Source organism: Thunnus albacares, chromosome 15, assembly GCF_914725855.1.
Source record: "Thunnus albacares chromosome 15, fThuAlb1.1, whole genome shotgun sequence".
NCBI lineage: Eukaryota > Metazoa > Chordata > Actinopteri > Scombriformes > Scombridae > Thunnus > Thunnus albacares.
In genome coordinates this window covers 18,718,125-18,859,054 of record NC_058120.1, presented here as the reverse complement: position 1 = coordinate 18,859,054, position 140,930 = coordinate 18,718,125, and the positions used below count along the sequence as shown (strand labels likewise).

General features: G+C 39.6%; 12 protein-coding genes and 1 long non-coding RNA gene across 18 annotated transcripts in view; 3 read left to right on the top strand and 10 right to left on the bottom strand.

Annotated features, from left to right (window-relative positions):
* Positions 1–8,572, bottom strand: part of LOC122998555 (golgin subfamily A member 6-like protein 22) — an 11,306-nt gene extending 2,734 nt beyond the window's left edge. Inside the window, exons 1-13 of the mRNA XM_044375485.1 lie at positions 8,152–8,572; positions 5,873–6,079; positions 5,685–5,768; positions 5,492–5,596; positions 5,228–5,383; positions 4,637–4,780; positions 3,994–4,113; positions 3,718–3,837; positions 3,549–3,593; positions 3,420–3,461; positions 3,285–3,311; positions 2,160–2,300; positions 601–2,064 (exon numbers count right to left, since the gene is read on the bottom strand). Coding sequence (XP_044231420.1) covers positions 601–2,064; positions 2,160–2,300; positions 3,285–3,311; positions 3,420–3,461; positions 3,549–3,593; positions 3,718–3,837; positions 3,994–4,113; positions 4,637–4,780; positions 5,228–5,383; positions 5,492–5,596; positions 5,685–5,768; positions 5,873–6,079; positions 8,152–8,161 — 2,665 coding nt within the window. The 5' untranslated portion in view covers positions 8,162–8,572. The remainder of the gene's footprint in view (positions 1–600; positions 2,065–2,159; positions 2,301–3,284; positions 3,312–3,419; positions 3,462–3,548; positions 3,594–3,717; positions 3,838–3,993; positions 4,114–4,636; positions 4,781–5,227; positions 5,384–5,491; positions 5,597–5,684; positions 5,769–5,872; positions 6,080–8,151) is intronic.
* Positions 8,573–9,305: 733 nt separating this feature from the next.
* LOC122998198 lies at positions 9,306–13,591 on the bottom strand. 2 transcript variants are annotated; one of them, XM_044374937.1, is made up of 10 exons: positions 13,439–13,591; positions 12,768–13,227; positions 12,514–12,650; positions 11,530–11,653; positions 11,154–11,350; positions 10,456–10,544; positions 10,295–10,363; positions 9,917–10,021; positions 9,753–9,827; positions 9,306–9,638 (listed from the first exon to the last, which is right to left on the bottom strand). In XM_044374937.1, exons 2-10 carry the CDS (start codon positions 13,193–13,195, stop codon positions 9,468–9,470), a joined length of 1,395 nt encoding a protein of 464 aa, XP_044230872.1. In that variant the 5' UTR covers positions 13,196–13,227; positions 13,439–13,591; the 3' UTR covers positions 9,306–9,467. The 2 variants fall into 2 exon arrangements, with proteins under 2 accessions (XP_044230872.1, XP_044230873.1); XM_044374938.1 differs by having other exon boundaries at positions 13,392–13,461.
* A 546-nt stretch (positions 13,592–14,137) lies between these two features.
* On the bottom strand, positions 14,138–34,527 carry fyna (FYN proto-oncogene, Src family tyrosine kinase a). The gene is made up of 12 exons (XM_044374935.1): positions 34,326–34,527; positions 26,404–26,660; positions 23,298–23,394; positions 22,774–22,872; positions 22,419–22,522; positions 21,916–22,065; positions 21,595–21,759; positions 20,394–20,573; positions 19,876–19,952; positions 19,341–19,494; positions 18,036–18,167; positions 14,138–15,764 (listed from the first exon to the last, which is right to left on the bottom strand). Exons 2-12 carry the CDS (start codon positions 26,648–26,650, stop codon positions 15,556–15,558), a joined length of 1,614 nt encoding a protein of 537 aa, XP_044230870.1. The 5' UTR covers positions 26,651–26,660; positions 34,326–34,527; the 3' UTR covers positions 14,138–15,555.
* Positions 34,528–39,349: 4,822 nt separating this feature from the next.
* marcksb (myristoylated alanine-rich protein kinase C substrate b) lies at positions 39,350–42,084 on the top strand. The gene is made up of 2 exons (XM_044375891.1): positions 39,350–39,740; positions 40,760–42,084. The coding sequence occupies exons 1-2, from the start codon at positions 39,645–39,647 to the stop codon at positions 41,345–41,347; spliced, it is 684 nt and encodes a 227-aa protein (XP_044231826.1). The 5' UTR covers positions 39,350–39,644; the 3' UTR covers positions 41,348–42,084.
* Positions 42,085–45,308: 3,224 nt separating this feature from the next.
* Positions 45,309–50,590, bottom strand: col10a1a (collagen, type X, alpha 1a). Its single transcript, XM_044373965.1, has 3 exons — positions 50,484–50,590; positions 49,974–50,118; positions 45,309–47,804 (listed from the first exon to the last, which is right to left on the bottom strand). The coding sequence occupies exons 2-3, from the start codon at positions 50,101–50,103 to the stop codon at positions 45,970–45,972; spliced, it is 1,965 nt and encodes a 654-aa protein (XP_044229900.1). The 5' UTR covers positions 50,104–50,118; positions 50,484–50,590; the 3' UTR covers positions 45,309–45,969.
* Positions 50,591–66,926: 16,336 nt separating this feature from the next.
* On the bottom strand, positions 66,927–74,713 carry si:ch211-266g18.9 (transforming growth factor-beta receptor-associated protein 1). Its single transcript, XM_044375360.1, has 11 exons — positions 73,820–74,713; positions 73,438–73,632; positions 73,094–73,248; positions 72,281–72,363; positions 71,765–72,112; positions 71,508–71,565; positions 71,285–71,428; positions 70,956–71,090; positions 70,723–70,873; positions 70,217–70,638; positions 66,927–70,111 (listed from the first exon to the last, which is right to left on the bottom strand). Exons 1-11 carry the CDS (start codon positions 74,505–74,507, stop codon positions 69,983–69,985), a joined length of 2,508 nt encoding a protein of 835 aa, XP_044231295.1. The 5' UTR covers positions 74,508–74,713; the 3' UTR covers positions 66,927–69,982.
* A 632-nt stretch (positions 74,714–75,345) lies between these two features.
* fhl5 (four and a half LIM domains 5) lies at positions 75,346–85,931 on the bottom strand. Of its 2 annotated transcripts, none has more exons than XM_044375309.1 (6): positions 85,575–85,931; positions 82,909–83,089; positions 82,536–82,710; positions 76,862–77,031; positions 76,504–76,690; positions 75,346–76,354 (listed from the first exon to the last, which is right to left on the bottom strand). In XM_044375309.1, the coding sequence occupies exons 2-6, from the start codon at positions 83,068–83,070 to the stop codon at positions 76,203–76,205; spliced, it is 846 nt and encodes a 281-aa protein (XP_044231244.1). In that variant the 5' UTR covers positions 83,071–83,089; positions 85,575–85,931; the 3' UTR covers positions 75,346–76,202. The 2 variants fall into 2 exon arrangements, with proteins under 2 accessions (XP_044231244.1, XP_044231243.1); XM_044375308.1 differs by lacking the exon at positions 85,575–85,931 and adding an exon at positions 83,291–83,369.
* A 3,046-nt stretch (positions 85,932–88,977) lies between these two features.
* fut9a (fucosyltransferase 9a) lies at positions 88,978–95,662 on the bottom strand. Its single transcript, XM_044375609.1, has 3 exons — positions 95,215–95,662; positions 93,126–93,366; positions 88,978–92,841 (listed from the first exon to the last, which is right to left on the bottom strand). Exon 3 carries the CDS (start codon positions 92,831–92,833, stop codon positions 91,751–91,753), a length of 1,083 nt encoding a protein of 360 aa, XP_044231544.1. The 5' UTR covers positions 92,834–92,841; positions 93,126–93,366; positions 95,215–95,662; the 3' UTR covers positions 88,978–91,750.
* Positions 95,663–97,107: 1,445 nt separating this feature from the next.
* On the bottom strand, positions 97,108–101,888 carry manea (mannosidase, endo-alpha). 3 transcript variants are annotated; one of them, XM_044375607.1, is made up of 5 exons: positions 101,798–101,888; positions 100,706–101,340; positions 98,579–98,688; positions 98,295–98,371; positions 97,108–98,165 (listed from the first exon to the last, which is right to left on the bottom strand). In XM_044375607.1, exons 2-5 carry the CDS (start codon positions 101,223–101,225, stop codon positions 97,532–97,534), a joined length of 1,341 nt encoding a protein of 446 aa, XP_044231542.1. In that variant the 5' UTR covers positions 101,226–101,340; positions 101,798–101,888; the 3' UTR covers positions 97,108–97,531. The 3 variants fall into 3 exon arrangements, with proteins under 3 accessions (XP_044231542.1, XP_044231541.1, XP_044231543.1); XM_044375606.1 differs by having other exon boundaries at positions 101,533–101,842; XM_044375608.1 differs by lacking the exon at positions 101,798–101,888 and adding an exon at positions 101,668–101,791.
* Positions 101,889–103,533: 1,645 nt separating this feature from the next.
* On the top strand, positions 103,534–104,309 carry LOC122998428. Its single transcript, XR_006407425.1, has 3 exons — positions 103,534–103,613; positions 103,729–103,898; positions 104,034–104,309. It is a non-coding gene; the product is annotated as an uncharacterized LOC122998428 (long non-coding RNA).
* A 2,549-nt stretch (positions 104,310–106,858) lies between these two features.
* LOC122998427 (serine/threonine-protein phosphatase PP1-beta catalytic subunit-like) lies at positions 106,859–120,055 on the bottom strand. The gene is made up of 8 exons (XM_044375325.1): positions 119,948–120,055; positions 114,507–114,638; positions 108,910–109,140; positions 108,712–108,816; positions 108,503–108,574; positions 107,991–108,142; positions 107,321–107,455; positions 106,859–107,180 (listed from the first exon to the last, which is right to left on the bottom strand). Exons 1-8 carry the CDS (start codon positions 119,997–119,999, stop codon positions 107,076–107,078), a joined length of 984 nt encoding a protein of 327 aa, XP_044231260.1. The 5' UTR covers positions 120,000–120,055; the 3' UTR covers positions 106,859–107,075.
* An 857-nt stretch (positions 120,056–120,912) lies between these two features.
* plb1 (phospholipase B1) lies at positions 120,913–134,700 on the bottom strand. Its single transcript, XM_044373958.1, has 43 exons — positions 134,458–134,700; positions 133,706–133,758; positions 133,535–133,598; positions 133,268–133,331; positions 133,097–133,131; positions 132,236–132,302; positions 132,085–132,133; positions 131,223–131,291; positions 131,042–131,107; positions 130,900–130,955; positions 130,651–130,723; positions 130,439–130,546; positions 130,234–130,284; positions 129,775–129,843; positions 129,502–129,588; positions 129,355–129,415; positions 129,193–129,251; positions 128,833–128,906; positions 128,663–128,706; positions 128,104–128,212; positions 127,910–127,961; positions 127,719–127,799; positions 127,443–127,508; positions 127,232–127,332; positions 127,063–127,144; positions 126,752–126,856; positions 126,566–126,661; positions 126,375–126,446; positions 126,187–126,264; positions 126,000–126,060; positions 125,852–125,910; positions 125,385–125,452; positions 125,250–125,293; positions 125,021–125,120; positions 124,870–124,921; positions 124,626–124,706; positions 123,646–123,711; positions 123,431–123,525; positions 123,081–123,162; positions 122,892–122,996; positions 122,392–122,487; positions 122,172–122,246; positions 120,913–122,028 (listed from the first exon to the last, which is right to left on the bottom strand). The coding sequence occupies exons 1-43, from the start codon at positions 134,516–134,518 to the stop codon at positions 121,705–121,707; spliced, it is 3,360 nt and encodes a 1,119-aa protein (XP_044229893.1). The 5' UTR covers positions 134,519–134,700; the 3' UTR covers positions 120,913–121,704.
* Positions 134,701–137,302: 2,602 nt separating this feature from the next.
* On the top strand, positions 137,303–140,339 carry LOC122998620 (protein yippee-like 5). Of its 2 annotated transcripts, none has more exons than XM_044375553.1 (3): positions 137,303–137,470; positions 138,284–138,435; positions 138,577–140,339. In XM_044375553.1, the coding sequence occupies exons 2-3, from the start codon at positions 138,295–138,297 to the stop codon at positions 138,799–138,801; spliced, it is 366 nt and encodes a 121-aa protein (XP_044231488.1). In that variant the 5' UTR covers positions 137,303–137,470; positions 138,284–138,294; the 3' UTR covers positions 138,802–140,339. The 2 variants fall into 2 exon arrangements, with proteins under 2 accessions (XP_044231488.1, XP_044231489.1); XM_044375554.1 differs by having other exon boundaries at positions 137,337–137,470; positions 138,264–138,435.
* Positions 140,340–140,930: the final 591 nt, after the last annotated feature.

The following is a 140,930-nucleotide window of genomic DNA, read 5'->3' as shown; positions in this document are numbered from 1 at the left end:
AACCATATGAGGACTTTTGAGCTGAACTGTTGCAGCTTTGCAGTTTCACTCTATTTCCATTTTGTGCTAAGCTAGGCTAAACACATCCCGCACCTGTCTGTACTGGACACACAGATATTAAACTGGTAAATTCTCCTTCTCAGAACAAGTGAATTTCCTGAAAAGGTGGAATGTTATGTTTTTTTTAAAAAAATTTTTATCTGTAATAAGCCTGGCCATTTCTATCATGAAAACTTTGGTTTGGTTTAAAACTTTGATGTTCTGCTTAGTGATTATTAATAGTAGCTACCATCACAAAAACAATTCACAAACATAATTTTAACAAAAAAACACTGAAATCGAAATATGAAACATGTCACATCAACCACCGAACAAATAACTGTTAGGCCCTAACAACTTTAGTCATGTCACAACCAACACATTTAGTAGAAAAAACCCACATTCATCATGTTACAAAATGTTAAGAAATTGTAAATATGATAAAAACGTACAATGTCATTCAACATTACATTTTTCACTCATCACTCAGAAACATTTTCATTATCAGATAATGAAAGAATTATGAAAACTATGTGATGATAATGGTAAAGATTGTTGTACCTTTGTCATGTTGTTTGTGTTCTTCTTTGTGAACAGCTCTGGATCCGACTCTTCTGACTCTCTCAATGGGAATATGAACCTTCCTCTTTCGTTTAGGTTCAGTTTTCCCGTTCTCGCTGTTGTTGTTGTTCTCATCATGATCATCGACGATGTCAGCGTGTTCGTCTTTGTCGTGAACATGTGGTGAAGTCATCATTTCTTCTTCATCCTCATCATCAGATTCAGATACTAAACTGTCATCATCGAGCTGTTCAGCTGACAGAATTTCAAGATGAAGATGTTGGACTGATGGCTCTTTTTCTTCTTCCTCCTCTTCTTCCACTGCCTTATCATCTTCCTCCTCTAGAGCCTGATCATCCCAATCAGTTTTTACAGATTGATCTTTGACATCAGTATCTTCATCACCATGAAGATCTTTTTCTTTGTCATCTTCATGGTCATAATCTCTGGTCTCCATATCTTTATCAATGGTGGCAGCAGCAGCTTCAGTCTCCTCCTCCTCCTCCTCTTCCTCCTCGTCAGCCTCTACAACATCTTCTTCTGTTATTGCCTCCTCCTCCTCACTCTCCTTCTCCTCCTCCTCATCTTGTGCCAAAGCTTCTGCCAATTTGGTCTCCTCCTCCTCCTCCTCCTCCTCTTCCTCTTCCTCCTCATCTTCAACCATGTCTTCTGTTTTTGTCTCCTCCTCCTTCTCTTCCTCCTCATCTTGTCCCAAAACTTCTACCAATTTGGTCTCCTCCTCCTCCTCCTCTTCCTCTTCCTCTTCCTCCTCTTCTCCCAAACCTTCTTCAGTTTTGGTCTCCTCCTCCCCATCTTCCTCCTCCTCCTCCTCCTCCTCATCTTCAGTTTTTGTCTCCTCTATTTTCTCCTCATCCTCATCTTCTACAAAATCTTCTTCAGCTTTGGCCTCCTCCTCTTCCTCCTCCTCCTCCTCCTCCTCCTCCTCATCTTCTACAAAATCTTCTTCAGTTTTGGCTGCCTCCTCCTCCTCCTCATCCTCTTCCTCCTCCTCCTCGTCCTCCTCATCTTCTACCACCTCTTCTTCGGTTTTTGTTTCTTCCTCCTCCTCTGAATATTCAACCAAATTTTCTGCAGTTTTGGCCTCCTCCTCCTCCTCCAGCTCCTCCTCTTCCTTTACTGCAGCCTCCTCTGTTTTAATATCTTCTTCTTGTTCTTGTTCTTTGTCATCATCCTCTATTTTGAAGTCCTCCTCCTCCTTTTCTGTGTCAACACTTCCTTCCTCTTTTTCCTCCTCCTGCTCTTCCTCATTTTCCATGTGTGCTCCATCCTCCTCTGTTTTAATCTCCTCCTCCTCCTCCTCCTCCTCCTCCTCCTCCTCCTCTTCTACAGCATCAACCTCTTTTGCTTCTTCCTGTTTCTCCTCCTCACTGTCAGCAGCATCAAGGATTTCCTCATCTTTCAGTGACGGTTCGAGTTCTGTTTCTTCAAGGCCGGCATGTTTCACTAGTGGTGTGATAGCAACAAATTTAATCTCTCTTTCATTGCATTCTTTAATCTGACTAACGAATATGACTATTGAGGAAAAATCATGTGAATACCATCATCTTCCTCTGTCTCTTTGCCATCTGCTTCAGTTGGAACCTCAGCCTCCTCCTCCTCCTCCATCTTTGAGTCTGGGGCTTCACTTATCTCCGGAGCAGGAACAGCTTCATGTTTGGCAGCGTGCATGATCTCTGTAACTGTATCATTAACCGATGTGACCTCTCTTAACAGTTCTTCACATCTTTGGCTTTTAAAAAGTAGGTCCAAACTTGTTTTTTTCGTATACGGGGACTTTGATGGAGTAAAATGAGTGATACATTCATACCACAATAAAGTATACACCACATGCTGTAGTTAGCGTCCTTCCCTATTTGATTATGAACATTTTGACTGTTTTTTGACAGTTTTTTTCTCTCAACACTTTCCAAAATAACTTTAATCAATAATTACAATAGGGCTTTGCACCGGTAGGTGCTCGGGCCCTAATAATCTCAGCGCTAACTTTTAAAGCATGTGGTGTAAACTTGTACGATGTACACACAGATGAAATGTCATTCAGAACAAACAATATAAATACATGATGTATCACAGATAAATTGTTTTACATACAGATGAAGGTCAGTCACTTAGTCGGTCGTACAGAAGATGCTTGGACAATGCGGGAAAGGGACACAAAGGAATGCAACTCCAAAGGACACATTTTCATGCTTAGTATTACACAGAAAACCCTCATTTCAAATGAGTTTTGAATGAGTTTGAATGAGAATGAGTTTTATTTTGTAAATTCAAAGACCTGTCAGTGTGACAAAGGGTGCGAGTGATGCAGTAACAAACCCATAACAACTTGGTTGTATAGAGACATTTATTCCAATGAAATTATACTGCAGGTATGACGCATATTTGTTCATGCAGTAAGATTATTTAAATGATTTAATAAGTGAAACATGGAGTTTATTCAAACAAGACTGACATACAGTTTCATAGTACACCAGGCACACAAGGCAGACTTCAGACAAGAAGTGGTAAGAAAAACAAAAAATTCAATTTCATGCATGAAAGGTCAGAAACAGATATAGAACAAACACCCAAATAGGTCTATGCACACTATTTGCCGCCAACACACATTGCACTTGTCCGAAGTAAACATAAATAGTGTACATATCCAATGTGTATTCTCTTACCTTTCTCGAAAGGTGGCAGAAATTCACCTACATTTCAAAGAAGATTTGGTAATTAAAGACAATAAGCTTGATTTGTAAAGAAGTTATTTTTAGTGTGGCAGCAAAGAGAAATAGAAGAATATTATCAGTACTTACCTTTCCTTCTGACCAAATTAATATCAGCCGGAGAAATTTCATCTAAATAAAGAGAAAAAAAAAAGACATACTGTGTGATTGTTGTTTAACTGACACAAATACATAAAAACTGTAATAAAAAAGTGAAACCTTTTTCAGTTACTACATCTACAACTGGTGTGGCAAGAGGTTCACCTAAAACAAGAAAAAAAGAAAGAAAATGGTTTTTTTTAGTATAAAGTGTATTTTTAAAATCTTTTCTGCAAGTCTAATAGCATCTTAGCATAATTTTGTGTATAACCAATGCAAACAAGCATACCTTGATCACCAACGAACATGCTTGATATATAAGCCATGAACAAATCTTTCTTGTCTGAGACCTCCAACACAGCGTCTTCAACAACTTTCATGGGGTCAATGGACACCTCAGGCAAGATTCCTGAAATATCAACACACCACACAGTGAGTAAAAGCTCTTCACAGTATTTCTGACACCATACTTTATATTCTTATATCTCTTAATTCGTGGAAATGTCTAAGTAGTCACAATATAAAATGGGATGGAAATTTTCTGCCATTATATGTTAAAACAGACCTTGTTCACCCATCAGCAATGTGGAGAAGTAGCTCACAAGCATGTTAATCTGTTCTGTGGTGATTTCTGCTGTTCTCTTCAGGACTGCCATAGGACTGAATCCCACAGAATGCTGGACATCTGATCAACAAAGAAGTCAAAGCAATTATTTTCATGAATAAATATTTAAGATATAATTGAGTTTGTAGTTGAAGACTGCAGCTGTCAGGCTACAGAGGAAACATTGTAGAGGTTAAAATCCATATTTGATATTGTACTTGTTAATGCAGCCAGTATTACATCCAAGACTGCAAAAAGCACATTCTGGATGTATCCTGCTATTCCACTTACAATGTCATTTTTTGCTATGTAGACATTTTTAAAAGACAATTAAGGAGTTATCACTACTACTACTACTACAACAAGCTTTTAGTGCCATAGTTAGTGGACCTTCATCCTTTTAAATTTGTATTTTAGCAACCAGTTTAGTCTAATGTACAGTGCAATGCCATTTAGAAACACAAACCAACAGTTTTCGAGTAATTTAGTAAGTAATTTCTAGTATATGTAGCAACAAATAAGGATTCAATAAGACAGGCATGATGATATTTCATGTACATATTGCACCACAAGTAATCCAAAGGTTAAAACATGAAGCAGGTACCTTTCATTATATCCAGTACACTGTCTAAAATGAAGCAGAGCGCATCCTGGATGTAGCCCATTATTACACCCACAGTGTCATTTGTAACACTGAAGACATTTCTGCCAATTACCACGGGGTCGATGAAGCCAAGGTCAATGATTCCTGAGGGAAAAAAACAAAACGAAGGAGTATAGAGAACAGATATGTACAACCAATACTATAGTGTTAAATTGTAATTTTAAAATGTTAAGAGGTTACAGATTAAGCAGAATGTTAAGTACCTTTCGCTACATCTAGAATACTGTCCAAAATGGCACAAAGCACTTCCTGGACGTAGCCGCCCACTTCACACATAAGCTCATTAGTAACACTGAAGACACCTCTGCCTATTACTACAGGGTCAATGAAGCTGAGGTCAATTTTTCCTGAGAAAAGCACAGACATTTGTTAGGGGAAAATCACTGATTAATACTTAAAGCAGACACTTGAGCTCAACATAAAGCAAATTATTGAAGTAGTTTAAGTAATTGGCATGATTATCATGTTATTTGACTGGGTGTGAAACATGGAAGGCAAATAAAATCTTATATTCAAATGTAGATTACAAACCTCTATTTATAGCCAATATAATATCAATTATAGTATCCATGATAGCACAGAGTGTGTCCCTGATGGATCCCACCACTCCACACACGAGGTCATTAGTTGAATGGAAAGCTCGTCTGCCGATGATTACAGGGTCAACGTAGCTGAGGTAGAAGTTTCCTGGGTTTTGGAAGGAGATTTTTAGAGACATGGGTTCATCACATTTATATAAAAATGCTCTGTTCCTGAAAGTTTGCATATTGTTCGAGTATTAGTGTCGTTTCATACCCTCCTCATCTGAGAAATATCGAACAAATCCATCCTTTGCTTCTGCTATTTCATCTGCCGCATAAGTGGCAGCAGACATGGGATCACTTAAATCAGGCGCACATTCTAGGGGTGCAGAAATGAGAGTCAGATATTACAGTACTTGCTTTTAAACATAACAAAGTGTCTCATGCATGCCAGTTCACTACTGTACCTTGAAACTTATTGAGCAGACTGGATACTTCATCAACAGCATCGTTTACAGCTTGCACAGGGTCCGTAATGATTTGCTGAATGTCTGAGAGTACCAACAAACAGACATACTGATTAGTCTGCATGTCTGATGACTGAAATGACATTACATTAAAAAGAAACCTTTTTGTTTAGGTATTTGTGACTTACCAGGGACTGCTTTGTACTCCACAAAGTCAAACATCACCACTCCCACCACCACCCAGGACAGCAGAGCAGCCAGAGCAATCATCAGCTCCACAGACACTCTCAGCTTATTGAGGAGCCCCAGACCTTTAGGTTTCTCAGAGCTCGCCGGTGGTGCTGCGGCTGCTGCATTGGGCTCACTGGCGGCGGACGAGGGGCCGGATTTGTCCCCTTTATTTGGAAAAACAAAAAGATGCTAAAGTCACTTTGAGAACTCTCAACATCATCAAGACAGACCTGTTATTGGTCAAAGTACTGATGGTTATGGTGTTTCTTTTATATTGTTTCTGACTTTTTAAAGCTTCTATGCAAGAACAAGTTGTTATTATTTATTTTTTGATTTGTTGTATGTTAGGTTCATTCTTTTACAGTCAGTCTGACTGAATGGCAGGGCAGATATATCAGCCAATATTAGCTTATCACAAATGTATTAGTATCTGTATATATATATATAATTCTGGTATGTGATGGCAGGTAAGTAACAAGAAATTGCTCTAGAGAAATGACAAAGATATTTGTTGAAATGACATATAGTGGTTTGTCCATAGTTTCATAGTTTATTTTTCAACTGTAAATGTCCCACTCAGTACATATCTATGTCACACTTCTTTAATGAACTAATTTAAGGGATCCTTTTGAAATGTGTTTTTTTCAATGTCATGTGTATATGTAAAAAAAAACAAAAAAACACTGCAGATACATCGTTGTTGGATTTTTTAAAAATCCCTAAAATATTGATATCAGTACCTGCTTTAAAAATTCATTATTAGTCTGGCTCTTGAAAATATCCTCTCACAAAAGCTTCTTTTTGCTAATTACAAAGTTCCTAATGAATGTTAATTGTCCATTTCCATTTTGATAAAAAGTTAACAGAAGATCCTTGTGTAATGTTTCCAGGGCTGCAACTAACGATTATTTCATTACTGAGTAATCTGATTATTCTCTTTATGAATTGTTTTGTCTACAAAATGTCAGAAAATATAACTTCAAGGTGATGTCTTCAAATGTCATGTTTTGTCCGAAATTCAAAAATATTCAGTTTATTGTCACATTTGAGAAGCTGCAACCACCAAATTTTTAGCATTCTTCCTTCAAAAAATTACTAAAACGATTATCCAATTAGCAAAGTAGTTTCTGATTCATTTTCTGTCCATCAACTAATCGACTAATCATTGCAGCTCTAAATATTTCTACCTTGAATATCGATCTGGTCCATTAATATGTTCTTATAAAAAAAAATCATTCCTTTTATGCTACGACTTTAACACATGCCTTAGTCAAGTCTCTGACCAGGAAGTCACTGTATTGTGGCATGTATGGAAAAAATGATGTTCTTCCAAAGCCACATTTCATGTCTCATCATCTTCTCACTGCGGCTAAACCCTGATAGGTTAGGAATATTTCTTATTTGATAAAAGGATTTAAATCACTATATGGTTGAGACAGTGTGTCTGACATGTGTGACAGATTATATGGCGTAGACAACCGCACTTTATCTGATATCTCATGCATTTTGCCAAATGAAAGATAAAAACAGGTTTAGCAGGACTTATCTATCAGTTCTATAAGTTTTCCAAACATGATTCACAGCTGTTAGGCACACTGGAAAATGTTTGTGCAGTCTTTAATAATGTTCTCACCATCACTTGTGCTTTCCAGCTCGGAACTGGTGCCAAGGTGCTAGAGACACATTCCAACTGTGAATGAACTCTAAGCATACCTGACTCATGATTCACTTCCACATATACAAGTGCTGCGATATGAAAAAACACAAAACAGCTCCTTCACTCCTCTGAACTATACAGGACGGACAGGTGGTGTCACTATTTCAACACACATTTGCTCTGTGGGGGGAGCTGCCTGTTTAGTCAAGCCCTGAAGCTTCATCAAACAAATGATTTGGTTGTAAGATATCATGTGTTTGAGCATATTACATTAAAATACTTTTTTTTAAATGGCAAAAAGAAGTTGTTCGAAGTTGTTGGAAACCTTAATGTCAGCAACAGCAGCAGCAGTTATGTGTCTCATGTCACAGGAGAGCAACGCTAATACTCTGGCTACATGATATCCTGTATTTATAGCAACCAACTTTCAACACATTTTCCTAAGAGGACGCAACCTATCAAAACATTGCCATTTTTTATTTATTACATAGCATTTATTGTTGGGGATTTGGTGCCCAGTAACAAACAATAAGTGTTGTTAATTTCACAAAAGTGAGGTTGCAGGTATAACAATCCTACCTTCAGTCATGGTGATGTGGAGACTATTTCAGTTATAATCCTTTGAGTTGGGGGCAAAGCCTCATGCAGAACTGACTGGAAACGCTTCAGTAAATCCAGTCAGCATCCACTTGTCAGTTAAATAGAGTCCCAGTTAGTAAATTATTCCATTTCCACTTGGTGATTACAATCTTGTTTCCCGACCCATGTAATCCACAGGTTGAACTTCTCCAAGAAAAAAAAAAAGAGAGAAGAAAACGGAAACTAAAATTTTAAGATTACAGGTGTTGGGGAATTTGGAGCTGCCGGTGCGACCGCATTGCAGAGGGGAGTCTGGGGATGGTGGGGCAAAGAAAAGCAAAGCAAGGGAGGAAAGAGCCAAGCTAAGCACAGGGCTGGGTTGGGTGACGGGGATCAGACAGAATATCCCACTCAGTGTTATTGGTGCCACACATGGGTATAGGTCAGAACAGAGCACAGGCAGGCTACAAGGTAACTTTATCCCCCAGAAGGTCCAGGTTATTCTTAGCTGATCTCTGCACACCAGCCACTCTGGCAGGCCTTTTTTGGCGGTTGAGGGGGTGTGTGTAAGATCAGTTGGCTGAACTGAGCACCCCTACTGGTGGGGCACTAATCTGCAATCTGCCCCTAAACTGGGACAAATCAGCTGACCAAGACAAGGAATGGACAACACTACAGGTGGAAATCGTCCTTTACTTTAAACACCACCCTCCAAACTTCATGCTCACAACATTCAGTGCTTTGTCCTCCCACTGGCACTGGTGATTATATAGATGACTGCAAATTATTTGATTTTATTCAGGGGTTTTTTCATTTACTCATTTACTTAGAATTTCAGATAACTTGTTATGTTTGGTTTCATTTGGCAGCTTTAAAACAAACATGTTTCCAGACTTATAAATGACTTCACCAATAATTCAATCCAATGTTTGCAATCCGTCAACAGCACCCTCCTGAGCAACTTTTTGCACCCTGCAACAGCTTGAACTACTATATCAGTGCTGTGTTCTGTATACACTATACTCTAGAAACTGTTTACAACAAAGTAAACCCGTAACAAGTTAATTAATAGTAATATTAATAGTAATATTTTCATTTGAGAGCAATTTTAAAAACTTCAGTCATTTTATACACAGTAGGTATAGGTACACAGACATAAAATAAGCTTTATTTTAAGAACCTTAAAACTTACTGTACTTTAGGTACAACATACACCCCAATACACAAGCTGTATGAAGCTCCAAAAGAGAGAGAGAGAAAAAAGACAAAACATCAAACGTATTATATACACAAACACACATGCATAAACATGGTCTTTACAGTGTAGCTGCAGCACTGGGGGTCACAGGCCTGATGATGAGGGTGAGCTCCATTGGCACAGGAGGAGGAACGAATCTCTCCTCCCTCAGCAGCCGCAGTAACAAGTCCTCAGTGTCCTGTGGCCAGCGGTATACACGCGTGTTCTGAAGCCAACGTGGGACGTGTTTCTGTGAGGAGTGTGCATGTGTTCGTTAAGGTAGATCGTGAGAAAATGAGAAATAAAGTGGGCAATAGTGTAAAAATGCTTTCTGTTATGAAGCAGAAGTGTTACGTTTTCTGACCTGGGATGCATTGAGGAAGAGAACCGGGATGAATCTGAAATTCAAGCTGCCTTGTTGGATGAATTCATTCTGCATCTGGCAAAATTTGGATTAAAAAAAGTACCTATTAGCAATTTGTCTCAGTATTTTTGTCTTATTTAAACAAATAGCATATTTTTTCTCACCATGGAGTGAACATATTTAGTGTGTAGACCATGGCTGTCCACTACAGATCCTTCAATATCTGCCTTATACTTTGGACTGATGGCGATGATAATCAGGGTTGTTTGCTGTTTGAAAAAACACACATTTTGTGCACATTCACAGCTTGAAAAAACAACTGCAATTACAGCAAAAAAAACAACATTAATACCTTAAAGTTCACAGACACTGCAGACCAAAAGATAAATATTAGATTTCTGTTGGAATATTCATTAACTCTTAAACTACAATGTCATATTTAGTCAGATTGTGTCCTTTAAGTCATAAATGTTTATAAAAATAAAATTTATAAAGTGACAATGAAGCAATAATAAATAAATGTTATTGAACTTTTCACTTACATCTTTCAGGTAACTGTCCTTCCACTTATTGATGTCCATGCATCTAATGGGGTTATCAAATATGTCAATCTGTGAAATCAGAGTCTGTTAGTGTACTTGCACAATGTTTTACAGGTTTCTGAAAGAAAAGACATTTGCGTTAAAGATCTATAGAAGCTTACAGCTGGTCGGAAACCTTGCTTCGTGAGGAAGTCTATGAAGGGGACCATCTCTGAAGACGTGTCCGAGGAATAGGTTATGAAGACGTTTCCTGAGAAGAGGACAGATCATATAATCACTACTATGGTAGTTGTTTGTTAATTCTGTGATAGGTTTAAAAGTGTACTTTGTGTATTGGGCTACACTGTGTTGAGAGGTGTTTCCAACATTTTGTCCACCTGAATTACATGACAACCACCTCACAAATGATGCAGTCCAATACACTAACACACTAACACCACATTGCAGCCTCCAAAATGATCACAAAGATGAATCAATACCTCAGACACTTTCAACAGTGGTTCAAAATTATCACAAAGGTTTTACCCAAAAATATGAATGAGATAAACATTTCAATAAACCCAAAGCAGGGATATTCTTTATTGTATTCTTTTATAATCTAGTTGAAATCATTTACAAAATAGAATTTTCATTTTCCTCCTCATGTATATTCACATAAAATGAAATTATACCTAAACAGGCCGGGCAGGTTAATACAGACACACATTAACAACACACCCTGCTTCCAGTGCTCACTTTATGAAAATAATAATAATTACTTTTAAAAGCCCCACACAAAAGCAATCATTTTCTTCACAGGATTTATTTTTGTTTTATTGATCCAACGATCCAAAAGACCTAAGGGCAGAAAATGACTCACGGCACTCATTAGGCAGACTGATGGTTTGTCTTTTCTCATGTGGATGTGAGGCAGACGCCTCTGCTCCTGCTGAGCTCAGGCTCATCACGCTGATCTGAGACACACTCTCTACAGGGGGGACGGAGAACTGTGGCACGTTTACTGAGACACCTCCTCGGGCCGTGCTGTCATTCATGAAATTATCATGAGGTATGAGCCTGAAGCGGCCAGAAAGAAAAACAAACAATAGCTCTTCAGTTGAATTGCTCAGAAATGTGAAGCACCTGAGTAGCATGCAAATTAGATCTGACTCACTGCATTTTCGAGAATATCAACAGTGAGTTTGGAAGAAATTTACTTCCCTCAGTCTAAACCAAAGAGGTTCAGGAACTTTTACCAGTTTTGGGAGTCAGCCCAGGGACCTCTGTGCTGGTGACATGGATGAGGTTGGTGTGGATTGAGATTGTACTGACTCTCTCCTGCAGAGTGGTAATACCTGACATCCGTAGTATGATGAAAGACTGTGGACACAGTTTAAACAGTTTAGACATTTCTACGTGAAAGTTGAACATGATAAAAAAGTTGATGGTCTTGTTGAAGTGCCAGCTCAGAATTACAAGACAGAAACTGTCTTTAAAAAAAAAAAGACAGAAGGTAAAAAGGAGGTTTCAAGATCAAATACACATAAACCTACTGATCAGCTAAATTAATAATAAAAATACAACTGTTGCTAATGGCAGTGGTGGAAGTAATGTACTTAAGTGCAAGTTTAAAGTGAAAGCAGTAGTGACTATACAGATTAAGATTACAGACATGTAATCCATTTATACGACAGGATGCATTGTTACAGATTAAACTACCAACAGTAAGTAGTTAAAATTTATATTTAAATGCTGCTTAAACATTTATCAATCGATCAAACAAACTTTATTTATAATGTACCTTTCATACATGACACATATGACAAACACAGGGTGGTAAATAAGGATTGGGAGACTAAAGCACAACAAGATACAAGAAAAATGTAAGTAAAATAAATAAATAAAAAAAGATAATATCTAATAGTAGATTAGAAAGAGAAAGATTAAATAATAAATAAATAAATAATAATAATTAACTTGTAAGGGGCTATTCTGGTGCATCATGAGTACTATTAATTTACTTGAAGTACATTTTGCTGATATTTCTATACCTTCACTAAAGTAGGATTTTGAATGCAGGACTTTTACTTATAGTTTAGTATTTTTACACTGACTGTTGTGTTGCAACTCTTTCTTAAGTAAAGGATGTGAACACTGACTGGCCTGTGGATCATCTTCTTCTTTAAATCAAACAGACTGTACATGTTAATCATTTTTGCCCTTTTCAGAAATGTCCTTACCGTCGTTGTGCATGTAGTGGTGAGGAAGTAAAAAGGGGCTGCAATGTTGCAACTCATCGTCAGATCTCAGCGGCAGAGGAGGCTCAAGTTCTACCTCTTCATCACTCTGAAGCTGAGAATTGTATTCATCATCCCCCCTAAAATAGAAAACAAAATATTTTTGCTCAACTCATCTTTGAATTAATCCGAACTGTACACCATTCTGTGATTGATTTCCCAGCTCCTGTGTACAAAGACAGTTTTGTCTTAGTTACCTATATGTTTGTCCTGTTGTTCCGCACTGATTTGGTCTACAGTCCCAACAACAGCACTGTCCTCTTGTGTCACCCTGACGTCTGTCTGCAGCAGGACGTGGGCAACAGCCATCAGGGGGTCGATGATGGAGATTCATCCTGGCAGGAGTCGCTCCAGGATCTGCAGGCTCTCTTTGCTGCCTCAGCTCTACATGCTGTAAAAGACAAGCTGGCTGACTCCTTACTTCCACCTTTTGTCCACCTTTATGTGCACTTTGGTGGAAATAATCTGCATCACTGCAACAGGTTGGTGTGAATTTATCGCAGAAAGGACTTGCATGAAATATCTGGTTTACTGTGACTTCAGGGTTTAAAGGCTGAATGCAATTTCCTGACTTATTTGTGTTGCAAATCATTTTCAGTTCTGGTACTTCTTCAGATTTCTCCATCTTAACCAAATTACTTCAGTGTTGCCAGAGTCCTGCAAGTAACAGAGAAAAGCAGAAAAAAAACACAAAGTTAAATGGAGTAAAATTTCCTGCACAATCTATAGGGAATATTCTCAATAAAATATTTCACATGCAGTTATTAATATATATATTTATATAACCACATGAAGCATGAAACATTTTGTGCTGTACATACCAGGCCAAGAGGACAGACTGTGAAGAGAAAGCGTAACAATGACCAACCTGTTCTTGGCTGGATTCTTTAGACTCCTGTGGGTGCAGAGGCTTGTGTGTGTTACAGCCTGCTATATGCAAATTCTTCACTGCTTCAGCTGTGTCCAATCAGAGCCAAGAAAGTACCGTTTGTGTTGCTCAGCCAGATCGGCCAGAAAAAGTCTACCTGAGGTGGATAGCATTCAAAAGTGGACTCTATGCTTGGATTCTATTCTTTTTTAAAAGTTTTGTCTGAGATTTTTCAGCTGCAGGAGATACAATGAAACAGAGACTACAATACATTAAAGCTACACTCTCAAAAGACTAAATTCAAACAAAAATGTAAACAGTTAAATGTTAAACACAAATCAAACAGTTTATATGTCAGTCTTTGCTGTCTGCAGGCAAACATCTAACTTTCTACGTGCCCGGTGGACACCTGTGAAATGATTTGCATATATTCTGAGTTTAGCCATGTTGTTTTTGTGTCAAGTTCAGCCTGAGGGAAAACCACAAAGACACAAACACTCTTAGACACAGTAATTTCAGCTGCATGTACTTAAGACAGCAGTGATGGATTTCCGCTGTCATTTGCCCTGGGGGAAAAAGAAGAAGCCTGTGGTGCTATGTTCTCTAGAGAAAGCTTAGCAGTCAAGGGATCTTTAAAACCACTTACTGACTACAAAGTGTTCAATGATAATTGGTGAAAGTGATGAGTTTACAGAACAATGATGGCAAGATTGTTTATTTCAAAACCAGTTGTGTACAAGTAACAGACAGAGACAATAAATAATACAGAGACCAAAAACATTTCCCGTATATCTACTGAATTAGGGTAAACAAAGTGACACAAAAAAAGAGTTTTTTGCTCACTTTTCCACCCCCGGAAAGCAACAAAAATACACACAGAAATGTTGTACTGTCCTGGAATGCACCCTCTCACCCAGAGAGAGAAGTCTGATACTTGAGCATGATAAGGTGTCGTCCAGAGTTGCAGGTGTTCTTGCAGAATCATGTACGTAATATTAAACGACACACAAGACTGGCTGAAATGTTGAGCAAAGGAAGAAAAAAAAACCAAAAAAAAAAACACAGACAATGAAATAAACACGTTTGGTCTCGTAAAAAACGTGTTATTTCCAGTTACACATTAAGGAGGGACAAACACAGGTTTGAATTCTTCGTTCCCGTCATGTAAGTGGCAGTTAGTTTGTTTGGCCGCTCAAGCGAAAAAGACAATCTGAATGTTCAAAGCAGAATTCTAACACAGCCTGCTGCCATTTAACAATGCTTTTAAAATATCCTCAATATAATAAGCAGTCACCCGAACAATGGTTGCTGTTGGTGGGAGGGGGCGAGGGGGCTGAACTAAAAGATACTTTAGGCCGATCTATAAATCATTGGCTGAAGCTGAAATGCAATGGATGCACTTAATATCAGTGCAGATGCCATACACGTTTGGGTAATGGAGTCTATGATGCATTAGGCATTTAGTTAGTGTGTAGAAAGCATGAAGGCATTCCCTTACGTTATAAGAATATCACTAAACATGAAAAGGCAAGAACAGGTGTTATAGTACATCTAAGTTCCTTGAGAAGAGGAGCAGTATCGTTATACAGTATTAACTTAGTAAAAAAAGGTCAGTGGACTCCCAGAAAAACTTCTGAGATATTTCAGTCCACAATGTCTAACTATTACCATTCCTACAATTATTATGTCAATATCTGTTACCAAGCCTCACACGTTTTCTACGAGCCGTAAAATTCTGAAATAACTTTGACCTTGGATTAAAAAAAAAAATCCACACATTTCCAAAATATCAAAAGTAATATAAAAGGAAACAAAAAAGAGATAACAAGCAATTTATATTTACACTACATACAAGTTACACAACACAACTCATCTCTTTCACCCATGGCAGTCATTTTTCAACTCTGCAGTCACGTCTCAGCGCCCCCTCCCACCTCCAAAACATCCTCTGATTTGATAGTCAGTTTGCCGTTGTGGCATCACCATCTGTCTTTATGTGTGTGAGGCTTGGAAGTCAAGAAGTCAGTCGATGATGCCACATGATGAGAGAGAATAGGTGGTGTCTGGCTCCCTCTGGTGGGAAGCGATGAAATGACATGAGATGAGGGCAGCGGCGCTCAGAGGTTATCCCCCGGCTGGTACTGAGGCTCAGTGGCAGTGAAGTAGTCCTCCAAAAAGGCCTGCAGGTACTCGAAGGTGGGCCTCTCCTCCGGGTCTTTCTTCCAGCACTGCACCATCAGCTCGTGCAGGGACGTGGGGCAGTCCTGCGGGCACGGCATCCGGTAGCCTCGCTCCACCTGCTCCAGCACCTCGCGGTTGTTCATGCCTGGAGAGAGGAGCGTGGAGAAATGAAGGCAATGTGGTTAAATACTCACCTTTCAAATAACTTGTCTCATTCTCTTATTCATGAGCCACATTTTTACACATGAACTTGTTTCTCATAGGAACAGTGTTGGGATATTTTATACTATGCAGCCGCTGCGGAAAGAGTAACAGAAAAGCATGCAACCAAAATAATCTAAGATCAAATTTAGACTGAGATGTGCGCAAGTTGCCCCTGTGCTTAAGTTTGATGAGGAAAACTACATAAAAGGAAAAAGCTAACTGATTTGGGTGTGCAAACCCTTTTTTGTGCTTTGAACTTTGACTTTGGTTGCAAACTTCATGCTCAATAATAGAATTGACTTAAAACTAATCAAATTAGAGAGCAGAATGATTGTGGTACGGTGGTGCAGTGATTAGCACTGTCGCCTCACAGCAACACGGTTCCGGGTTTGAACCCGCCGGCCTTTCTGTATGGAGCTTGCATGTCCTCCCCATGCCTGCGTTGGTGCTCTCCAGGTGCTTTGGCTTGCCCCCACAGACCAAAAACATGCAGGTTAGGTTCACTGGTGACTCTAATTGCCCGTAAGTGTGAATGTGAGTGTGATTGGTTGTCTGTCTCTATATATGTTAGCCTTGTGATTGCTTGGCGACCTGTCCAGGGTGTACCCTGCCTCTCGCCCAGTGTCAGCTGAGATTGACTCCAGTTCCCCTGTGACCCTCTAAGGGATAAGAGGTAAAGTAAATGGACTGTAAAGAGCTTCTGTAGCATCATGAAGCTAACATTTTAAAGCAAACAGACTTTTTCAACTAATCTCTCTTTAATTCAACGATGCTCTCCACAATGGTGACCAATTGTCCTCATAGGACAGCTTTCACGTGCCCAATGAGGGAGATGATGTTTAAAGTAAACATATATTTGGGTCTGAGCTCATTACTGATCTCACAGATCTCACTGTACACAACACTCTGCACAGCAGAGAATGGGGAGTAACGATACAAACTTTCCCCCAGGGGATAATAGAGTCAGTGCCAACAGCTGGATGAGGGTGGGTCTTGTGAATGCTACATGAACAGCAGCTGTGGCAACAGTAACGGCTTTAGTGCGCCTCCATACCGCAAAAGAAGCATTGGATGTACAGTATTCTGCAGTGACAAGAGTAGCCCACGGGCTTTGTTTCATTACTGTGTGTGACCTTTTCTTAAAGTGTCGTCTTTCCAAAGTTACTTGAGTATAATGATTCAAAATCCTATTTAAAGCCTCACACACCTATAGTCCAACCTTACAGGTGTTTTCACTTCTGTTGACTAGTTAGACCTTAGGCGGAACAACTTACACCGATATATTGTTTAGTACAAACAGCTTGGTGACATGTTATTCCAAAATAGCTTCACCCAACCTCTACCTGAGGAGAGGTCTAGTCAGCCTGGGTAATTGAATACACCTGTGTGGGGAAGGGTGTGTATACGTTTACAGTTTTAGGCAGATTTTCTCACTAAAATCTCTTCTTAAGTGTCCTCTTATTGTCCAGCCAGCATAATCCAGATGAAAGAGGATCTGACTATGCTGTTCTAAGTCACCTTCAGTTATTACCATGTGCGCACAGCGGCAAACTTAACCAGCTGTAGGTGTGGTGCAGCAAATACTTCACAGACTGTTTTGTCCTGGGTTTCACCTCTCAGGCTACATACAGGCTGCCCTACCTTATTTCCGGAGGTTGTATGCATGGTTGATAAAGATTTAATCTAAGAAATTTATGTTTTTTTAAATTGCTCTTTTAAGATTTTTACATTTATTAGACAGTTGATGTGCAGAGAGACATGAAACAAGGGAGTGAGAGGGGTATGACATGCAACAAAGGTCCACAGCCCGATGTGGTATGCATCTTAACCAGATGGCTGCTGGAACAACCCGGAAATTAAGCTCATTTCACTCTAATATTATTCTGTAACTCACTCTGGTTGCTCTGGCTGGATCACTCAGTTAAATGTATAAATATAATGTCAAAATTTCTTTGGCAGACATGCAGCAACACAGGGATATTTAACACGTTCACACAGTCAGCTGGGAACATTTCTCTGCATAATGCACAATGTAACGTACATTATGCAACATGCTGCTCTTTTTTTAGCTTACAGAGCTGTGGCTAAGGTCTCAGTCGACTCCAACACTCACACACACACACACACACACACGCACGCACCACATTAATCAAACGAAAGCAATCAACTGGATTTCATGAGTGATTATGTAATACACAGAGCTCATTCTCACCTGGATAGGGCACTCTGCCCTTGGTCACCAGCTCTGTCAGCAGGATGCCAAATGACCACACGTCTGACTTTATGGTGAATTTCCCGTAGAGCGCAGCCTCAGGAGCAGTCCACTTAATGGGAAACTTTGCACCTGGAAAGAAAAACATGATTTTTAATTTTAACATCTTTCTCAAGTGGCTGCAAGGTATGGACTGATGAGACACTTTAGAGTTTTGTTATTTTACTGTTTGAACTGAAATTCCAGCAGAAATGTTTATGAAATCAAGAAACAACCTTTACCAAAACCTAAGGAGTAAGTAGGTCATTCTGCTCTGCATGGATTTTTTTTCTCTGATTTCATTAGTGCAGGGACATGACGACATGATAACATCCCACTAGGGGGAAAAAAAAACAAAAAAACGGAACAATTCCATTATCTCCCTCCCTTTCAGTTTGCACTTGGCTCAGGTCAAACAAGTAAACATTTAAATTGCTAACAAATGAGTGACTGAACATGATGACAGAGTGACTGAGAGTCTGGAAGTCGTCCTGGTGCAGTTCACGTCTGCCAACACGGGCTCAGGGGAAAACAGCGTTTGAGTGATTCGGGGTATTGCTGCTTATTCCTCATCCTTCCAACAAGGATACACAGTGACAGATGGATCTTCATGTGTGGAATATGCACACAGATAAGTGCAATCTGCAGTGCTAAATCCTGCGTTGTGCCCTTGTTCTCTGTGTGATCCGCTTTTGTCTTTTTGCCATGCTGTAGCTGTAACCGCATGTGTTTCTGTTTTCCACTGGTGTCACCAAGAGAAATTCCTGCTTATTTACTGTACTTATTGTGCAAGCGTGTGTGTGTCTGACTTATCCTACTTTAAGAGACACATTTCAGACAAAAGACCAGTTATTTGGGGATGGCTTGTCCAAATGGGGACAAAAGCGGTGCCCCCCAATTGGGACAAAGCTGATTTTTGGGTCAAAGGTTAAGGTTAGGCAAGTAGTGGTTATGGTTAGAATTATGGTAAGTCTCCAAGAAATGAATATAAGTCTATGTAATGTCCCCAGTGACCTAAGTAAACGTGTGTGTGTGTGTGTGTGTGTAGAATATGTCTTGGACTTGACAAAATGGAATAAGTCATCTGCCAGCCCGCACACTTTTTCCTCTGACGATGAGGTTTTTTAGAAGATGCTGTGGTTGGGGATGGAGTGAATACTATAGCACCATTAGAGTCAGACAGCTGCCAAGGTCATCACCCTGTAAAAAAAAAAACAACAACTACATTTTCAGACTTTGTGAACCCACTAAAACTGCGACCAGTACCTTGTCTTGCCGTGTATTCATTGTCCTCAATGAGCCTGGCCAGACCAAAGTCAGCAATCTTGCACACCAGACTGTCTCCAACCAGGATGTTGGCAGAACGCAGGTCTCTGTGGATGTAGTTCATCCGCTCAATATACGCCATGCCTGCTGCCACCTGGGAAATGGAGTTATTTTTTTCAAGTGATATCACTGAACTCTTTCAAGAGGAATAAAGGCAAGATGTTGAATAGATTTACAGCCATTTCATCAGGATGAAACACAAAAGGGTGATGCATACTTGTCTCTGATGTCTGTGTGATTACTTTTCAAATGCTCACTAACTTTTGCTCTGGGAAAAGTGAGGAGTTGCCTAATAAACCTGTAAGTTTAAATGGCAAAACATTAAGATAGAGATGGCTGTAATTGTGCAAAATAGGAAACAGCTGCAGATTATTAAAAGTGAATTAAACTGTTAGAAAAATGTCTTTTAGAGCGCACTAGTAACACATCCACAGTGTACAGCATCATAACTTGTGATTATTTTTTAACAGCGTACCTGAGCTGCCATGTCTACTAGATTTGGCAGTTTGAGGCTTCGTCCTTCTCCATCCTTGAGGAAGTCAAGCAAACTCCCTACAAAAACAGAAAAAGGTTAAAAAAATGAGTTAGGATCTGCAGATTGTTTTCTGCTGCCAGGTTTCAACTCAGATTTGGATCAAAACTGCAGCAACATGTTTTAACTAATGTGACATCAATTCTGGGATTCCAGCCACACATGTTACACTTGTCTCAGATATTTATTTGTTAGTTATTGCTGTGGTAACTGAAGATCTCAGGGTTTCTGAGAAAATTTGCTTTCCGTAAAACCAAACTACAATAAGTGTCTGTATCAATGCAACAAATTGCACTTTCTTCAATATAGTGATGTGGACTTAGCAGGACTGAGAGCCATGTTCTGAAGTAGGACACTGTACTGTCCATGCAGGTGCATGAATTATGTACACACTGTGTAGGTGTGCGCACAAATGCATGTATGTAATATTCATAGTGTCTATTTAAGTGAAACGGTGCTACCTTTGCTCATGTACTCTGTGACGATGTAGATGGGTTCTTCGGACACCACAGCGTAGAGCTGCACCAGCTTGTCATGTCGGAGCTTCTTCATGATCTGAGCCTCCTCCAGGAAGGATTCAGGCGACATGGTGCCAGGCTTCAGAGTCTTCACCGCCACCTTTGTGGTACCATTCCATGTGCCTGAAGAGACAAAGAGGTTGTTCAAGGGTAGTTCTCCAGAGCATGCTGATTGTGTGGCATTTCAGCAGGATTTTATTTTCAAAGAGAGATATGCACCATTTGAAAAATATGACTCAGAGTCTGAAAAATAATGAAGTGTGAAAGTTATAAAATGACATAAAAGTATGTGAGGGTGATATAAAACATGCTGAATACTTTTGAATTTATCAGCTATCTTGAGAATGTTATTTACTTCTGTTGGTTTAAATACAGTTTAGAGCAAATACTTGGCAACAAATAGAGGCTGGAGGCAGCTGAAGTATGGAAAAAAAAAACATTAAAGGGCATAATGTGATTACAATTTAAATTAAAAATGAAGTATATTGATAATGTAGAAATACTGAGTATTTTTCTGGTTTATCAAATTTCAAATTTTATGAATACAATTTACTCTATTGTAACCAAAAGCTTCATTCACAGTCCAAACTGCTCTGAAGAAATAAGGGAAACAACTTGCCACTGATGTCCGTCTGTAAACAGCACGTATCTAAAGCTTAAGTTGAGTTAAGTTTTCAGACATGAATTAAGATTTGAGCAAGACTTAAAATTTGTTTTCATTTTAAAAAAAAATCCATTTTAGGATTTGACTTAATCCATGTTTGTTGAACCAACAACATGTTCAGATGGAACATATTTTCACCGCCCAATGTGGGACACATTAAGCACATCACTGAACTGAAGTGAACTAAGACAGGCTGTGTCTGAACATGGTTAAGATATACCTTGTCACAGAAATAACAAATTCCATATCTTCCACAACTGTTAAATACATACAACAAGTTTTGAACTTCTTAAATGATGCTGACATCTAAAGAAGCATTATTCATCGCTCTCTATGGGTAATATACAGTAGAGTTGAGGTTAAGTTGGGATTAGTCTTGGACAGTTAAATGATCACACATGTATTTATGTTTTGCAACTTTGCTCACAGCTGTTTATTTTTCATTGGTGCCAAAAGAGGACGCCAAAAAAAGATACACACCCATCCAGACCTCTCCGAACTGGCCGTTGCCGAGACGCTTGATGAGCTGCAGCGACTCCCGCGGGATCTCCCACACGTCTTTGGTTTTGACGGACAGGTCGGTCAGGCGAGGCATGCCTTTGTGGCACGGCATGATCAGTCTACAGCACAGCCCTGCGGCCCTCGCTGAATCAACCATACAGTTTGAATTTAAAACCATATTAGAATAATGTGGAAACACGCTTTAATTCTTTCGTCATTTTAAGAAAAGTGAAAACAAGACGCAGATTTCTCATGTCAGGATGTTTTTGTACCTCCCCCATAAATGTAGCAGAGTCTCACCAGAGTAGTGCTGCACTAACTGCTGGAGCGTCTCAAACTGGGCCCTGGTGGTGATGTAGTAACCTCCGCTGTCCAGCTTGCGAATTTTATAGTGTTTGACGTGGTCTCCCTTGATGTCATCCCAGTCCTGGATGGAGAGGGAGTAGGCCCCTGGAACACAGTGATAAAGAATGAAACTGGCAGACTGAAGTAATTTAGAGCAAAGTCTGTGGTAAGACTTGAATTAGTTTGTTTCATGAGGGATTACAGAACATGTATTGTGACAATGAGTGTATATGTAGTGCATTGTGCAACAGATTCAGGGCAATGAATATGAAGCACCTGCACAGTTAATGAATATCAAACTGAATTTTAAGTTCTGAGGTTGGTCTGATGATTTTATTGCACTACTTATAATGCCACATTGCACATTAAAGTGTTCCTAAATATTTTTTTTATTCACAAACACGTCTGTCTGTTTCCTAAAGTTTAAAAGCATTCAACATCTCAGCATGTTAGAGTACCTTTGGTTGTTTCACTCTCACGGATGAGGAAAGTGCCTCTGGCGTTGCCGTTGGAGAGCAGTTGCCTCTCTGCATCCTTTCGGCCTAATTTACCAAAATACCAGCTGCGTGGAAGGAAAGGAAAAGTCAAACTATAAAGTATAATATATAGTCAAAACATTTTTCAAACATTCTGTCTTTATTCTTACTGTAAGTGCCACTATGCCACATTTAACAAAAGGCAGCGAGATGGGCTCTCAAATATTTATGATGTGCTCTCTGCCGATGACGTTGCCGTGCCTCCGAGACTCAGAGACTGTGTGTGTGTGTGTGTGTGTGAGAATGTGTGTGCTCATATAAAAAAAATCTTACTCACTCCTCAGCCTGGATTGAGTCCACTGGAGCCACATAATTGCTGGGAATGTAACCAGTTCCACCTGTAGTGAGAGAGCGAGCCTCCCACCAGTCTCCCTCACTTGAAGAGAGGAGGATAAAGAGAGATGAAGGATGGAGGCAGTGTGGAATAAACGGAGACAGACAGAAGTAGCGGATGCTCAGATTTATTGGCTGTCGTGTTTCTGTCAGCACACGCATAAAAACAAACTGTAACATGTAAAGCAGTTGATTTCTAATGGCTGGAGCTGTCTCTTTAAAATATAAGAAGAAAATACAAATTGTACATGATATAGTAAGAAAGGATGGCTTTAAAACAAGCGCTTCACCCGTGTTGTGTAATAGCAGAGACTTTTAGAGCTATCCCTAAAACAAGACAGGTCTGTCATACTTCACATATAAAACAAATACAAATTCATCGCTCAGAAATTCACAACAGACGAAAAGCAGACAGAGAAAACACGACCGCCACCTTTAATGCTGTCATGCAGATGTTTTCACACTTACGTGCTGTTGAGGATCTGGAACCTCTCCCCCTTTCTGAAGCTGAGGTCATCCTCTGTCCTGGCCTCGTAGTCGTAAAGAGCCACAAACAGAGTCACCCCTGAAAGGAGAAGACAGTTACACGTGCTGGTTTGCGGCGGTAGCTAAATGTTAATTGTATGGATGAAGTGTAACGTCGGGTTTTTCATGGTGGTTTTATCGTTGGGTTTGTTCATCTGTCGAACACATGGGCTGCTTGTTATGTAATGGAAATAAGAATCACTGCCTTCTTCATCTATTCTTTGCATCACATCAGCTCCGCTATTTCAAAAACTTTCAACTTCTTTCAGTTTATGATGTTACGGTTTTCTTAATATGTACTGTGTATTCAGTATATCCAGATATTCATCCAATCTTAAGCTTCCCAATCAATCTTCAATTGCACACAGAGGTTCTTAAACAAAAGACTACTTTAGCCTCTGGTTTATAATTTTGTTTTTTAATGTCATATCTTAGATTTTTGACATTGTGAATAATAGTTTTAAATTATTAAGGGAAAGGTAATGATTTTTTTGCTTTGTTCCCATCCTTGTGGATTCCATTGTTATTTATTTGTTATTTAATGAATTTTAAAGCCGTGACAATGAATATTCTTAGACTAAGAATGGATCAAATAACTATGTGTAATATTAAAAAATGTTTAGTGATGAACCCACTGAGAATTATCGCCCGACTCTGCTGTTCCCCTCAGCTCCATGGTGCTTTTTAGCATCTTTAAACTCACTGTTTTGATTTTAAGAAGCCGCAACTTTACTGTTTTGATTCAATCTCATGACTCTCATCGAGTCATTTTCACACGCAGCAGGCAGCAAACAGTTAGTGACTAGCTGGTGAACATAGCAGAGCATTTAGCAGCTAAAGAAACAGATATTTCCCTCAGGAGTTGATGGAGACAAAACAGAGCTAAAAGTGGAGTAAATATTGCACTTTCATGTGTCAGTTGGCCAAAAACACAACTACCAAATGAATAATAATGTTGCTCCTTGTCTGCTGGATGTCAGCACACAGTTACTGGCAAATTCCCTATAACAACTTTATAAGTTGATAAGATAGTGAGAAGATAACTTTATTGTCACTGTACAAATACAGTGAAATGTCGTTTGGATAAGATAAGAACGAAATACTGTATATATACAGAATATGTAATGTAATGTAAAGGAATTTATGAGAAATATTGCATAGAACAAATCATATAATATGTCAATGCTGCGTTTACAGATTGTTGCGCTGCCCCCAAGAGGCCAAATAAATAAATAAATATATCAAATAATGCACATTTCACATGACAATAAGTAAAACTGCTTCTTTTGCATGCAAAAAAACAAAGTATAACTTCCCTCTCTATCACACAGAGCATCATCTAGGAGTGGTGAGCGAACACTTAATATTGCTAAGGTCTAGATTAGGGAGGCTAATCAAGTTTATCTGATGCGACAGCTCCAGAGTTCCTGTATCTGCTAATAAGCTTGAAACTGTACAATGATTTCATTTTCTGATTTGATCTAAATCATCTCTGGACAGTCAGAGCTACAGTGATTTAATAAAGCTCTACACACTTCCCTGCAAATGCAATGACCTCCAAAATACACTTAAGAATGACCGAAACTCAGAGGCAAACATGTGATGCCCTTGCAGGTTGTGTGTGTGTGTGTGTAGGGGGGTCTTGTTGCAATCTTAGATATGAACATTGCTTAGCGCTGCCCTCCTGGAGTTATTTCTTATTCATACTAGCTGCTGATGCTGACTCCACAGATGCAGAGTGTTTATCTGTGCTGGGATCTACCGTCAGAAAAAAAAAAGGGTTGACATCAAAGCAAGAGATGCTGTTAATTTATGCATCACACATCATATGTATCTTTAAAATCTTAAGTGAGAGACCATAAACCGCACTTCCCCGCCCCTCAAAAACACGTTTGCACTATTCAGCACAACGTCTATTCTTTCTGGTCGTCAGATGTGCCTTGCAGAGTAACCACAGTGATAATTTAGGTCACTCTGTTTTCCATTAACTTGCAGCCAGTGGTCATTCATCTTCTGCAGTGAGATGAATGTATCACAGCGCCACAATATGGAGCACACACACGAGAGAGGAATCATAAATTCACTTTGGAATACAGTAAGAAAAAAATAAGAGAAAAATAAGGTGACATTTTCAGCCTCGATGGAGTTCATGTGAGATCGTTCAGTGTCCCCAAACATCTAACCGCAGATAACATGTTGGGATACCAGTTCTGTTAGACAGTGGGAAGAGAGTCGGGTCCCCAGGCATACGGTGCACCACTTCCATGGTACAGATTTGAAATTGGTCAAAGTTTATCCCCTCAGGAAATAGCAAAAATGAGCAAAATGTTCAATCTTGTAATGTTTGGGTGAAAGAAATGTGCTAAAATACCAGAATAAATACAACTTGGTTTGACGTGAGGTGAAGTGCAGGTGATGTTAGAGAGAGGCTAACATGTTAGTCCTGGAATATAAACTCATATGAAACTGATTTTAATATAATATATCCTCTGGAATAAAACTTAAAACATAAACTTCTGTATTGTATTATGTATTCTGTATTTTTTAACTGCAGTACATACTACAATCTTTAATCTTTAATTAGCTGACTAACATTTAATGTTAGCATTAAGTTGATACTGTTAGGTCTTTTTCACACCATGTTAATATTAAAATCCTAATTGTAGTCACAAAAGCATTCATAAAAGACTCACGATACAATTATATTTACTCAGTGGGTCTATTTTTTTACACAGACGTTACAGCACTGTACCATTTGGTTCACAGACATTATGGCTACGGTTGGATCTTTCTTAATATCCCAGAAAATGGGATATTAATGAAAACTACAGCAACGTCTAGACAAATATACTGATATATGTATAAGTGTGGCATAAAAAAGTAGGCTTAAAAGATGTTGAATACTGGCTCAAAATATCATAATCGAAACAGCTACAGTTTTTCAAAAACCTTGATCAGCTGAAGCATATTGGCTATCAAACAGGTGTCTCGCATTCTCAACTCTTACACGCACCCACAGATTTATCAAAAAAGAGGTTTTCAGCCTCACCTGTTCCTCCCCGGGACCGCAGTGTCCCAGACTGCGAGGACGTGTGGACCCCTCCGAACACCGTCACCCCCTGTGTGGCGCCGCTGTGGAAGTTGTTGTAGTTCGGGATGGTGGTGACCCCGAAACTGGGGTAGTGCTGCGGCGTGGGGTCAGACCCATAGCGGTACCCCGAGTTGTGTGAGAGGCTGGTCTCCCGGTCATCAGTGAGTTTTGCTGCTTCTTTATCCTTACATTGGACACAGCCCATTCTCTACTTTCTGTGGGTAAGAGAGAAAAAACACAGAGATGGAATTAGTGCGTAGGTAAAATAATAGCTCAAAAGCCGACTCCAGTGGGGAAATTATGATTCAATATTCCATTATTTCAGAGCTTCCTCTGAGAGTTACAGCGAGCCTTCTGAAAAATCTTTCAATTATGCTGAAATTAAACACGATACTTCAAACTCCATCACTAATTATACAGAGGAGCATAATGCGACAGAGCTGCAGTGTTTGGCTCCTTTTGATCGCTGTTGTAAACATTTGTACACATTGATGTTGACGTGAGACACTTAACACTGAGAATATCCAGCTAAACTTGCCATAAAAGAATTTAACAGCACTACTTAGCATGGTTTACTTTTCCATCTTATTGCACGACCACACATGTGAAAAAGATTTACACCCAACCGTTGCATTTACAAGTTGGCGTGTGCTTTATTTTTGTTTGCTTTACAAGGAGCCACACACCCGTCTATAGATTCAGAGTTAAAATGCACAGAGAGACCCTTAACAGCAAACCGCTCCCTGGCTCTACGCTGGGTCTCATGAGGGGCGACTGATGGAGCATTTGGTCTAAGCTAAACCAGTTTCTGTAATGACTGAGGCAATCTGCTTTGCCAATTAAAAAGTGCCTTACCGTCTTTAAAGACCCAGTTAAACTAATGCACATTTCTGCTCCCTGTGCCCCCCCCCCCCCCTCCTCTCCTCTAAGCCCTGGAAGCTCATGCAGCCGGTACAACACGGCTATGAAGAGACTGCTGACAGCACTGTTGTCTTTCATCAGCATTAGCAGCCAGCTGACTTCGGAGATGGCTAATTGGAAACACACTTGTTTACAGTCGCTGTGGACGGGGATGGGATGCCGCAGCAGACGGAGGAAGAGGGAAACCGGCGCAAAGCTCTTGACCCCGACTAGAGACTCCGTTATATCCACAATAACAGTACAGCTGGTTGGCTCTTTTGTGTCAAGAGTAATTTTTTTGTAACCAGAGAAATAATCAACTTATGAATAATGTTTTTGCTGGTGAGTCAGGCAAAAAAAATATAATATATTAGCAGCATCAGTATACAGTTTCATTTGGGAAGATTCTTTCTTAGACTCATTACGTGTTATCCTCCTCAAATGACATCTTTTATAGCTGCAATCATTAGTCGATTATTCATCAACAATAAATGAATCGGCATCATTTTTTAAACAAATATGCCAAATTTGCCAAGCAAATATTGCTGCTTTTGGCATCTCAAATGTGATTTGAGATTTTATGCTTTTCTGAGTCATACATGATAATAAATTGAAAATCTTTGGGTTTGTTTGGACAAAATTAGACATTTAAAGATGTAATCTTTGACTTATAACGGGTATTTTCACAATTTTCTGTTATTTTATAGACAAAAACAATCAAGAAAATAATCCACAAATGAATTGATTATGAAAATAATGGTTAGTTGCAGCCCTAATCCCCTCTTATTCATCAAATAGAGTAGCAAACCAGAGAAATATCTGAAAATGATTGTGTTTTTAAATCTTTTCCTGGGAAACTAGTTTTCCTCTCTAAATAATGTGGAATCAGAGGTTTGACCTGTATGACACTGGAGCTTAATGGTTACAAGGAAAGCTACACAGGGTATGACTAAATTCCTTCAGGCCTGTTTTACATTTACTAGCAGAAAAAACACAAATGCCTGCATCGGAAAAAAAAATCACTTGTGCAACAGGGTACAAGGAAAGTTGAGTACAGAATGTAGTGGAAGACCAAATTCTTGCATCAGTATTTGAAAACACCGAATGTTAAAAGACAGACAAAATAAAAATGACCTTTTCGGGGAGTGCTCTGGCTAGCATTACTCATCATTTACTACTAGAGTTAAGCAGAAAAGCCCATGATGCTTTATAATGGCTTGGCTTCATTTGTGGAGTTGATGCTGGAGTAGGTAATTACATTAAATCAGACTCTTAAAAGTACCAGTAGTAGTGGAAAATCAACACAAGCACACTATCAGTATCACATATTACAGCCTGCTCTCTTTTAAACTCTAAACATCAGTTTTGTGTCTCTATTAAGTTGCCTTTGTCTTGCCTACTGTATGCTTTCAGATATTTCGCTGTCGACACACTGCAGATTTTGTGACAAAACACTACAGTGCACTAAATAGATGCCTACCAAGTACAGAAGTCGCTTACTGTATACAGCATTTTCACTTTATCCAGTTCTTTATTTGTACCACACTGCTTAACCAACAGAAGAACAGAGCTGCTGCAGAGAGAAGGAGATCATTGTGATTCATTACTGCCAATAAAACACCATAAAATACCCCGAAGAAGAAACAAGCCCCGCGGTAACATTACAGTATAAAGCCCCAGACCAAAGCCGACACCGAAGACAGAAATCTGAGGAGAAGGAGGACTGCAGCTCCTCTGGTAATCCTAAAGATATCAAATAATCTTCCTTGACATTTATATTTACGTCTCCCATCTTCTGGTATTTACAGTGACCTCCATTATCACAGGTATAAATCAAGAAAAATCTACCTTCAAAAACACAAGATGAGTCTACAATTTCCATTCAAGGGGAAATGCATAAGCCTCCCCGAAACAGCAGAAATGAGACTATAATATTGTCAACATGACTTTATGGAGCTGCTGTTGGGAATTCAGTAGAGCTGCAACAATCGATAGATTTGTCGATCCACAACTTGTGGCCAACAACTATTTGGATAATTGATTAATTGTTATTAAAGTCATGTTTAAGGCAGAAAAACTGCTTCTAAAATGTTTTAGGATTTGCTGTTTTTGTTATGTCGGCTGGACAAAATAAGCAATTTAAAGACATCACTTTGGGCTCTGGAATATTTAACAGATTGAACGATCAAAAAACAGCTCCACAATACACAGCAGATTGATTTCACTTTCTAGAGTAATGGGATTATTTCAAGTCTGATACAAAACCTATATTCACAACATAAAACAAGTCCAGGAGTCACATGGTGGAGAACAGAAAGAAACAACCGAACCAACTTGGACAACATACTATAGGTAGCTTCTGTTTTCTGATGTATTTTCTCTTTAACTGCAGTGATTGAAATAGCACTGCAACCGCTCCTGGAGGGATCAGAGTAAATGAGGGGAGATCTCACGTCGTTGTGCTGCCTGTAGGGATTATGAAAATCTTCCTGCTCTTGAAGTAAAAAGGCCAGGGACTACCGTAGCTTTAATAGAACTGTAACCATTCTGCTGCACAGAATCTAGGCCATCTCGTATTGTTTATATACATACGTTCCCTTTGTGGCGTTGTTTTTTTGGCCGAGAGTTCGCTCAGTAAACATTTGCATATGAATCACGTCTGTGTGCACTTTGTGTTATGGCTGAAATTGCCGGATGAGTCTTATAGAAATAAGGCTCCTTTGGACATCAAACAGTTTCCTTTAAGGGGATAAACTGATTCAGATTTATCAAGTTTAGCTCAAGAACATTTGACAGCAACAGGCAGACTTATCGCATTTTCACACAATAACAGAATAAGAGTTTCATGAACATTCATCAGCGGTACACGGCTTTCAGATTCAAGGGTTACTCAATTACACGCATGAACCAACACTATGGATCTTATGAAAATGTCAAGATAAAGTCGTGCAACATAATGATTTGTGTTCTTCTCCAAGTGTCTCATCATGACAGAGACACACACACAGGCACATGCTGGCCTGTGCTTGGTGCTTGACCTGCAGCACAACCCCCCCCCCCCCCCAATAAAAAAAGCAGATGATGGCATCATAGCCGCGGGGCTCATCCCTTCCGTGGCACAGCCTGGGTATCGCATGACCACCTCAGCCTGCAAGAACACTCATCACGCTATTTTCAGCCCCAAATGAACAGCTTGCCTCCGTGAGGGCCACACTAGCGTGATGAGGCAGGTCCAGTGGGGACAGGGTCGTATAGCTACGTGGGTTATTGCGTTGTAGCACAAGACGGAGATGAAAAGGAATGAGTGGGAGGGCTTGACTTAAACAAAAAAAAAAAAAAAAAACACAGACAGGCGAGGCTGTTATATGAAAACTCCTCATCTTGATTAACCCAAGATGCTGTCTGAAATCTGACTCTGATGTCTGGCCAAATATGTTTAATAGTATTTGTCTACGCTGCTGCAAGAGTCCCTCACATCGGGAAGTAATGAATGAAGAAAGATGAAGACAGCACAAAGCAACAGCACAAGGTTACTGCTACTACATCACTCACAACCGCTGGGCTCAACTGGAAATTAATTTACTGAAATGAAGGCCGTTATTTGGATGCTCTACGGGCACAAGTGTTAATCATCTGTAATAACACACGCACGCACAGAGCGCTGGGAGCCCTAATGAGATACTCATCCATTTATAGTAAAGCTGTGAGATCAATATACTAAATTAAAAGGACATGTCAGGGTCACACAGCGTAACTGATGGATTGAACAGGAGACAGACAGTCAGGCCTGAGAAACGGACATATGTGCAGTTTGGTTTTGTGCGACATACAGCAGAAAGAAAGGATGAGTCTCATTACTTCTGCACATGTACAGTTATTTGCACAAATCATGTATGTAGCCTAAGTATTATAATTCATACAATGTATTTAGCTTTTAAATGTTTCTGTTTTGTTGTATTTATTATTTCAAAGACATCTGTGTCTGTTTACTACCTCTTTAACATGTGAATTTCCCATCTGGGGATCAATAATTATCTTATAATGCTACAATGGACACTAGAATTAAAACTAATGATTATTTTCATCATTGATTCATCTGCTGATTACTGTATTTTCAAGATGAATCCTTTTAAAATGTGAGAAAAATAGCAAAAAAACAATCATGATCATTTCCCAGAGGCTTATATAGTGTCTTCAGATTCCTTGTTTAATCCAACCATCAGTCAAAACCCCCAAAATATCTAGTTCACTATCATATAAGAGCAAAGAAGAGCAGAAAATCCTTACAAATATTAAAAAGATTATGAAAACAGTTGCTGATGAACTTTTTTGTCAATAAATAGTAATGAGAGTAATTTCAGCTCTATAGGACAAGTTTACGGGTTACTTTTCTGTATTAGTGTTGCTAAAATTAAGTTCTGTAGCAAGAAAAAAAAGCAGATTTGAGACTGTATCATATCTAGACATGCGCTCACTACTTCACCTCAGTTAACTTACAAAGCTCTCTATATCACAATCGTTTTGCAATTCAGCGAAGCCTTCAACAAGACAGCTCTGTTTAATCTGAAGTGTGGGGTCCCTCTACGCTCATTGACACGGCACATAACAAGGTCAAACCTCCCACACCCCTCTGACTGATGTCACGCTTGCAATGACCTTATTCAACTCCAAAATACAACTTGTTGTCGAGTCTTTATTAAAATTACCAAAAGAGGATCATTTTCAGTTCTGTGCCGTTTAAATGCAGTGAAACCCCACTTGTGTGTTTACTGACAATCTCTTCCTTATGAGTGCCATTCACTGAATAGTTACAATATTTGCTTGTGTCAGACAACTGAGTTCATTCAGTGTATCAACAACAAGACAATGGCCACATTTCACTCTGCTACAAGATTATGTGCACAATGAAATGCAGTGTTGGGCTTTCAAAGCATTCTTCACATACTGAATGAAAAGAGCTAGTTATAAAACCCACAGCTTAGCTTCATACAGTATGTACGTGTGGGTTTAAGCCTAACTGTGTTTTAGCTTCACAATGTTCACAGTTGAGTCATGTTGTTAAATCACTGCGGCCATTGTAAATGAGTAAGTCCATTCAATCAGCGAGATTTGTGCCTAGTAGATGAACATTTTCCAGAATGGGGGAAAAGGGCAACTAAGAAAAATGGGAACTTTTTCTTTCTTTTTTTTTTTTTTTTTTTTTCCAGAAACAGGAGCAGATTCTCGCTCTTCTGCCTGTCAGTCTGAACTAGTTTGGGGGGTTCAAATGGTTCTTTCCAAGTCTTCTGCCAGTGGAGGGCAATGGTCAATGTAAGAATCCACTGGAAATAATGATGCAGTGGGTCTACAGCGATGTAGGTTGGAAGATTTCTGCTTGAACTAAATAAGACTTAAGTTGCTGGAAAGTGCAAAGCAAGACACGGGCTACAGTATGTGCTGTACGTGTGACATCTAGAGCTGCAACGATTAGTCGATTTATTGATTAGTTGCCAACTATTAAACTGTTTTGATAAACGATTAATCATTTGGAGTCATTCTTTAAGAAAATTTTCCAAATTCTCTGGTTCCAGTTTCTCAAATGTGAATATTTTCTGATTTCTATGATTGTAAACTTGAATATCTTTGGGTTGCGGATTGATGGTCGGGACAAAAGAAGACAATGTGAGGACATCGGCTAGGCTTTAAGAAACAGTGATCAATGTTTTTCACCATTTTATGACAGTATATAGACCAAACAACTAATCCGTTAATTGAGAAAATAACATGACATCTGCTAACTGACACAATAACAGGCCAAAACTAACTTGATATCTTGTAAGTCAACAGCTTTTGCTTAAACCAGACTTCAAAATGAAAACATATGAATAAAGTCATCCCTTACAGAGTTGAATATTTCACTCTACTGTTGACATATTCCACGGGAACCTGCAATTCACGAGTAGCAGCTTCTGATGAAGTAGCTTCAACTATATGGACAGAAAGAGCCTGAGGGGGAAATATACATGGTTCATGAACAACAATATTGCAATCCCTTTCATTCATTGATACATATCACGCATGTCAATTGTGCCATCATTCATGGACCAAGGAAAGGCTGAATACTAAGAGCTTCAGGGTGTTGAGTGCATATTTACAAACCAATACACAACACACTTCTTCTGGTTAACTAATTGCACACGGATAAAACTGAGGCTTTAGTTCCCAGCTCCACACACACACACACACACACACACACACACACACACACACACACACACACAAACATTATATCATCCCTAGTGTTTGCCTACAAGATGGATGGCTGCACCTCCAGATACATCAGATAACCCGATTAGGACAGCTTTAATTGGATATTTAACAGCGTGGCAATGCAATTAGCTTAAAGCATGAGACATTTATTTTGGGGCAAATCAATAGGAGGCTGTCTGCAGGCCTTTTGTGGCGTTAATGTGTGTGTGTGTGTGTCTCTGTGTGTGTGTGTGTGCATGGCCTCAGTGGTCAGCTCTCTTCTGCAGCGCATCCATCCCTTCTGCTGCTGCAACACAAGAGCCCCCTCTCCAGAATCACAGCACTGCAAGACATCATCCACAATTACGAGTCCATAAACACACACTCTCTCTCTCTCTCTCTCTCTCTCTCTCTCTCTCTCTCTCTCTCACACACACACACACACACACACACACACACACACACACACACACACACACACACACACACACACACACACTGTTTACCCCCCCCCACCCCCCCCCCTGAGTGCAAAGTTATCCATCAAATAGATGCACCAACATCTGCATGGTATCTGGAGTGTGTAGTGGCTTGAACGCAGCGACTCACAATGTGTTATTTATCTCCTCTGCTCTCTGTCTCTCTGTCTCTCTCTCTCTCTCTGCTCTCTCTCTCTCTCTCCACAGCGCAAAATAGGGGACAAGGCGGGTGCACCAATTGAAATTCAACACAAGAAAAGAAAACGTGCTTACCACAGAAAATTCAGACTAATCCATCGGAGTTTGCAGAGGGACTTTCGTTGGGGGGGAAATCCGCCGATGTTCTTCTTTCCTCTCTGTTAGTGTTTTTCTCGCATTGAGAGAGAATAGCGGTGGGATGCCCGTCACTCCCTGCCGACTCAGGAGCTCCTGTCGCCGCCGTGCGTACTGATGATGACGAAGACGACGATGATGTAAAGCTCACTACAATACCAGCCAAGATTTCCGGCTAATCCATTCACAATAAAGCTGTGGTTTCTCAACGCGTTCAGTAAAATTGAGCAAGTTAAAAAAAAAAGGCCAGTTGAAAGAAAAGAAAAAGAAAAAGTATTATCTTTTAGTTATAATTTGAGGGTAATTCAACTAAACTAGTTGAACTACAATTTGCAGTAATTGGGTGTTAGTTTAAAGGTGCAGTGTGTAGAATTTAGTGGCATCTAGTGGAATGGACTCGGCAGAAATGGAATATAGTATTCATAAGAGTATTTTAGTTAGTGTGTAATCACCTGAAAATAAGAATTGTTGTGTTTTTGTTACCTTGGAATGAGCCCTTATATCTACATAAGGAGCGGGTCCTCTTCCAGGGAGCCTGCAATGTTGCACTGCCATGTTTCTATGGTAGCCCAGAACAGACAAACCAAACACTGGCTCTAGAAAGGGCCTTTCGCAAGTTTCGTGGTCACTGTAGGTTCTCCTACACGCTTGGAAGGGGAGGGTAAGGTGTATAGCTTCATATATACTTCTGAGTGGACCTGTACACAGACAGCTGCAGACACCACAGATGGGTATTGTTCTGTTAATACTACTTTCTGGGGTTCGCTTGGAGGACGCGCTGCAGACATGCGCAGTAGATCGGCGTCTACAGGGAGACAACATTGTGACTGCGTGGACTGGTGCAGACAGATCCACGCGGACACAACAAATTGCAGGTATGCGGATGTCTGCACAGAGCTTACGCATACACCCTCTGATGATGAAATTTATGCCCTGCGGACCCTGGTGGACCCCCGTGGACTCGTGGATGCAGAAAGTATAATTTCAGTTAATTCAGTTGGTTGCAATCTGCAACCTCACTGCTAGATGCCACTGAATCCTACATACTGGTCCTTTAAGTACATTCAAATCTCACTAGCTTTTTCAGTAGTGAACTACTTTGGGTCATGTAGTTGAGGTAGTTAATTACAAACTACATATTCATAGGATTCTCATAAACATGTGGCACTATGCCACAGCTCATAAGCCACAGTTGTCATTTAATGACAATCAACTGCTATTTGATTAAAATCACATGTGATGTCTACGATCAAATGCAATGAATTTCCCAAGAAATTTAGTATTTTGCTGATTCCACCCCAACAATCACTCCCTATCCTTTCCTTAAAACACAACCCTGGGCTGCCGAAGTAAGGACTGGCCTGCCCCAGTCCCTAAATCAAACACACCTATTTTACTAAGTGTTAGGTCAGTTGTATTTTGTGTAATGTATGAGATTTCAGCCTTAGATTGTGATGTAGTTTGGATGTAGTTAAACTACTTTTTGAAAGACGTTTTCATTTGACAAGCTACATTTTTGAGAGTAGTTAAGATTTGGTTTAATTACTTTTCATTGTGTAGTAGCTAGTAGTTTGGTAAACTACAATTTTAAAGTAGTTTCTCCAACAGTGATGTTAAGCACCAACAATACCTCGTTTCATAAGAGATGATTCTGGGGCTTTTATTTTGACTGTCAAATGCTGCCGCATGTTCCGGGTTATCTCTGGTTGTCTTGCTGCAGCTGTGATTGCGGATCCACTCCGACCATGAGCTTTGATTGACACCGTTTTCCACCAATGGCAGATTACAATGTAGAGTGAGACGCCTCCTCGTCTTTGGAGTGACTGAAAAACAGGGCAAGGTTGGTCTTTAGAGTTCTTGTTGCTTTTCATCTTTAGTTTACAAATGTGAGCAAGTAAGAAACATTAATTATGCTTAAAAATTTAAATTAGACCAAAGGGAAATATTCTTAAGCATGTGGGTCTAATAATGTTGTATCCCATTTGTAATCAACAATTTCCTCTGGAGATCTGAGTGCATGAGTTTCTGTTCCCGGCTAAAATCAACAGCAGGTGATGTCCAATGCTACAAATAAGTGAATCCACCTGCTGAGGTCTTTGTGAGAATTATAAACTGCATACACTGGGCCTTTCATGGCAATGTTAAGTCTTAATGATGCAGCCTCAGAATAATGATCAATAGGCCTTGTTTCAGGAAATATTCAGGTGGTCAATTACCCTCAATGAAAGCAAGCTGGGAGGAAGTTTTGGGTGCAGAATGCAACATGTTTCTCAGTGAGGGATAATCCAGAGTAGGAAATATCACTTTTTAATACTTTACAAGGATTTACAGCAGTTTGACCTGCTCAGGAATGTAATTGTCCACAATTCATCTAACATTCCTCTGGTTTTGCTGCTGTTAATCTTGATCAGGCTACAAGAAATCAAAAAGGTTTACTCAGTTGACTGAATGAGCTGCTCAAGAACCTTAACCTTTAATCACATAGGAACATTTTACTTCACATTAATATGGAAGATGCTTTTGTACAATCTACGTTTTTCCCCAAACATATGTGAACTGGAAGCAATTTGGAGTTCAAGGGCACTGATATGTGGACAAGAGGAGCTGGGAATCAAACCACCGACTTCACCTGACATATAAGGTTCAACCCTCTCTGCCACTTGAGCTACAACAACTCCATCATTTGTAGAATATCAGACTATGACTTTCAGCAAGCGATTATATTCATTATCAAGTAATCAATTTATTGTTAGTCTATCCCAAAATAAATATCCCAAATTTGTAAAAAAAATGTCCATAACCATAACAGTTTCTCAAAGATTAAGTTAATTTCCTCAGATATCTTGTTTTGTCTGACCAACAGTCCAAAGCGTGAATATATTAAATTAACAATGATATAAAACAGAAAAAAAACTGCAGATCTTCACGTTTGAAAATCAGGAACAAGTGACTGTCATTTTTACTTTACACATTATTTCAACTATTAATGGATCATCAGAATTGTGGCTGATACATTTTCTATTAATTGACTAATTGTTTTGGCACTGTATCAAACTTTTCAGCTTTTTAAACACAGTTTGATCTGTAGCAAACCTCAATTTTTATTGACTTCATCTTGGGTGATGCTGCCACTTTTGAGCTTATTGTCTAGCACACATTGATGTAATATCAATAACAACCATGTTCATTTGCAGCCAGCAAGGGTCTTTAGACAGACTTGGACTCTGGGCTTGGGTTTCAATTAGCAAAATCAAAATCCAGTTTTAGACTAAATTCCTTTGGTGAACTTCTCACTGTAAATTATCTAAATTTTAGATTATTTATGGTGAGAAGTTTATCAAAGAAATGTGCTATTAGATTTGAAAAAAATGCATTTTTTTGATTTTAAAACTTGTGGGCTTTTTATAAGTTAAGATGGTAGTTTGCAACAGTTGTACAGATTTCTCTTGCTCACACTCAGCCGGGACAATGACGTGATACAGTAGTTTTGACAGCTATGATCTTTCTGTCTATGTCTTGTTGTATGGTGTTTACTGAAAACAATCCATGCCCTGCTGGCTTTGTCCCCTATTTACATATTCATGGCAGATCACCGTGTAAAATTGCAGCTTTGCATGTAATCAGAATATCACAACAATGAGCGTGGCCTCGTTAGCCTGAAGAAGGGAGGGCGGGTGAAAGTAGTCACCCTAATCCCTCAACTGTTGTCTGTGCATCTTAGTTTTGAACTCACTCTCACCCTACTTCTGCATAACCAGGAGTCATGATTGCTACAGCTCTCAACGTGCAGCCTCTACTTACTCGGAGCCATTTTGGACTTGTTACCATGGAGATGTGGGTCATGCAGTGATGGCAGAGAGAGGAGACTTGTGGCTGGTGGTGGAGTCAGAGCACTGCAGGCTGCTGGAGCACAGGGCCATAAAGTCTCATTATATCTGGGTCACTGGGATGCTCCAGCTGCAACCAGCAGACAAGACACTATTATGCAAGAGGAGGGATGAGGGAAGTTGTGGGCACAGGGGCTTATAGTTACAGGGGACGTCTGTTTTCTGAGCAAAACATATGTCAGGAGGGTGCGTGATGAGACAGGCTGAGCACTGCTTTGTCAGCTCCGCTGTCCAAAACATGTTGTTGTTTTGATACGTGCATATATTAATTTAAAAGTTATGATAAACAACTTCTTACACTGCAGCTTTGTATATCAATTTTATTGACACAACCTTGTAAAAAATCAGCAATTTTGTAGAATCACCATCATTTGACATTATTTTCTTTTAGACAGACATGCCACTTTTGTCATTATGGAATTTAACAGGAAAATGTCATTTCAGTGTATTTCCTGCTAACACAATCTTGTAAAATGCATCAGTTTTTTAGAATCACCATCATTTGACTCTATTTTAAAAAAGAAAGGCCTTCATGTAGATTATCATTATGAAATTTGAATGTAAAATTTATTTTTTGGTGTGTTTTACTAACAAAACCAAAAAATACAGTCATGTGGTAGAATAACAAGTGTTGACCTTATTTTTAAGACTGTTTTGGGGAATTACAGATTTGATTGTAAATCGATGGCAGAAAATCTAAAATCAGCCATTATCTGTAAATTTATAGACACTCAATACACAATATAAATTGAACGTGTAAAAACAAATGTTTGCTATTTTTTTGCTGTTTTTGAAGCATATCTCTTCCCATATTGTTTACTTTAGTAAATATCTCTTAGATATCATTTAATGAAATCTGATGGACATTTTTGAAGCTCCAGAAACATCTCAGTCGTTATATTAGTCGGATAAAATCAAATGTCAGCACTTAAAAGTCGACATATAAGCAAGTTGTTGGCCATGTTGTTGTTTCTCTCCTATTGTCCATGGCACCCCCACTCCATAACCCCCCTACTCACTGGATGTCGGACTTGTGATTGGTGGAGACGGGGTGGCTTTGTCGTCATAGCCCCAGTGCCCATTCATCAGTGGACTTGGGCGTTGTACTCCGCATCTCATTTGCGGCGGGGCCAATTTCTCCATTTACAAACTCTGCTCGAGGAAAAAATTGAAAGAATTCGCCTTCCTTTTGCATCTTTTCCACATTTTGCGAGTTCACACGCGTCCCTTTGTGGTCACTTCGGTTTCGGGCTGATTCCTCGGCTTCGGTTGCAGAAGGAGGTGTCGGCGTTTGACGGGGAATTTTGGAAGGAAGCTTGCGGTCTTTGTTCATTCATTTGATCGGTTGGGTTCCTTTGTTGGACCAAAAAGCATGGGAGCACAAATCTCCAAAACCGCTGGAAAAGAGGAAGCTGCGGTTGAAAAGCCGGCAGAAGGCGCAGCTGTTGCAGCAAAGGCAAACGGACAGGTAAATTCAATTTGAATTGTTTAAATCTCAATTGCTCACGCGGAATTTTGTCTCGATTTTTTGCAATGTGTTGCGTCAATGGCGTGCTCCATGTTCATGTAGCGCATCCCCACGCTCACCGGCATTCAGGGAAAGTGACCACATGTATCCATTTTCACCGGCGAGTGCATTGTTACACGTTTTGAACGCTTTGAAACGCAACTTTGTTTTAAATGCAGGATATTAATTGAAAACCTTTTTAATTGATAGGCATACTTAATATTTTCTTAATTTTATATTTTGAGCAGTTGCACATGAAATCTGATTCAGTTTACCTCACAGACTGATTGAAACTGATTTTTTTTAAAAATTTATTACACTACATGGCTGCTGTGAATCTTAAACTCTCTAAACATTGAGGTTGTTGTTCTTCATTTGGTTGAAATGTGTTACAGCGGGGTTTGTGGCCGCTCTCACTGTGGCATGGCCATTTTAGAAATGATACCACGCCTTTGTTGCCAGATTCAAGAAAGGAGCCACGTTTTTATTCGCTCACATGTCACGAGAACAATACATTGTTTACAGAAGACACATTTGGATCGGAGAAGCATTTCAAAAATGGTAAAAACACTAAGTGGTTGACCAAAAGGGTCATAAAAGGAGGAAAAAAATTCCAAAATTCCTATGTTGTTTCCAGCGACACCCAAGCTGAACGCCACCTGGTGGATCCCGGTGGTACTGCGGTCTAACAGACTAGCCTACTGCTGAAAGCCACAGATCTGTCGTCACACTCCTAGTAACAGATGTTGGTGCAGTTTAAGGGCTATTTTCCTATTGGTTACTACTAGTCTGTGAATTGATTATATGTCAGAACACACCAGAATTGCAGGGATTGTCCTGCATACACATTAATATCTAGGCCAGTGTTTGTCTTTAAAGTTATGATTGGATTGTAGGTAGAAATAATCTAACTTTTTTAAAAATTAAATAGCATGATGATGTCCATGTTCAGGAATAATGATTTTATTGTTTCCTTCCAGGAGAATGGCCATGCCAAGACCAATGGGGATGCCTCTCCAACTGCAGAGGAGGCCAACAAAGCTGATGTCCAGGCCAACGGCAGCACTCCTACTGAGGAGGCGCCGAAAGAAGAAGGCGAGAAAGTAGAGGTTGCTGAGACCAATGGAGAGAAGGAGCCCGCTGCCACAAATGGAGAGGCCTCTGCCAAACCAGAGGAAGGTACTCCGTCCACCAGTGAGGATGGCAAGCAGAAGAAAAAGCGTTTCTCCTTCAAGAAACCCTCCTTCAAGCTCAGTGGCTTCTCTTTTAAGAAGACCAAGAAGGAGTCTGAGGAGGCAGCAGAGGAGGGAGCAGCAGCAGCAGCAGCAGAAGAACAACCGGCTGAGGGAGAGAAGGAGGCATCAGAGGAGGCAGCTACTGCGGAGGCCAAACCAGCCGAGGCCGCAGAGGAAGGAGCCAAGGAGGCTGCAGCTGAGGAGCCAAAGGCTGAGGAGGAGGTGAAGGCAGAAGAAGCAGCAGCAGAGGGAGGAGAGGAGAAACCAGCTGAAGCTTCACCCACTGAACCAGAGACGGCAGCCAGTCCAGAGGCCACAGCCGCTGCTGAGTAATCCTGCTGAACAAGACACCCGAATGAAGGAGATGATGGAGCCCGTCTGAAGGAATGCGAGGACTTGTCTAAAACCAGGGATTTTTTTTGTTTATTTTTTGTTGGTGTTTGTTTACTATTCTGCAACCATCTCATCCACAATGACTGCAATGTCCTTGGCAGTGATGGACAGGAGGTGTACTAGAGAGTGTGCTGCTTCCTCACTGCTCATGGGTGCTTGCATTTGTGACGTGGGTGAGTGTGAAAGTGCGAATGTGAGTGTGAATGTTTTTTTTCTACATGAAACCATGACTGTGTTGACACGATGCTGAATTTGACATATTTAATTGAAGTATTTGGTGCTGGGCAATTGGATGTAGCAGCTAAAGCTGTGTCTGCAAGATTTGACACATTGTGATATTTAAAGGGAAAGTCCTAAACCAAGTCTTAAATGTTGTCTTTGCAGTGCACAGTTGTTTACAACTCAAGCTCAATGCTCCTGTGGACACAACCATTCCTTAATGAACTAGATTTAGTTAACTGTCAAAACAATAGGTGCTCATCACTTTTCCATTAGATTTCCACCATTTCAAAACTCTGTAGTAATGCACGTTGTATAGACTTTGATATTACTGGTTTTATGACTGAGATGTACCTAAATGACGTTTTTAACAGATTACCCATTGTAAATGAAGTTTTCTTGTTTTTCACCATTTGTAAGATTGAATAAAATTGGGAGATGTTTTAAGCAAATCTTGACCAAGCTGTGATGACTACAACAACACTACAATAAGACTAGAAAGTACACACATTTAAACATCTTTTTGTATATAATAAGGCTTCTTCACCTTATTCAATATGGAATGTAACATTGGCTACAAAATGGTATTAAAGTGTTCAGTTTATTTTCTGTGAGCACTGATGAAGAATAAAGGAATGAAGTGTGAATTGGCACTCTGAGCTTATTTATTCATGTTTAGCAAACATCAAACTCCCCTGACTGATATATGTCACTTGAGTAAGTGTGAGATTTAAATCTGGTGTGGCTGAAATCAACCACTAAGGGAATAAACACACATGGATTCTTTGTTTTACAGCGCCCTCATGTGGATACATTATTGAGGTGAATAGTTTACATCAGTCCATTTGTAGAGGGACTTATAAAAATAAAAAAAATCTGTTTTGAGCTATATTTGGAATCTCAAAATTTTAAAATTAAGGTTGGAATAATTTCTCACGCTTAGGAATTTAATGTGAAATTCTTGAGGTGTTATTAACATTAAGTTCCTTAGCAAGAAGATCAAAATAGTACAAAGCCTCTGCCTTTTTTAATGTAGCGTGAAAGTAAATACAATTACACAAAAATTCACCCTCCAATTATCAAATAAGTGTAGTGACCAAATTGGAGTAACTTTTTTAACTTTTGGTGAACTGCTACCCTCTGAGGTCCCTGTGAGCGAGTGTATAATAAACACTCACTGGCCACTTCATTAGGTACACCTGTGCAATCTAATTCAATCCAATACAACAGCTCTGCCATACATTCTACATTTACGAACCTTATACATTTTCAGTTTTTGTTGACATTGTCAGAAAGGTGATAATTCTACTTTGTTTATTATTGAGATCGTAGTGGGTGGTGGTGTGCATTATGTTGAATGGTGTGCCTAATATTTTGTCCACTCCATTAACATATATGAGGGGGCAATATAATGCACTCTAGTACACCTCCAAAACCCACTATGACCTCAATAATAAACACAAGTATATTTCTCTCTCTAAACCAGCATAATTCACAGGGAGACAAAGTGAGATGTGCTTGCTGCCATACAGTATTTTTAGGGAATGACTGACTTTCTCAGGGAACAACCGCAACATAATTATGCAATTAAATTCAGGGTAAGTTGTGTTTGATCTAATCACAGAACTCCTGGTTTTGTACTATAAATGATAGTGTGTTAAACAAATATTTTTACAGCATCTTAAGTTTTAGTAGCAGACCTAACTGTTGGCTATGCTTACTGTTGACATGTTGGGATTCCTTCTACGAAACCCCAAACCCCATAAAAACACCAGAATCTTTTAAAGAGTAGAAGAGATGGCAGCAAACTTCTCCAGGGTGTTTTTAACCGCCCACAGCTGTGCCCATGCTAATTTCAAACCATCTATTTCCTTTGCACCCAGTTTAACCCTATGTACTGCAGCTTTGGCCACCACAAGAAGGGTGTGTTTTACACATAATATTTCTATTTCTGCCTCCTGGTCTACGTACATGTCCATCTTGGTCAGGTTGTTGAGGGATTTTGTGCTCATTTCGGGCCTTGGGTGCCCCACATGCTCAAAGCCATAAAAATATCTTACAACACTCTCCATCCTCCTCAGGGAGTCTTCATTTCTTTGTTTCTTTTAATCTAGACAGGCAGATACAAAAGTGCATAGACATACAAATAAATACAGGGAAGTTAATGGAAAATGATGACATAACAGGTGACCCTTCTCATGAGCAAAAATATTTCAAAGTGAATTATTGCAACAGATAATTTTGGAGTGTGGCTTGTGGAGTCAACCAGAGGCAGTGTTCCATCTGTCTCCCTGTCTGTCCCACCTCATGCACTGACCACAGACCATCTCTGAATGGCAGTCCCCTCAGATGGCAGTTCCTGGTGGTTTCCCTCAACCAGCTTCCTCTCTGTTCTGTCCCTCGGGCCCCTCACCTAACCACCGTCTCGCTCTCTCCCAGAGACGATCAAACAGCCTCTACTCTGCCAGAGGACCATCCCCGTCCCTCATCCCACACGCTAGCTATTTTCAGCACACCCATTTTCAGACTTGCATGGTAGAGTAGCTTTTGTAAACTTTGGCTGCCAAGAAGGCAAGCAGAGGCCATAGTATGGGGAGAGGTTTGTTTTTTACAATAATCAACCATCAGGGACAAGGACCAGTGGTGGAATGTACATTTGTTCAAGTACTATACTTAAGTGTTTCCATTTCCTGTTACTCTATACTTCTATTTTACTACATTCCAGAAAAAAATATTGTACCTTTTACTGCACTACTTTTATTTACTTTGTTGATTAAGGTTTTACACATAAAGCATATGATCAGCTTAGAAAATATGACTTGTTACAGAAACAGTACACTGCATTAAAATGCTTTTAAAATGCTAGTTATATTACTAATACAATAATATAATCTATGTAATAATGTAGCACTAAAATGTGCCACTCTGCATCATTATTACTTCTGATTTTGATCCTTAAGTAGTTTTTTTTGCCAATAGTTATGTATTTTTACTTTTCATGGCAGGGACTAATGACAATAAGTTATGTAGCATATTAGTGTCATAATATATTCTATAAGAGTATTTTCTAATAAGGCTAATATGGCATTTATTAGCTCATCGAAGGTGAATATTATACTTGAGCCATGTGGCTATCTGCTGCTAATATGCTAGCATCCATTTGTAATAATGTATTATTATCATTGTTATTTTTTACATTGTTGGAAGTGATTTAATGTTTTGCAGAACTTGTAACAAATGGTTTTGGAAATAGATGATTTCCTGATGTTTCTGGATCTTTTATCCAGTGCTGTGCAGAAGAGCTATATTGTTTTACATCTTACTTTGTACCGTATTGCAAACATGCAATGGTTACCCTTCCTGCTGAAGTGTTATTGAGCTAATTCATAATCCCTACCAGCCCAAATGGGCACTGCTCTGTCGCAGGTGTAAAGAACATGTATTTACTCAGGATTTATGAAGATTAATGAAAGAATACTTTGCTATTATTGATCACCACAAAAAAAGTAAACAGCTTAAAATAGCTGACATTGAACAATTGCATGATCCAATAAACACTTGCTATTTTGTTGCTGTTCCATATTCATTTATGTGTACTTTCAAGTAATGTGTCATTAGGAAATTAAGTAAATTGTTTACATTAATTTGGTTCACATTTAAAAAATACACCTGAGACAAAACATTCGTTAAGACATCTTTTATTTTAGTCATTATGTTTTACATGACATAATGCATGTTCAGGGATACAACAATGTTGCTGGTAAACAGTTTGTGTTTGTATGACAGTATTCTGGTGACTCAATTCATTATAATGATCAATTTGACCATTACCATTTCACAATATTCAAGTCACATACAAGGACAACAGTCACAACATGTTGCACAGAAAATATTTGTGTACTTTTAATAAGATTATTGGTCACCCAAACAAAAAAAACAAGGTTGTACAAAAACAAACAAAAAAAAATCCAGACAAACACTAAGTTAAGAATCACCAGTTGAAGTCATTATAAAAGGAACAGAGTGGAAAAGAATAAAGTCAGGACACAACACAGTTATAACAACTTAATTTCACATGCTGTCTCCATTAAAAAAAAAACTCACTGGTAATTTTGTGGATTGCTTTCCCCATCCCTGATCTCCTGTTTTCATAAATTAGTTTTCCTTCTTCTAAGCACCTATTTCTTGTAGTTTTCAAGTCGAGATGCTTCTATTCCTCAAAGTAGGAAGTGAACTGCCTGTCTGTTTGGTTGAGGAAAAAAGTGTACAGGGAGTTTACTTCAGTTTGAGAAATAGATTGCAAATTTAGTTGGTTGGCTTTTGGGAACTACTGTATCAACGTATCACGTTGAAGCAATGAGGAACCCAGAGAAAGAGCAGTGGACATTCTCGGCGGCAAAGACACCATTGGCCTCATCATCGGGGATCTGAACGTAGACTGTGTCCTGCTCATCGAGCAAGAGGACAGCGCTACCGGACATCTGGTCCAGGAAGCCCTTGTTGTACTCATCATAAGTGAACATAACAGGCTGACCATTCTTGTACAGAGCCACCAGGGCATGAGCACCATTGACATGGATGCTGTAGGAGAAATAGTAAACTCCGGGAACCTGGCAAGTGAAAATGCCGGACTCGGGGTCGTAGTGATTCTCAGCATTGTACACAATCTGATCAAACTTGATGGGGGTGCCAGAGGCAGGGTAGGGGGTAGCCAGAGATGCAGTGAAAGCAGACATGGGGGACTTGACCATAACCTCACCCATTCCCATTCCCTTCTCAAACACAACCTCACCAGGAGGACCAGGAGGACCAGGAGGGCCTTCTGGGCCAGTGGCTCCATCAGCACCAGCCTCACCAGGCAGACCAGGGGGACCCTGAGGTCCTGGGATACCCTTAGCAGCCAAACCAGCAGGGCCAGGGGCACCAGGGAGACCTGGGTGTCCCTTGTGGCCAGGAGCACCAGCGGCACCTTGAGGTCCAGCAGGTCCTCTGGCACCTGGAGCACCATCGGCACCACCAGCACCTGGCTCACCTGCACGGCCAGGAAGACCTTTGGGTCCAGCAGGGCCTGGAATACCTGGGGAACCTGGTGTACCTGGGGCACCTACATTACCTTTCTCACCTGTAGCTCCAGTGGCTCCCCTGGGTCCAGGGGGACCAGCTGCACCTGGATAACCCTGTTTACCTTGGAACCCTTGTGCTCCCTGATCTCCCTTGTTTCCCTTAGCTCCCTGACCTCCAGGTGCACCTGTATCACCTTTAGCGCCTTGACCACCGGGCTCACCTGGGAAACCTCTTAAACCTTGAGGTCCAGCAGGACCGGCTGGACCAGTAGCACCAGTGGCACCAGTATATCCTGTATGACCTTGCTCACCCTTTGGACCTGTGGCACCTGTGGCACCTGTAGCTCCCCTCTCTCCCTTTTCTCCATTTGCACCTGGCTTTCCATATCCGGGGACTCCAGGGGCACCAGGAGCTCCAGCAGGTCCCTGGTGGCCTTTAGGGCCCATAGGGCCGGGCAGACCTGGGGCACCATTCTCACCTGGTTTACCTGCAACACCTACACCAGGGGCACCAGTGTGTCCCTTGGGTCCCTGTGGTCCCATGGGACCAGTGGCACCATCCCTTCCTGGGCTACCTGACTTTCCTGGCTCACCTGGGCTACCTGGTTTTCCTGGCTTTCCAACTCCAGACTGACCTGGGGCTCCAGTTGGGCCCATAGGTCCAACAGGTCCTCTCTCACCCTGAGGTCCCTGAGCTCCCACCCCTCTATCGCCCTTAGCACCTGGCAGTCCAGGTACACCTGGATGTCCTTTAAGACCAGGCTCTCCTCTTGGTCCCATTGGTCCAGGGAGACCAGAAGGTCCAGGCTTGCCAGTAGCTGAGAGGCCAGCAGGTCCGGGGCTTCCAGGAGATCCAGGAGCTCCTCTAGGTCCCTGAGGACCAGTAGCGCCAGTGTCTCCCCTCTCACCAGGTGCTCCAGAGGAGCCAGGTTTGCCAGGTCCACCTGGGGATCCAGGTTTGCCAGCGATGGAGCGGCCAGGAGCTCCTTGGGGTCCAGGAGGTCCCTGAGGTCCAGGCTGACCCACAGCACTCTCACCTGGGGGTCCAGGAGGACCAGCAGGTCCCTCAGCGCCGGGCTCACCTGGAGCACCAGGCTCACCTGCCACTGACACCACTGTGAAAATGAAACAGAGATCACCATCAGTACATCCAAAACAACCCAACAGGTGAAACTGAAACAAAATGGAAGAACTCATTAACTGTGTTGTTGTGATGCATATTATTGTCAATATAAAAGTTACACAGTAGTGTTGTTATGAAGTAGTACTAAAATAATACAACTGCATTGTTGTTTAGCTTGTTATTACATTGTTATCAAACTATAACCCTGTTGTCTGTGCAGGATATTAGTACAATGAGTCTTAGAACACAAAGTCTAGTAACTAGTACATCTAGTACTTATATCCAAGTCAAGTTACAAACAGTGCAAGAACATGGTTTTACAGACCAGCTCTCAGGTCTGAGTTAATATGGATAACAATAACTTTTGGCAGTATGTTGTTGAGAAGGAACATGATTGTTCAACAACCAGTGAGTGAGAAAACTGATCTTTCATGTTTTTCTCATTCATTGTTCTTTTATGTCATACAGACAAAATAGTGAATACATTACAATCGAAGGGTCTAATGCTCATGATGTTTGATTCCTAATTGGATGTTTTTACTCCCATGAACCAATCTTCTAGTGTTGAGATGGGACTGCACAGTAGTGATTCACTGATGTAATTCAATAAACTGCTTTCTGAAATTGTAAACTTGCAAATCCTTTAAAATGTGGAATTTTCCCTCTGCTTTAACTAAAATATATTTATTTATAATATAGCCTATATTAATTTCATTATTCATGCATTTAGTTCATTATAATATGGAAAAATCTATAAATTATATAAAATGTTTAATAATATACTATATATCTTGATAATATATTTGATTGCTATCTTTTATGATGTCTCCTCAAGTTCTCTGAACTTGTGAGCTGTTCTGAAACAGTAGTCCTAAATGAGAGGGAGTCTTTCTTTTATTTGCAGCCTTAATGTGGTCACATGTGTTTGAGTGTAAAAGACTCATTCCTTAGCTAACTGTAGCCTAGTCTGGATAAAGCCAAACAGATGTTTCTACTTCTGTGTTAAGCAGGCACACCCAAGCAAACCACACTGCTGGGTGACTGCACTCTAATTGACAGTGTCAAACTAAAAATAATTCACTAACAGCTACTTTCTAAATAAAAGTTCAATGTGTTTTTCACACAATAGCGCAATTTCATATGTTGCATTGCTTTTAAGCCACTTAAGACCACCTCAAAATTGACTCTCTAAAATGTGGTAAAAATCAGTTTTTACAGAAGATCCCCATAATTATGGATACCTTTTGTTTTGCATGTAGAACTTCAGAATAATAACAAAGTTAACTCAAAGAACTGACTGATTTGTGCCTTGACTGCATGAGAGTCTGAAAGCATATGAACAGGCTACACTTACAGCTGAACTGACGAAAATGAGAAACATGTCTGCTAAATCTAATGCACAGAATACATGTAGTAAGAGCAACACTTATCATCATTTTAACAATATGCTCAAAATGTTAGATGTAACTGGAGAGAATTGTTAATCTAAACTAGCACACAAAAAATATGAATATGAGCAGCTCCTCAGAATTGCTGATAACACAATGCACAATGTGTATCTGTACATAGTATCTATTAAATAAAAAAAATATGGGGACAAAAGTAATATATCAGTTCATTGAACTGATATATTACTATTTCTGTTGGAACTGAGATGGTCCTGGCTGAATAAAATAAATAAAAATCCCAGTCAAAACTACAAAAACTGTGAAAAAAATACTAAAATATGGAGCGTTTATCTTCCAGAAAGAGAAAGCTGCAAAGCTTTTCACTGAATAAATATGTGATGTTATTTAAATCCAAGATCTAAAAGGTCTGTGTGATTGGAGGAGCGTGCACACAGTTGTAACCAATCAGATCATACTATGGTTTCAGAGCAAGGTGGAGCTCAGTTTTCAGAGGAAAATGCTGCTGGCTGTGTGCTGCAAGCATCTGTCTAACTGCTTATGCTGCTTGTGTTGGCCACAGCAAAGATGCTAATTCTGAAGATTTAAAAGTAAGGCATGACTGTCACAAAGACTGCTGCAAGTCTTTAGAGAGGGTATATGTGAAGAAAATCTGACTTCTGTGAGCACAAAGTTGACACAAAACTCGGGAAATGTTGCCATCCTGTATCGTCAGAAACGGATTGCATAGAGAGCAAGAGGCTGTGTTTTCTTACCGTGGCTCTTCACAGAGTAGGGCTGGTATTGAGGAGCAGCCTTCACCATCTTCTTCATCACATAGCGCTCCCCGTGGGCTGCTGTCAGGGCCACCATGAGGAGGAGGATGCTTGCTACTCGTAGGTCCATCTTCTAGGATCAAACCTGCAGGGTGAACAAGGAGACAGTCAGCACAAGGCATGGAGTACCAAGCAAGCTTTAGCTTTTGCTCAAGTTTCAAGTTATTTTATAAAGTTTAAAAAACTTTCTCAGCTAACTGCACATGCAGAAAATCTTTACAGAAACTCTATAAAGAACACATAAGTTAAGTTAGAGTAACAGAATTAAGATTTTAGATTCTGTCAAAGCACCCTGGATTCTTGAGGACTCTTCAAGCACCATCCAGGATGCCCCAAGCATCTATTTCCCTTCTGACCCAGGAGCCACTGAAAGGCCTAGAGAAAGCCTAGATGTTGACTACACTCCTTCAGCGTTAGAGCTGTTTAGAGAGGAAGAGAAAACACACGTACCGGCATCCAAAGGTGAAAAAAACAGTCTCTTCAGCACCAGTGACCTCCTGGTACTGCTGTATATCCTTAGGGTCTGAGCACAACTGAGGATATGCTGCTTTCCAGTACAATGATGTGGGTATTTATACCATATCTACCCCTCGCATCATTAAAAAAAAAAAAAAGCCCCCACCACGCAAGTACCTCCCTCTTCAGAGCTAGGCTGTAATTAGCAAACAGATCTGCCCAAAGCGGGCATGTCACATCAGGGTGCCTCCATGTCTTGAATATCCAGACACATGATTATCACTTTTTTCAGTCTTCTTCTGAACTAGAAAACCAACATGTTTGAGCAAAAAATAAATAAATTAATGCACAGACAAAGAACACAGACAAGCTCTGCGGGAGGAATAAACTTAACCAAATGATACCTTTTCATTTTCAACTTATATTTACACTTTTTCAGCAACATTTATTTGATCTTATTTTATTTAATTTATTTATTTTTTGCTTAGGATATGTTTATATATGTAAATGTTTATAAGACCCCCTGTATAAATATGAGAACATCTGAAAATAGTCAATACAGATCTATAAAAAAACAGCACCAGATTTGAAGCAGCACCTGTATGGCTTCACAAAGCCTGCATTGAGGATGTACAGTGCAAGTCTCATCTCCAAATTAACATCTTGTCCAGCTGGCTAGCAAAGGAGACTTTTACCTTTCCTGACTGTCTGGGCCCCTCCACACCTGCCATGATAAGGTAAACAAGGGAAATAGTGAGGAAAGGTTGTCCAGAGTGACACAGTCAAAAGGTACTACAGATTTTAGATGCCTTGCATGCAGTTTGAAAACAAAGTTGAAACATATTTTTGTTTATTTCTGATGTAATGGCATCATTTACAGCATTTTTGTTTAGTTTTTCATATTTATAGTTTGGTACATTTCCTGGGTATTATTTGGTCAGTTTGTCATTGTGGCTAAAGGCGACAGAGTGGCCTTGATTTCAGTCACTATTTCAGGATGAACAGTTTATAGTTCTTAATTTGTGTATTTTTGTAAGTGTTTCACCCTCTAAACATCTAATAAAGCTATATAAGGACCCACTGGAAAAGACATTTAGGCTTGTTTCTGTGCAGTCTTCTGAATGCAAGCCAGTGTGCGACCACCGTCATGTGCAGTACATATGTTTAGACACCAGAGGGCAGGTTTTACTCTTGTACAACGATACCCCTGTGGTCACTTGTTATTTTTGGTCCTCCCAGTGCATATACATCATCAGAGGTTTCAGGCCTATTCCTACAATTACAGCTGGGTTCTGTCATGATGTTGTATTTCCTCAATGAGCTCCATCCTCCAGTATTATCCTCCCTCACCCTCCACCTTGCCTTGCTTACTTTGAGATCCTCCGACTGTAATTTCTCAATTTCAGCCCAGCCACATAGGAAATGCATACACCCAAATAATCACATGCTCTCAAGCACACAAGTAGCCATAAAAGATGTGTAGGGTACTCTATATCCCAAAACTGTGGGAACATAGAACCATTTATGGTACATGTTCTTCCTGTGTTCTTATAATGTATATATACATTCTGCTGACAACATATGTATATTTGCAGAAAATTTTGAGTTTGAGTTATACAACACGTGACAGGCGTCTTTCACTGGGGGTATAATTAAAGATTCTACTACATGGAGCTCGTTTGAAGCCTTTTTTTTGTAAATTAGACCAAATTATCTGCAATTTTCCAAAGTGCTACCTTCCCTGGCTTATAGCACTCAATCATGTTTGGCAAGCATTGTTTAAAAATGCTCTTCCTGTCAAATAAAACATAATGTAATTTGTGATCTTTTTTTTCAAATGTCTTAAATTCTGTTCATAACCAAGACGGAGGTGATGGCTTAAAGCAAAGGTGCAGACTGACTGACTACCTGAGGCTGTGTGATGATAAAAATGTCACATCACATGCGCACGTGCAACTCAAGCAAGAGGAGGATCACATTTGAAACAATACTGTAAATGCCAGTCATATTTTTTTTCGTTTTGTTTCCACATGCTTGTTCTTGTTTTCACAGCTGAGCAAAAGTCCTGTTTATCTTGTAAGTTATTCAGCAACTGACCCGCCACAACACGTGTTCCTTGCGCCACCAATTTCTATATTTTTTTAGAGGATATATTATATTATTCACACTGTATTATTATAAAAATCTCTTTATGCTTGTGCTCCAAGAGGAAGCTTGACCATGCCAGTTTTAGTCAGATTTAGATGAAATAACAGAGCAAGACAGGGTGGAGATAGGATTTTATAGGTTTATAGGTTCAAATCATTTCAGTTTTTGAAACATGGCAAAACCACTGAAAAAGAAGTTCTCTGTTTTTAGTCTGATGGTCTGCGAACTATGATTCATCTTTTTATGCATAACAAAAAATAACAACAACCTGCATCTGCATGTGAGCTTGTGAGGACGCAAGAGACATTCATGCTGAGCCTTGGAGCCAGAGTATACTTTGGCTTGAGGAAGACTTGAATTAACAGTGTAATTTGGATGTTGTTTATAACCTTGCAGCATATTTTTTTTATTTTCTAAACACGTCACAGGACTCATTTGAGAAGGACTCAGTGTCCTTGTGTTCATAGTGGCAGAATTGAAGGCTGTGAAAGGGCATGGCTGCGCTCGCTCTGCTCAGCTCATTACAGTACCGCAGCAGCTTGAAGTGGTCTGTAGGCTTCATCGTAATAACCATTAGGAATTAGGTTAACAGCCTTCAGCATGACGGCGGTGACGTCGCTTTGCTCTTATATTGTCGAAAGCCCCTCGCTGTAAAATACACACATGCTTTCAGTTTCATGTCTCTTCATACACTTGATATATGACAAAAAAATAAGAAAATGGCTAATTAAGAACATGACATGCCCAAAGTTGTGGGCAAATGAAAGCTGCACAGCTCATCACTTCTCATCACGCAGATTTCAGATTTTATTAAATGTATGAAGCTATCTTCGACTGATAAAACAGACTGAAACAAGCATGGGAAGCAATGACGAGGCAAATTTTCTTCATCTAACCCTTCTGCAGAGGACATAAGCTGGCATTCAGAGGTCAAGTTTGCTGTTCAGGCCCTCATCCGTATCTAACTGTAGCCCATAGATTTCACTAAAATCCCCAGAGAGCACTACCGGACAATGTTACTGGCAATGTTGGTGATGTTTGTGCTTGTACTCTACAATGATAACAGTGTTTGATGAAAGGTTTTCACATTTTGTCTGTTTTTGTTCGCTCCACTGCCCAGGAATTGATGTTTCTGGTTTTTTCACCATGCTTACCAAGGCTCAACCCACACCCAAGAGGAGAACATAATTGGCAGTTGATGTAAGGGCACCCAACCGAGCACGTGAGTTAGGCAACGGCTAAAGATACACCAGCATGGCTGGGATACAAATTTAATGTTTCAATAAACTCCACGGACCACTAAGAGCTACTTTAAACTTAAGTAACTAAGAATGGCAGACTTGACGGGGGCCCTTTTGAATGATTGGTGGGGAAATTACAGGGTCCTGAAAACAAACATGGACCCAAATGGAGCCGGAAGTGTAAAAGTAACTGAAAAATGGTGGTGTTGGTAGCCTTAGAGATGAGGACTAATGTCAGGGAGGTCACCAGTTTGAAACCCGAGAATGGCAGGAAAATGGGGGGGTGGGGGGGGGTGGATGAGAGCTCAATGGTTGGATGTCCTCCATCAACTCCTAGGTGTGAATGCATTTAAGTGTATGAATGTGAAGCTGCGTGTTGCTTTATAAGAAGCTTTCCCTGAGCAGCCAGACACCACTAAAATGTTAAAATTTTCACTTTAGGGTGTTTTATGAGCAGACTCTATTTAGAGTCTCTAGATCCGTCAACATGTGCAGCAAGATGTTGGAAATCTTCTACCAGTCTGTTGCGGCCAGTGCACTGTACTTCGCTGTAGTCTGCTGGGGGAACAGCATTGGAGCCGGCGACACCAACAGATTTAAACTGATTAAGAAGGCCGGCTCCATAATTGGCCGCAAACCAGACACTTTTAAAGTTGTGGTGGAGAGGAGGACACTGAACAAACTGTTATCCATTACGGATAATCCTGATCTCAACCCAACCGGTCAAGGCAGATGGCCGCCCACCTAGAGCTCAGTTCTCTTCGAGGTTTCTTGCCATTAAAGAGGAGTTTTTCCTTGCCGCTGTCGCCAACTGCTTGCTCATGGGGGAATGTTGGGTCTCTGTAAATTAAAGAGTACAGTCTAGAACTGCTCTATGTGAAAAGTGCGCTGAGATAACTTCTGTTGTGATTTAGCACTATATAAATAAAAGTGACTTGACTTGACCACCCTCTCCACCACCTACTGGATATGTCAGATGAGTCATCCTTCACCATATTCTCGACGAGTGCATGCGTGGCGTACACTGAGAGAGTGGTACAGGCCTGAATGTTGACCCCTACAGTGAGGGGATCTGGTGGCTCTGTTATTCTCTGGGGGGCATTTTGCTGGTTTGGTTGCGTCCACTTGTCCTCTTGGAAGGAAGGGTCACTGCAAATCAATACAAAGTTGTTCTGAGTCATCACCTTTATCTTATGATGAAACCTTTCTATCCTGATGGGAGTGGTCTCTTCCAGGATGACAATGCCCCCATCCACAGCGCATGAGTAGTCACTGAATGGTTTGATGAGTATGAAAATGATGTGAATCATATGCTATGACCTTCACAGTCATCAGATCTCAACCCAATTGAACACTTATGGAAGATTTTTGACCTTACTACAACACCTTCCTAAAACATTTTATGTTGCTTTTTCCTTTAATTTGTTTGTGTCTGGATGAAGAAAGGACAAGGGGTGAACTTGACATTGTTTTATTAAAGTTAGATTATTTACCTTTACCTTTTTACTGTAACAGCAGCAATACGCTTCATAGTCTATATGGGCTATCTATCTATCTATCTATCTATCTATCTATCTATCTATCTATCTATCTATCTATCTATCTATCTATCTCCAGGGTGCGATTTTCTGAGTTATTTTTATTCTCTGTGGAGACAAAAATTTGTCCCCAAAAGGTGTTTTAAATAAATAACAATCTAAGGAAAGCACTGCAACGTGAAAACAGTCTATAATAGTGCAAACGACACTAAAATCAGAGTTGGACTTTCCCTGTCAGCTCGTGTGAGAGCAGAGATGACTCCGCGTGTAGGCTACGTGATGACGCAGTAAATGGACCAGGGGTTGACGCCTTCCCTGCTCGGAGATTTGCAGAAATGTGGGTAAAAGAGGGGCGCCACGACGCGGATGACCCCTCCAAACGAAAGCATAGAAAGAGGACAGAAGTCTGTCATCAAAGCAGACTGCTTTCATAGTCTGACAAGTAGGCATGTGCTGTAGCGTATTTATTTTTATGATGACAGCTTGTTGTGCTATTGCGTGTTGTGATTACTTTTTATTCAACATTGAAGTTTGCTGCGTGCTGCGCATAGAGCTGAATTAAACAGTAGCTTGCAAGAATGAGATCAAGTTTATTGGCACGTCTGGCCGAGTGGCGCTATCCACAGTACTGAAAGGAGCATTGGGGGATTTAATTCTGGTTTGTCAGACGGTGACAAATTAAAGGAAAAAGCTGAATAAATGAGTGGAGAAACATAACGAATGATGCTTCCACACCGGTGCACTGCAAGGTACAATTAAGCAATTAAGTCCAATCATTCTCTTTTGCATGTATATAAATGCTGAGCAGGCTCAGTTGATTCTGATTTTGTATCAAGATGGGACAAAGACACAAAGACTGTTTAGCTGGTTGGTGTTTCCGTAGGAACAGTAACTAAAGTGGCATCTGCATTTAGATCTATGGGAAAGACGTCAGTAAACAGGGTTGGAAACTGTGGTCGACAGCTCACGTTTGATGACCATAATGATCATGCATTAGTGCGATATGTAAGGAAAAACAGAAGAGCAACTCCTCCACAGGTGACTGAGAATGTCAATGCAGGACGTGATCAGACTGTGTCAGCAAGAACAGTCCGTGGACAATTACATAGAGAGAGATATTATAGCAGGGTTGGAGTGCAAAAACCCCTCATTACAATGATGAATACACATTTGAGAGTTCAGTGGTGCAAAAACCATAGGCACTGGGTTACAGAGATGTGGAAAAAAGTGATATGGGCAGATGAGTCACCCTTCACCATATTCTCAATGAATGCATGTGTGGTGTGCACCAACAGAGCGGTACAGGCCTGAATGCTTGACCCTTACAGTGGGAATCCGGTGGCTCTGTTATGCTTTAGGGGGCATTTTGCTGGCATGGTTTGGGACCACATGTCCCCTTAGAGGGAAGGTTCGATAAAACAAACATTCCTATCCTGATGGGAGTGGTCTCTTTCAGGATGACAATGCCCCCATCCATAGTGCACGAGGGGTCACTAAATGGTTTGATGAGTATGAAAATGATGTGAATCATATGCTATGGCCTTCACAGCCTTCGAGATCTCAACCCAATTGAACACCTATGGGAGATTTTGGACCGACATGTTAGACAGCGCTCTCCACCACTCGCTCTCATCAAAACACCAAATGAGGGAATATTTTTTGGAAGAGTGGTGTTCATCCCAGTGGCACGTGGTGGCCCAACACCTTACTAAGACACTTTATGTTGGTTTTTCCTTTAATTTGTCACAAATCTATGTGTCCGGATGAGGAAAGGACAAGGTGTGAACTTGACATCACATCCCTGAAAGTGAAAATATCACACTACTTGATGAATTCAATTTTTAAAAAAGAGCAATATGCTTCATAGTCTATATGGGCTATCTATCTATCTATTGTAAAACCACAAGAAATCTACTATGTAATTAAGTTGATAAGTTGTAAATAGTATAAAATTTGTGCCCATAAACTGCTTGTGATGTTATCACCAGGCTGTGGGATGAAGCTATCATCACACACGTCAAAGCAAGAACTTTTTGTCAGTCAACCCAGTCAAATGCAACCTTATCTCAGTTGTGAGATGTGATTGTTTTTGTTTCCACAGTTCAATTTGCTGTAAGTTTATTTCTGGAGAGGTCTGACTCAGCTGCTGGTTTGAGGCAGCTTTCTTGGTCTTTGTTTAGCTGGGGAAATCTGAGTTTCAGAGTTGCAGCAGCCAGAAACTAATTTAACTAGAAGTACTCAGCCAGACAGTTTATGAGGTGCTGCAGAACAGCACTTTTGCACACAATGTACTACAAAGGTAAAAAGGTCAGAGCAACATATATAGATATGTTTTGCTTTCCTGTTTTGTCCAGCAAAGAAACAAACTTTGCTTGTTATTCGTTACATGGTAACATTTTTTTTCTATTGTTTGGATCCTCTTGCCTTGTTCTAAATCTCTTCCAAGTTAGAAAATTCACAGTCAAACAGAAGACAGACTCCTAGAAGTATCTGCTTATTGTGGGATCATTTAAGATATCAAAGTTAAATAAAACCAACTTAATGGGATTTTCAGCACTTAAGTGTAGGTGGTGGAATCCTGTATTTAAGGATAATAACTAATCAGCTACATCAAGACTGTGAAAATTTAAGGTTTCACTGTCTGTATCAGGCAGCGTCAGCCATTTCAAATACCAGAAAACCCTGTCAGTTTATGGAGAGGTCTTTGTGAAAGAATACGCCCAGCTCTCTTAGAGTAATACAGTGTAAACTGCATCAGAAGAGAGGTGGATTTATATTTAAGTTGTCAGTTCATAATTACATTTGACTCAAGCGCACATTGCAGCTGGAATGTGTGGGAGAGGAATGACACTTTCTGTGTCTCAAATGCAGAATGACAACCAAGAGACAATGTTTATACAACACAATGTCACCTCACTTGCTGGAGCAGATAGTTAGCACTGCACCATAATGACTTGTGGAGAGACAAAACAAGTGTTGTATCTGTGCACTATATTTGGTTGCAGCCATGTCTGTCTCAAAATACATACTAGAGCTAAACTGTTTGTTAGTGCCTATACAATTCACATTCAGTGCTCATGCTGTTTACATGGTCACAGGAAGTCAGCTGGAGTATAGTACAGTACAGTATGTCTACAACAATGCCAGGGTTGAGGCTCTATCCGGTGTGGTTTAGAAGTTTGTTTTGCTGGCTGATGGACGCTGTGTGGGCTGATACTTTTGCCAGAGCCAGAAACAGCAGTCCTAACTATGTCCAAATGGGAGTCGTTCCACATTATATAATATAACAATATATCATTTTTGCTTTCAAGTAACAACTTAGTAGCAGTCATGATAAAGCATAACAGCTCTTTCTCATGTTTTTAAAGTTTGGAATTGCTGTAGTTAGAGTTTATTAAAGGGACTTAAAGGTGCCCTGTGGAGTTTTCACTGAATAGATAGATTCAGTGTTACTGTTAATGATGTGTTCATAATTTGTTTCTGCTGCCCACAAGTGGCAAATAATGCAGTTATTACAGGTTTAAAGTCTAACAAATGTGTTTTATGCATTTCCTCTTTCATAACATATTTACAAAGCTGACTTTTCTTATAAGTTTGAAACCTGTTTATATCCACGTTTGCTTGCTAGCAGTCGTCTTCTACTTCACTGTCTCTGCTGGTGCATTACTGTGTTTTCTGGCCCAGGAATGTGTATCACGACAATATGCATGAGAAAAAACAAAATGGGGACCCACATGTAAAAACATTGCTCCACAGTGTTGTGGTCAAAAACTTTACAGAGTACTTTTAATATAGTTCTGAGTTTTAGCAGCAGCTTGGACCCCGGTATACCTGCATGCAGTTCTAATTTGAAATTGGTGAAAATTCAAAGCCACTTGGTCAGACTGTCCATAAAAGCCATAACAAATCATACATGCATTAATCTGTACAAAATTAAAGTATTAAAATAAAATACTGCTAATACGCAGTTGGTTTGTCAATTGAACTCAGATGTGACCAAGAATGTGACAGTCTATATGTGTTTTGCCAAAAACCAACAATAAAGCACTCAATTGGCCAACTATCTGAAAATATTAAGAGAAAAAAACCCCCACAATCATTCCAATGAGTGGCTCACTGCACATGTTTTGGAGTTTGTTATTGGTAATCCACAGACACAAGAACATCCCAGAATAAATCAGGACGAGAACACACAAAGTGAAGGTTCATTCCATATGGTTTGCATGGCTTCTTTTTGTGTTTATTTACAGGGTTTAAGGGACCAGACTTTCTATTTGCACGGTATTTTGAAGAGAAATGCTAAAGGTGGATCTTGAATGCAAAAACACTTGTGTTTTGAGTTTGACCAGGGTGTCACATAGCCTGTGATTGTGGAAATGGAAAGCTGTCTGAAACAGCGTGGGTTCAGGGTATTTTCTTGCCTTCCATGTATCTTTTGAACACCTACAAAAAGGGAAACCATAGAGCATTAAACTCGTCTGACCACAAGTCATCTAAGACTGTCCCTGACGTTTAGACAAAACAAATCTGAAGTTGAAGTGTAAAAACCTCACAGGCTAAATTTGGCTGTGTCTTGTTTGTTCATTTGGACAGAACAGAACAGAAACATAGTGAATGAGCGTTTGTGTTTGCAGTTCTGCAGGATGCTGCGAAATTACAAGTGATTTCAACCTTTTTCACAAAGAAAAGTCACGGTTGAGAAAACCTTTAAAGGAGCTATTAGACCTGCGTTTATATGAAATGAGCTGTTGAAAAACCTATTTTAGAAGGTAACTCCGGTGTTCAGGATAATATGAAAGAAATGTGCACATTTGTGATCCTCTAGCTTTTAACATTTACATGCCCGTTTTAATCAAAGGCTTTTGGTGGAAAAGTTAAAACTGAGGCGTCTAATTGGCTGAATCCTGTCTGGGTTTTGCTAAATGATGTATGTGAGCCAGCTGCGTTACATAGATTAAATTTATGGAAATGTAATTTTATAACTGAAAATCAGAATAGCTTCTTGGGGGGTCTAGATGATTTATTTTTTCTACAACTTCACAACCATACCGGCGTGGCCTGTCTTTTTTGTGAATTCAAAGTTCACTCTTAGAATTGATTAACATATAATGACTAAAATAATAAATGCTTCCTGGTGGTCCGCAGGGCCGATGTTGCAAAGCAGAACAAAGAGTTTGTTATTTTGATGAGCCAACAGTTTCTCTGTGGAGAGCCTGTTTTATTGTAAGGGCTCGTCCCGTCCCGAGCAGAGCCAAGTGGTCTTAAACACAGAAAGAGCGTGAGTCATTGTGCTCTGTAATTTCGGCACACTGCAGCTGTCTTAAGTGACCACGGCTGTAGACCTGTTAACCAGGCTGATCCAAATGTAAAACTTTCCCTTCCTCTTAACATAATAATTACAATGTCACTTCCCAGAGCCCTCTTTCTCAATTGCAGCATGTATAGGTTTAACTGCAGTGACAGCTTACTGGAAGATCTTTCTAGGACAGGCCTGATGACTATTTTGGGTCCCTGACCTTCTTTCCCGACAAAGAGCCTCTTTTAATCTCTTCTATAATTCCTGTACCAAATCTCCTTTTTCCCAGCATAATGCAGCTACTGTAAATACCATTTTTTCCAAGGCCATGGGCTTTGCTTTTAAGGCACATCTAAAACCTGTAAGTATATGTCTTACTGGTGACATTGAGTTGCAGCTGGACAGTCAAGCCTGGATGGCACAACGTGAATTGCTAATTCTGCTGAATGGGGCACATACTGTATGAGACTTTGAAGAGTTTCCAATTGGTATTTTTCTCAGCTATTTACAGTTCTGTATTTCAAACAAAATCTCCAAATATGGAAGTCTGAGGTCCTGTGGTAAAGGAAGAGAATTACAGTACTAATACTGGCACACTTTTTTTCTGCTGCAGTGTTTACACTGGTTTAGTCACATTTTGGTCAAATTGCAACAGCTCGCGGTTGAATAAATGGTTGTAGCGGCTGCTTGAATCTCTTCTTATGCCAGACAGACAGGTGGACTCCGTACTGGGACCTCCTGCAGTAGCGTTTAAATGGCAGCTGCTTTCTCGAGTAGCTGTTTAATAAAAGGGACAGAACATTTGATCAAATGTGTTTTCGTAAGATGGAAACATTCAGGCTTCATCAACAGACTGTGCTGCTGTGAGCATCTCATTCAGTGAGCCAAACCAGCCATGTCAGGCTGTAACCACTTTGGCTATGGCAGTGAATAAAAATTAATTTATTATACTAAAGCATCTGTTTTTTTATTTCCACTAATGATTTGTTTTACACTTTAAAGATGCATCTATTCCTTTTTTTTTTCTTAAAGCCACTGTGTGCATTTTTTTACATGACTATATCATCTTTCAAAGCATTTTGATGGCATGATGCCATAAGTTTTTGTTTTGGATAAATGCAGTCTATAGTATGTGTTCTGCTCATTCATCTCTCTCTCCCTGGGTCGGATCCATGGAGGGTGGAGTGTCTTTTTTGATACTACCACTTGTTGGTGCTAAAGAAGGGAATTTTCAGTTCTAGTTATAGCAGTAATATAATAATATTGACATATTATGACTTTATAAAGTTTATTATTCACTCTCCTTTTAGCTCTGTTTTGCTCTCCATAAATTCCTGAGGGAAATATCTGGCTTTTTAGCTGACAAATGCTCCACTATGTTCTTCAGCTAGCCACTAACTCAGGTAGTTTTTTTTAGTTTTTTGAAGACAATAGCTGCTATGTCTGGAAACAATACAAATGGGAGAGGTGAGAGTGAACCAAGTTGCAGCTGTAAACCAAAACAATGAGCTAAAAAAGACACTAAAATGCTCAAAGTAGAATTAAAAAAACAATATATTTTTACATTAAAATGACAAAACCCTCTAGAGTTTGTAGTAATTATGACGAGAACAAAGACTTCCACGAGAGACAGCTGTTCATTTCCTGTTTCCTACCTACAATGTTGGTTTCTTTCAACCACGACAACAATCATTCCCTAACCTTAATGATGAGGTTGCTATTGTAACCATGACAACGTAGATCCCATAACCTTAACCAAGCAGTTATGATGATCTTACCCTTAATCTAAGTCATTTTTGTGTCCAAACATAACCAAATTTTACATAAACATAGCACTGCCACATCATTGCAAACTAATGCATTTTTCAACAGGTAACGGTTTTGGAAAGCACAGACAAACAATGCCGTCCTGCTGATGACTGTTAATAGGGGTGTCACATCAGAATACACCTCTGTGTAGTTGTTAAGGGCAGTTACAAACAACATTATGTTGTTTAATTTGGACAACTTGTTGCCTTTTCCCATTTTCCCATTTGATCCATTGCTAGCATAAAAATATTGTTTATAGCAGCTTTAATTATTCAACAAACATTCAACGGTTATTTTTCTGTCATTGTGGAACAAATACCACTCAGATTGGGAGTAACTCCCAGTGAACATCATTCTTTAAGTTTTGGTTTCACTATTCTGTTACAGGGTTGACAGGCTGAAAAATCATCCTGAAAATTCACTCCACTGAAGAGTTTTCTCTCAATATTGCTGATTTAATCAACATTAAATATATCTTGGTGAACAAGAGCAGCCAAGAAGTTGAACCCAAACTTGAGGTCATGGTTTATGAGGGATTTCACACAGATGCAAAAATGTTTGTAGTCAAATATATCATTGCATTTCAAATGACAGAGGGTTGTCCTCTGTCGTTAACTCAGTGTAAATTGCACACATTTGCTGTTCTCCTAACAGACCTGAAATAAGAGACCTGAAATAAGAGATTTAAAACCTAAATTAAATTAGTTTCATGTTTGGACTCTTATGTCAAAGCCCTTCACTTTCACTTTATACACACAGCGTGAAGCCCCTCTGTTGATTGCAGAGTGTGATCCCATCTATACCTCACAGACAAGTGGTTTGCTCCATTGAAATTAAGCTAATTATATTCCATGCCTGTACACATGCAGCTACTGTAAGCTATACTTTCCCCCCACTATTATCTTCCTAAGGTTTCATGACTGTGAAACACCCTCTCAAAATTAAAGGTTGGAATTGTGCCAAAACCTGACATTATATGCAGGGGAGCTTTTTTTGGGGAGTAAAAAGTTGCCCAATCTCTCCAGTCTCTCAGTCTGTCCCAGTTTGACGTCAGCTGCCAGCCGAAAGCTTAGCATAAGCTTCAGCTTGTGCAAATCAGTCTTCTTTTGCAGCCTGTTCAGACAGAAGGAGAGCCGAGGTGAGCTCCTCTGGATGATTTAAGCTTTCTGCTCTTTTATGAAATGCAGTAATAAACTGTAAATGTCAGTAATCACCTGGAGATGGAAAAAAAAGACTGGTATGTGCAGTCACACAGAGGTGCAGAGACACACACACACTTTGTCAAACACATTTTCAAAACAGACAGCTGGAAGGTATTTTTCTGCCACAACCATCATGCACCTGAGGCTTTTTATATGGAATGTGTTGTTTATTCACAATTTGAATGAAAAAAAGTGTTCATTCATATTTCTTTTCCTAAACAGTGTAACTGAAATTAACCGAAACTGTGTGCATCATTAATAAATAACCTCATCTAAATGGTGATTTCTATAATAGAGAATTTTAGATTACAGAATACAAACAAACAAAAGTATGTTTTTGGTACTATAACATTTATTAAAGTGTCATCATGCATAAAGAGAAAGATTTGAAAGATTTGAAAGAAATATTTAATGCACTTTTTGTCTTTTTGGCACACATACTTTGCCCAGTTTTTATAGTCTTTAAGAACACTTACTATGGTTTACTTGTGGTTGTTGCCATGGTTTTGTTGCTTCATTAAGCAACATGTTAAACATACACTCTGTTACGCTATACAGCTTAGAGTTGGTTTTTATGTTTAGACAATGGAAAGCAAGAGAGCTTTATTTAGGACACTGTGATTCACTTTGCTGTCCCCACAATGATGACTGCTCTTTGAAACTGAATCTGGACCCACGAGGTTTGAACACATGTTGAAAGCTAACTGAACACATCAGTCAGCAAATAATTCATCCTAAGTTAACAGCTGAAAATGAATTTAAATGGGGGAGAAAATAAAACAAAAATTCATTTAATTTTAGAATAAATATTAGCTTTTCCTGCATTTTTAACATTTTTAACATCTTGTACTCTTTAAGAACTGTTCTTTGATTTTTTTCTTGGAGGCAAATGATGCTTGGGCACTCCTGAAATACCCTCAAGTATGGGTATGTGTTGGAGCATGAAACCACAAAGTGCAGAGATCTCGTGCAGCTTCACGTCAGCTGAGAATCGTTCTATTCTTTTGCGCTCTGTGGTGGTTAGGGTTCATGAAAGACTTAATGAAAGCCTTGAAATACACTTCGTATGACGCTTCCAGAGATGTTCGATCTGTAGAAATAGAATTGTAATTCTATGCTAAAAAACAATATACCTCTAATTTGTCTGCGCTCTGATTGAAGCTTTTATTGTTATATATAACTTTATGATAGCTCATGGACGTTTTGCATCACTAAAATACAGATTACTAGAGGCTCTTGCTGCTGTCGCTTCAGCTCTAAAATGGAATTCAGCCTTTTGGGGTTAGTATTGGATTTCATGACCCCCCGGGCGTTTATTTTGTGGGTTACAGTAAGTTCAGTCCTAGATAGCAGAGGGAGGGCGTTTTGACTCCAGCGGTTGATATCAGGGGGGTGTTGGGACATTTTTAACTCCCTGGCCTATCTGTTGTGGTGTGAAGGGTGTGTTCATCTGTGGGGAGGATTGGCGCTAAATGTCTAATTATGCTTGAGCCTACGTTCTCCACTTTCCCAGGGTACAGTAACAGTAACTTAATGTGGCATATGCTCTGTAATCAGTGATGTCAAACACCACATGAGGCACAGTCTCGCAGATAAAGCTCAGAAACTATCAGGGACCCTGTGGTGCCGAATGCACGCCCCTCCTGTTGTCAGAGCTTTAATTAAGTTAGTTTCACACGGTACAGTTTTCATCACCTGCAGCTTGCTGGTTCAGATTTAAGATCTACCCAAGTAGAAATATAAATTAGGTTTAATCAAGATACTTTGATTCATGTGTTGACTGAAATGATTTTTAATGAAAGGTGATATGATCTCATTTCAGTCAAATTTAACTTTTCAGGCATGTTATGCTGCTAAAACCTGTCCCCCATATGGACAATGAAGTTTATTTACATGAATGGGTGTGGAACAATGAGGCAATTAAGCTGCCAAAGCCATAGGCCAGATAGACCAGATTGCAGTTTCAGCCCCACTTTTAGATTACTCAGCAGGTCTTTTTGGTTCTGTTCCCAGAAATCCAAATGGTCCAGAGATGAAAGGTGCTAGACCTGGAAATGAGACACAAGTCTCCAGATTCAGAAACCAGACCACTAGACCCCTTGGGCCAAGTGCTTAGCTCTCCACCTGAAATTCTCTCATTAGAAAAGAGCAGCGTAAACACGTAAGGCTGCCAAAAAAACCCTGCCTTCCAAAATGAACTCTCATTCTTCATCGAAAATTGAGTCATTAGTCGTACACAGTACAGATCATTAAGCTAATGCTGCTTAAGTTGTTTAGGAATATATCTATTTATGTAGAAATAAGTGATGTTTCTGTGTACATGTGAAGCTGTGTTTGATATTTGTGAGATTTTTGGCAAGTTTATTGAGAAGAGAGCGTCATCTAAGCACTTTGCCCATATTTGAATCATCTAATTTACCTCAGGGAAACTAATTACCCAGAGGCAAATAAATTTTATATTTGCAGTAATGATGAGTTTACTGAAAGCGCCAATTATATTAAAAAGTTAAAATATTTTGTATCTCTCTCAAAATATCTTCTCAAAGAACAGCACAGTCACAGCACTGAAAGAGGTGAAAAATATTAGCTCTCTAGACATGGTTTGACTATGCCATACGCTATAATGTATATAATCCATGTCTCCATGCAGCAGGGCAGGGTGGGTGTCTGTGGTCACTGTCTCTGCCCTCTGTGTCTCCAGTGGGCCACCCTACACATTTCTCCCAGTGGCATTGTGCCAAACCCCAAGGTAGCAAGCCATGAAAATGAGAGCGTTGCCTTGGGAGTTAAAAAAAGATATGTTTTGATCATCCTCTTCAGCTATTTATTCCCATACTTGTTTTGCTATATCTATAGAATTAGTTTTGCTGGGGAGAGTGGAAATTAAAGTTCAATCCTTTAGGTTTTCTGCTACCTTACCATTATTGCTACCAAAAGGGTTGCAAATTAAGATTCTCCTTGTCTCTCAGCAACCACTAAGAGACTGAAAAATGCGTCATAAGGGACATGATACAGTAATTTGTGGCTTCGACTATAAATGTGATGCATGATGCACAGAGAAGTATTGTGTATTCATTTTTCCCATAAGGTTTATTTAGTAAGGTACCTGCTGTAATTTTCATCATCCTGAGGCAGCATGTGCTTCACAGTTTTCTCAGGGTTGGTTCCAAAGAGGTGAAACAAGTATCGTCAGCACATTCACATGTATTTCTTATGATATTAAACTGACTTGAAAAAAGTATTTAATATTAAACAAACACATTTACATCCTTGTGTTTTGTTGAAATTGGCTTTACTTCCTCATTGTTTAGGGTTACAAACCTACTAAAAGTACTGAAGTAGTAACCCTTCCCTTTGTCACAAGCTGATCTTTGACATTTTGTTTAAGGTGATAAAATAGGGAAATTACATAAAGTAATTACACAAAGTAAAGACATATGCATGGGATATACATGGACAAACGAAACAAATTGCTAAAAAGTGATCACATACAACAAAATGTACATACATCCTTCACAGTGACATTATTTGAGGTCAATTAGACCCCAGAGAGGTCAAACTTACTGTTAAACCTCTTAGAAACAAACTGTTTTAAAACTCCAATAACAGAAATCCAATGTGGGATTTGGGAGGGGTGCTGTAGTGCTGTGTAAAAAGTACTGTCAACATAAAGCATATTTAAAACAGGTCATCAGTTCAAAATGACGTTTATAAGCAATTTTAATAAATTTAGGGCATGTCATGAAGTATCAAGCTGATAAAATAATGTTAAGTATATTTTTGTGCAGTTAAAGAGACCCCAATGTTTCCAGACTTATGGTTAACCCATTTCACCATAGGTTAAAAAAAGCTCTTTGCATTTTATGCATGGTTTCTTTATACTCCATACAAAACAACACAATGTTAACATGTAAACAATTACATCCTACAGTCTAGACATGTTCTTTAAATTTAGAAGAGCACTAGAAGAAAATGTTCTTGTTTTCCCTCCTTGAATGTGGCGACATGGATATTTATAATGGGAGACCACTGTCTGGATATCCACCATACCTCCTCCTCCATAACTGTTGATTTTTGCATCCAATTCGTTCCCCTCATGTGTAAAATGTCCATCTGGCCAGCACCCCACAGCGACCCACAGACTCCATGGACCCATCTTACTCACGCACTGAACTCCAGATTGTCAGAGGGTGATAGTAACATCAACACGAGCTACTGTTCGAGCTTCTTATAAACAACAACCGGGGCGTCTTGATGTGCCGAATGAGAAAATAAAAATTTTATTTAAATGCACCAAACAAACTTTCTTACAGTTGAGTCTCACAGCTCTAATTTAGTTAGGAGAAGGTGTATTTGTCCTTGTGTCTGCTTATTTTAACCATTTGGTTACTTAGGGCTCTTGGTCAACATCAAAGATGAGAAAAACATTTTTGAGGTGCAGCACAACCACAAGTGTTCAAAACTACATTAATGCTCTCTGAGGATGACCGTGAGAGGAAAGGAGTGGACATAATCCCGGCCCGGGTCCACCCAGTGGTCACTGGTCATCAGGCACAGCCCAGAGTCCAGCCAGTCACAGCAGAGTCTCCCTCTCAGTCAGTTGATATAAACTATGAGAGGCTCCTTCACATCTCAAAACAAATAAAAAAAAGGAGCTGGTGTTTCACATTTTTCTCTGCACTGATAACTCTCGACTGTTGAAATGTATTTACAATGACTGAACAGTGGATTACAATTAAATGCCTAGATTATCAAAATTACAAGGGGCTGATACGCAGGAGTGGACGTGGCAATTTTCCTGCAACCACATGAAAGAGAAATGTTAGGAATATGGTTTTCTTGGGGTTTCATAGGACATGCGTCAGTTTATTTATATAAGCCAGAGGTCAGATTTATACACTCAAAGTGAGAAATTTCAAGTCAGAGCTTAAGTCAAGTGTATTATTGTGGCTTTTAATTCTAGTGAGAGTCTCAAAGGGCTTCATGACACCCACACTGTGACACATTAAATGGCCTCAGACCCTCAGTGAGAACAATAAAAAGCTCCCGCAAAAACCTCATTAGGAGAGAAAGAAGGCAGAAACATTGGCAAGGGCATCGCAACTCTTTTCCATCCCTTCTAACATGCTCATAATTCACTATTTATCTACATTGCAATTAGACACTTACCCCAGGGCCAAAAAACCTACAGTACAAGCAGCCCAGCCAAATGCACAACTAGCAAGTTAGTGTTCCAGCTCCTTTAGGCGTCTCCTGAAATCGTGTCCCAAAATGCATCAGTAAAGAGAAATGCTTGCATTTATGGTTAGCCTTAGTGACTAAATTACGACAGAAATAGACTAACACATCTTGAGCCCTGGTGTCATCTAACTTAATGACATGTGTTTAAGTTTATTTACAAGATTTCCATACTGTGTATCTGGAGTTTTAGTGTTGTTATTTGGAATAGATGTCTATGATGTTCCCTAATGATATGATTGGATGATGGTAAAAATTCCCTATGAATATGCTGAATTCATATTCCATACACAGCACAGACATGTCATTTGGTTGCTTGTAAAATTACTTTATAACATAAGTGACCCAAAACTCTGCACTTCCTCAACCTGTTTACTTTTCATTTTTAAACCTATAATTGTGATTTTCTCTCTGGTCATAAATGTATATTAATGCACAAGCTGAATAAAAAAAGTCTCTCACATAAAGTCTCTCGGTTGTTGACATTCTATTTCCAGCTTTATGCAGACAAATATACACAGCCAGTGGAAACCATGATGGTGGGGATGCATATATACTACAGCATTGGTGGATGGTCAAATTCCCTCTGGTCATCACGGTGACCACAGGTGGTTTCCATGTAAAATACCACTGTCTGATCAGTGAATATATACCCCTGAGTGTCCTCCACAATTCACTTTATAGCTATTGCTGTCTACAGTGTCTGTAGGAAATGGCACAGACATGCCGCCCTGAAAAAGTGCCCTGCTTGCTCTTTTGCATTTTAAAACCAGTTATTTACACAATGTATTTTCTTTTTTCAAATTAGAAAACGTGTCTGGTCCAAGGTCCATGAATTGAATCCTTGTAGTGAGTTTGCCTAGATGACACAGTCTAATCTGGAAAAATGATCTGGTAGGAAACAGACACTTATCCGGCTAGAAATTAATGTGATTCTCAAGGTTGCGGCGACGCATATACTCATATTTTTGCATAAACAGAGGATAGATCAGTCTATCAGAGTCTCTACAATGCTGAATATTCAGGTGCAGCTTGTATGCATCAGCTCGCCGTGCAGGTTACATGCAAACTGTGGCTCTGCAAGGTCTCGCTGACAAACCTTACAGACCTGCCCCTTGTCCACTCTGACCTTTGTTTTTGACGCCTGCATCTGAAAAGGTGGAGAGTGAAAGGGTAACAGGGTTCAGGAAAAAACAGACAAGAATACACTCAGTGTTCACTGCAGTAAAAATGTGAAATATGTCATTAAACTCACCCAAATGACCTTGTGCCTCAGGAGCTCCGCCTGGGCCAAGGCTTGTTGCAGCCTCCTCGTCTGCCTCTGGTGGAAGGTCTCCCTCAGGAATCTAACCAGGAACTGGGAGACCAGTTGAACAGACCAGGATTCAGGCAGGAGATGGATGACCTTCTCTGCAGCAAAGACCTGAGGGTTGTTGTTGAGCAGATCCACAGCAGCGCTGGTGAGATTCTCGGAGCTCAGGTAAATTTTGAGCAGGGTGAGCAGCAGGGCCTCCTTGAACTGTGTGTCCTGGCCCTGGGCGGCCTTGCAGCAGTAGGCCTCTGCAGCCTGGGGGTCTTGCCCCTGGTGAACAAGCACCTGCAGGGACTGAGAGTGTTCACCAGTCCTACCGAGGAGAATTGCTTTCTCTATGTGCAGTGTTGTTGGCTTAACTCGCTCTGTGGTGAAAAGAAAACAAGTCTTATACTGTAATTTGTTGATAATTAAGTCATGATTTACTTTTTCATAAGGCATCCACACACCATATACAGTTGAGATGTCATAGAATTTCGAGTCCCATAGCAGCTGCTGCAACTTCCCTCTGGTCACCCGCAGATCTGACTTTGTTTCCTCTTCCTCTTGCAGTGTCTGAGTAACATATGCTAGGGCCAGACGGTTGTGATGTCTCTCCTCCTGTGGGCAAATTACACCAATCATGTCTTGGTGCATTTAATAAAGGAGTCAGGCTATCAGATTAGGTGGCTGCTGTACCTACCTCACTGTTCAAGTTGTGAATTAGGAACTCAAGATACAAAAGCTGTGCCAGGGGATACTTCTCCAAGAGATCAAGGACATCTTGTGTCACAAAATGATCATCTGGTGGACGCTTGGTGAAAATCTGCACACCTGTCTTTTTCAGATAAAGGACAACTGTTATTGGTAATTTGATGATGGAGTTGATAATCAAAAATTGCCCATAAGTGAGGCAATTTAGTTAATATAGTGGAAGGCTTTTTGCAGACTGTTTATATCTGTAACGCATTGTTGTATTGTGCAACTCTGCCCTCTGCAGTTAAGCTGAGGGCATGAAAAATTAACAGGCACCTCTTGGTTTCTGTTCAGAGTCCAGTCTGCAAATGTCCACACAACATCTTTGTCTTTCAGCTGACTGAGAGTCCACACGATGTGTCCATAGACATCAGAGCAGGAGGGGTCTTTGTGGAAACCATCTGCAATCTTTATCCATGTCTGGGGGAATAAAACAGGCTAAAGTACACAACATCTCTATATGTAGTTGGATATACATGTGTGAAGGGGGAAATTATACCTTTATTGCATCGATTTGCTTTCCATGACTTTGATAAAGTGAACCTAATGCAAAAAACCTGTAAATAAAACAGCAAACAGTCCATCAAAAAGTGCAAATTATAACAAATATCATTATGTCAAATGCTGAATTGGAGCCTCTAAAGAGTAATTTGTCATGAATCATTTTCACACAAAGTATATTACCAGATTTGTAGGTGTGATTGCCTATATATTGCTTATTACCTATGCAACACATTATTTTTTTTATTTTTTTACCTGTTGTGTTGCTCCAGAACAGGAATACAGTAGTCCAGGCTGCAAGCATTGGGAAATAACACAAGCTGCTGCAGATTTTCACTGTCTGTCTGTTCTGTGTACAGCCTCAGGAGGGCGCAGTCGACCTCTTTACTGCACTTCAGGCTTTGCTCCATCCCCCGGACTGCTCTAAGAAAATCTCCCAGGAAGGCCAGGTAATGATGAAATGTGTTTCTGTCCTCTTGCCAGAGCACCTGGAGATCCCTGCTCTTGTTCGTTTGATCAAGCTGGGATTGAAAGTCCTCACTGACACAAGACTCCATGTTAGGGTAGAGGCGGATGATTTCTCTGGGGTCCAGCTCACCATTACTGTTCAAATGGGTAATGCGTATTGATCTGTGTTAAACTTCAGTGTACAAGACAGAAGAAAAGACACACTATTCACAAAATTCACATACTATTACTGCGCTGTCTGCTTGGATTTATTTAGCGTGGTTTGAATTTGGAATGACATGAAAGGGGGGGTTTTACTCTCACATGAATAGATCCCTGGCTTCGGAAAAACCCTCCTGGTAAAAATGAGCAAATCCAGCCAGGCAAGTGATGGCCTTCTGCAGCTCCTGCCAGTAAAGAATATTCTCTTACACCAGGCACACATGGCATTAACATATTTAATGCAACAATATGTGAACTGAAATTGTTGAGGCAGAAGACTGTTCGAGTATCCTTAAATCTGTTACACTTCACAAGATTCAGAAAACAAATATCCAAACAAATTATAAGAAATTAACTAATTCACTCATCAGTGCATTAATTCTAACATCATGACCTTTAACCTGTAACCTGAGATTACACTAAATCTCAGACAACATCTGCTGTCCTCAATTGCATTCATCCAACTGGAATACACCTAGAATAGCAGCTCACAATAATGTAGTCAGTCTGCACCTCGACATTTAATATGTTCTATAGCAATAAATATTAAATCACAGGAAACAGGTTGAAAAAAGTAGGTAAATTAGCTTTAGCTATGGCTAACTGCGGTTTGGTTTTTCGCTCTTCCTGCCAATTTTGCAGGATGTTTTTTTTCACACATTTCTATGGCATAATAATTCTTAAATGGTAATTTAGTTATCCTAACTAAATTTTGACCAAATATATTACTAATATTTGCCTTTGCCTGGCAGAATAATTAGGCTGAAGGAGAAATAAATGTTTCTATGTCATTTAGTTATCCTCAGAAATTTAGTTTTGAAACCCTTGAGAAGAAAAAAGTATTTGTTTGAAGAGATAGATTTCAGAGCAGGGACACATTTGCTTCCGGCTGTGTGTCCATAAATTGAATTTCACCTTGTATGCGTCAAGTGGATGATGGCTTTGAACTCTGTCCAACAGCAATAAGGCCTCCTCGACCCTTTCGTGCCCTACAAGTGTCTGGATCTGTTCTTCCAATGGCACCAGACGCAGGCTGAAAATGCCTCTCTCTGTGAACACTAACACACCATCTGAGGGGAGATTTGTTTTTTAGATTTTCAGAAACACTCAGTGTGTAGAAACAGTTTGTGCAAGAATGACTGAATCAGTGCAAACTGAGACAAACAAGGCTACGTCCTCTAAAACAAAACCACAATTTGGCAGTTTATTGGTCTACAATCTGCCAGGATTAAGCGATGAATTGATGTTGCGCGGTTTACCTGATGTGGAGAGCAGACCCTTCGCTCCGCTGAGACCCACAGTCTGTTTGTGCTGCTGATCTAACATGCTGTAGACAGACAACACTTGGGGCTGTAGGGTTAGGATGTAAGGGAAACATACTCCGGCTGCCAGCACCTCCTGAGGCCACTGCAGGGGAGGGCGCTGGCATATCCTGGTCTTCATCACAAACATGCCTGAGGGATAAGGATAGAAAAATGATATCTTGGCAAAACAAATATCCTCTGGCTAGATTGATATATGGAGGAGCAATATGAGATGATTAACTATATAGCTGCTTTGGAAAGGAAGCATATAATGACACATTTAGATGTCTGTACTTGCAGCCTGTAGAACTTATGCCACAAACATATTGGCTCTTACCCAAAGATTCAGGCCCATTTAGGAGGAATTCCCCTTGTCCCACTGAGGTAACAATGACATGCTGCCTGCTGTGATTGTGAGGAAAGAGCTCCTCACTGCTCCCAGTCTTTATATCACACAGGAGGTACTTGTCAGTAGTAGCTACACACAGAGTTGTGCCATCTATTGCCAAGGCCACAGGATCCTGAAAGAGAGGGACTTCCTTCACGACCTCCCACCTGTCCACGCCCACTAGGTGGATCCTTATCACCTTCCTGCGGCTCGAGGAAGTCACCATCTCCACACATGCAGACTGAGCTGTGAGCGTAGAGTGGCATACCTCAAACAAAGAAACATGCTGGATCTTCTTCAGACTGGGAACAGGCTCTAAGGAGAACATGTTGAGGGCAGTAACGCTCCGGTCCCACAGGACCAGCAGATGGTTGAAAAGTGCGACTGCCCTCAGTTGGGCTACTGGGTTGCTTGAGCCTAGTTTTCTTGTCCTACCTTCCCTGGTTTTGCTCTGGCCAGGCCTTAGGTCCCCATCTGTGCTACTGGTAAGAATGAGGTGCTGCACTGTTGCATCTTTGGTCCCTATATACACATTTCGGTCATAGCACTCAAGGCAGTGGATGCTGGATTTGTCCTTTTCTTTAGAAGCTGCTTGCTTTTCATAGACATCTATTTGTGTGAAGGCTTTAAAAGCCATTGTAGAAATGTCAGATTTTGGTTCTGCAGCTCAAGTCTGGTGTTACTCAAGTAATGGCTCACTAGCAAGCAAAGAGGAAGTTATTTAGTAGTAGTACTTTTCACTGTAAAAAAATTCCTTGCAAGAAGGTATCTGCCTAAATCATAGCTATAGACCCTCTTCTGTGAAATCTATGAAATAAGACGTCCCTACCTCGGTTCTGTGCCTCTTTGATTCCTCCACAAGTCTGTGAAGTGTAAAGTAGTTACAACTCCCCATGTGACTATATCCTGACAGGAAATCTGTCAGCATTTTATGCTACTCATCCTGCCATGTGAGGACACTTGCACAACTCATCCAGCAGCCTCACCAAGAGAACTCTTTTACAAGTATCAAAACAATAGGTATGGTGCAGAAGACGGATATTTTGAGGTGCCCACAGTTACGGTCACTTGTGCTCTTGGCTCCTGCATGGGCCAAAGTGTGGCTTTGGTCAGTGGATAATGGAGAAGTAGACGAGCAAGTGATCTGTTGATCAACCATGTATGGTCGTCCTTAGTTTGTTTACAATGTGAATGAGCTGGGTGTGATGAGGTCAAGAGGCAACATAAACACACTAGAGGTTTGTTTTATAGCATGATTGCTTTAAGGGTGACTGAGAGGGTATAGTACAGTCATAAAAAAGAGCTGCTTTTCAAACCTCAGCTATATTTGTCACACTGAACTTTGTGTCTGCTCTCCTCACAAGGGAATTTTATATGAACTTCAGACTCCTCTTCTGGTTGGAGCAGAATAAGGCATGTTAGGATGAGCAAAAGCAGGCCTTGAATGAGGTAATATGCACATTCATTTTAGCAAGATCTTTATTGGAGCAACCTTTAGTGTGTACAGTATTTCACATGTGAGAAGCATGAATCATGCACCATTTCTTGTTTCTTCAGCGTGAATACATGTTTTATTTAGGCAATCATAACCAGTATAGATGCATTCAGGAGAAATGTAAAGAGAGTTAAACTTGTATTAGAGGGAAATGTGTTGAAGGGCTGAGTAGTTTTGTAATTGATTACTCTGCTGATTATTTTTATATAAAATTTCAGAAAATAGAGGAAAATACCCATTTTAATTTCCCAGCTCCAAAAGTGACATCTTCTACTTGTGTGTTTAATCAGTCCAAAATCCAAAGATATTCAGATTACTGTCATATAAGACAAAAAGAAAAGTATAAAATCCTAACTCCTGAGAAGCTGGAGCTAACGAATGTTCACAGTTTTTGCTTAATGATGAATCGATCATCAAAATAGTTGATTAATTTTGTCAGTCGACTGATACATTGAATAATTGTTTTAACTCTAATATGTTTGCAACATTATTTTATCATCAGCAAAAAATATATTATGCAAAAAGCCATAAAGAAAAAAAACAACAAATAAATCATTCATCGACAATGACACATATGTTGCCCTAACTCAGATACATGATTTATCTTTATGGAAACATCACAGGTTTTGTATGTGTGTGTGTGTGTGCGTGTGTGTGTGTGTGAGCAGTGTGAGAATAGTAATGGTCATTTATAACACTAAAATAAGCATTTGACATTCAGAGATTGTTTATACATCAGCCATGATGAGAAAAAATATTCATGAATCCACAATATCAGTATCAGAATATGAGCTCTTGATGTCATGAGGATTAAGCTGTGACCGCTTGGTGGACAGGTCACTTCTCTCTCCCGCAGTCGGTGCACAAGATGTTGTCGCGCTGGGTGAGGAAGCCACGTCCTACCAGCGACATAGCGCACTGCATGCAGCTGAAACACTCACTGTGCCACTGGCGCTCCTCAAAGGAAATGTACTTTGCCCCCGCCAGACCTGAACACATCAAAGATCCATTTATTAACATAATGTGCAGGTTAATGTGGGATCTTCACCTTGTTTGTCTGACTGTTACTACATAAATGCAAATAAAAGCATTAAATATGTCAAAATGAATGAAAGTACGAGGGCAGCCAGTGACTCACTGGTGATAGGCTTTGTGCAGCCCACACACTTCTTTGCATACAGGTTGCTGAAGCATTCAAGGCAGTAGGGGTAGTTCTCCCTGGAGGTAAAGCGCTGACCCGACAGCTGCTTTCTGCAGCCGATGCATAGGAAACACTCGCGGTGCCAGGGCTTGTCTTGGTAGGTTACTCCACCTGTTGAGATGGCCTAGAGGTAACAGAAACCCAGACAAGAGTGAAATAAAATACAAACATAAACATTCCTCTTTCTATGCATCCCTTTTTTTACTCTGCCACAGTGTGAGTAATATTAAAAATACCAGTCAGGGGGATTTACTGCAGCAGTCAATACATATACAATAGTCAGCTGTAACCCTACCTTCTTACAAGCACAGCACTGGTAGGAAAACTGCTTCTCAAAGCAGGACACACAGAAGTAGCCAGCATCTTTGGGGATGAAGGACTTGGTTCCTATTGGCTGCTGGCAGCGGTGGCACAGGAAACAGGTCTCATGCCAGCTGTTCCCCTTGTATTCCATTTTGCGAGAACCTGGCACAGGGGACGAGAGCAGCTTAGTCAGCATATGGTACCTTTATGACAGAAACACTGTGGCCCAAAATAGTCCTGTTTTATCTATAGGGAGAGGACAAAGTGATCTTAATAATCTTGGAAAGAATTTAGGGAAAGTGAGATATTGCATTGCTGTCTAGTGTTTTATATTTTAGAATTATGTTATATAGCTATGAGGCTTCTTTTCAGCATATATAACAATTAATTACATAATTAGGGCCTGAGCACGAAAGTGCCAGGGGCCCAACGGGTTTGGGTTTGTGTGTGGACAAATGGCTCGAGTGTGCCCCCTAGAAAATTTCAACTTTAAAGCCCCCACCTTCATATTTGACATAGATGTAAAAAATCTGGTAGGCAGATGTACCGTCTCCAGACTTTAAGACTAGGAGCCATACCCTAAATCCATCAGGAAGTCCGTGATTTTGAATCTACTTTGCATTTTTTTCGTAAAGTGAAGCCATTGACAGGCGTTGTACTTTAAGAAACTCCTCCTAGAGATTTAACTTGAACGACTCCAAATTTGGTAGGTGAGATCTAAAGACCTTTGCTATGCCAAATTGCGAAGCTTTTTAGTTTTCATGGAATACCCTTGGCGTGATGTGCCAGTGAATTTTGCCCAAAACATCTTTGGGGCATTAAACAGGAAGTTGTTGTAACTCGGCTGTGTCCAATCTGCCCCAGATTTCTCACATTTGATAAGGGTCCAGACTAGAACACACTGACATACTCATATTGAGTCATAGTCATACCACCACATGGCAACAGGAAGTCAGCCTCATGTGTGGTCTACACATGATATACAGCAAAATGACATATAATTAGTGGGTGTCCTTTAGCGTCACATAGTGGACACAGGAAGTGATAGTTATCTCCTACATGCAATGTCCAGTATTCATGAAAATGTATATCCATGCCAGTCGCCATCTGGTAATATTGCTGCATTAAAATGTCACTTATGTAGTATTGCCAATGTGCAACAGGAAGTGAGGCCTAGATGACACATAGTTCATCAAATGTATACACAGTTTCTAATAAGTCATCTCCAACGCCACATACTGCACACCAGAAATAATATTTTACCCATTAACAAAGTGTGATGTGCCGTAATATCGTGCATCCCTAGTTAATCTAAATGTCAAAAGTTCTTTCAAATAATAGTTGTGTGAAATTATTGATGTGTTAACATGAAAACAGTGTTTAAAGGTTGTAGCTGCTCAAAGTGAAGATTAGACCTTTACTGTCACGGATTCTGCAGCAATGACTTTTATTATTGCTGTTGAGTGAAAAAATGTCCAACCATGGAGATTACCCTTATATTTTTCCCATTGTCACATTTCACTTTGTGGCAACTCAAAATTTCAATGTACCATCTCTAGACAAAAAGCCTCTTGGAGCCATACCCTAAGTCCAACAGGAAGTCACATTTCACTTTGTGGCAACTCAAAAGTCGTAGTTAAAATGGTGCAATTGCATCACATCAAACATCTGGTGTGACAATAATTCTTAACAGAAAACTCACAAGCCCATATGTACATTGAAATAGTTGTTGGTCTCTGTGATTGTTTGTCCTGTGCATATGTGTCCTGAGACAATTATTCATACCCACAACCACTTTCACATCTCATACTGAGATAGAATGCCACAGTGGTTGTGGTTTGAAAAATGTAGGACGGCTAAAGTGTGAAAAACATATGCATGTCACGTCAATCACTGACTTCACCTTGCAGTGAGAAACTTATGACTGTCCTCAGTGTCTGCATATACAGTATATTGGCTGAGGACTTTTTATTCCTTTTTCAATGATGACATATTTGTTAGTTTTCTTTTAACTGTTTTGGATTGACAGAAGTTCGATTTACATGAAATTTACATGGTGTGGTCTGCACATGACATACAGCAAAATGACATATAATTAGTAGATGTTCTCTAGTGCCACATAGTGGACCCAAGAAGCGATAGTTATCTCCTAAATGCAATGTCCAATATTCATGTAAATGTATATCCATGTCAGTTGCCCTCTGGCAAATGTATTGCTGCATTAAAATGTCACTTATGTAGTATTGCCTACGTGCAACAGGATTTGAGGCCTAAATGATTCGTAGTTCATCAAATTATACACATTTTCTAATAAGTCATGTCCAGCACCACGTACTGCACACCAGAAATAATATTTTGCCCATTGAAACAGTTTCCGATAATTCTGAAACTTAAGAGCTGTGTAAATAGAGTACAGTACTTTTTTGGATTCAAAGAAATTCAGGATGATGGACAGTCTTTCAGAGCTTTGTGTCTCCATCACACCATTATTTATTAAGGCCTGAGCACTGAGTAGTGTGAAGGCCCCATTGTAATGCAAGGAATTATTGTTTTTTGTTCAAATTAATCACAATTTTTGAAACTTTGCACCTGTGTCAGAAGTGGGGAACATTTATATGTTTTATGGGTCTTGGACATGGGTGTGGCAAAATGGCTCGATAGCACCCCCTATGAAATTTCAAAGTTGAATCCCCCACAGTTAGGAATTCAGCCATTTTGGATTTCATGCGTCAATTTTCATTTTACGAACACAAGTTTGAGGCCTTTAGGATGTGCAAAAACTCACAAAACTTTGCACGTACATACGTGCCCTGAGACAATTATTCATTCCCACAGCCACTTTCACATCTCATGCTGAGATAGAATGTGACTGTGGTTGTGGTTTGAAAAATGTAGGACAGTTAAAGTGTGAGAAACATGCATGTCACGTCAGTCACTGACTTCACCTTGCAGTGAGAAACTTATGACTGTTTTCTTTTAACTGTTTTGGATTGACAGAAGTTCGATTTACATGAAATTTAAATGGTGTGGTCTGCACATGACATACAGCAAAATGACATATAATTAGTGGATGTTCTCTAGCGCCACATAGTGGACCCAAGAAGCGATAGTTATCTTCTTAATGCAATGTCCAATATTCATGTAAATGTATATCCATGTCAGTTTCCCTCTGGCAAATGGATTGCTGCATTAAAATGTCACTTATGTAGTATTGCCTACGTGCAACAGGAATTGAGGCCTAAATGATTTGTAGTTTATCAAATTATACGCATTTTCTAATAAGTCATGTCCAGCACCACATACTGCACACCAGAAATAATATTTTACCCATTGAAACAGTTTCTGATAATTCTGAAACTTAAGAGCTGTGTAAATAGAGTTGTGGTTTGAAAAATGTAGGACGGTTAAAGCGTGAGAAACATGCATGTCACGTCAAGTCACTGACTTCACCTTGCAGTGAGAAACTTATGACTGTCCTCAGTGTCTGCATATACAGTATATTTTACCCACTGAAACAGTTTCCGATTATCCTGAAAATTAAGAGCTGTGTAAATAGATCTACAGTAGCGGTACCACAACTGCTGCTCCCTCCAAGATGACTAAAGTGCGAGGGCCCGTTCATCGCTGCTTGCAGCTTTAGTTATTATATTATATATAGAAACTTCTTGTTTTTGATAACAGAATCTCACCAGAAGATCAATATATTAGCTGTTCTGAAGCTTTTGATCGTATCATACAAAATTGTCAAATTGAAAGTTAATTAAATCTCAATTTTTAAGACAACCTTGAGAAGTCCCTAAAGTACTCAGAAAACGTCATCTGCGTATGTGTGATAAGAAACCTCAAAGTTTTGAATAATTTCAGCTAATGGGAGCTTGTAGGGATTAAATAACAGTGGTCCAAGAATCGACCCTTGCGGCACTCTAAATGTTGTTGGGAAACGCTCTGATGTATAGCTACCAATAGACACAAAATAGTCTCTGTCTTGAAGGCAGGACTTGATCAAATTCAGAACCATGTTAGAGAGACCAAGCCAGTGTTTAAGTCTGTCTATTAATATACTGTGATCAACTGTATCAAATGCAGCAGTAAGGCCTAGTAACACAAGGACGGAAAGGAAGAGACTTCACTGGGATCAATGATGAGATTAATGTCATTCTGAACTTTGATATGAGCACTCTCGGTACTGTAGTGGGGCCTAAATCCAGACTGGAAAATGTCAATGTAGTTATTTACTGCCAGTAAGTTATTAAAGACAACTTTCTCAATAATTTTACTGATAACTGGCAGCTTTGATATGGGCCTTTAGTTGTTCAGTACTGATGCATGGATTCGGGGAACCCCTAAAAGCAGTGAACTGTATTCATCTTTTGCCAGGCAAATACAAACCTTTTTTTTTCATTTTTACTAGATTAGTTCTGGTTGGTTGCTTAGGCGTGTTGTTTATATTAAGTGAGGAAGCACTGATAGTTTGCCTAATTTTTCAAAATTTTTCTGTGAAAAAAGAGGCAAAGTCATTACACAACTTTGTAGAATGGAATTCAGGAGGCATTTTAGGAGGAGTTTATCCACAGTGGCAAACAGTCTGCATGCATTATTATTCTCTGAATTAATTATCAGAGATAAGTAAGATTGTCTTTCAGCTCTACTGGGTAATTGTGGAGACTCTTTTTGTAGAGATCATAGTGAATTTGGAGTTAAGTTTTTTGCCATTTACGCTCTGCTTTTCGACACACTCTTTTTTGAAGTTTGGCCTGTGGGGTGTTCCTCCACGGAGCCTTTTGCTTATCAGAGGTGATTTTAATTCTAACTGGTGCAATTTCATCAGTGACATTTAAGATTTTGGAATTAAAATGGTCCAGAAGTTCATCCACTGACATTGACAGAGAGGAGGGTATCATGGAGATTGCCTGAGAAAATGCTATGTTACCATATCCATTGATAAATGGTTTTTTGACTGTTTCAGACCTAGTGCATGTGTCCACTATGACAGTCATATGAAACTAAACCATAGGAATGGTCCAGTAAACCAGCATCAAGGACCATGACAGTGGAAATATTAAGACATTTGGAGATAACCAGGTCCTTTGTTGTGAATGGGCTCTTTTACATGCTGACAGAGTCCAAAGCATTCTTGTCATTTGGATTATCAACGTGAATATTAAAATCACCAGTAATAATTACACAGTCAAAGTCAGTAACAATAATGGTAAGCCAAGTCATCAAAAATGTAGTGGAATATTTCGGTGGCCTATAGATATTTAATAGAACAGTTTTAGCACTGCTATTTAATATAACAGAGAGATATTCAAAGGATTTAGATGTACTAAATGATATCTGTTTACACAAGAAAATATCTTTGAATATAACGGCTACTCCACCTCCTCTTCTTCCTGCTCTAACTACATCCAGAAAGTTAAAGTTAGGGGGTGAGGACTCAATAAGAGCTGCTGCTCTGTTGTTTTCATCCAACCATATTTCAATTAGAAACATAACATCAAGTTTATGTAATAAAATAATTAATCAAAAAGGATTTGCCTGTCAGAGGCAGGCATGTATTACATTACATATGTGATCAAGATAAATATGACAGTGTATCAGCAAATAGATATTAGGTGATATTGTCAAGCCCTATTCATCATCATTATCATCCTCGCAGCGTATACCTGGCATGATGGTTTTCTTGCAGGTGGTACACTTGGAGGAGTAATCAAGGGCGTAGCACTCCGTGCAGAGCAACTGATCGTCCTTGGCTGCAAAGGCCTTTTCCACCAGAGAGCGGCTACACTTGGCACACTTGAAGCACTGCTCATGCCAATGGCGATCCTTATAGGACAGGTCCTGTCAACATTTAGGACAGTATTTATTGCACTTGTGGGCATAATAGTGTGTACAACATGCATGGATAGAAGCATGCAAGAATAACCCCAGTAGAAATAATGAGTACATATCCATTACATACATAAACATAACATTTTTTTTTCAAACATTACTGACTTCAAAACTATTACTCACAGAGCATCACTGTTGCTTCCTTACCTTGCAGTTACAGCCAATTGATGAAGAGCAGCCCTCACAGCAGTTAGCGAACAGGTTTTCATAGCACTTAGTGCAATACTGCGTGTCCTCTTTCATTATGTACTTCTTCCCCAGCAGGGAGTCTTTGCAGTAATGGCAGTTGAAATGCTCGCTGCTGGACATTGTTGTTTGCTTTTCTTAGCTGCAGGTCAAAGAGAGCAGGAGGAGGAAAACTGGACAATAAAGAAGAATAGAAGAGATGAAAAATGCCCTCTAATAGTCCAGGCAATCTCTTCCCTTTCTCATCAACCACGTTAAGAGGCCACACAATTTTTTTCCCCTTCTCTATAAAGAATCTGGGAAAAAAGCAGTGTCGTATTAAAGAAGCAAAAAGTCTCTCTACCTCAGATGATATGTCGCGAAGATGAGGCTGAGCTGGGGGCTGCACAGAGCGAGCGGTCCAGGCACAGTGATGGGGCCGGGATGAAAAGGGGTGAGGCATGGATTAGGGTATCCACTGGGGGGGCTCTTCTATAAATACTGGCCGTCTTATTAACAGTAATCTCTGGGGAGAATGAACATGCTCCACTGCATCATTCTGCACCTTTTAAGGGAGCTGATGGTGCAGAGATCACTAAGCCTTTGAACTGACTTAATCAGTGTTGCTTTATCCCAGAAATGCAGAAAAGCAATAAGAAATGCACTTTAGGGAAAGAAGGCAGACATGATAGACTACTGTGCAGTTAATGTCAGTGCCATGTCTGATGACCATCAATTTCACATGAATATACTTGAGTGAAAAAAGCTAAAGCCTTTGAGCCTAAAGATGCAAAATCTTTTCTCCTTCATGCACTAATATAAGTTTGGAAATTGGTTCCACTGTAGCGATAGTTTACCATTTGAATGCTGTGACGTGTCTGGACACACTTGTGGCCTTTGTCAGTGCCTGCTACACACACAAGCAGTTGCAGATGGCTTATGAGAGGTAGGTGCCAGCAGCTTTGTGGATGCCAGGTACTGAACTATATTGCCAGGACCTCTCAGTGGCTATTGAGAGCGCCTTGGCAGCACTTCAGAAGGGGGAAGCTGCAGGCCTGTGGATGTTCAATCCATCGACAGCTAAATAAAGGAGGAGGAGCAGAAATGACAGTTTGATGGTGACTGTCCTGCTGATAGTGATACTGTTGTAAGTTCATTAGAAACCCATTCTTAGTGTGTTTCTGTGGGACAAAAGCTCACTAGGTGTGGTGATAATTCAAGTTCCTCTTGTTTGTCTAGGTGTATTCTTGCCTCAATCAGCTATACCGAGTAAATGCACAGTGGCAGCTGTCAAAAGTGCATGTCATAAAAAACCGCAAAAATCCTCATTCTCCATGTCTCCAGCATCTATGATTGACAGTTGACTAATTACATTTGAATCTTGGAACATGTGCTCATATCACTTTTCCAAAAGGATCAGGGGGCGGACATCTTCATAAAAATAGCCTGGGAAGACCACCAGCCCAGCCCACAGGCCTAATCCCTCGAATACACACACACACACACACACACACAGGAAGGTCAGTAACAGGGATGAGGCTGAAAGGAATGTCGAGATGAGCTCTCTTCTCCTCTGTCTTCACTCAACCTTTACTTCACTTCTTTTCTGTAAAGAAATTCATCTTGGATTACACTCTGGTAATAGATAAATGAGATGTAATCCATTTTTGGATCAGCCCATAATGTTGGAACACAGTCTGTGGTGTATGTAGGTGTGTATCTACAATACAAACCTCTGAGGGATAATGCAATGCCATGTTATTTTTGACCTTACAAGATGCATGTTATGTAAGGCTTTCAGCACAAAATAACCATACCATGTCAGGAATTCAGGTGTACAACATGTTTCTGATTTGAAGTCATGCCAGCCTTCAGGTTCTACTTATTTCTAAGTGGGTGGATCCACTGGATTACACTGACTCTGAATTAAATTAGTACTCTATTGTATCCTTACTCCCTGCTGGTGTCCAGAACAGCGACTGAGAATCACAAAGCCTTGCAGACCTTAAATAAACCCAGAACCAACAGTAGGACAAATATAGTCATTGCCTCTCAAAAGCTTCTAATCTTTGTTGCATTGGTGGCTGCTGCACAGTATGTCTGTCATCATGTGACATCAAGCCAGGGTGGAGGTGACCTATATTCCCTCAGCAAACAAAAACTCTCATCTCTCGAGTGTGTCGGCATAATATGAAAGTCATTATAAACAAATTGCATGTCAACAGGCAGCATTATTCACTGGATGTTAAAGCAGAGATTATTGTACTGTATATTGTCAGCGTATAATCTGCTTTGGTGCATGCATGTTTGTAATTTTAACATAAAGGCTTTGATTTGTAACATAGATAACAGGTGCTGGTCTTTGTCTCTTGGATTATTAACTTCTACACCAGACTGTGCCAACTCTGCGGAGCAAAAAGCTTGCTGATCTTGCATACTCCTTTGCCTGCTTAATCCTCTGAATTCAACTAGTGAGCAGCTGCCAACAGATTTTGTATGCGGTCTGTCTAGCCCCAATAAATAGGCCTTTATTTGACCTGGCCTTGGGTGTCCTCTTATCTTAATGTATTCAGTCTTTACAATCAGGTGTCAGTGGCTGTTTTTTCCCCCTTAATCAAATGATCTCAGAGAAGAAGAGAAGCATTTACTTTGTTGGCTCCTTTGAGGTGGTGACTTGTTGTAGACTGAGACAGATCAACGCGACACAGTTGCATCTCTCTGAAGCACAAAAGGCTCGCCGCACCAGAGTTGACAGCTGGTTGGCATGGTGATGACAGCATAAGTGGTATCCATTAGGTTGAGATGAGGGGCGGCTCTAGAAGTTAATAAGAGGACTCACACAAACCTGGCCCTTTGAGCAGGCCTCTGCACTCTTCTGCGACGTGGAGAGCTTGCTTTCAACGAACGTTTTCGACTGAACAGGATAGCCACATAGGGGGTTGCGGGGTGGGGGGGCGAGCAGATACAATCTACTAAGTCTACAATCTCGCAAAACCTTACACCCCTTCAGGGAGGCCCTGTGAGTGCCTGGGTAATGCCTCCACTAACTCTGCCCCCCTCCCCTCCACAGTTCTCACCAAAATGAGTCATGGTATGAGTGGGTGACAAGACCTGTCGCAGAGCCAGACATATGATCTCTGCTGCTAAATAGGAGAGAAAGTTGTCTCCTCCTCGGAATGCACAAACCATTAAAATGCTCCTCTCTTCTGTCCCATCCTCCTAACCCACAGATTTTGGGGTATTTGGATTAACTGTGTAGACAAAGCTGCTGATTACAGAACAGATCACAGAGTACAGGTTTGTTATTGAGAACATCATCTTTTAAGGACTTTACAGCTAGCATTTTGATCAATTATTCACAGCCTGCAAGACAGAGATAGCATTTGAAATGAAAAAAGAAAAAACCCTGAAATGCTAACATATCAGTTACAGAGGAAAGTGTGTTTAGTACACTTCAGACAGCTTCTGAACCAACGTAGAAGACGTCCTTTTTTCTCCAGCTTTAAGCCTCAGCTGTGACAAGAACACTTTGCCACTGTTTTCTCAGTGCCTTGTGCTGAAATACTTCCCATTACACAAATAGTGCAACACAAATTGACACACTTAAGTTTGCTGTAAATAATCCAGATTCTCAGATGGATCCAAAAAGCCCAACAGTCATCAGTATGATGGGAATGTAATATAAAATTGTCTACTAGGATTCAAAATGTAGAATTTAAATAGAGAGAAGGTAAATGGTAAAATGTTTGATGACACTGACATTTCAACACTTTTTTTTTTTTTTGCAGAATTTGTTTTATCTTGAATTTAACTGATATTTTGGCCACTTACAGGCAGCAGAAACAAACTGTGACAAATAATTCTGACATATTATCCTCTTCATTCATATGGTGAATGTGTTAGCCATATGAGCAGCATTAGCATTAATTCAGAGTTGTGTCCTGGTGAATACGTCCAGTATTCGCTCTTCTTTTAGCTCGTTTTTGGTCTCCACCAACACCAAATATCTAACTCTTTAGCTACTAAATGCTGCTCTATGTTGCTCACTAACTTTGTCTGCCATCTGGTGCAGGGCAAGTAGTGGGCTGCTGCTGAAAGTGATGCTATACAAGAGCAGTGAGAATTAACCAAAACAGTAAAGTTGTCAATTGAATACTATTTGCTGAAAGACATTGAAAAGCTTCCTCACAAGAGACACCTTTCACATTCCACATATAGTTTGATCCATTGTTATTATTATTATAGCTCCTTTGAGATGCGTAGCTACAACAGATGCAATCTATAGTGACATTTTGTCTTGTGTATTTAACCAAGCAGATGTGAAACCTTGGGCTGATGACAATACCCTCCTCAGTGACACTTTCTTGAGTTCTGTAAACTGGAGGGACAATCCCCCCCAGTGCCACCTGAACTTTCACATTAATCCCCAACTGACATCAATGGATTATTCACACCACTGATCCCAGCAACACACACTTTTCACACACTTTGACCTGCAGTGTTAAGCGTAGTCAGTTGACAAAGATGTGTCATCTCTGCGTGGTGTAGAAGACGACTGCAAATACCAGAGTGCTAGCGAGGATATGGGGTAACTAACAACAGATGAAGGATCGTGGCGTAACCACCACAACACAGTCTCCTCGTTCTCATCAATCACTTATCAAGGCTTTTGGATTGCTATTTATACCTCCGCCTGCATTGCATGGCACTGTTTGACAGTGTGGGCAACAACTGTGGAAATTACATTTGATATAGATGCAAGAGCACTATATTAGGTGGCATCATGTAAAATGCATTGCAAACAACTCACTTTGTCCAACCTGAAAAACTCAAACTTTCATATAGGCTTCATATAATAAGTTAAATGACGGAAATACTTAAATGTAAAGGAATAGTTTGAAATTTTGGGAAATGCACTTGAGTTAGATGAGAGAATACCACTACCAATACCACTGTCATGTCTGTATGGTAAATAGCTACAGCCAGCAGATGCTCAGCTTAACTTAGCATAGAGACAGGAAACAGAGGTTAACAGCTGGCCTAGCTCTGTCCGAAGGTAACGAAATCTGACTCTGCAACTCTAAAATTCACTAATTAACGTGTTATATCTCAATTGTTTCAGCCATATAAAAACCAAAGTGAAAAAAATATATAATTCACCATTTTTCGGGGAGTTATGTGTCCAAAATCACACCCTCGTTCACTCATTCACTACTCCCTATATAATACATACTCTGATCTGGATCCGGACTAAATAACAATTTAATACAGACCAGAAACTAAATTTCATCGCAAGCTGACTGGTCCTGACCTGGACCGTTGGTGCTTTTCAGTGCTTTTTACACTTTTGTAGTCCCTCAATGAATGAGATATAATGTGTCAATTAGTGAGCCTTACAAGAGCTGCAGACAGAGCCATGCTAGCGGTTTCCCCCTGTTTTAAATCTTTATGCTAAAGTTAGGTAAGCTAACCATCTGCTGGCTGTAGCTTCATGTTTACTGTATAAACATGAGCGTAGTATCAGCTCTCAGCAAGAAAGTGAATGAGTGTATTTCCTAATCCTTTAAAACTGCAATAACTGATTTAAGTTGTGGACATAGTTATATCATAACCTTTCAAGTTGATATGACAAACTTATTAGCAAATTTACACATCCATCAGTTATGGAGCAACATTATCATTCATTTGGAGTCATGTTTATTACTACCTAGGGAGTAAGTATTTAAAAATATTCTCTCTCTTTTTGCTCTGTTTTTGGTCTCCATCAACCAAAAAAGCGCAACAATGAGCCGAGACTTGCTATAAAGCTCGGTCATGCAGAGGGGAGATGCAGAGTAGGGTGATCTTTCTCTGTAGGTTCATCACTACCAGCTACAACTCTCACATTACACATTGTCATTTGATAAATTAATCTAAACATATAGCCTCTTTAAGGGTAGAAAGTGAAAACAGAATCTTTTTTGTTGGAAAAATGATTTAGATTATTTCAAAAAATAACTAATCAAATGCTTCATTAAATGTCCCTTTATAAGAAAGTGCTGTATGCTTCACTCACATTTGCTCATTTGTCCATATCTTTATTTTCTTTGACACTATCAGACATCTACAGTTAAAACACAACATTTGGCAAAACACAATGATTTGGCAAAAAACTTGAGCTGATTGACTCACTGGTTATTTCAGTGAACTGGCAGAAAATGAGCATTCCTGGAGAGATCTTCATGTTCAACCACACATGAGGATTTCATCCTACTCGGTATACAGTGTTTTTAAGGGTTTGAGCAATATCAGTGCCAGGTCAGACAGTATCCAGAGACATCCTGATTCACTCTCTGGTGCTGTGACACAGTCACACACTCAGAGTGGGGACAGAGAAGCCTCAGCCTCTCAAATTTGTTTTTGTGCAAAAAAAAAGAGACAGACAACACACACAAAAAAAATCTTTTGTTTCTTAAAGTCACCAACCACATTGGACAAGAAACCTTTGTTTTCATACATGAAATTGGACTGTACAATATGAAACCATGAATGGCAGTTTCATAGTTAATTTGTGGGACAGGCGAGTTCATGGGTGACAAGTTTCTGAACTCACAATAGCTTCATCTAAGATAGCCACCAGCACAGTGAGTCACACAACTCCACACAAATAAAAGTGCTATATCTCTGCTGTGTTTTGGCACAACTTTTTCAATTAGGTCATGCCAACATTATTACTGCCCAGTCAAAAAAATTGAAAAAGTCTTTTTGGGTGTAAAATAACCCCCCTTGATGAAAACATCCACCTCACAACACTAAAAACCATTATCCTTGATGCTGATTATCCTTTTCAAGTGTTTCTCTCCTTTTGCTTTGATTTACAGTCTCTTGAAGCACCAACATTACTTACAAAGGCAGCCTGACAACACTTGCATGTTATAAAGAGATTTGAACATTAAAAATATATACAGCACATTGTTTCTTTGCCCCATAAATGTGAACATTGTTGAACACACCCACAGGAATGATCTGTGTTAGTGGGCTGGATTGATCCAGATGATTCATTTCACTACAATGTTTATATACAGGTCTCACTATGGCAATTGGAACCATACTCCATAAGAAAAATAATAATTAAATTCATCCTAATTTACATCAATGCTCCCTTTGACAGTGGAGGAATATCAAAATGATAATAACCTGAAACATGTTTGAGTACTTTGACCAAGAAGCCGCCAGCTCATCTTGCATAAAATGTTGACATGGTTTTGCACAGTACTGTCTGTGAAAACGTAACCATCATGTCCATAGCTGCTGAGTGCTGTTGAGACGCATTGTTCAGTGGATTAGCTGTTCTGACAACATTTAAAAGTGATGCGATATCTACAGATGAAGAACTGTCTTTTTATAGTGTGATCTTAAGTGGTGTAGTAGTTGGCAAGCAAGCCACACAACTGTAAACAGGAGTTTAAACAAAAATCCTGAAAAACATCTTTCACATGCAACGTCCAACTCCCAAAACAACATATGATGAGTCAAAGACAGAAAAATGAATGATCCTACAGCAATCCTTTCACATTTTTTCTAAACAAGTCCCAAATGTGGGCAGATCTCATCTGATCCGATATCATCCTAATTCTCACTCACTTCACCTTGTTGATAACATCCGCTTGAAATAGCTGAAGATATCAGTGTAAGTATTTATGGTCACCTCGTGGAATGAGAGTACAGTATACACAGACAACAGCAAAAAGAAACAATTCAGTAATATATTAATGTTGTGCTCTTAATCATCACTGTAATCAATTATATATTACCGACTTTTGTAGATAAAATCAGAATGCAACATAATGAGGCCTGGGGGAGTTTCATATTGCAGTACAATGGCTCTGTACTGTACTATCATTATCCACACAGGATCCAACTGCACTGTGACACATCACATGTGACAATGAACAATTCACAATATGATTAAAATAGTAACCTCCCTCTCACGGAGCAGAGTCACATCTGCTGTCGGAGACTGCTGGGGTAATGATCACCATATGCCATCTACAACCACATAACACGATGTCCGTCTGTCATACTGTACATATGTAAAGATACAGTAGGTAACGTGTGGATTAGCAGTGCAAATGCAGATTTACAAAAATATGGAAAAAAATGACAGCTACATAATCCCAAAAATACACAATATGTACATGACACAATTGAACTACTTTCACATTAGAGTTCAGTAAACACTGCATAGGTGACTGCATCACTAGCACAGATGAGATTGTTTTTTATCATATAATGCCTCACTTGAATAAATATTACATAAATATTTTTCACTTTTGTGCCAGTCTCCCTTTTGCAGCGAAAAACTACTTCAATGTCCACTGTGTGCCACTTCAAAAAAAAAAAAAAAAGACATAAATGTGTGATATTTAAAAGAAAAAAAACAACACCCTTGCATCGTGAATGTTGTCCATTGTAAAAGTACATCCATACAATCAAGCATTCATACTAAAAATACAAACATAATTAGCAGCAAAATGTTAAGCAAAACATGGGTTGAAAGAGCAATAAAAAAATTGAGTGCATTTGTAATTCTTAAGAAAATAAATAAAAAATTATAAATGAATAACGTAAAAGTAAATTAAGGCTTAGCAAAATTGGCTTGCAGAAAAAAAAAAGACAAAGTAAAAACAAGATGGATGTGTCACTGGACCACTGAACCAATAAAAAAAAACATCATTCGGGAGCTCTGGACAGAACAGTAATGAACCTTCATGTTAACCGAAGGACAAAAATCTAAAGCACTGCCTTCAACAACAAAATAAGCACTGCATAGCCCTTCAAATCACTATCCGCCCCAGTACCACTTGTCAAGGTTATTGAATGCCTTGTACTCCTTGTGCCTACGCAAGTAATCACAAGCCAGGCATGTGTGCTCTGCCCAGAAATAGGCCTTCTTTACTTTGAAGTGCCGCCGCCAGTCAAAGTACCTGAGGTACATTTCCTCATTTTTGTCCAGGAGCAGCAGGTAATCAGCCAACTCCTTGGGCGAGGTGAAGTCGTCCACGTGGATGAAGGCGTCTCCCTGGATAAAGTTCTCGTAGTTCTGCCTGGCCGGGCCGAGAACCACTGGCACTGTCCCCACAGAGAGTGGGTTGTAGAGTTTTTCAGTAATGTAGTCCTTGTGGATGGAGTTCTCAAATGCCAGGTAGAACTTACAGCTGGCAATGGTGGGGAAGTAGTCTTGGTCAGAGATATACTCCCCAAAGGCTTGTCCATATGCGTGAACCTCAATGTGTTTGTACAGCTCATTGTAGTATTTCACCCGCACGTGGTCCTGGTTCCAGTTGCTCACAATCCAGCAGATCAGCTTGTTTTTGCTGGGTGGGACGAAGTCCTCCTCGCCCTCCGCTGCTACGATGGACCCATAAGGCACTTCAATGTCAGCATCCTGACGGTAATTGAGAGTCAGATTGAACAGATTCTCGATCCCAGGCAGCTGGGAGGAGTGCGATGGGGACTCCAAATTCATCCATATCCACTTCTGGAAGGATGGTCGCTGGAGCGGCGGCAGGTTGGACAGGTCAGTGCTGATGTCTCTGTGATGGATGACAACCCCATCCGACTTGTTGTAGAGGTTCCTGTCTGCTGTGATGAAGCAGCCTTCGATGTTGAAGAGAGAGCTGCAGACACTTAGGTCGTAGGTTTGTCCGAAGGGCCAGAGCCAGATCAGCACGGTGGTCACGTTTTTATCGCTCTTGGTGGAGAAGAGGTTCTTGACCCGGTCTGTGGATACTGTTGACTCTACAGGACCTGATAACCAGCTGGTGGATGGTTTAAAATACATCAAAAACAGAGTCACAAAGCATCCCAGTATGAAAGTGCCGAGCAGAAGGGGTCGTAGGATTCTGTGAACAGGTGCAGATGTCATACTCTGTCCTGAAAAGGGCAAACCAAAGAAAAAGCCATGAAAGTCATGATTCAGATCAGTTCAACAGGATGCAGACAAATCATCTAATTGTGTTAAGGTCCTGCCCATCAACTCTAAACATCATTTGCGCCTCAATTAAGTACAGTTGGCTTGTGAGCATCTGCACATGGACACCATAAACCTGTTCTTGCTACAATCTGAGTACACACCCTGCTATGCTTGAGGCACACAATACTTTGGATCACTGATAAAGACAAATGTGTTGCCTCCTTGGGAAAATTATAGTACAAACCTGGTGGATTTGACTGAATGCTGAAATCCAAGCAAGAGTAGAGGTTGTGGTAATCGGAGGGAGCAGTTCCTACATTGGGTCGACTGTGGGATCAATCTTCTTTGTGATTCAGTGCTCATAGAAAAAAAATCCTGCAGGTCACAGCGATGCCTCTTTGCTCTTACACAGAATAATAACGATCCCTAATGATCTAATGAAGTGTGTTTGATCTCAAATGTACAGGTCTTCTTAATGATGCCTCCTTTACACGAGCAGAGAAAGAGAATCAGAGAGAATCAATTAGGCTAGAAGGGAGTAAAAGAAGCATAACATCACCACAGGGAAAAAAACATGCAGGTTATATTGAAGGTTATATGCAATTAAATTGCAGCTTTATCTCCACAAACCAATATTTTCAATTAAGCTGGAAAATAAACCAAAAACACTGAAGTTAATCATAATCAAAACGGACAGTTAATCATGCATCTTATTTCAAAAATTGCCAGTTAAGCATGGACTAAGTTTCCAGATGTTATTAGTTTTTGGCATACACTATGTATTGTAAGAGAATGCTGCCATCTTAAGGCTGAGGAGAGTAGAAAGGCCCCCTGACTCTCCAGCTCTTGGGGGCTTGACACACCTGCATGTTGCATAAAGAGGCCATACAAGCAAGCATAGAAGCAGCTCTTACACACATATTGTCCTTATATCATCCATTCAGTGCGACATATAGAAAACAATATTGTCCTTAAGTATGACAGTGTCCCATTATCTCTTCCATCCATACCATCATCTGTGACTTAGGTCCCCAGATCTGCACCCAAAGACCACATGAACCAGGGCCAGATGAGTGTAACTCCTTTTAAAAGCTTGCAATATCAATACATTTTCATGTAGGCAAATCCTCTTACACTGCCGGAACACGCTTTCTGTCAGCAGCAGTGATAAGCTCTTTGCTTTACAGAGGATGCAGCACATGCATACCCCCACATCTACAGTTTGTGTCAAGGATGAAAACACAGTATAGATTCAAAGAGGCTGAAGTGTAGTGCCGAGATAAAAAAAAAACAGGCTTATTAAATGAACAGTGTGCAGGTAAAGTTATAGTGTCTCCATGGTGATGGTGCTGAGGTCAGAGTATTTAATATGAGGGGGTAATACAGTATGGCTTTTCCTCTCTTATTTCTATCTCTACACCAACAAAAAGAGACCAGAGTGAGACATCGCAGTTCAATCATTCATTCAGGTTTTAAATAAGATAGCTAGGGTTTTGTCAAATGCATTGTGATGTATTTGGGACATGGTAAGAGCACCGCATGGGTGAGTAGTCTGCAGCGGGCTACCTTTGAAAATAGTGGAGAGAGGATGAAGAAAAAAAAAACACAAGCAGATTTTGGTAGCACCACTCACAGAGATGCATCAAATCCCTAATGTGGTTTTAGTAACAGGTAGGCTAAAGGGCAAGTGGAAAGCGTCCATGCCCCGCATTTTTATTATTCTCTTTCAGATTTGCACTTTGATGTGTATTCTGCCAGGAAGGCCGTTTGCACTGATTGTAAAAGGACACTCCATCCCAGGTGAAAATTAATTTCCAGCCACCGAGGACTGAAGGTCATTTTAAAACGTGATGCTACAGACGAGCCGCTGTTTTTTTTTTTTTTGATGGTTGTCTTTCGGCGTGACACTGCATTGAAGTTGACGAGAATATTGGAGAATCGCTGGGATATTTCATGTGTTGCCAAACACTACACCCCTTTGCGCACCAAAAACGCGCAGAATATAAATAATAGCGTGGTGTTATGGTGCTGAAAAATGAACAGTATTTGTCCTGCAAACACAGCCAGGAGCGCAATCTAAGACTTGAAATACAAGTCACATGTGTCGATTGGAGAAAAAAAAAACCTTTGTGGTCACATAAAGTATAAACTGTCCAGTGTATTAAAAATGTAACAATGCTACGTTGGAAAGCACCAGTCAGTGAATTTGCTGTGACATCTTTCTGTGCAGATCATTTCTAATTAGCTGGCGAGGATTCGTAGTCTAAACCAGGTATCGTTGCTCAGCCATGGGGTGCAGGGATAAAAAAAAAATAGCAATGCATTTCACTCACCATCTCGACAGGCGTGAGTCAAAATAGACCTTTCTTCTCATTTCCTCCAGAGGTCCCTTTTCAAAGACACCTTGCAACATACGGAAGATGTGGATGCGGCTGGAATAAAAAACCGTCCGCCGTATACGCAGGAGTGGATCCGGATGAGCCCACATCCATCGTTTTCTGATTTCGAAAATGATATCTACTGTAGCAATGTGCGCTGAATTTTCCCCCCTCTGCTGCACACCGACGCAAAGGATGATGGCTGCGAATGAGAAATAAATAAAATAAAATAATAATTTAAAAAAATAAATATTGGTGGCTACTCCCTCAGCCTGCACACTAAAATCATGGCTCGGTGTGTGGGGACGCCATGTATGCTCAGGGATGTGATGCGATGTGGAATAATTCCCTGCTGGCTGCCCATGCGCTACCTTTGCTCTGTTTACCGTCACTGCAGCTGCGGGCTGTGGTGGAGCTCCAGCGTGAGTGGGATGCTGCTGAGAATCAGTTCTAGACCATATTAGACTTTAATTATCCACTCATATGGTACCTATTTGAATAAACAGGTGTTGCTGCTCAGCGGAAACGCGGATCGGTACTTTGGCCTGTATCGCCAAAAACAATGGCAGGTCTGTTATACAGGACTTCCTTTCAAGTGATGTAGTGGCAAGCCAAATACAGCCAGTTAGTGATAATAATGCAATAAAATCTCATGCTAAATTTGACTAGGTTTTCATGTAATTTAAATGAAAAGATACTACAAATAACAAATGTGGTTATGTGCACTATTACACCTTAAACATCAGGAGTGATTAGCTCATTACACTAAATAATCCTTGAAATATCCCCTCCATACATGTATTAAGATATATAAAAGTACTCTATTGGAACAATAATGTTTGTATATGTTTTTACCACGTTAAAATCCGTAAAATACTTCTCCCTCATTAAAAATGTATTGATTTTAATTGAAGTTTAATTGATGGAAACAAGATGTCTCTTTCTTCACTGAAAAGTCCATTCTCAGTGTTCTCAGGCTTCAAGTTTCCACATCACACTTGTGTAAGTTGCATACTGGACCAGGATTGGTTTCCAAACTAGCTGTGATGCCACAAATCATGCTTATAGGCCCACCCTTTAAAATCTGATTTTCAGTGAGCACAGAGGAAATTTTCACTTTCACCAGATGAATGTGAAAACAGCCTTCCAGTGTCAAACTCTGCTCAGTGAAGCTCAAACATCCAACTGTAGGAACAAGAAGAAAAACATATTTTCGTGTGGAAGGGGACTCCAAAGGTGCACTCTAAAAGAAAAAGAATGGTCGAAATTAAAGCTGCAGAGACCGAGATATCCTGACTTTTACTATCTTTCAGTCAAGCTCCAAAAAAAAATTACATCCTACAATTCCCATGATGCAACTGAATGGTGTCTCTGCCTCAGAAATGCACACATCTCGCAAAATCCACGCCCCCAGCCTGTAATGCAGACTTCCTGTTTAAAATTTGCAAAAAAAGCCTGAGCCTACTGAGAAGTATTCATCATGACAAGAAAAATAATACTCATGTCCCTTTAAATACACTTCTGTTTCTGCCAATTAAAGTGATGTAAGCTCTGCATCTGAATCTCATAACAGTCAGGGGCGTGTTCATGTTTCTTCAAGTGACACATATAGACAGACACATGCCACTTTGACGCACACATATATCAGACATGTACCATGGTGACAGATTTTTAACTAGAACTATTCCACGGATAAAAGTAACTTTGATTTTACCCTCTGCTGTCTGGTCATCTCTCTGCTGTTTGCATCACTATGATTCATTTCAAGATTTCAGGCTAACAGGCCTTTCAAATATCAAAATGTATGTTGGTGCTTTGTGTTGCTGGAAGAGAAAGTGAGGCAACAGCTTTATACTGTCAGACTGCTTTATTTTCTTTCCATTCTTTCCAGGGTGTACTTTATTTCCATTGAGGTTTAATATAGTCACAGATTACAGAAAGGCAAAACATTCCACATATGACACAGCTTCAGTTGGAGGGGAGCTGAAATCTGTAACAGTGATAAAACATGCTGATTATGTCATTAATCCAGGCTGTGCGAACAAGAAGTAATAGGACATCAGTTAAATTAACAATAATGCACCTAAGTGTAAAAAAATAACCAGAGACAAAATTAAGATACAGTAATGAAGTAGTTGACTTGCCTGTGGCTTTTCTCATACAATTATTCATCCTTTGCAGGTTGTTGTCCATTCTGTAGCTAAAACTTCATTAATTTATTATTAGTTATAACACCAATTACAGTATCAACACTAAAGGGCTCTTTGTCAGATCATTCCTGCCATCTTCTGCGCTCACCACCAAATATGGCAGCCCATTTGCGAGTAATCTCCAGGTAAATGGTTGGTTTATTGGGCAGGTAGTCCAGATAAACAGTTTGGCTTGATTTGGGAATAGCCGTTTCAATTTGAGTCCCCTCGTGCCATTCATTAAAAGATGTTATAGAGATAAAATCAGGTCTGGCTTCTAATGCAGCACTCAGTGAGGTCTCGTAATATTTCCCGTTGATGCGGTTTCGAGTGTTTTGGAAGTTCCAGGGTCGAATGCTTGTGTCGATGTAGCCCGGACCCACACTTGGAATGAATATCAGGTTATTATCTTCGCAGAAAGCTTTAAGAGAGTCCCAGTTCCGCTGAGTGGACCCATAGGAAAACCCGTTAGTAGCAAAGTAGGTATAGATACCGTCAAACCCTGCAGTCAGGATATCTCTCTTATGTTTCTCCTCAACCAGCAGGGCGATGAAGATGGCGTCATACGGTGTATCCCTGATGCTGTTACTTTCTGTGTGTTTCAGCAGTTTGGCCCATTGCTCCGAGTTCATCAGATAGGAGTCGTACACGTAGAAGAGTGGAAGAAGCTTGCCGTTGTTTGTCCTGTACTTGAAGAAGGCAGGGTGCTCTCCGTATCTGAGGAGAGGAGATATCAGATAAACAACCAAAGATAGGAAAATGACTGATGATAACATGATAATTATTGACTGATGTAGTGAATCATGACAGAATGATGAAACACTGAAGAAACACGGCACTACTCACTTTTCAATGATGTATTTGACATTAGCGTACATATTGACTTCATCTCTTCCTTTGTATGGTTCAATGTGAAAAGCTACCTGTAAACAAACAAATGATAACAACATAAAATCACACTTTCACCCTCTTCTCTGTATGACTTTTTTTTTTTTCCAGAGGGATCATTTATTCTTAGGATATTGTTGTTTTTAAAGGGACTCATGCATCAAATGTGTATTCAACTACTTCTTTTTTTTTTTTTTTTTACAAAACAAATGGTTATTAAGCTCAATGCTATTCATACAGACCTTAATATAGTATTTATGTGCCACTTCCAGCAGCAAAGGCACAATGTCATCTGTTGGCTCACCATTGTCATCCTTCGTGTTAGGAGGGTACCACGAAACAGCAAGGACACCTGAGAATGAGTAACAGTTCAAACATGAACCCCAAACCTGACTTGGAAAACACTCAGATAAATATAATATATATAATTTAGTTATATATTAACTGTAAATATACTGAGGTGATACTAAATGTGTTATGGGGAGAGATAAAGGGGTGATGATATTGCAGAAATGAGAATGCTGATAATCATTGGGGCTTTTTTACTGATATAAATATTTGTCAAAATATGGATAATGTATGTTAAACCACATTTTGTTAACTAAATGATAATCAGTTACAGTAATAAAAAAGGCTTTTTAGTCTAAATATAAGACTGCTATAAAGTGTGATGTCTAAAAACACCATGAATAACAAAAATCTGTGAAACGTTAAATTTTAAAAACAATATGATGATTACAATCACTGAATTACTACATGTATCATAACATAGAGCTACACAATAAATCAATACTGTTGTTTCTGTAGTATCATTGTTTTGTGATGATACTATCTTAGTGTTGGCCTCTCCTCTGCTACGTGACTTTGTGTGCGCTCGCTCAGCAAATTCAATCACATCCTCAAGAATGTCGTACAGCCACAACTCAGAGGAATGTCCTGCCTGATGAAATGAAGAGCTGTGGTTCCATCAGTAATGTCATTCAAAATTAAATGAAAAAAATCTGCTTAAAACTACTCAGCTCTGTAACCACTGACTCTAAATTTACGAGCGCAAATAATCTGGCTTTTAATTTGACAAGCTTACATTAGTCATTTCTAGTTGACATTGTGGGTGTATGTGATGTGCTATGGAGAGCCTTTTCATTCAAAACCCTACCATAATGTGCTATTGTGTGTAGCTTTGTATTTTGTATTATGTGTCCTGTGTGTTTTAAGCTTTGTACTGTTTGTTATTGTGCTGTTATATGTTTTAATTGTGACCTGCCGAAAGGACTGCAGATGAAAATTAGCTATAAGATAACTCTGGTACAGTACATCAAATGGTAACATTTATGTTTCACACTGTACATGGTCCCAATAAATACATAAATAATAATACTCCTCCAAATTAATGATTCCATGCGAATTGTAATAATAATGAATGATTTTGCATACATTCTATGTTGTAATATACTTTGTTACTGGTACTGTAAATCCTGACCATTTCAATAGAGATGCCTTTGATCCTACTTTTTCTCTCTCGATCCAACTTTTTTTTTTCCAATACCTGAACTCAAATATGTTCACATTTAAATTTGTAAACCCCACTGCATGAAACTCACTGGGATCATTTGATGTAAGTTAACATTTAGAGCAACAAAGATTAGTCTAATAATTGATTAGTTTCCAACTATTAAATTAATCCTAAGTATTTTAATGATAGATTAATCGTTTTAAGTCATTTTTGTAAGATGAAAATTTCCTAATTCTCTGATTCCAGCTTTTCAAATATAAATATTTTCTGATTTCTTTAGTCTTCTATGATTGTAAATTGGGGGGGGGGTGGGCGAGTTCAAAGTTGTGAAAACAATGGGGGTGTTTTGAATACATCCCCGTTTTCACAGGTAATTTGTTAGTCTGTCCCTCCCGCCGCAGGAAATAATGGATTACTCCTGGAAAGCTATTGATGTAGCACTTTTCTCCTTATGAAAATGACACAGAGATTATTCGACCAATGAGAATTTAGTTGGACGAGAGCATATTCTGGACCTTTCTGGACCAAACAACTCATTGATTAATCGAGAAAATAATCAACAGATTAATCTATAATGAAAATAATAGTGAGTTCCAACCCTAGCAACATTAGACCAAGGACTGCTGTGGCAAAAGTCGGTGGCCCACTGTGAGTGAATGAATGTAACTCATAGTGGAAACACTGAATTTTTATAAAGATCTTGATGAAGAAACTGTATTTATTGTGGATCAGTCACATCTGGCAGTTGGCTTAATCAAGCCAGTTTGCATTCCTAGATTTGCCCAGGCCTATTATAATATTGCAGTAGAATGATAATGCTGAATTACTGTTCAGTTCAGGTTAATTTTTGTCTCACCAATGGCTGCTGTGCGCAGCTGCTGCATATGAGCCTCTATAACGGAGGGATCTTTGGAACTGTAAGCCCCTAAAGCTGGATAGAAGTTGGACCCAACGTCATCAGGTGGGATGTGTCTCCCTTGTGGATACCCCTTTGCCACCTTGAAGTCCCAGTGTGGCAGCTGTGGGTGGTCCCAGTGGATGTATTTGCCATCAAACTTGGGGTTTCCATACCATGTGTAGTAGAAGGCATGGAGATAGTAGTTGGGAGGAGGGAACTTCCTCAGTGTGGCCTCCAGTTCTCTATCTTTGTCTGACTGAGCGGAGTCATTCATTTTAGTCTGGTCCGGTTTATTATCCGCCTTTTTGTCTCTCTGGATCTGATTGTCATTCTTTTGGTCCGGAAACAGCTCGATGCCAACAGGGCTGCTGAACGCAGAGTCCTCTGGTGTGAGTGATTTTAATACCACTGTTATAATAAGTACAAGCAACACCAAAGCGATTAATGTGATGCAAGATTTGCGCCTAAACCTGGCCATTCTTCAGTCAGAGCTTGAGGCTTTCCGCAGTTCATTATTGAGACAGCAGTGAGGATCTGTTGGTGTTTTTGGATGGGGTGCCATTGAAAGTCAGCCACTTAGATGTTGTTTAGCCCTGGAGGTTTGAAGAAATAGGGATATCAAATGAGACACAGAGAGGTGCAGAAAGACAGACAGAGAAGTCCTGGCAGACACACAGTACCAGTCAGGTACAGTATTTTGATTGTGCTTTACTATAAATACTACAGTTTAGCCATGTGCAAAGACACAAATAACAAGCTAACGACATTAGCTACTTCAGCTCTACCTGCATAGATGAACTTTAGTCTTGTCAACAGCAGCCACCAGTGACAGCGGTTACACAAATATTAGTTTTATCCTCTGACACACACTTTGCTTGCTTCTACAGTTAAACTGAAACGATGGAAATATCACCTCTAACATTAAATACGGCCCCCTTTTTTTTTAGCTTCGACGGCGCTTCATAAATTATTTTCGTTGCAAGAGATGCAGAGGACGGGACACGACCTGCACTTCTGGTTCAGTAGATATCCCTGGAAGACATCACAAACCTGTAAACGCTCCAACCGGAAGTGAGCAGTGAGTGTGACCCATCCATGTGATATAGGAAGCTGATGTAACGCGCATGCGTCCTGTCCAGTTAACAACAGACAGAACCAGCTCAACTGAATCAGAGTTATAGATATCGCCTTCTAGTGTTGGGGAAGGTGTATTACACAAAAAATCTCAATAAAATGTAAGCAATAAAAGATATTCTACATATATTTATGTCATTGATTTTTGTGGTCTGTAAGAGGTGAAAAATGCGCATCACAATTTTCTAAAGCCCAAGGTGATGTGATGTGAGGTGATGAAACCCAAAGATATTCAACTTACAATTATATAAAACTGAGAAAAGCAGCAACTTCTCACATTCAAAAAGCTGGAGCCAAAGAATACCTACCATTTTTGCTTCATAAATTACTTAAAGGACCAGTGTATAAGATTTAGTAGTATCTAGTGGTGAGGTTACAGAGTACAACCAGCTGAATACCGTTCCCCTCTCCTTCCAAGCATGTGGGAGAACTTGAGGTGGCCGCAAAACTCACAAAAAATTCGAAAGGCCCTCTCTAGAGCCAGTGTTCTTATCTTGTCCAGGCTACTGCACAAACATGGCGGTATACCATGGCGGCCTCCATGGAAGAGGACCTGCTCCCTCCAAGTAGGACTATCTGCAGACTCACAGTATCTACATGTCACACCCACTTTACTATATGACACACCCACTTGGTTAGGTTTAGGCATGAGGAGCTGGATAGTTAGGGTTAAGGGGAAGGGGGCGGTGTCGTGTAACATACCATTACCATAGAATGTATATAAAGATGGACGATGCGTCTCCACTTCCTGCCACTATGCAAAAGTGAAGCCAAAATATCTCCTTCCATTGTCATGTGGAGCCAGAGTCTCGAGGCAGGATGACAGTCCGTGGGACACTCCCCCCCTCAATCGTCCTGCCGTCTGATGGAGATTTGAGAGTGGTTGTCACAGCTGTCAATCATGACATGCCACCCCCTTTTTACATCATCAAATAACTAATTAAAAACAAACTTATCAGAAAAATGAGCAATTGAACAAACATCAGTGTGATAAGAACTACCTAAAATGACAGAAACTGTCCTTGGGAAAAATTTATTTGAGGTGTAGTTTGGCTCATGTCCAATATGGAGGGGGCGGGACTCATGACCTATACTGCAGCCAGCCACCAGGGGGTGATCCAGATGTTTTGGCTTCACTTTTGGGGAGCTGTCATGACGTCCATCTTTATATACAGTCATTGGCCATTACCCTTCTTGCCCCCTCTGTAGATATAAGGGCTGATTCTAATGTAACAAAAACACGATTCTTATTTTCATGGTATTATACACTAATTAAAACATACAAGTCCATTCTGCTAGATGCCACTAAATCTTACACACTGGTCCTTTAAATGTTTGATTGTCAAAATACACTCACCATCATGTATGTTAATGGGGTGTTCCTGGTGAATATTAAGGAACACTTTTCAATATAATGCAGTGTAGTGCAACACCACCATCCACTGCAACCTCATTAATAAAGTAGAATTATCACTTTTCTGAAAACTGAAAATGTATAAGCTTTGTAAAAGTAGAATTTATGGCAGAGCTGTTTCATTACATTGCACAGCCAGATTCATTTTCTGTCAATCGACTAATCATTAATCAACCAGCTTTTTCAGCTCTGAATATTATTATCTAATATTCCTGTTTTAAACATAAACATTCCAGGTTTATTTTTCTGTGCTTGGTAACATTAAAAGTTGCCAAGAAATAAACCTGCTTGTCTCATCATCAGAGACTGATGTGTAAGGTGAGTGAAGAAAGACTGCAGACGCAACACCTAATAATAAATATAGATTTCAATTATCTGTTTATAATATTGCATAGTTGTTTGAAGTGCTCAAACCACAACCTCATCTATATAGACAGACTCACACTGACAATGGAAGAACCACAGGCACAAAAGTCTTCTTGGAGTAGAAAGGGGATGAAACCCTCCTACCAGACCTCCTACCACCTGAGATCTCATGACAGACATGACGTGATGACTGCTGAAGCAGCTGATACACAAAATGCACAGGTTTTGCAAACCAGGGTCAGTTCACATACTCTTTGATATGCCTGAAATTACCAGAAATAATTTGTTTTACTGTGGGAATCATACACTCATGCTTCAAGTATTAATTTCCTGTGAGATTAATTCAAATAGTGACTCTTACTTCTTCCCCAGGAGAACGCCACACTCAGCTCACAGAGAATCATCTACTACACTCTCCTCTTTGTGAAAGTGGTACTGTGGATCATCTTTGCCTGGATCTTGTCTCACCTCCACCTGGGCGCTCCATGTTTTCTCTTGTCACTGACCCTCTGCTTGTATACAGGGCCAATGCAGAAAGCTGTGAACTGGGCAAAGAGGCGTCTGCAGGGCCCGATTATATAAACTGTCACACTGGGACGAATGGGCAGAAAAGTAAAATAATTAAGAAGTTTCTCTGCTTTTCATAAATTTCTATTAGTAGGAGCCTTCTGTATATTCTCATGAAACACTTCATTGTTGTTTTGCTTGAGTGTGATTGACCGTATTTAATTTGATTTTCACCTTGTGTGGGCCTTTCCTACTTCATGCAACAGAAAAATATCAAGGAGCTGCTGTATAGTGAGACAAAAAAAGTGTACAGTGAATAGTAAGTTGGTCTTAAACGTTTATAGAAACACATTGATGCAAAGACAGTACAAAAACAAAAGAAACAACAGTTTTAGTTTCCATCCATTTTATTGAATTTATAGACTTTCAAACAAACTTGTACAAATTGCAAAACTGCTTTTGGTAATACTTCATTGTTTTATTATCATTATTAGGAAATTAATTAAGTGAATAAAAAGTAAACAATGTGAAAGAGAACATAGAAATACAACAGAAAGAAAAATGCCACAGAGAGCAAAAAAATAAAATAAAGAAAGAATGAAAAGAGGCAACTGTTTGTAGTATATTTGCAGTAGACTGAAGCTGAATTGCCAACCAGGCTAATTGCTGGTCAGGAGAATAGAAGTACCTCCTTGTGGTAAATGATACAACATCGGATTTGTATTATTTTGTACTGCACTACTGTATTTATACACCAGGTGGCATCAAACTCACACACACAGCAATGCCAAAACCGCCTGGTCCTGCCACCCACTCCTAACTCCACCAGTTATCATACTTTCTACCAACAGACACAGGTGGTGTTAAGGGAGGAAGGCTGATAAGCAAACTTTCTTCATTTAGTTTGTTTGCTATGTGCTTTACACACACAGCACTAAGCATTTAAAATATTGTGGCGCATTTTGTGAAGCTTGCTCTGTGTTCCTTTTTACTATTTTTAATACTGTAAGGGCTTACTTAGGTAAGTTAGACACTTGCAAAACCACAGCCAATGCTGTAACACATTTCCTATCCGTACCTGCTTTTTCATACAACGGCCCATTTACCAAAGCACAATTCTGTTAGCACTTATACACCATTTATCCAATATGTCTGCTTTTATAATACTGACCATTAGTAACTGTCTTATTCAAATTAGTGAAATGCCTGCGCATGGATATAACTTTCCATGGGCACAAAATTCAAATAAATCTTTCAGCTTCTTCAGTATGAATCATGACAGGATATATGCAGGAAGTTAAATTTAATACCATTTAAGACCTTTTTAAAGACCCTTTACATACATTTTAAGATCTCATCGCCACTTCAAGTTCTAACCGGTTACATCGGTGTCACAGTCTAACTTACATTTACTATATATTATTTGTAAGATAGCACAACTAAACAGTCTTAGTTTGTGAGTACTCCTTATCAATACAACATAATTCCGTGGGAACAAAGCTCATGAGAATGAATTGAGTGACTAACCCAATGCAAGGTTTATTAGAAAGAGAAACCATTAGCAATGGTGGGTAGGGACAGTTGTGTTGCACAGAAATGTGCAATAGAGACTTGCATTTTGCATCCCATAGCGGTTTTATGGCTAGCACTTAGCATGTGGGAATGGACAGCGTTGCTCTCGATCAAGGCTACACTAATCGCCTTCTGACTCAGAGCAGTACGTCTCATGGTTATTCCCACATGCAGGCCAAAACAATGGTTCCAACTATTTGTACGAAAACTTGCATCTCCCCATTAGTCGACTATGTTGTTTAACATCTGGCTGTAAAGGGACCTTCATGCGCTATCGAGCATCTGTCAGTCAGTGGGTCAGTGAGCGTGCTAACAGTAGTCCTTTTCAGATGACGACAAATCTAGCTGGATTTTAAGACTTTTTAATGGCTTTTTGAGGGCCTTAATTTTCGCTAAATTGATTTATCAGCTTTTAATACTTTTGAAAACCCTGCAGACACCCTGCAAGAGGATTATATGGGGGGAAATTATCTTGATGAGAACAAATAATAAATAGACCCAGGAAAATGTCACACCAGCTCTGTGTGAGAAGCGTCATATTTTTGTGTGGGTGTGGAGTTGAGGCACACGGAGGCATAACAGAGTGGAGGAAACGATGTCCAGAGGGTGTTGTGTTAGGGTAGAGCGTGTCCACTGCCAGCAGCATATGATTAAGCCTCTATATTTCATTCAAGCCGGTCTGTTCACATTCTTTGCTACTCACGGGGAGGTGCACTTTTTCAAAGGTTAAATATATAAAATATGCATATGCACAACAACTGCAAAGTGCACCACAGATGCTTTAATGTGTTTATACTGTTAAATTGGAATGTAAGAAATGTTATTTGCATCTACAGATTTAGCATTGCACGAAAATCTCAGTCCCATCGAAACACACTGGAAGGATTCTCTCTGCTTTTTCAGAGATCAAGGCAAAACAATGTTAAATATCCATTTCGTTTTCGTTGAAGAACTGAAAAGGAATTCCTCTAACTCAATCGCTATGCCTCTCTACACATTAGAGAAGCCATTTCCTTACACAACTCAAGAAAACCTCAAATGGCATTGGAAGTAAAACCACAAAAAAATGCATTAATAATATCAAAAATACCAACAAACAGGCAAAAAAATAAAACAGATTGGTCACAGCAAATTTATGTACACATACACATTAAGAAAAGAGCTGTCAGTGGAGTTGGGGAGGGGGTTGGTCAGTGGGAAAGAAAGAGGAGAAAGATTTGGGCAATTAGATAAGCCCTGTATCTTCACCATACAGGGGAGTTACAGAGGTTGCCTTGATGGCAGACCAGGGACGGACAGGGTGAAAAGGAAGGGGGGAAAGCCAAGGCTGTATGTTCACCTCTTCTTGGGGGCTTGAGTAGTGCGGGGTGGGGTGACGGGCCGACCAGAATTTACACCACCATACTGGTACTTGGCCTTCTTCTCTGAGGGCTTTAAGATCTTTAAATAATGAAACACAAAACACAGAGAAACAGAGAGAGGATGCGTGTTTTAGCAGTGCTGAGATAATCAGACAAAGGCAGCACTATTCCAACATAAAAATCAAAAGGCAGTTTGCAAAAATGTACATGTGTACATACCTGGAAGGAGCACATGAGGGATTCATCGACACTCATCATGCCGCCTGCATTATCAAACTCCCCGCAGTAGTTTGGAGCAGAGAAAAGTGTGACCAGTTGGCGTTTGGCAAAGAATTCGTATCCATCCTCCACAACCTGTTGGAAGATACGTGACATTATTCCAACGCCTACGGCAATCGATATCAAGAAACAGATCTTCAGCTAGTCTCAGGATCCAAATTTGCTGTCAAGGTGGAGTGTACAAAACCACCTACACCTGAATCAATATGAAACGCACAACATAGAGCTGAAATAGCTGTGGCTAATTTAAACAGTAACAACAGTTGTGCTGAAATGATTAGTCTTTTAATCGATGGCCAGAGAAGTCATTTATCAGCTAAACATACCTGATGTCAGTGTAACAAAAACAAATAATGGCTTGGTATTCTCTGTTTCATACCATATGGAGTGTTATAATGAATGTCAAAGTTTCAGATGCATGGGAAAAATAAATATGGAGCAGGAAATTAGGGGTTACACTGCTGCACTAGCTCATTTTTTGTACCAAAACTAATTTAAGTTCCAACAAACAAAACAAACAAAGAAAAACCAAGATAAATTTGCTTGCAATGTGCTTCCTGCATGTGTACATCATATCCAGGCCTTCTATCTTCATTCCTGTCCTAATTACCTGATGGGCTCTGCAGATGAGGTCCAGGTCATGACGGTTGAGAAACTTGCTGACCACGTCGGCCCCGAAGGTGAAGGAGACCCCGCGGTCATTCTCTCCCCAGCCTTGTACATCCTTATCTGGGTCAGACCACAAGAGGTCACACAGCAGGCCTATGAGACACACAGGAAGAGGTGAGATGAACAGGGCAGATAGAGACAAGGGACACATAAATCAGGAAGAGTTGTAAGGAGATATTAGACAGGTAACGGCGGAAAGAATGTGCTGAGGATCCAGCTCATTGCATTGCTGATGTAACACAGGATCTACTGACCTAATAGTCTTTCACTCAGGAAGAGAGAGGCTGGGTGTTTTCATTTAAAGGTAAACTTAAATTCCAGGGGGAAATCCAGAGGAAGTGAACATGATCAGTATCAAGTATCTGCCGACACACACACACGCACACACACACACACACACACACACACACACACACACACACAAACACACACACACACACACACTCTCTATACCTGTATCAGGCACATCTGTTGGCCTCATGATCCTGCGGATCTGCTCCATTGACTGCAAATCAGGCGATAGCCCTGTAATGGAAAATAAAGAGGTCACTTTTGATTGAATAATGGCTGATCTTTTGATACTGAGTTACCTTACTTTTTCATTTTGAACAAGTGCATTACATCTGGGACAAGGGGAAGAGGAGATGAGTTACTTATCTCACCTCCGTGGCAGCAGAAGATCTTTTCATCGATAATAGCAGCAATGGGGAGGCAGTTAAAGCAGTCAGTGAAGGTCTTCCACAACTTAATGTTGAACCTGCGCTTGCCTGGTGGAGCACATAAACACACATTATTATACCTTGCGTATATGGGTCCTTCGGGTGCGTTTGTGTGTATATTTGTACAGGAAGTCTACTCACACTCATCGTAGAAGCCGTAGATGCGGTTGATGGAAGCGCACTCGTGGTTGCCCCTGAGCAGGAAAAAGTTCTCTGGGTATTTGATCTTGTAGGCCAACAGAAGGCAGATGGTTTCCAGGGACTGTTTACCTCTGTCCACGTAGTCGCCCAGGAAAAGGTAGTTCGCCTCTGGAGGAAAGCCACCATACTCAAACAGCCTCAGTAGATCTGTGTACTGCCCATGAATATCACCTGAGGAGAAGATGTAGGAGGGAAGGGGAGACAAGGTGTTAATATGACTATTTACTGTAAGTGCAGTCACAAGGACAGGCTGCTTAATATAACATCATTACAGAAAGGGGGAGCTGCTTAGAGAGGAAATTAATTAGGAGAATTTAACATAATTGAGCGAAAAAACAATGGTGATGCAGACAGAAATCATAAAATTACATTAAAATATCATCAAAGCAACTGCAGGGCTTTACACAAAAGCCAATACTTTTAGTTTTATTATCTCCGAACAACATACTCACCCACACGTACATACGTATACACACCTCCTACTATCTCTCAGAATCCATTTTGATTATTCAGAACACTGCCAGACATGTAGGTTGGTGGGGGATATATGACTGTGTGACCATGTTTTACTGAGACTGCAGCAGCAAAGCCCAAGGATATATACACACATAAAATGAGCCATTACAACTGCCACCAGATCAATGCCGTGGCCCATGGGAGATGAGCTACCGAGGGAAAGAACGCTGACAATCCAGGTTAATCACAAAAATAAAAGGACGCACATCCTACACAAACTAACTTTAATTTTAACAACTCTCGCAGGATCCTAGGTCACCCCCTTCTTCTCTTTTGGCATCAGTCAGGCAGTGATGAGCCGGAGGCGGTCTTACCAAAGCGCAGGATCTCTGCAGGGGAGCCTCACTCCATCACCTAGCCAAGACCTGCTTCCTTTTATATCCTCTTGCACCAACTTCAGAGCTGCTCTAATTTGGGCTAAGTGCTCCAGACACAGATGACTGCACAGAGTCTCATGAAAAAGGCCAGGACAATAATAACAGGCTTCATCGTGTCCAAAACGGAAAGGAGATTCATGCGCCACACTCTTTTTATGGTAATGCTTCATTACAAGATAGCACCAAATATAAATGAAAATTAAATAATAGGCCTTGTTAAGCCGTGCAGCTGTCTGGCCCTGAGATTAAAATGACCAACACAAATTGCAACTTTATATTGCAGTCTTGATGGTGGCTGGCATGATTTTTCCTATTGCACCAAAACAGCAACGACCACTGGCACTAAAACCATATGGCTACAGGCCTTTACTTATTTTTGCCTGAGTCTTAGTTTGGCATACAAAAACACACTTTTCCGTGCAAATGAATAATTAAAGGAATAGTCCTGAATGTTTGAAGTCTAGCTCTGGTTTAAATTCGACACTCATGTTGTGCTAGTTAGTTGGTTTTGTATTTCGCCATCAATCATTTTCATTATTCCAGACAAGCAGCCTCAGCTTGCCATCTACAGTTTGATGTAGGTACTGGTAATGGTAACCACTCCATCGTCCTTCACATTAAATTAATTAAACATGATCAGAACTTCAATGAAAAGGTGTTTCAGTATTAATGCGCTGCTACTGCAACATAATCCAGGGTGTAAACTGTGCGTATGCAATCAAAAAATCATGATTTTACAAACTATTGCTTTAGTTGCTGTTTTCAATCCTCTTTTAAATGTTAACTTGTCATAGGACAGTGAAAAAGTGATGGTGGGTGGAAAGTAGGGATCCATGCATCATAAGTATTTCACCAAAACAAGAACCATTTTTGGTTTTTCAGTATTTCAGTTTTATAGCAAAAGATTATTGCCTTTAATTAGACATATCTTTATTACTCCTCAATGAGCATACATTAAAGTATGAGTTTATATTGTTCTAATCTAGGTAAAACAAGGAACAAACCTGAAGGCTATGAATAACCTACATTAAAAACATGAAACTTTGTCCAACAGAGATGTTTTTTTGTCTTGGCAGTCAGAAAGCAGCACATACTGAAAACAGAGTAAATACAGGGGACTGAATAAATACACAGGACACCACAGAACACAGATTCTTGTATATGTCTGTACTAAAACAGAAATGGACATGCAATTAAAAACTAGCGTCGCTCATTTATACTGCACTTTTCACAGAAAAAGAAAAAGGATGGAGACTAAAAAAAAAGACCTAAATCTGGATGAAATGGTAGATGCAGAGACATGGCAACACAGACTGTAATCTCTGCAGGGAGAGTCGGAGGTGAGTGAACTTTGTAAGAGCGAGGCCAATTTCAGCTGAGCTGTTGCTCTGTAGCACAACCTGGATAAAATGGATTATAAAATAATACTCTTTCACTCATGGCCCACATGATTTCTCAGCTTTGTTGGCATTCTCAATACACTCTTTTTATTGTTATTTGTCCCTCTCCAACCCATGTTTAAAATAATATCAATGAAAATGCCACAATTTGAAAATGCCTCACTCCAGAAAAGGCACTCCATAGCCTACAGGTCTGTTTTACACTAAGAGTTGCTGCATTAGTAAGTTATTGTTGAGAATATGGATTTGTGGGCCTCACCAAGACTATATTTGAAGGAAGTAGCCCCTGCCTGCCCGCTCACAAGGAATTTACTCAGCCTGTCTCTGCAGTGTCAAAACAGTCCCAGAATAGCAGCACAGAGATTTAGGGTTTAAAAAGCAGAGCAAAAGGCCGAAAGTTATCGCTGAACCTGGGGTCAGTGTTGTGAAGGATTTTATACCTATATTTATGTCAACATATAGGAGATATTTATGTCATGTTGCTATGCTATTCTGTTGTGACAGAACAGGAAAGTAGATAAGCTGAGTAATAATCAAACAAACAATAAAACAAACAATACCTATGCCAGCATAATGTAATCAGCATTATACTGGCAAAGCATTAGGACACTGGTACTTTGATCAAAACTTTAATCAAATGTTCTGCTGCATGACCTTGTGTAGTCAGATAATGTACTGGTTCAAAAGCACCCACATATAAGTACAAAATTAGTGTGAGGAATAGTTCTCAGGGCACATTTCAAAATGGAAACAAATAAATATAAATCATCAAACAGGTCCAAATTGTCCATAAATGTAATAAAGTTTGTCTTTGTTGTATCAGACATTACATTACACTTTCATTCGGGGTACGAAATTAGCACCAGCCACCACCCAAATGCTGGTAAAATATGCAAGTGGCTGGTAGATTTGCTTTACTCATTAGCCAAAAAAACAATGGTGATCGAAAACATTCACTAGCCATTTGGCCAGTAGACGTGTATTTTCAAATATAGGCTCCACTTTACACAAAAAAGCAAATAGGTAGATGCTTAAAAAACAAAAATACCTGAATGAGGCACTATCTTATTCAACAGTTAATAGACAGAGAGCATAAACAGAGCACCATTCAAAGCATGATAAGAGAATATCACCTTATGGGCTCAAATAACACCTCATGATGCACACATCATTAACTGAACCGAGTTAGACAGCGATATAAATAAATGTGCACCTGTACTCGGGGAGCTGGTATAACAAGTATAACAATGAGAAATGTAAACAATAAATAAAATGTACTTCAGGGTAGGAAATTGATACCAGCTGCCAGTCTGTTTGACAAGCTCACATATCAACCTATTTCAGGTTCCTTAGTCAAGAAAACAAAAACACTTCTTAATTACCTTTTGCACACTGAAATGCTTTATCACACTCTCTCCTGTCTGTGACCTGTTTGTGCTACTTGTGAGTCCGTGCTTGCAATGAGAAAAGTCTGAAAAATTGTTTCATTTTGGCTTATGTTTGCTTGCCCATTAATCTCTTAGCACTAAGTTTGTATTGAAACTTTGGAAATGTACTGATAAATGCTACCATAGAATACCAACCTACACATATAGTATAAACATATTGTGCAAGCCTGGCGTCTTTCTTATCATGGTCATTCTTATCATCTCTTATCATGTGTTCAGATTATTTTAGTAACAAAATGACACTGAGGATTTAATTAACATTATTAGTCTCACTGCAAAACCAATTTTAACAACACTATGTTCACGGAAAGGTTTATATCACTCCATTTAAATAAATGATTAAGTCAAATAGTACCAAAGCTAGTAGTCTGAGCAAAATTGTGCCAGTGGCATTAAGGTTAGCATGTGAGAGCGAGTGAGCACAGAACCTGATCCTTTTGGCCTTAGTGAATAATTAAAGGCATTCACTGGTTGGTCTTTATCGTCAGCTTGCCATCACAGCCTTGTGTGAAAGCCAAGTAATCAGTCTGGGGTTAGAAGTTCAGCACAAAACAAAGAAAGTGAAAGAGAGACAAAGAAACCTCACACAGCGACAAATAACACCACCTTAAACTCATGTATATTTTAGAGTAATGTACCAGAGTTAGGTCTACGCGGAGGAAAGCATTTGGGGCCTTTAAAAAATGAGAAGCAATAAAAGTGAACGTGTGTGGGAGGAAAGTGGTATGTGAAGAGTCATAGATGGACTGTGTGTAGGCTTGAGTCTATAAGTGAGCTTGTGTACTGTATTTTCAAGGATTGGCAAATACAGTATATATTAGACAGTTCAGAGTTGTGTTCAGTTGCGCCTCTACCCTGGAGGAAAGAGATAACGCATGTGGGAGTGTGCCGAGATGTACAGGAGCCAACTAGAGATAGTGATAGTTGAAGCTATTTCAAATGTTGAGGACAAACTGACTTGCCGTAGTGGGGTAAATGCGCTCCCTCAGGTAAGTGTAAGACAGTGATGCACAATCTGTGCATATGTGTGCAATGCCCCTCCATGTATCTCTCTGTACACAGGGAAGTTGAATCGAGAGAGAAAGGCTGAGGCAGTGTTATCCGGTCTGGTTATATAAGTAAACTCTGAGCTGCATCAAAGAAATAGATTGCTGCTCTGGAGTGTGCAGACCAGGCTTTGTGGTCTGTGCTCTGCAGAGTGGCAGTTTGCCATTGATGCACCCGACCTCTCAGAGTCAGAATGTAGCTTTCTGCTTGAGCTGCACTTTAAAAATTAAAATTATGTTGTTGTTGTTGTTGTTTGACATTTGTGAATGGCTATAGGCAAATATTCGAGCCATATACAGTTCTTCGATCAATTACTGGGAGGAACAGAACGAGCAAACACAGAACAAGCAAACATAGAAAGTGACAACCTTTTGTTTTGCTTATCAAAAGTCAATAGGTTTTTGTAGGCATGGCCTCACACACACACATTAGCTTTCATATAATTACTTATTTGCAGTGCAGTGTGCCAAATCAAGTAAAATCTTTGAGTGAGCACAGTGACCCTGCACTCATTTTTAGGAATCAGGTATTTGGCAGACAGCTAGTCTTATATTTGGGCCAATATGCTCTGTTTTTATACAATTATTTTCAGATTATGATTATAACTTTCCTTCCTGTGGTTGTAAGCTTTTAAATTCAGAAGTGCTTAATTTGATTTGGTGAGAAAAAATGAGAAAGTGAAGAGAAATGTGATGAGAAATAAATGACCTAAAACAAAAGAAAGGGAGCTAAAAGGGGAAAACACTGACCACAGATCTTAAGAGGCGCCTCAAGCTCCAGCAGGATGGGCTGGCTGAGGAAGATCTCCCTTGATTTGATGCAGAGGCCCCGCACCTCTGCCTCGGACATCTGGACTATCTTCCCCGGGCGGCATCCCCGCACTGGAGAGGAGAGAAAAAACAAGACGCTGTCATTGCTGTCAACAATTGTCATCATCACTGTCAGTGCCAACGCAGCAGCACCGGCAACCTCCGACAACCACAAAGCTCTTTAGAACGAGGCCAGCACCGTAACGCAAACACGTGAGGCCAAGCCTGAGTGAGCCCCTCTCCTGCAGCACTGAGTAGGCGGCTTTTTCCATCTTTCATAATGAGGATACTTATCATTTCAAACGCACAATACACCACTTTAGAACACTGGACATAGTTTATGGAGTTAATTACATTGAGTATATTTTAAACTGTTGGAGCTTTTTAACAGAATCTATAAAGTGTCACAATCGCTGTCGAGGTGTTGATCCTGCGATGGTCATGATTGTGGGAGTCTATTGTACTCAATGTTTGACTTCTCCTCCAATCACTCGATGTCGCAGAGCGCAGGAATTCATTATCAAAGTTATTGTAAAAAGCCCACCTGCCCGCTCAAATCAGACTGTTACTCAGATTGACAATGAAGCTGTCAGGGCGCATGGCGGTCTCTCTCTCTCAACTGATGCTAACACTATGTGACCCACTGTGGTGTCTCCCTCATCTGTAATGTATTCTTCTATTCGATGACTGTCTTTACAATCAGGTAGGCCCGTTTCATCCTCGTCGGTCACGCGGTTTCTTTCTAAATCTTCTTGGCCAGCTCTGTGTGGCAATAACATTTCATAAAAAGTTATATTAACATGCTGGTTTAAGTATATTTTTTGATTGTTAGCCTGCTTTTTTATTCTTTAAATATTCTATATTTATGATACATACATTTATGATATATACTTTTGTGCTTGTTTTTCTCTGTCTGTATATTTTAAGTAGCCTATTTTGTATTTATTACAAAGACAAATCCCCTGCAGGTCATGTGAAAAAACTCAGCATATACAGGCTAACTTCATATGGCTAAATTATATAAAATGGTATATTGGAGAAATAACTTAAACACATCACATCATAATGTCCACCCTATGTAATTGTAATTTTTTTGGAATAAATAAAAGCAATTTTTAAAAAATTCTTCTCATAATAGTTGTTGACAGGCAGGGGCGGGGCACATTTGGACTGCAGGCCCACCCGGCTTGCAGGGGCTGCGGGTGGATGCTTTATGGCCCAGAATGAGGCTATGATAGTATAATTTTTCACCAAAGGGGGGGAAAAAAACATTGAACTGCAGAACCACGAAGCGATCTTTAAATCTGATGAGCTGTCGGCGTAATGATTCCGTAGCTTAACGCTGCTTAGTCTCAGCTATACTTAAGAAACCCACTGCTTAGACTATGAGAACAGCTTGCATCTCAGCACTGGTGTGGGTTTATTGGCTGTGTAGTTGCACTGTACACACTAGCTTAAGCCTACTTTCGGGCGTTCTGCCACAGCTCTGGGTTCAGATTTATCTCATAACGATGAAAAGAGGAGTGAGAAATGCAAACGTTTGCTGCACTCAGCAGTTCAAATAGTTAAGAGATATGAAAAGTGAGATTATACATGAAAACTGCTTCCTTGTGACAGCACCTTGCAGGCTGGAAGTTAAGTTAAATCTAGTTTCAAAAAATCTGCATATGACCTGTTTGATATTTGCCTTATTTCATATTTGGAAGGCAAAGGGAGTGCAATGTCTCTCAAATTCAGCATCATTAAAAAAAAGCACAAAATCAGTCCAATGATATCTGCTACGCAAAATGTAAACAAGCCAAAATCCACATAAATTAATATTAGTTTGAAGTATGGTCACATATGTGTGATAAAACAGTGACCAATTGTGTCTTGTCCTTATATTAATACACAGATAGTAAGTGATATTTAGACTGCAGATGAAAAAAGACTGGAGCACACTGATTGATTTGCTGCCTTTAATAGCGCACACAGAGAAAAACTAGACTGCATTACTTTTACATTAAGTCCCTGTTTGACGTCACAAAAATCAAATCATAGCACTGAATAAAGATGAGCCATTGAGGGAACAAGAGTGACGAACAAATCCATGACTGAGGAATTATATAATAACTAACCATTTTTGTATTGCCTTAAAGCTTGACGCCCACTAAAGATTCCAATAAAGGATAGCTGAGCCTGGTGAAACAAATGCCTGTTAGTCAGAGAGGACGTTTCCTTAAACCCCTTTCTTTGTTGCCCTTTTGTTTCCTTAAAAGGAATTGTACAATAGTTTCAAATGGATTGCATAGTGTCTATACACAAGTGTGTAGACATGCTACTTACACATTGTACTAACTTCCTGTCTCATGTCACGTAATCCAGCCAAATCTGAGAGAAGTGAGTAAAACCAGAGTAATCTGGATAGTCGAAGACGCTGCTTCTGTGAGCCACAAACTATTCTTAGGCTCCACCAAAGTGTTGCTTTATACCATCAGTGTCACACAATCATTTTTCTTTATCATCCATCTATCTGCACTGCTTCATGTGCTGTGTATGGCGTGAAGCGTGAAATTGCAGAAGTAGGGCTCTTCACTCTAACGGCCGGGCCTCATCAGAGCCGAGCGAGCTAAGCTTGGATGCTTAGCCCGGCTCGGCTTTAACACTGAACCTTTCACTGTTAGCACTTCTGCAGGCTGGCACTTTTAAAAGAGATTATGTTCTTAAGAACATTGAGGGGCAAAGGCTAAAATGAAGCAATGACAAGGATTTGCAGCCATCATAAACCAGATCACTGTTTGTGTGTGTGTGATTATGTGATTGTACACGTCTAGAGAAATTGGCAGAATGTTCCATAAGTTTTAATCCCAATGAATAAGCAGTCTCAGGGATACTTTGTTTTTCTCAGACAGCGAATCATACAGTAAACTATTATGTGATGCTAGGATGCAGCATAAAAGCTCGAGGCCTTTTTAAATTGTCTGGGTGAAAAAACTCCACAGTGGATAATTACTAGTCTCTTGATATGGTACATTTGTGTGGAGCTTCAGAAAAATAACAGCAGAAAATAGTGCATGTGATTAAGATCAGAGCTGTTTTATGTTGCATCAAAAAATATATTCTATCCATGAAAAACAGACAGAACTTTATAGGCAGCCAGGTACAACTAATGTCATACTTTTTTTTTTTTTTTAACGAGGTTTCTGCTAAATTGCAGGATGCATTTCCTTGTTAAGTTCCACTGAACCCTTTAGAGTAAGGTTTCTTAAATGTTTTCCGACCAGACCTCGCCTTTTCTCCCTTTGGATCCAGACACATGTAATCAACAAGTACAACCTCTGTCATAGCAACCAATTCACTAGAAACCCCTATGTAAACAACCAAAAAAAGAAACTGATTCAACACAGACATTAATCTTACTTCTAAATGATTTGCACATGTGCTTGATTCTACCCCTTGTGTGAGTTCACACCACAAACAATAAAGCTTAGCAATTATGTAAGAAGCAGATGAGACAATAACAACCAAATCAATTAACTCATATGTAGTTATTTGTTTTATGAGCGTGTTTTATGAGCATGAAAATAGAAAACAGACACCATCGCCAACTCGCACCAACAAGATCACAACATAACCAAACACTTGTAAAAGACGCAGATGCCGAGTCCAACTTTGTATTCACACTGTAACCAACACAATCGACAAGTCACTGAAAGTCCAAGCTGATCACCGAGGGGAATGCAGCATGTGGAGGGTCAACAAGCTGTCCAGCTGTGAAAAACGACCAGCCACAAGTCCCGATCACTACTAGATATCAGATACCAATTACCGCAAACCATCAGATGACTGATGATAATGCTTATGTTGAACTATAGATGTGATATTGTTTCACAGCAAGCTGAAAATAAACAAGAAGTGTTTGCAGACCATAACGCAATGGTATTATTCATTTTTTCTTTTTATTTTCAATTAATATAACCATTTGGTGGCTATGATAATTCATCAAAGCAATGAAAGCAATTGCAGCAGTGACTATAAATAACAAATCTTAGCATTTTATATGTTGGCATAGTGTCTCATCCCTCCAACAGAGTCACAGATACTGGTGGAAAGTATGCCAAGGACAGCTGAATTCGCCTTAGTGGTCTGGTCTGACTCAAGGGATATCTCACAGGGGAGAAGAAATATCTCCGCCTTCTCTTGAGCAGGTGGACTGCCAACACAAAAGCATTTTTTGCTCACTCCTCTCTCTGCCAAATCTAAAACCTAGTCCTTATATCTCCACAAAACTGCCTTTTATTTACCAAGCATAAAAGCAAGCAATATAACTGTGACCACAGCAACGCAGGATGACATCTTTTAAGCTGTAATTATGAACATTTTTTGGACAGGTCAGAAAAACACACAATGCAATTCCTTCATTGTTTCTCCTAAAAACCTAAACACAAGTGCTTTCTCCAACACAAATTTTTATCACTCAACCTGACCAATACTAACACATGTGAGTCCAATGTGGGCCCTGTGAGCATAAGAGCACTGAATCACAGCAACCTGCCCACTACAACACACCTACAAAAGCCACTGAGAAGTGAGTTAGAAAAAAAAAACATACTACCTAACGACTCAAATTTGTCTATGAGGTAGTGATGAGGAAATCTAGTATCAGATGAAAAGTTTAGCTATATGTTTGTGTTTTAATCTTTAATTTAGGCACATTTCTACTGCAGTTTTATCAGTTTCCCCATCCCAATAATATGAAATATGAACCAGGTCACAAATACAAAATGAACAGTAGCCCTATATCCATAACGACAACTTGCTCCACAGTGGATCTGGAGCAAATATTAACAGTGTCAAGGGCAGAGGCGCTGCTGTAAATTGGTGTCCATGCTTTACTAAACAAATATTCACTTAACCTACTTAGTAAGATTCAGCCATTAGCGCCAATAAAATTTGAGCATTATCTTAATGTCACAAGTGACAGGATAAGCGTCTCAGCCACTCCTCAGTACATTTCATTCGTCCGTAATTCAGCAAATAAATGAGCAGAAGTGAATTCAGCATAAACATCAGACAGAAAGTTGAATGACATGCTAAAGTAAAGCGAACGACAGAGCAAATTCGGGTGTCGAAACTAACGTAGCTAGCGATTACTGTGAAAACAGAAATGTAGGCGTTCACTGCTGGCAGTGTTTATAAACACGGCCAGCTAACGGTAACGTTAGCCAGAGCTAGCCGGGGATACACCGTTAGGACTGGTTGCCGTTAGCCCTACAAGCTAACACTTTTCCCTGCGTTTTCTGAAGCAGCCCCGTCAGTTACAAAATAATCCTCAGAGCCGGCACAATGAAGGTAGACGGCTAACTCTGTTTAACATTAGAGACTTCATTTAAATTATTCACCTTCCAGGAGCCGAGAGATGAGGCTGTCCACGTTCAATTCACCCTCCGCCATCTTCAAACTGATGTTGTACAGTGTTGGCCAGTTCGATTCTGCCAGCAGACACCAGGAGGCGCTGTTGTCAACAAAACAGGAGCAGTAGATGAAGGACAAGAAACTAGTGAAGAGTGACCCGACATTAACTCACTTTAACCACCTTTATATTAATTACAACAGTTTGTTTGTGGCGTGAGGTTGATAAATATATATCCTGATACATAGCCTATATATCCTACTAAATTTCATCCAGTTGTAAAACACTTTATGGTTTGGAAACTGATCTAAAAAAAAAAAAGGTGCAGTGCTGGATCCTTTACAACTAGCAGCACCCATACAGCGATATAAAATACTCCTTTACACGTTAAAGTCATGCATTTAAAATCTTACTTAAGTTAAACTACTAAGTATTATCTGTGAAATGTACTTCAAGTATGAAAAGTAAAGCAGCAGAGTCTGTCGGACAGTAAGTGCATCATATTGTATGGTTTGTAAAATCTACATATATCTCCCTCTGAAATTTGAAAATACTTATGTAGAAATACTCAAATAAAGTACAAATACCTCAAAATTGTACTCCAGTGCTCATATTTAAATGTGCTTAATTACTTTCCACTGCTATATGCTTGTGACATCATTAACAGAGGAAGTCAGTGTCTTCCATCACTGTGAGGGGGTCATAAATTCAACCTTTTATGTTGTATCTGCATCACTAATGGTGCTGATAAAGTTAATGCATGCAAGCTGACGTATGTCAGTGCTTCAAGCAGAATAATCTGTGCATGGGTGTCATTTATGATATGGTGATATACTGCAATTCCTGTGTAAGTACTATTAAGCTGTGATGGTGATGATTTCCTTCGACAGGCAGGCTACATCATGTCAGGATCTCAGTTTTAATTGGAAAATCATTTATTCCAAATAACCACAAAATAGTTTTGTCACAATTAAAGGCATCGACATTCTTTAAAACACACACATACACAAGAACAAGAACATGGTTATTGCCAAGTAATTAACACAAACATAATGGCTATGCAATTATTTACACCCACCAAGAGTGCACTGTTGTTACATTCAGAAAGAGTACGTTTTAAGGCAAGTATTGTATATTTTACTTCAGTTTCAGTTTGACGGTACTGACTTCAAAAAGATTTTCATTTTAATAAATTACAGCAGTAATAAGTTAATATGCAGTCTCATATTGTGTTTGATATCTAGTGATTGTTTCATCTAGTCATGGGGAGTATGGGGCAGTTTGAGTTGTTAGACCAGCTACAACATTTATACATCTGACAGGTTTATGCAGCAGAAATATAACAATGTGAAGGGAATCATTCATCACAATAAGTGCTCAATACTTTAAGATACTCATACACTTTAACTTGGGCATGGTTTAAATGCAGGACTAATGAAATATCATTTAATTGTCTTATTTATCGCTTCACTTAAGGAATGAACTGGAGTACCTTTTCCAACACTGCATCCAGAAATATTCTTTGTGGTTCAAGGACAATAGACAAAACTTTTCTGGTCAAAGCAGACAGACCTATCTTATCATGGCTTATTATAAAAAATGTGTGTCTAAGAGTATAACCGCCATTACCACAAACAATATGCTTTGTATCGTACAGTTGATTTAAATGTTGGAATGTTGTTTTGTAGATGTGGTTTGCAAATTCCTCCTTAAATAGTTCAGTGCAGAAGAGCAGTAAGTAGCACTTTAAAACTCAGTGCCCTTCATCTCCACTGCAGCCATCATCGTCCTCTTGCTTCTCTTGGCTCTGCAGGAGAGGAGGAGCCAGGTGACAGCCCAGCCAATCAGAAGACCCGTGACAGCCAGCACCGCAGCGAGCCACACTGGCACATTGCCCGAGCAATCAGTGGTGAGAGGCAGGGCTGTGCTGTGCGGTGTGAGTGCTGAGGTGGTGGTGGTGGTGGTGGTGGTGGTGGTGGAGAGAGGCAAGGTTGTGCTGTTGTTGGGTGCTGTAGTTGTGGTGGTCACACTGGGCAAACTGTTCACCTTTGTGAAGATGTAAGGATGCTCCTGGAACGCACAAGTAGGGGGGCCTTGAACTCAGTCACACTCACTTTTCACACTGTTCATGTAGTTATGCACAAATTATGCAGATAAGTCACAAATAGGTCAGCAATAGCATGTGACAAGTGCTTATGTGGAAGCTTTCTTACCTCAGTGGGGCACTTGATGTTATTTCTGGCATTTGTGAAATTATTGTATGTCTGCTTTTTGCCCACTGGCTCCAACTAGAGATAAAACAGAAATACATCTTTGCTTACCCAGTTCATGACCAAACTGCAGTGACATGTAGTCAACTTATAAGACTTCATCTGAAACCCTTCCTCTGTCAAACAAGGTTAGCCTTTCTCTGTTCCGCCTTGTGGGACTCACCATGTTATTCCATATAGCTACAGCCATGTCAGCATGTCCCCGTTCACTGAAGTGGAAGCAGTCCGCAGAGAAGTAGGTGTCGTCAGGTGTGCCATCCTGAAGAAGAAATAATATGACATCAGTGAGGAAAAAATAGGGAGTGCTGCACTGAGTCAAGACCAATAGTGTTGGTAATGTTAAAGTAAAAAATCAGGTTCAAGGATAGGGCAAGTAGTCAAGTAAGCATAAAAAAACAACTGTCCAGCTTACTTATAATGAAATTCCATGGTATTGGTTGGCAGTCGAAAAAACATCTGAGGCGCTCTGATTATAAGTTAAAAATCCTTTAATAAATCATGGATAAACCATTGCGTTTTTATTCAGAGAGTCTTGATCAGGCTAATATAACATGAATGTTTGTGGGAATTATGTGTTCTGATGGGAAGGGCTTGTTTCTGTCCTTAAGCTAAATGTTTGTACATGGAGTTCATTGGAGGGTGGGGAGTACATGGAGGGCTTACAGCGTTCAAAGGAACAATGGAGTTTTTAAAAAAGGGCTGCACGACCACAGCAAAGTCCTCTCTGTCATCATAGCGGCCTCCATACACCAAGTTTTCCGTCTCAATCTGAAAGAAATACCACAAATGCTCATGACCCTGTTGACTATTCTATTAAATAGTAACTCTTAGCAAGCACACATTTAACCTAACCTGTAGCTCCCGATTGATCCGTTTTACTTCAGTCAGCTCTGGAGAATCTTCTCCTGGTAACAAGAAGCATGGGCAGACATACCTGAGGATAAAATGTTGAAAATAAACAGCTGATAAAACACTTTAAACACTTAAGTGCATTTATAGAACAAAATTAGAGGATTTGTTATTAATTTAGAGATAATGTGGTCCTTTAGCAAATGCCAGATTACAATATACTTCTTTGCTGGATTGACAGGATCAATATAAAGTGAAGTGCTATTGACTAAAAAACACTTTTGTCTTTCTTGGGACTCAGTGGTCTTGGTTCATGTAGAATTGATTTGGCAGGAGTGGATCAATGAGCATACTTTTGTAACACATTGCACCCAAGACTATCCCTTTTGATCCTGCGAAGGCCTTCAATTTCCAGGATCACCAAGACATTGACCATTGCCCTGGGAACCTACGGCCGGAAAGCAAGTACAACTGTTATTCAGGGAAGAGAGAAAGCTCATCTTTAGTGAGGCATCTCTTTAGCATATTTTCAGTTATGGTATTTATTGCTTAACCTGCATCATCTCACCTCTTTGTACAACATATCCAAGCTTGTCATCATATGATGGCTGTAGTTCAAAGGTGACAAAGATGCCTATAGTGTAGAGACCGAAAGAATATTAAAATTACAAACAATGTTCGAGGCTCTTTATTAATTCATAGGGAAGACGTGTACACATAAACCCATGGTGAGTCACACCTTTTTTCATTAACAATTGTTCTCTGTTGTGACCAATAAAAAGTAGGATAATTACAGCACATCTGATTGAAACTGGCCAAAACTGTGTCAAAAAAGCACATATCAACCAAAGGAGCCAACACCATGCAACATGTATGAGCGTTCGAGCAACAACTAACCCTAAGCTGTCACTAACCCAGTCTCAGAGCTCATCTTAAATTGATGCTGTGCTTTGATATGCTGCTTCAAAGCACAAACATTAAAAGAGAGACTACCCTGTCGGTGGAGCATGAGAAGAGTAATGGAGAGAAAGAGAGAGAAAAAAAGGGGAATGGAGAGAAGGGAGGCGACATGAGAAAGGAGAAAGCAAAGGAGAAGGAGGGAGCGAGACAGAGACAGGATGAAGAGAGTCTGGGTTGACTTCTGTGTTGTTTATGCCTCTTAGAGAACAAGGCCTGTCACTGTGCCCCGTGTGCTTGTTTAATGCAGACAGAGGCTGAAATAGCGGAGGGAGGGGGGTGTTTTGTGTTGGAGGGGTAAAGTGACAGAATGTGCTCATTCAAAAGAAACCACGTCTGCTCTCATCTCACTCTGACACAATAAAACAATTAGGGGAGGGCTGTCCACAAAGCTTGATTATTCTGCTCCAGTGCTTAGTCCCATTTGGAGAGTGATATCATGAGACAGCTCTACACAGGGCATCATACAACACCAGGGGGATGTTTAACCGCTGTGCTAACAGAGGAGACGGTCTTTAAGGAGGGAAAGACTTTGAAAATGTCCTTTATCCTGGGGGAGATTTCCTATGACGACTTCTTAAAGCAACTCACCCGGTCATTGCAGTACTGACACAGGTCATTGCCTCCAATGAAGAGGGTCACCAGCTTCCAGTCCTTTTCAAAATTTACTGCCTATTTCCATTAAAAGGATCAAGAAGGAATCAGAGAGAAAGATGGAACTCAGATGAAATTCTCTTGTTTTTTATGCACATTGCTATAAAATATTGTCATCTGTGGTAACAAAATCATATCAATGTATGCTTTAGAATCACTTAGTACCATATATTGAACTCACAGAGCTATTTTTCATCTTATCAATCAGGTGTCTGACTTGCTCTGGGATTCCTCTGTATAAAATTAGAGATTTTCATTAGTGCACAAAGCATTTAAAACATAGCTCAGTAACACAGAACCTGATAACGGATCAAACAAATGTTAGAACTCACGAAATTTTAGCTCCTGACACAGCCATGTTGAAGCCTGTCTGCCATTTTCCGTTTCCCTTTGACATTCCTTTGATTTTAGGATTAAACTTCTTAAGGATATCTGATGTAAAAAAGCAATGAAAAAGAGCCAAAATACTAGTTTTATTACAGTCCAACTCTGTCATCTTGTGGTGCCAACGTGCATTACACAAGAAGCTGCATGATAGAAACAGCTGGATGAGTGACTTACTGGGTAATGTTGTGACAGTCTCGAGATTTTTATCTCCTCCAATGCTTGTGAATGAGAAACAAACAAATGAACAACTGATGAATAAAATGCAATGTACATGAATTTGTTGTGTGTATAGTTTGTATAGTCTCTCACCTCCATGACACTCCTCTGTTCTCAGTTCTTAGTTGGAGCAGACTCTTTGCCTTAGCACCAAATCCAGCCTACATGCAGAAAAAAAATCTTACACAGTTTTATTAAATAATGACAAATGTCTAAACCCACAGGACTTTATTACTTGTTCTAGTGGAGATCTCAAATTACCAAACACACTGAATATGCGAGACTGGATTTAGGGGAAAATATGTCTAGAAAATTACCAAAAAAGTGCAACAAGATGCTACAATAGCCCTGACTAAAAATGTAAGAATTTGTTGTTAGTTTCACAAAATAGGCCAATTGTATCATCTGCATCATTGCACTATGACAAATGAATAGACTAACCAGCAGTTATATACCCAACAGCTAAAAAATCTTCTCAAAAAATCACACACACACAAGTGATGATGCATAGATACACATAGAAACAATAAACACACAAATATTCTTTTGTACAAACTTGCCGTTAAAGAGTCACCCAGAGCAGCCACCACTTTAATGTCTGCTGGTCGTAACCTGTGAGCTAAAAAAAGATCAACATGAGCTTATTTTATATTGACCCCGTCTATATTTATTCATACAAGATACCTGAGTAACACCTTCAATGTTTACCTGAAGTGGGTACTGTGTTGGAAGGAGCTGTGTTTACACAGGAGAAGTCACTGCCCCAGTTCTACAGAATGACAAAAATGTTTTATGCATTTATAGTTATAACTCATGACTTGGCATCATGCATAAATACTTATCACTGGCCATTCTTAAATTGTGCTGCAAATGAAAGACAGAAATTATGACCTACTGTAACAGGAGCAGGGGTGGGGGGAGGGCCTGGAAAGGTGTAGTTGCTGTTGACAGCAGTTCTAAAGAATGGGATAGTCTGATAAAGAAATAATAAAAAGCACATTTAGTATGCAATAATTATAAAAACAACATCATACAATGTATTGTAGTAGATAAAGTGTTGAACTGTGAAGTGAATGTTGTTACCTCAGAGGGGCACTTCAAATCAATGCCGGCCATGAAGTCTTGAGTAGAAGTCTTGTTGCCCACTGGCTCTAACTACAAGATTGTTAAAAGTCAGACATTTATTTTGGATTATTATAATAGAAATAGAGATATCTGACCAAAATGTGCCAAAATACATTTCTTGACTTGACTTATAATAAAATTACACCTACCATATTGTTCCAAAGAGCACGAGCCATGAGAGTGTGAGCTCTCTGGCTGAGATGAAAACAGTCAGGTGAAAAGAAAGAGCGATCAGGCTTTCCATTCTGTAAGAAAAATAGAGTTGACAGGGATTAAAAAATGAATGAATGAAAACACCATTAGGAATATGTATTGTTTCAGGTGTCAGCTCTTACTTCTAACGTGGGAAGGAAAACTTCTCTGAAGAAGGGCTGCAGTACCACAGTGAAGTTGTCGTGTGTGTCATACCGGCCAGAGTCAATTAGCTCTCTCATTTCATACTGGGAGAAAAGACAAACAAAAAGCATATGTAAAAGAACTGATCTTGCCCTATCTAGCCTATCTAAAGGGTATTAAATTTACTTTTAAGTTCTTAAAGTCAAATTAAGTTAAAATATGTTTGTGTAGTGGTCACAGAAATCCAGAGAGCACATGGAAATAAGGAAACAATAAGATTCTTCCATTCAGCATTCCTTAAGTCTTGTACCTGATAAGCTCTATTGAAGTCATTGACCTTCCGGAGTTCAGAGGACCCCTCTTTAGGCTTCAGTATGCAGGGGCAAATTAAACTGAAACATAAACATCAAAACTGTTAAATAATGACTCAACCAGCTGTTTGGTCAACTCTTCGTTTTACAGAACCAAAAATTACTGACCGAACAAACCAGGTGGGGCAGCCCAGAGTTTTATCTCGGTGCAGATCACGCAATGGTACAATGTTTAACAGTTCAACCAGATTAACAATGGCACGAGGCACCTGGATAGGAACAAAACAGAATGGTTGTAATTTAGACACAACTGTGAAATACATTGAGGTTGCATGTTTGTATAAGTGGAGCAAAGTGCAAGAAAATTTAAAAAACATACTTCACTATGGAGTATGTCCAGAGCTTGGCGGATACGCTCAACTACATTTCTGGGTGAGAAAAAAACCTATGGAAAATATGGATATCACCAGTGAACACGACACAGAGCAAACATGGACAAACTTATGTATGGAATTATTATTGAGACATAAAAAATGATCATGTCAGATCTTACATTATCAAAATTTAAGACTGTTTATCATTCATATGAAAAAGGTGCAAGCATAATGCCAATGGAAGTAAAAAAAATCTTAAAAATCTAGATAAGAATGCTCACACTGTCTGTGCAGAAGTCACATATGTCATTGCCGCCGATAAACATGGTGATCACTTTCCAGTCGTTGTGGAAATCAATGCGCTGTAAAGCAGATAAGAAGGAAATGTGGTGTTAATTTGTTAATTGTGAACATAAAACTGAGACAAAGGTTATTCTGTGAAGGCTTACCACATCTACATCTACTGCCTTACCGAATCATTTTTCATTTTGTCCACTAGGATGCGCACCTGTCGTACCATATCACTGAAAACACAAAGAAGTTGTGATTTGTGGAGTCCAAGAAGTGAAAATGCATTGTTCTAGTGATCTGTATGTTCTTATTTGATGCAAAGGCTAAGCAAGAGTAAAAAGTAATGAATGATAATAAGTAGATAAAATGACTGACCCACTCTTAGCTCCTGCTACAGCCTGGTTGAGGAAGGCCATAGGACTGTTTTCATTACCTATTCCCTGTGAGAAGCCAGTCAGAGAGGGGTTAAACTCCCTCAGGATGTCTGCACACCACAAAAACACAGGAAAGGTTAGAAAAATTAAAATGGAGTTTAAACATATCCAGAGAAATGTGTGCATTCTGCCTTCTGCATTAGATTAAGTGAATGACTATCATCTCTTTTTGCTATTTTATTTTAACATATAGAAAAAACAGAATCATCATAAGTCAATACATCATTTGCTGTCACAAAAATTCTCCTCATCATATCTTTGCAATCAAAGACATCCTACAAGAATTTAGTTGATTCAGGTTGTTAGCTAACTTTAACTGCTCCACAGTGAAGTCTGTAAAGATTGTGATAAGATAGCACAATCATAGATGTTATCAAACATAATGATGAACATCTTATATTTGATAAGATAAACCTCCAGTAAGCATTTTTATGGGATTTGGTTCACAGGCAACGTTATTATAATGTTTGGAGAAATAGTAAAATAAGAGATGAACATACTTGGCAGAGTGGTCACATTGGTAATGTTTTCATCACCACCAGCGCTGAAGATTGCAGAAACAGCCTGTTAGGTTTACAGTAAATGCAGCTCATAGAATTACCGTGACCTTTTTTATGTATTTTCCAACACTATCAAAATTTAAACAAAGGTGTACTTTAGCTTATCTTACCACCATGACAGTCCTCTGTACTCATTAATCACTAACAGAAGGTTGTCTTTCTTTGCACCCACACCATTGGCTGCCTGTAGAAAACATCAGATGTGAGACACAATAGAGGGACTGTGCAGAAATAAACCACTCATAGCCAGAGGTAATATACAGTACCAGTCAAAAGTTTGGACACACCTTTGCCATTCACTTGCATGAGATAGTGTATCCAAACTGTTGACTGGTACTATACATTGAACCAGAAGTGTATACCAAAATTAGAGCAGAATATATCTATTATAATTATAAGAGTATAATTTTTAAAAGTGATTCATATACTGTATAAATTTGACAGGAAATCAAAAAGTACAAGAAACTCACTGTCAGAGAGTCGCCTACTGCTGCCACCACCTTGATATCTGCAGGTCTGAGTTCATGAACTACACAGGGGAGAAAATAATGTGGTCAAGTGTAATCAGATTTAAATATATTTTCCAAACATGTGTGAGCAGCATAAAAGCTAAAAAAAAAAAAGTTTTGTACCTGAAGTAGGTTTCGTAGGAGATGGACTACGGTCTGTGCAGGGTATTTCGGTACCCATGACCTGAAAAACATGCAGTGTTCTTTAATAAATCAAACTGTATACTCTACTCTTAAATATATCTTGAAATTGTGAAGGAAATATCTTACAGGATCTGTTAGTGAAGAGACTTTGCTGTAAACCGTCTCCTCTCTGCTGGTGGGGGAATTGATCTGTGTCCGCAGGAAAGGTCGTTCCTGGAAGTCATGTCATAGTTTTAATCATGGCATCGGATATAAAATGTTGATTAGATTGAAAGTTTTCCCCATGATTTGGGGAGTCTTCAATTGCTGCTGCAACACTTTCTAAACATTTTTCGAGGCTGTAACATGTTTAGGGGTGACTTTTGATAAACTGTAGGGTTATGTGATGACATGTCTCACCTGCGTAGGGCAAGGAAAAGTGATGACACTGCCGTCCATGACCTCTATCTGACCTGTTGATGGCTGAAGCTGTGGGAGGAAAAAGTCATGATTTGTTAGGATTTAGGGCCATGTGGGACTATCTTGTGCAGCCAATGACCATACAGTGTCAAACAGTACTGATACTAAAATCATCCTGTAGATAATCTCATCAAGTTAATCTTTACATCTCTAATCTAATCTCTCCTCAGAACAATAAAAGTTCATAATAATCGTCTTACTTTTGCTTTAAGGGATCATTGAGACTGTCCCCTGTTTGCTCATTTTACAACTAAGACACAAGGTCAATTTCAGAGTCAGAGGAACTTGCAGATAAATATGGAGAGTTTTCAACATGCTGCTTTGTCAGATAGCCAACATACAGTGTACTTACACTGTAGATTTAACTGTCAGACAGGACTTTGATCAATAAGAACCTACCAGGTTTGTCCATAGCTGAACAGCTAGTTGGTTTACGTCAGACAATGTGTTCTGCAAAGAAGCAGATGAGATTTGCTAGTCACACATTAGCCATTTCTAGGGTTTTACATGCATTCATTCATGATTTTTATGGTAAGAAAGGCTGTATATCTTACAGTTGTTTTTGATTTTAACTGGCATCCAGGTGTAACTTTTCTCTACTTACAGAATCTGAAATGGGATCAGCAATTACTGGTGCAGACTGCAGCAGGGCAGTGAAGTCTACACTGTTGCTGTGCCACTTTGGATTTTCCAAGACATGATTTAGAGAGTCCTGAAAGCAAGCCCAGTGGATAACTGTCAAGCAACTAACCAAATATGGTTCAAAAGAGCATGAACTAAAAGCACTCAAATACCATTCATTTATGTGCATGTTACCTGCAGTCGTTTTAGAAGAGTTGCTTCATGTAGTCGCTGGTTTATGTTTTCATCTCTCATACACTCACACCAGCTACAAAATAAAAAAGCAAGCACATCACTGCAACATGCCTTTTAGAAATAACAGGATTATAACACTTTAGGCTACATACATCAATGTAAAATGCATAAAATGTTTCTGTCAGTTTTTATAGTTTATAATACGAGCTAATTTGCTTGCTTTTTACTAGCTAAATATCAAACACTCACTTGTCCTGTTGATGATTTGCGCTCCAGACCACGACATGAACTAAGGTGTGATGTAACTGTAAAAATATACCCAACATATTAGATTTTTTTTTTCCATTTTATTTGTTCATTTCAAAATTGTATTTACCAAAGGAGACTATACCCGCTTCTGCAGTATTTGCAGAGCTGCTTCCACTTCCTGTACAACAGCATTAACATCTGCAGAAACCTGAAGCACAAAGAGACTCTTACACTCTTATCACCCTTTACAGACCCTAACACATGCAACATCAAACATGATCAAACCATTTTTTTCGATGTAGTTATGACACAATAAATCTTACATGTGGTGAACAGGTGCATGTGAAATCTGTTGCTGGTACAAACAGCAGCACAAACTTCCAGTCTGAGACCTGCAAAGATACAACAAAAAGCAAACTGAGCAAACTCCATCCACTGTAAGATGTGAAAGAAAGCTCTGCTGCTGCTCTTTGGCCTAAAAGTAAATACTCCTATTTATATAGTTGTGTGTTGATTTGAGTATTTTAACTTAAATGAAGGCCATAACAGTTTTTTTTCCCCATACACTCTGTTGGAAATACATTTTTGGTGTATTTTTATGTATCCTGTTGAGGATCACAGGGAGCTAAAGTAGCATCATCTGTTTAGTCAAACTTTCACTAACATCTATAGGGAAATATGAGTTTTAAATTCATCTAATCCAACTTTTATGTCTTAGGACAGTGTCAGAAAAGCAGTGCACAACATAAAACATCACACAGATAAGTCCCAGACGACCATAACTGTCTTGCTGTGAGTTGACAGTGCTAATCTGCTTCACTCTCAGATAACCATGAATGAAAGAGAACTCTTTGTTCTTCCTGACTATCACTGTAGGATTTTGAGCGCCCTGGTAGCCAAATGTTTACAGCACATGCCGTACGACTGCAACATCCCTGGTCATTGTAGGATTTCACTATCAATCTAACAGTCACTTGAGTGGTAAAAATGAACAGGTGTCATCAAGAGTAGTCCCGTGACACACTGTAAAGTAAAGGGGGAAAAACATTTACTTTTACTATTTGATAGTCTGCTTTCATTCAAAGTATTATGGCAACTTCTTTTATTTCTTTATAATTGTATTACAATGGACAAACCCAGTGTTAAAAATACATAAAACGTTGTTATGAGAGGGTTTATGTGTACCTGATGTGAAAGGGACAGAGACAGTTCTTCTGCCTCCTCCAACAAGCTCCTGCAACACATTCACTGATAAATAACATACCTGCAGCAATCTCCTAAAACATTTAAGTGTATGTCATGTGCACGTGTGTGTGTATGTGTGTGTGTGTGTTACCTGGGCTGCAGTGAGGCCTTATTCACATGTTCAGTGATCACTTCAGGGTTAAACATAGACAGCAACTCTGTTCAAGACACATAAACACAATTACAATTACAGTCTTCTGTTAATCTTAATAAGTCTCACAATTTTGCTCACTCATAGAAATGTCCATAAAACGCAATAGTAGCGGATCATGTACATTACGTGGTAAGTGTTGTTGTGAAAATAGAAGCTTGTGAAAGCGTCAACTCCTGTTACCAGTTTTGCTTAGTTTTATGGGAAATAAAGGTCAACGACCTGTGTTTATAGCCCACCGTCTTATCCTGAGCGATTATTGTTCTGAGAGCTTTTTCTTCAACTTATGCGCCGTATCTGGCATTTCTTCTGACATGGTCTTGACCCTGAACTGAACTGTTTGTAAATTGTAAATACTTTCAACCACAAAGTCAGAAGATTCCCTAATAGTGTCAAAAGTGTCTGTTTTTTCCTCTTTATTTAACTCAGAGTTAATAAGTAACAGAAAAAAGTATATTGTGGTCAACCACACTAAGTGCTGATATGTGGCTCTCTCTCTCTCTATATATATATATATGCATACATACATATATACATACATACATATATATATACATACATACATATACATACATACATACATACATACATACATACATACATACATACATACATACATACATACATACATACATACATACATATATATATATATATATATATATATCTATTTGTTATACATAACAAAACCAACGCCACCATCTTGGTAATATTAAACCGTATATGTTTTTAGATGAATATGAACATCTATGTTTCTTCTTCATGTTGGTTATACTCAGTAGGGAAAAAGTTTAGACTTACCAGCTAGTCTACTGACCACTCTGGATGCTTCACCCCTAAAAATAAACACAGGCACATTGTTTTAGAGACAGTGAGGGTATATTAGCTTCAATTGCATGATGTATGTGTTGTTACTTCCATTGATTTTAGTATTACTGATCTATAGTTGTGCATTTCATCTTGGCTCTCTACCTGTGTGAGTGAGGCATCCCCAAGGCATAAACAGCCGAGATATCAGCCGGTGTGAGAGCATGAACTGACGGAGAGGAAAAAGTGGTCAGAAATGTCATGATGCAACATCTGACACATATTTTAAATACAATAAGTTGACATCCAAGTAATAATAAGACTATTGAAGGGACCAATCCTTATGCCTATAAACACAGTAATCACTCAAACTAGTAAACGGATTTATATGATTATTGATATGAATTGGATATTGCAGTAGAAAATGCCTACCAGAGGAGGATGGGGAGGATGAGGTGGTTATTGGTGAGCAGAGTATTGACATGTAATTTTCTGTCTGTAACATAGAAAAAATATTCCTCAGACTGTAAGTGGATTTATACAGAGCAAATTATTCATGTTTTGATTAATGAGCACCAAAGTGTAACAACTGACATACAGTACCTTCTCTGATTTCTCTGTTGATGGTTCATTTTGTGCGTTAGTGTTGACAGCATCTAAATGTGACATAAGAAAGTACCCAAATTAACTCAGAGGGGAAAGGTGTTTTTAATAGCTAAAAAATAAGACATTTTTTAACATTAACAGGTAAGAATAAAAAGACTTCATTTTGCCCCCTTCCCTTCCCCAAGACTCAGTGATTTTATCCATAATTGTGCTGTTGTGTTTACTTTACCGTGCATGTTAGTGCTGATTCATGAAGAATTAACTGCATTTATTTTTACTTATTGCTTGGGGCATCAGAAACTGCTGCATCTGTGTTATAAATTGCAGTGCAATAAACTGTCTGTGGTTTTCTCTTTCTACATTTGCAACCCAACATCCTTTGTGCACAGTTGATATTTATACTAAACTAATAGAGACCATGACCAAACTTTCCTTACAGCAAACTCTATAATACATAACTAAAGCAACAGGTACTGGATAGATGGCAGTGTAACCTACTATCATCCACATTTTGGCAAATGGTCTATAATTGCTAAATTAGGTACAACAAACATCAACCAGCACTGTGTGCATGATCACAAAAAACCTTCATTTAAACAGGCTGGCTTCTCAATTACCAATTCATTCTAATTTCATCACATGACTGCACTACTTACCTTGCATTTAATCGTTCCTAACTGCTACAAGTAATTCACTGTGTTAAATTTATCCAAACAACATTGTGAATTTATCCATGGGCTGTACTTTACCTGTAAACCAAGTGCAGGATCCAACAAGGGCTGCCAGAATCAGTAGTGCAGATCTAGTCATGATGTGCTGAGATACTGAGTGCCTTCCACACTGAGGGGGTTTGTGTAATGCCCTCCTCTTTTCCCCCTCAGCCTCGGAGAAAGAATGACTGTATGCTTTCAGTGACTGTGAAAGTATACTTTACCTGTAAAGGGTGTGGAGAAGGCAAATAGTTCCCAAGGGGGCAGAGTTTTAGAAAGGAAAAGAAGAGGAAACCTAGCAGCAGAAAGAAGCATTTATCAGTCCTGCTGTTTTTTATCTCATCACTCTCTTTTATTCTCAGTCATATCTTTCTCTTATCACTTTATCTGGATAACTATCAATAAAATGACTTGTCCCCTCTCCTCCTCTTGCTCTTCCCTATCTCTGCATTTTGTGTGTCAGTATACAGCAGTCTCACCTGCATATTTACCTGTAAATCAAAGAAATTTCGTCATATCTTGCAACAGACCAAACTGACCCATTATGAAAGGTCAGTGAGATGTTAAGTCACGTTTATGGCTTTCACCGTGACACTTGTATGACATGAATCGCCACCAAGTTGTCACCAAATCCATGCATATGTGGTTTCTGTATTTTTATAACACTAAGCCAGACAGTAACACTGTTTAACTGAATATCCAAAATAAAAAAAATGCAACCAGATATCATTGTTTATCAGTAATAATGGCACATTGATATAGACATTGATTGAACAGAAATCTTTAAAAGATCATATCTAATGACATGTTAGTTCTCTAAGCTTTATGTTCAGTCTGGTCTATCTTTTTGTTTGGAAATAAATGTTGTTAACTTAACATTTGTGGAAAAAGTCAGAGTGTGCACATCCACAAAACCACAGTGGGAATCAATTAAACTGCAATACTGCGATTCTTGCGCAGGAAGACTTGTTGGTCAAAATGTTGCAAATAAAATTAAAGGGAGCTTTGATTTAGTGTGCAGGTGCTCCTTGTATTGCAGGCTAATTAACATCTTTAACAATATTTCATTGTTTATAAAAATGTATTTTGACCACATAAATGTCTTTTTTTTAAAAAATGGATAAGCCCAAAATATGACATCTTTCAGGAGACACACTTTGACGCTGCTCTATCATTTCAAGGAATAGGAAGGAGTTTGTGGACACAGCGATAGTAACCAGAGAGATTTTCCGTGGAAATGAATACATTTCTGGTTCATAATAAAAGCCATTAGTGTGTAAAAGCTCAAACAGTTACTTTATGATACCCTAAATAGCCTCTTAATCAAAGTTCAAAATCTTAGTTCTCAAGCTTTTAGAGAGGGTTTTTCATGCTGAATTAGATCACTGATAATATTGACAGAACTATGCAAATCATAAGGATAACATGTGTAATGACTTTTTTCAATATTCTGCTCTTTAACTTAGAGTCATACTAATGCTTTACTGGATGCACATTCATAAAACAGTTCCTAATCTGTGATGATCACATCCTTGTATTTCATATATTTAACCAGAGTTATATAATCATATGCTAACAACCAGCAATTTAGTAAAACTGGACAGGTTCAGTTTTGGAGATGTCAAGAGATATGATTCGATTGCCAAATACTTTATGAGTTTGTCCTTAGATTGGCTTTGCAGATAGCCTGACCCTTGGAATCAAGGAAGAGTAAACAATAAGTTATCTTGATGATGCGGCTTTATAAGTGATGTCCATCAAGCAGCAAATTTTTTTAAGAGTTTATTATGTTGAGATATGCTGCATCAAAATAATATAAAACATATGGGTGACAGATTGAGAGAATAATTTGAGTAAATGATTGGAGGAACATAAGAAATGCAGATGCCTCCATATGAGGCAAAGGTCACTGAATCATTTTTTTTTGTGACCCAATTTTAACTGGATGGTTTTTCTTCTAAGAGTGGGGTGGACACAGATTATTTCATTAGCTGTAGTCACATAAGCTTAGAAATAAATAAATATTGAATCATTTGATGAATATGTGTATTTGCATTCACCAGATCTCACTCAGTAAATCTCACTCAGTTGTGTTTCAGAACATCATCATGCTGCTCCCTCAATGGGTCATTCAAAAGTCAATTTAGTCTCAAATCTGTTTTAAGGGCAATTTTAAAAAGTACATGTGGATGTTGCAGGATGCATTTTAGTTTTGTAGATTAGTTTTGTGAGTGTGTTTTAAAATCACTATGAAATCATTCGAAGCACATATTTCATGTGTCTAAACACCACATTATTTCTGTTACTGTAGTGTGATTAACTTGAAGCCTCCAGTGCATATACTGTATACTGAGAATTGACTTTTCAGTGAAGTAGGAGACATCTTTTGTCCAGCTGTTAAACTTTTGTAATGAATAATATTTTCATATTCATCAATTCTGGATTTTGGGAGGGAGAAGGCGGATATGTAATTTAAAAGATTTTAATGAAGTGAATGGATTTTTTATGTCCAGGGAGCTCCAGGGGTCCTTTAAGGGGTCCCCAGCAAAAAAGGGAATAATTCATTTTCACTATAATTCCATCCATAACTAACACATTGACAGAATGTATGACTATTTGGTCATGGGTTTCATACCCTTTCTGTAATAAAACATCTAGAGGGAAAAATCTTATCAGAGGGGGGGCCCTGAGACAAAATCTTATCAGATGGGGGTCCGTGGTCTTATATGTGTCCGTTTATGGGTCCGGGACGTGAAAACGTTATAGAACCACTGCTTTTAGCGACACTCACACATGTGAAGGGTGTCCTCCGCTCTGCTGACACCTGGTGGAGCAGCAGGCATCTGTAGCAGAGGCCGCTACGTCATGGCCGGATGTTGATACTGGTCTGGAGCACAGCGCAGCAGACAGGAACAGCTGAAAAAGAACAACAAAGCCACGAAGACGACGACGACGGCTCAAACAACAGATGTACGCCTAAAATATACCAAATATTTCGGTGACATCATCGCTGGTGGAGACATCGTGTACCCATAAAGCCAAATTTGAAAAGGTAGGAAACCGTCATTTAGAGCTAAGCAGAAAATACGTGTTGTTGTTGTTCTCAGCTTGTTGTCGATATCGCTGTTAGCTGAACGGCTAACGATTGTTAGCTTCTTTTGACGCGTTGACTTACTCAATTCGACAGCAAAATGTCCAAACTCACAACGAAAACCCGCAAACGGGCTCTCTTCAGTCAGTTAGACTAACCTATTCATATTTTATACGCTGTGTTTTTCAGTATTCCTCATACTGACTTTTATTTTCAGCCCCATTCAAAACTCAGCTGCCATCTACAGTCAACAGTACTCATGACAAGCCAGTCTGGAACAGAAAGTACTTGTTGAAATCGGTGAAATTGAGCTACTATGGCACAGGGGGGGTAACAAAAACACCTCAAAATACAGTTAAACCAAATACCTATTTGAGTTCATGATGTTTGTTTTTGTTGAGACTGTCAGAGTTGAATTTATGACATTTTTGTATCTCGTTAAGTTGCCAGTTTCTTGTGAAAATGATGTTTGGCTATTAAAGCAGGCAAATTCTGCTGATTGATATTCAGTTTCCTTGTACTGTGCAGCAGTATCATTAAAAATTTAAGTTTCAAGGCTGAAATAACCCTGATGACATCATGAGGGACCATTTTTTTTGGACTTTGGAAGGCTTCAATCAGAGAAGCTATATAATATTATTACAGGCAGAATAGTAATCCTCATGAAGGGTAATGTGAACTTTATGTGTACATTGGAGTGCCAGTTTAACCTGCCCAATATAAATAGTTTACCCTTGTATATTTCTTATATAAGCCTCACTTCTTCACTCCCAGAAAATTGAACAATGGGACGCATCTTCTTGGACCACATTGGCGGGACACGCCTCTTCTCCTGTGCCAACTGTGACACCATTTTGACCAACCGGTCTGAGCTTATCTCCACACGTTTCACAGGAGCCACGGGCAGAGCTTTCCTCTTCAACAAGGTACAGAGATGTTAACAAAGTAGATCTTTCCTTTGATATTCCCTCCTCAATCATAAAATATATTATAAGTTCTTCAAAACTCAGTGTTTAGTTCCTTGCTTCAAAAATTGTGTGCTTGCCTGTGTCTCAACCCCCCCACAGGTAGTGAACCTACAGTATAGCGAGGTGCAGGACAGAGTGATGCTTACCGGCAGGCACATGGTGAGAGACGTCAGCTGCAAGAACTGCAACAGCAAGCTTGGCTGGATCTACGAGTTTGCTACCGAGGACAGTCAGAGGTACAAAGAGGGACGTGTAATCCTGGAGAGGGCGCTAGTTAGAGAGAGTGAGGGCTTTGAAGAGCATGTCCCCTCAGACAACTCATGAGCCCCTAACCTTGGATTAACTTGTGTGGGAAAGCTCACTCCCGAGTCCTCCTTTCCCTCTCCTTTACCTCCCCCCCCTCTGCCTCTGCGCTGCACACCACCATTTGCAGATTTAGTGGTCTGTGAAGTTTTGGCTTCACCCTCTTACCCCACCCCAGTCTCTGGCCTCTGACCTTAGACCTCTGCTGATATGAAGATTGAATTTGCTGGATCTATTCTTGCTGAATAGGCTCCCCAAAAAAAAAACGTCCTGATTTATGTGTCACAGGGCACCCCCTCCCCATAACAGCTGGGGAGTTGTAACTTCACTTGTTTAAGTGTTCGTGCACGGTCACACAGAATTTTCACCACCACTGCATAAGGCATGCTCCACACCTTTTCCATACGGTAACTTAATACATGCATGATAACAGTCACAGTTAGTCACGTAACAAAATGCATCACTTGGTTGTTATATTTATTTAGATAACTGAAGGCAGTAGAGCTGATTGTGTTCATCCTCCAGACATGGGTGAAACAACCGGCCCACTCTACACAGCAATGTTAAATGAACCAATGGAGGTGTCACTCTACATATGGCTTCCTTGGCTCTTGTGCTTCTGTGTTGTGAACTTTGTCCCACTGTACTTGTCACCGGTGAGCACTGAATGCATTTAAGACCATGATAGTTGTTATTTCTGTATCAGTTACCTTTTCTTAGCCGGTAGTGTTATTAATGTAATAGTGTTTAAAATCTACATTCTCAATATATGGAACGCACAGATTGATGTCATATTTAAGTATTCATTGTAGTGTTTGACAGTGGTAGGGATTTTTATTTAGATCTGCCTCACATGATGTGCAATTATTTTGAGTGATGTGACATTCTTGAAATGTACACAGTGTCCCTCTGATACAGTTCATAGTGTGGAAGTGATCTGCTGTACAGTAGACAATCGTACAATCGATCCTACAATTTAATTCAGTTCTACCACTCTCCATCTGTTACCATGGATTCTGTGCCTGTGTGGTGTGCCGTGTGAAGAGCAACATGTCACGATGGTGACTTATCAGGAGCGTGTACCTTCCAGCCGCATGTCTTCAGTATGAGGGAGGAGGAATTTGTCTGAGACGTGATGGAGACATTCTCTGTCTGTGTTTAAGGATAGGATTATGAGAGGATGGGTCAATCAAGCGTTTGAAATTAGCAGGATGGAAGAGATAACGGAGCCTCTGAAGGAATAACTAAAACCACAACACTAAAGACAGTTAATAGTCTTATCTGTAACACAGAGCAGTGCTGGAAATGACAAACCAAAAATATATTTCAATCCTGCTGGAGTCTGATTTTTAGGCCTGTATGCATTTGAACAGTTGCAGAGCACTGGTGACCCATCCTCTCTTTATAATCCAAGGCTAAGGGCACATTTGGTCATTAGATGGCCTGTTTCTTATAAGACAAAGCCAAACAAGCTTGGTGTCATCCTCTGATTAGGCCACAGACATTTTAAGTGTCCTGTGAAGAGTTCAATAAAAATGTCAAATTGTTAAAAAAAAAAAGATGAAAAAAAAGAAGAAAAAAAAATCTCAATTTTTATGACATTTGAGGTTATTTTTGGATTGAATTATAGCACAGCATCATGGCTCTGGGCCTTCACTTTCTGACACTGTAAATGTTGATTTCCTTTACAAGGTCATGCAAGACAGCACTAGTTGTCATTTCTACAAAAAAAAGTTAAATTAAATATATATGGCTTTTTTAGGACACTGACACCATCCATATCCCCAGGTCAGTGCAGTGTACGGTCAATAGCCATGACAGAATATTATCATTTTGTTGCTCACTTTTAGCATTTTAGTGATTGGCCAGTTGTTTTTATTTGCTTTATTCTATATGATTATTATTTTATTAATGGATACATTTATCTTATTGTGCATTTTCTTGATTGGAGGTTTGGAGGAAAAAAAAAAGGTTTTCTTGTATGGCTATAGCAAGATTTTCTCTGCTGTTATTTCTAAATAAAGATGTGGTTTTGCTGGGTTACATTCCTTTGTTTGTTTGTTTGTTTCCTAGCCCAGAACATGTTTTTGTCATTAAGCACAGGAAAATCTGGGAATTGTTGATTGCCAGTGTTTTTATCAATGCGAGTA

Bases quoted from the DNA above. Each gene is read 5' to 3' on its own strand.
- LOC122998198 (XM_044374937.1), bottom strand. From the start codon at position 13,195: ATGGAGAAATCTGAAGAAGTACCAGAACTGAAAATGATTTGCAACACA. The intron at 12,651-12,767 runs GTAACTAAGACA...TTTCTATTTTAG, and splicing joins ACAACAGGACAAACATATAG to GGGGGATGATGAATACAATT. The intron at 9,639-9,752 runs GTCAGAAAACGT...CACTCCTCACAG, and splicing joins TCTTCCTCAATGCATCCCAG to AAACACGTCCCACGTTGGCT.
- fhl5 (XM_044375309.1), bottom strand. From the start codon at position 83,070: ATGTCCAGCAGCGAGCATTTCAACTGCCATTACTGCAAAGACTCCCTG. The intron at 82,711-82,908 runs GTAAGGAAGCAA...AAATGTTGACAG, and splicing joins CAATTGGCTGTAACTGCAAG to GACCTGTCCTATAAGGATCG. The intron at 76,355-76,503 runs GTGAGTCACTGG...TGATGTGTTCAG, and splicing joins CTGCACAAAGCCTATCACCA to GTCTGGCGGGGGCAAAGTAC.
- plb1 (XM_044373958.1), bottom strand. From the start codon at position 134,518: ATGACTAGATCTGCACTACTGATTCTGGCAGCCCTTGTTGGATCCTGC. The intron at 133,599-133,705 runs GTACTGTATGTC...TCTATGTTACAG, and splicing joins CAACAGAGAAATCAGAGAAG to ACAGAAAATTACATGTCAAT. The intron at 125,453-125,851 runs GCAAGTTTGTAC...TTCTGCATGTAG, and splicing joins CTCTGGGTGACTCTTTAACG to GCTGGATTTGGTGCTAAGGC.
- marcksb (XM_044375891.1), top strand. From the start codon at position 39,645: ATGGGAGCACAAATCTCCAAAACCGCTGGAAAAGAGGAAGCTGCGGTT. The intron at 39,741-40,759 runs GTAAATTCAATT...GTTTCCTTCCAG, and splicing joins CAGCAAAGGCAAACGGACAG to GAGAATGGCCATGCCAAGAC.
- si:ch211-266g18.9 (XM_044375360.1), bottom strand. From the start codon at position 74,507: ATGGCTTTTAAAGCCTTCACACAAATAGATGTCTATGAAAAGCAAGCA. The intron at 71,429-71,507 runs GTATAATTTCCC...TTATTCCCCCAG, and splicing joins AGCAAATCGATGCAATAAAG to ACATGGATAAAGATTGCAGA. The intron at 71,091-71,284 runs GTGCCTGTTAAT...TATCTGAAAAAG, and splicing joins CTCTGAACAGAAACCAAGAG to ACAGGTGTGCAGATTTTCAC.
- fyna (XM_044374935.1), bottom strand. From the start codon at position 26,650: ATGGGCTGTGTCCAATGTAAGGATAAAGAAGCAGCAAAACTCACTGAT. The intron at 22,873-23,297 runs GTAAGTGTGAAA...CCTCTCTTCAAG, and splicing joins TTCCAGATCCTCAACAGCAC to TGAGGGAGACTGGTGGGAGG. The intron at 19,953-20,393 runs GTAGCACCGTTT...CTGTTTTTGTAG, and splicing joins CACAGAGTACATGAGCAAAG to GGAGTTTGCTTGACTTCCTC.
- col10a1a (XM_044373965.1), bottom strand. From the start codon at position 50,103: ATGGACCTACGAGTAGCAAGCATCCTCCTCCTCATGGTGGCCCTGACA. The intron at 47,805-49,973 runs GTAAGAAAACAC...TCATTTTCACAG, and splicing joins CTACTCTGTGAAGAGCCACG to TGGTGTCAGTGGCAGGTGAG.
- LOC122998620 (XM_044375553.1), top strand. From the start codon at position 138,295: ATGGGACGCATCTTCTTGGACCACATTGGCGGGACACGCCTCTTCTCC. The intron at 138,436-138,576 runs GTACAGAGATGT...ACCCCCCCACAG, and splicing joins GAGCTTTCCTCTTCAACAAG to GTAGTGAACCTACAGTATAG.
- manea (XM_044375607.1), bottom strand. From the start codon at position 101,225: ATGGCCAGGTTTAGGCGCAAATCTTGCATCACATTAATCGCTTTGGTG. The intron at 98,689-100,705 runs GTGAGACAAAAA...ACTCATTCTCAG, and splicing joins GCTGCGCACAGCAGCCATTG to GTGTCCTTGCTGTTTCGTGG. The intron at 98,166-98,294 runs GTGAGTAGTGCC...TCCTCTCCTCAG, and splicing joins GTCAAATACATCATTGAAAA to ATACGGAGAGCACCCTGCCT.
- LOC122998427 (XM_044375325.1), bottom strand. From the start codon at position 119,999: ATGGCGGAGGGTGAATTGAACGTGGACAGCCTCATCTCTCGGCTCCTG. The intron at 107,456-107,990 runs GTAATTAGGACA...ATCTTCCAACAG, and splicing joins TCATCTGCAGAGCCCATCAG to GTTGTGGAGGATGGATACGA. The intron at 107,181-107,320 runs GTATGTACACAT...CATTATTTAAAG, and splicing joins CCCTCATGTGCTCCTTCCAG to ATCTTAAAGCCCTCAGAGAA.
- fut9a (XM_044375609.1), bottom strand. From the start codon at position 92,833: ATGACATCTGCACCTGTTCACAGAATCCTACGACCCCTTCTGCTCGGC.